Raw genomic sequence first — 144,179 nt, forward strand, 5'->3', positions numbered from 1 at the left:
AATTTTATTTATATATCATCCATTTGTAATAAAATCCTGAAGTGATCCTCTCCACACAATTGTTTCCACACATGGACTGGTTCTTGGTCCAGTTACGATCCAGAAGGACTGCCTGGTTCCCCTTCATTGGTGGCACTTGTCAGCTTTGCCGTGGAAGACTCCAATAGTATGGTGAAAATGGGTGTATCTGCCTAGTCTGCTGTGTTGTATGCAGAAGTTGCTTGTGTGGACTGTAATTACAGTCCAGATTAACTGCTATATGTATTGTCTTGCTACTTTGTATGTGAAGTATTAGTTACTAACTGTTCCTCAATTACATATGTGGAATTATACCAACAGCCTATCAGCTATGTACATTGGCTTGTTACCTTGTAGGCTCCAATGGTGCACAAACTGATGTGTAACTTAGTGTTGCTATGTAAATAAACAATAATAATTCAGTGTATGTAATCGGATCTTAGTCAAAATTATGTGAAGGAATATCCATAGAAAATACAAGAATGAATGTGAATATCCTATAGATTTGTAAGCTTGTGAGCAAGGCCCTTGTACATCTTTGTCCTTGATGGTGAGGTAATATGTTAAAGGTACTGTGAATGAATGAGAGCCGTGGATGTATAATATACACAGGGAGTAACTAATGTGGCTAATGTTAAGTATAAATATAAAAGAAAATGTTTAAATCAAGATGCAATAACATAGTTAAATCTAAACATACAAGTGATTAAATAAATACAAATAAATGTTATATTGTGAAAGTAGAAATATCTGGTATACCGGAAGACTTAAAGTTTTAATGCAGACAGTGAATGTGTAGATTTATATACCAGTGCAACTCACTCCATCACTGTGATTCTTTATTCAATGTTCATCTATTTCTCCAATAATGGAGTAGAAGAAAATTCATCACAAAGGTTTGTTGTTTCTAATAGTACTGACGCGTTTCGCATTTCACAGAATTAATGACAGCAAAGGAAAGAATAAAAAAGGAAATCCTGCAAGCAGCACATCTACTTGTTTTGTATACACCTATTCAATCTTCAATTTCTGCAAGTATAATATACAGGGGGATCTGAAGTATCAAGTTTTTTGACTACATGAAGAATTGATATGGACTTCCTAGATTACTCTGTACGATTACACATATACTTAAGCATCACTCATTTTATATTTTGTTGTCACCAACTGAAATGTATTAAGCACATTATTATTATTATTATTATCATGGCCTTTATAAAAGCTCTTGCCTGCTAAACTTTTTATAAGGTCACAGAATACTTTGTGACTTCTAATATAGACAGCATTGACATGATCAAGAGTATTTTAACCCAACAATTAGGTAATCACAATAAACAGTTATTTTGACTGTGTTCATGAAAAGCCTTATGCAATAAAATGTTTACTATGTGCCAACATCTACTACTGGTTCCTTCCACAAACTATGCACAGTATTCATCGGATTACTAGTCCCTTCATGTAAGTGCTGAATATAGTATAATATGGATTTTATTTTGCCAGTAAGCACCCAATTTAATATTAGGGTTAAACAAAGAGAGACAAGGCACCAGAGATGACACAATAGATTCTCTCTACTGTAGCTAATAATTGTAAGTGCGATGCTTTTTTTGGGGGGTGGTACTCAGGGGTATGTATTATCAACACCGATTTTTGGGGTTTAATTTTTACTTCTTATTACTAGTTGTTCCAGAAACTGTAACAAATCAGTGAGATTATTTCAGAAATGAATAAAATAAGAATCTATACACTTATCCAGAGTATGAAAGCTTCAATAAATCTTATATGAACTTGTAACTTTAAGCACTGACACTTCTTTTTCTAGAAAAACAAAGAACTGTTTCAGTGGATAGAGAAGTTTTCTCCTATCTTGGTTCACCCAGTAGCGAAAAGGTTAGGAAGTATACGTTTACATATTACTAGAAATTGACCCTGCAATTGGAGGTAATCACTTATGTTTCCCCCCCAAGACATATTTTAACTGCAATTGGTCTCTAATAACATAATTAGGAGGTTTCCAGTTACGTCAGAATCTAGAATGACTTCAACTATCTTATATCCCGGGAAGGTTCTGTGCATTGGCCACCATTATAACGTGTCATGATCAATCTTTACATAAAGTAGGGTATTTCCAGCAATGGGAATGAGGAGACATTATACATGATCAAATTTGCCATGAAGACATATTATACAAGATAACGGGGCACTATGCCAAATAAGGCTATGGGGTCTATTTACTAAGCTGTGTTAGGAGAGAAAGTGAATGGTGATAAGGTACCAACCAATCAGCTCCTAACTGCCATGTCACAGGCTGTGTTTGAAAAATGGCAGTTAGAAGCTGATTGGCTGGTACCTTATCACCATTAACTTTATCTCCTAACACTGCTTAGTAAATAGACCCCTAAGCCTTCTAGCAGTCTGTTTGTTAATATTCTAAATGCCACCATCACTCTCAAGCTGCGTATCCACTTAACGATTTGCTCCATGAGCGATATCGTTAAGTGTGGACCCTGCATTGCCGCACTCAATGTCATTAACGACACTGAGCATACACACTGAATGATATCGTTCAGTGACGGCACCCTCCCTCATCCCCGAACTTGCAGAACCTGACAAAATCGTCAGGTTGCCCTGCAAGTACGGGCGATGAAAAGATATCGTCAAAACCCAGCAGGAGCGCGCATCGTTGGTCGTTGACGGCATACCCACTGGACGATGTTGCGGTCAATGAATGATAACGTTATCGTTCAAATCGTCCAATTTATCGTGTAGTGGATACGCGGCTTTAAGGCTCTTACACCCTAGACGATGTGCTGTATGAACGATATTGGTGAGATATTTTCCTTGAACTTTATGTAGTGCAGGACAAACGTTATTGGTGTACACATCTTTAAAGATATCTTTCAGTGAAGTCATCCTGCCACATCTCTGAACAGTGATAAAAATAGGTTCGGATGATTGGCGCTACTATCCTTATTTGTCTTATAAATGAACCGAAAGAAGGTGCAGCCTGGAATAATCGGAACTTTCAACAGAGATCCGGATAAAGATATTTTTTTGTATAGAAGTAATCCGGCGCTCCCAAGGATCAGTGTTATTTTGGGGGAAAAAAGAGAATGGAAAAAAATATAGTGTAAATCTGTGATAAAAACCAAAAAAGAAAGTATATAGACATATACTCACCCTTTATAGGTGAGATCAGTACAATGGACACAAATCAACACCGTGGTCCTACGGTGGTTGCAATAGCAACGATGAATCGATCTGGATGGGCCTCAAATCCTGACAGTAGTCGTTATGTGAAGAAAATAAAACATGCCTCCATAGTGCAAATCGGTTGTCATTAAGTCAGAATAATAGTAAATAATATCCTGCTCACCTTATTCCAATTGCATAAGCGTCTTAGACATTTATTTTAAATCCCGATGTCCGTCGGTAATGAAAAAATATATATCTCTTAAATATAATTTTATTTAACTTCCATTAAAATAATTTCATATATGGCCATACAAAAAAAGAAAATCAATAAAATATAATATAATTATAAATTATAAAATAACCATAAATAGTGCCAAACCGTAATGTAAAAAATGTGAAGGCACCAATAGCAGCAATGCGTTTCACATACCCTGTGTCTGCTTCCTCAGGCTGACGGACATCGGGATTTAAAATTAATGTCTAAGGCGCTTATACAATTGGAATAAGGTGAGCAGGATATTATTTACTATTATTCTGACTTAATGACAACCGATTTGCTCTATGGAGGCATGTTTTATTTTCTTCACATAACAACTACTGCCAGGATTTGAGGCCCATCCAGATCGATTCATCATTGCTATTGCAACCACCGTAGGACCACGGTGTTGATTTGTGTCCATTGTACTGATCTCACCTATAAAGGGTAAGTATATGTCTATATACTTTCTTTTTTGTTTTTTATCACAGATTTACACTATATTTTTTTCCATTCTCTTTTTTTTCCCCAAAATAACACTGATCCTTGGGAGCACCGGAATACTTCTATACAAAAAACATCTCTGAACAGGCAATTCTTGACGATATCGTCAGATTGGCCTGCATGTACGGATGATAAAAGACATCATTAACGACCCGTGGGAGCATGCAACGTTGGTTGTTCACTGCATACACACTGAACGATATCGTTATCATCCATATCGTTCATAAAGATTGTCTAGTTGTATGCAGCTTTACTTTTCTGACTGTCCCTTTACTATTACGCCTGAAATATTAATATTATCCTGTGAATAAAAACACCTCCAGTAATAGAGATGTCATAAATATGCCTGTCGGGCATAAAAAACAGTTGTGCACTATGTGCCACTTTTTATAATAAGTATCTCTGTAGAGGAATCTATTTGACAGAACCAGATTCTGAATGATATAAAGTAATATTATTCATATGAAGAGTGACCACTTGTGTTTTGCTTTCATTGTTTGTTATTAACAATTTACAATGGTCTAATAAGCAAAACTGAGTCAGTAGTAAAGTTTTGCTAGACAGACTGCCCTAGGGACGCATCATTTGATAATGATAATACTGATAGTCTAATGATACAAATATCATTGACAGCAATGTAAATATAAAGCAACAAATTTGAATATTTTACAGTTCTTTTACGAGTGAGATGTTGCTACAAAGGAACTTTGTGGATACACTTTGTAGCAAGGTTCTTTGCGAGAGATGTACTAAGCCTTGAAGAGAGATAAACTGGAGTGAGAAAGTACCAACCAGTCAGCTCCTGTCACTTTACAGGCTGTGTTTGAAAAATGTCAGGAGCTGATTGGTTGGTAATTTATCTCACTTCACTTTATCTCTCTCCACGGCTTAGTACTTCTACCCCTTCGTGATGAGTAACATGAATCTTTCCATGCAGGATGAGAGAGGGCGATATATTAGAGAAGAGCAAATAGCAATCCACATAAAGCTGCAGAACAGATTTAGCTAAAAAGGACCCTTAGACCTGGATGAAAATATTGACCTCTCGGCAGGGCCACCACAATGTTTTTAAGTTGGGGGCAAGATTTAATATAATTTTGGCACCCCTAAATCGCTGAATGTCGCATGCCCAGGGGCAGCAGGAGTTACCCACCACGCCATCTACCGGATGACAGAGATCAGTAAGCCTGAGGGGTCTTTGCTTTTGCCAATTTGGCCACTGTATGCTGACATCACTGCTCCCTCAGTCTCCTCACTCACAGACACAACACTAACAGCACTGCTACGCAGCTCTGGGAACACATGCAGCCTAAAGAGAGAGTCCCTGTGTAGACAATTTATAAAAGCAGCACCCGGAGTGGAGGAGGTCGGTTACTCGTGTGCTGCCGGGAGTTACAAAGAAAGTAAAGGATAAAAAAAAAATGTACATATCAAACACCGCAAGCTTGGCTCCATCTGGCTGCTCTATATAAAGAAAGAAGTACAGGTGCTCAACTCCAAATTAACTGATTATATATAAATAAATACATTTTTGCAATTAATAGAGGTTTTTGGCATAATCTTGGCCAAGGTTATGGCCCTACCCACCGCATCCGGGTAACCTCTGTCGGGTAGGTCCCTAACATACTAAGATTCAGATCCAGAGCACAGGACACCCCCAAACTGGCCCAGCCAAGCCGCCCCAGGGCACCACCATAGTAAGAAAAGTGCAGTGTAAAAGAGATAGTTCAGAGCAGCCAGGCTGCATATAAAGAATGAAAATAAAAAGTGAAATACATATATAATAAACACACACAGTGAAGGATTAAAATGTGTTATAAAGGAAAAATGTGTTATAATGCGGTGCCCTGAAACAGATTAACCAAAACAATCCAGGGGGACCCATGCCCCAAATATGAACCAAAACTGCACTACACAGTCTAAATATTTGCAGGACTTACTTATATTGTGCCTCTGACTGGGGTGCATATTACAATGCCAGACTCCATGCTCTAACCAATGTAATAAGGGTGCTAGCCTGAGTGGAAAGTGTCTCAGGCTTTCCAGGTGTGCAAAGCCAACATATATATATGTTCAAGGTGTGCAGTCTGAGGCCCACATCCTATATAAACTCAATCAGTGCATTGCTTTGCACACCTGGAAAGCCTGAGACACTTTCCACTCAGGCTAGCACCCTTATTACATTGGTTAGAGCATGGAGTCTGGCATTGTAATATGCACACCAGTCAGAGGCACAGTATAGGTAAGTCCTGCAAATATTTAGACTGTGTAGTGCAGCTTTGGTTCATTTTTGGGGCATGGGTCCCCCTGGATTGTTTTGGTTAATCTGCTTCAGGGCACCGCATTATAACACATTTTTCCTTTATAACACATTTTAATCCTTCACTGTGTGTGTTTATTATATATGTATTTCACTTTTTATTTTCATTCTTTATATGCAGCCTGGCTGCTCTGAACTATCTCTTTTACACTGCACTTTTCTTACTATGGTGGTGCCCTGGGGCGGCTTGGCTGGGCCAGTTTGGGGGTGTCCTGTGCTCTGGATCTGAATCTTAGTATGTTAGGGACCTACCCGACAGAGGTTACCCGGATGCGGTGGGTAGGGCCATAAACTTGGCCAAGATTATGCCAAAAACCTCTATTGATTGCAAAAATTTATTTATTTATATATAATCAGTTAATTTGGAGTTGAGCACCTGTACTTCTTTTTTTGTGCATATATCAATTGTCTCCACAGGTAGCACCTCCAATTATATATATAAGTTCAAGGTGTGCAGTCTGAGGCCCACTTCCTATATATGCTCTATATAAAGACATGAACACGCACATATAGGGATTCCCAATTCCTCCAATCTAGCAATTCATGCAACAACTAAAAATGCAGTAAGTTTAGCACAATAGGTGCAATACACATTGTACAGTATCCATGCCACACATGGGAATTATTATCAGACACCACTACACACACTATGCTGGGCTGGTTACACCCAGAAGAGGAAGATGTGCTTAGACTTCTCTGACATTCTTATTAAAAAAATAAATAAACCCAGAGATTTTAGTAGGTTAGAAATAGCTGCATATTTAAGTTGGTTTCGTTTAGTTCTAATACTATAGGTGTCAATAGTATGTATTTTGTGATGGTAAATATGGTAAAAAATAAGCAACTATGCAGTTTCCCTAACCTTTATCCTCTAGTAAGTCAGACATGTTACATACAGCTGTATATGTGTATCCAACATAGTAATTACCTCACTGCTTCTGTTCATTACAGGACCTTCATTCTTCCACAGCATTCAGCAAAGGTTTCACAGCCCAAGCAAGGGCTGCCTGGCTCTGATGAATGCTCCCATGCAGGGGCTTATCTACCCATTGGCCAGGATGGCACTCGCCAGGGGCGCCTGCCAAAGGGGGGCTCCGTCCGGCAGTGCCACCAGCAGCCAAAGTGTGGACTACCCCGCTAGCAGCCAGCCAATGAGAGTCAGACAGACTCTCATTGACTGCTGCGTCCACGGAGGGAGCCGGCTCATGAGCTCCGCCTTCCGGCTCCCCCCCCCCTGCAGCGGGTGATGGGAGAAACATCATGAGTTAAGAGGGAGTGAAAGGAGCCAAGCTGATAGAGCTGAGTGCTGAAGTCCCATATCGATGGTCTAAATCGGAGAGTCAGAAGTAAATGGGTAAGTGCAGTATGATCACAGGGAACACCATAGAAGGCAAGATGGAGAGTATAATGCAAGGGTATCAGCTTCTATTGACACCCCAACTCTATGTCTAGGGGGAGAATGCCAGTAGATGCGGGAAGATCGATATACTGCTCTATAATATTTGATAAGGTCTTGGACAATGATGCCCCCCGTAGTGAGGTGTTTCAAAATTTTGGCAGAAATAGGTATCGGGAGTGTTTGCCATAAGAATAGCAAGCGAGGTAGAAGGTTCATCTTAACCACGGAGGTGCAGCCAAACCAAGAAATTATTAATTTATTCTGGACAGATAATCTTAAGGTGTACGTATGGCCAGCATCAAAACAGATCTTTCTTTCTCGCTGCCTCAAATCCAGTGCACTACTCCACGGTAGCCTCCAGAATCCAGTTCAAACTACTGTTCCTCAGCTACAAATCCCTCACAAGCATCAACCTTTTACGTATCTTAAATACTTTGCCTCAAGCTCTATTAGATCTGCCTCTTACCTGTGCCTCGTCACCTCTCACTTTGGGGCATATTAAACAATATTTGCGGGATTATCCCACTAAACACACTTCGAGTATTAAGCAACCTCCGGATCAGGGGCTGTTTTGCGCATGCGCAGAATGGAAAACACAAGCAAAATGGTTTCCGCGCCATTTTCCTGGTGACCTGCACATGCACTGTAGACTCTGGGCACAGACTAATGCCCAGAGTCTACCGCTGCAGCGCTGCGGTCAGTGTGCTGCCGGCCCCCGGAGGTAGAGGAGGGGGCCCCAGATGGAAACTGCACAGGGGCCAAGTCCTCTCTTTAAACACCCCTGCTCTGGATGTACCTCCATTTTTCACAGCAGAAGCAGCCCCCGTAGATTTTTTTTCTCAGATCTACCAAGCTCCAGAGCTTGGCCCCGGCAGCTAACGCCGTATTGATGACAAGTTTTGAAGTTGTACATAATATTGTTTTACAGCCCCAGTATTTCCCAGCCAGCAGCAATGCTCAGAATCCGTCAATCAAACACATCAAAGTAGCTGTTGCAGGAAAAAAAAATGTTTTTGATTGTTTTGCTGCTCCTTGATCTAAACAGAAGACCACACCAAAGCAGTCATTGCTCCTCTAACTGATAGGAGTGTCGTCTCCCTGCAAAAGCAGTCCTCCAACTCCCTAAATGGGGAAGATGGTGGAAAACATACACATTCCCTGGATAATACAACAGTTGTGCAGTAGACACGAAACATTACTTCCCACTTACAGTAAAACTGAACCTGAAAAAATGTGGATAACAATAACAAAAACTTGGTGGTCTATTTAATAAGCCTTGCAGATAAACTGAACAGAAACAAAGTACCAGCCAATCAGCTCCTAACTGCCAAGTCACAGACCGTGTTTGAAATATGACAGTTAGGAGCTGGTTGGCTGGTAATTTATCTCTGTCCACTTTAAATCCATCCAAGGCTTAGTAAATAGACCCCTTGGAACTGTGGTAACAGAGGACCTTAGAATGGCTATGTAGGAATCAAACAGAATATTAAAAATACATAAGAAAACAACAAACAAGCAATAAAAGGCTAAATAAAATGTTAAAATAAATAAATATGTAATAGTGGCAAAGTGTAGGTAAAAACAGCAACATAATAATGGAATAATAAATATAACAGATGGTTGGTTGCCTCTTATTTGTTACACTGATCAGTCATACCGTTATGTGGATGTGCACTGTACTTGACCTTGCATTGCTAATATTCTATGGGTGAGATTTATCAAAGCTTGGAGAGAGATAAAGTGGAGAGAGATAAAATACCAACCAATTAGCTCATGTCATTTTTCAAACACAGCCTGTAACATAACAGAAGCTGATTGGTCAGTAGTTTATCTCTCTCCAGATTTGATAAAGCTCCCCCTATGTGTAATATAAGCATAGTCAGATTATGCATTAGCAACATAGGCACCTTTGCTTTTGTAGACAAATTGAGAAAAGGGGGGCCCAATCAGCAAGTTGCCTAGGCTACAGTAGAGCCCCATGTAGTGTTAAGCTGGCTATGAATGCAATGTTTATTAAAGGACATCAAATGGATTGGGCCTCCAAAAGCTAAACTGCCTCAGTGTTCCATTGACATGTTGTATCAACTTTCCTCGATTGCCAAAATTGTTTACTCAGAAAGTCATTCACAATTCACTGTACACTCTCAAATGACCACAGCACCTGACAAGTCATTGACTTGGATCACTAAACTGTCCCTTTAGCACTAATAAATTATACAGCAGACTTTTACTTTCTTTACTTGTTTATGTGTCCCATAATGGTGGGCAGCCATATTGTGAACTGTGGTCTCCTCAAAAGTATTTATATACACACACACACATTTCATGGGTGTCTCTGTGACTCCTGGGAAGTGTTGGGTTCAGCTCTGCTGTCTTGAAGAGCTGTGAGAAACTGCAGGGTTTTGTTTTGTTTACTTGACCGAATGCTTCCATGATACAAAACCCACAGGATCGCATTACACTCCTCTCTGGTCCCAGAGCTAAAAGGACTCTGACATAACCCCACTCTATCCTTTATCTGAGCAGATTATTTAGGATAAGGTGGTGTGCAGAGTCTCATTAACCCTGGGCTATCAATGGTTTGTAAATAGAACCAAATTCCAGATCCTTTTGTTCTAGACAACAATAATGGGTATATCTTTCAGGATAACAAAAAGGTAATGTTGCAGATTTCCTACAAACATTGCAAAATAATGATCACATCAGACACCCTCCTTAATGACTGTAGTCATAAAAAAAAAAAAAAATTATATATATATATATATATATATATAAATATATATATTACACATCAAATCAATCAGAAAATAGACTTGTTCAATTGGAAAATCTTTGCAAACATTAGACCTTCTGATTGAATGTAAAATGAGCAATTTACTGGCATTCTATATAGACCCGCTTTACACATATACTTACAAGCGCAGGACAACTACTAAAAATTTTACCTTTCTGAGTCTGGAGTCTTTTTTACAAGGTCCCGTGAGTGCCGCATGTTTATCTTTCATATTTACCTTGGTTCATTCGACCACCTGAGGGCACCTGGGCAAGTTATTTCTGTTGTAGTGGAGTGCCGGCTATATACACATTATATATATATATATATATATATATATATATATATATATATATATATATATACAGTCAGGTCCATAAATATTGGGACATTGACAGAATTTTCTAATTTTGGCCTCTATTCACCACCACAATGGTTTTGAAATGAAACAAACAAGATGTGCTTTAACTGCAGACTTTCAGATTTAATTTGAGGGTAATTACATCCAAATCGGGTGAACGGTGTAGGAATTACAACAGTTTCAATATGTGCCTCCCACTTTTTAAGGGGCCAAAAGTAATGGGACCATCAACTCAAAAGCTGTCAACTCTCAATATGAGATCCAAAGAGCTGTCACTATCAGTGAAGCAAGCCATCATTAGCCTGAAAAATGAAAACAAACCCATCAGAGAGATAGCAAAAACATTAGGTGTGGCCAAATCAACTGTTTGGAACAGAAAGAACGCACCGGAGAGCTCAGCAACACCAAAAGACCCGGAAGACCACGGAAAACAACTGTGGTGGATGACAAAAGAATTATTTCCCTGGTGAAGAAAAACCCCTTCACAACAGTTGGCCAAATCAAGAACACTCTCCAGGAGGTAGATGTATATGTGTCAAAGTCAACAATCAAGAGAAGACTTCACAAGAGTGAATATAGAGGGTTCACCACAAGATGCAAACCATTGGTGAGCCACAAAAACAATAAGACCAGATCTAACATCTGACCAGATCTAACATCTAAAAAAGCCATTACAGTTCTGGAACAACATCCTATTGACAGATGAGACAAAGATCAACTTGTACCAGAGTGATGGGAAGTGAAGAGAAGGAAAGGAACTGCTCATGATCCAAAACATACCACCTCATCAGTGAAGCATGGTGGTGGTAGTGTCATGGCGTGGGCATGTATGGCTACCAATGGAACTGGTTCCCTTGTATTTATTGATGATGTGACTGCTGACAAAAGCAGCAGAATGAATTCTGAAGTGTTTCAGGCAATATTATATGCTCATATTCAGTCAAATGCTTCAGAACTCATTGGACAGCGCTTCACAGTGCAGAGGGACAATGACCCGAAGCATACTGCAAAAGCAACCAAAGAGTTTTTTAAGGCTAAAAAGTGGAATATTACGCAATGGCCAAGTCAATCCCCTGACTTGAATCCGATTGAGCATGCATTTCACTTGATGAAGACAAAACTGAAGGGAAAATGCCCCAAGAACAAGCAGGAACTGAAGACATTTGCAGTAGAGGCCTGGCAGAGCATCACCAGGGATGAAACCCAGCGTCTGGTGATGTCTATGCGTTCCAGACTTCAGGCTGTAATTGCCTGCAAAGGATTTGCAACAAAGTATTAAAAAGTGAAAGTTAGATTTAGGATTGTTTAGTTTGTCCCATTACTTTTGGCCCCTTACAAAGTGGGAGGCACATATAGAAACCGTTGTAATTCCTACACCATTCACCTGATTTGGATGTAATTACCCTCAAATTAAATCTGAAAGTCTGCAGTTAAAGCACATCTTGTTTGTTTCATTTCAAAGTCATTGTGGTGGTGAATAGAGGACAAAATATGAAAATTCTGTCAATGTCCCAATATTTATGGACCTGACTGTGTGTGTGTGTGTGTATATATATATATATATATATATATACACACACAGAGTCTCCCATATCCAAAATGCTTGGGACCAGGGGTATTTTGGATATCGGAATATTCCGTATTTTGGAATATTTGCATAAAATAATGAAATATCTTGGGAATAGGACCCCAATATACATACAGAATGAATTTATGTGTTATATCCACCTTATACACACAGCCTGCAGGTAATTCTATACAATATTTTTAATAATTTTGTGAATCAAAAAAAGTTTGTGTTGACCAGCATATTTGCCCGATGATAGATGTCTAAACGATGGTTGTTTTAGACATTTTTTTAAACAATCTGCAAACGATTATCGAACGATAACGATATAGTTCAATCGCTCATTTTAATCGTCTAGTGGATAGGCACCTTAAGTCACTGTCACCTATTTGTTTATGTACTGTGTAAGGTGCTGCGGAACACTTGTGGCGCCATATAAAAAAATTATAATAATAATAGGTCTCTATGGCTTAAAAACAAAATTAGTCTTCAAAGGATTTATTAAATCCTACTTCTCTTCATGGACTTTCTGACACAAATTGCGGTTTGTTTATTGGTATGTATTGCAGCATCGTATTTTATTTTCAGATGATTCACAAATCATTTCTAATTAGTTGATACAAAGACAAACATTTATCTCAACCTTTGCAAAGTGATCCAACATCTGTAATACATTAGAATTGATAAAACTCCAGGCTTTGTTTCAGTCTTGTCTCTTTAAAATGCTCTGAGCCACACGAATAATTATTGACAGGCTGCAGTCGTTTGGTTGCATGGAGGTTAGTGGCGACAGGGTCTGTTTTAAAAAATGGAGGTGTGTCGCCTCCATTTTGTAAGAGTGCCGAGGCCAGGGTCTGCGTTCTCAGACGCAGATTTCCTGGCCCAGGCTGAACAGTTCTGTGGCCCATTCAGAGTAAGCTTAAGCTTACTCAGACGGGTGATGACTGCAGTGGCCGCGATGGTAATCCGATGCTGTGTCTTCGGACGCAGCACTCGAATCTGCGATGTTGGCAGGAGGCGCTTCTGTCCTCAGACGCCTCCTGCGGCATTAGCATATAGTTAGCATCGCTGATGTATCCAAGGACGCAGCAGCAATGCTAACTGCTTGCATCTCCGAATTAGGCCCCCTGTTAGATGACATGCAGGGCCTAACCTGTTGAAGTCCTGGTTGGATTGTTCCGGAATGAGGAGACAGCAGCGGTTTGGGGATGTATCTAATTCCTTTCACTAATGCTGGGCATACACGGCCAGATAAAATGTCTGTCAGGCCGACAGACATTTTATCTGGCAGCCTGCCAGCCGCAGATGTCGCTGGCATACGCTGAGAGATTTCTCTCACAGTGTATCAGCCCGACATCCACGCTCCACCCCCGGGGGAGGAGACATTTCCCTGTTCCTTCCGCAGGAAGGAACACAGGAAATGTCTGTCTGTCGGCCGCGGCTGGGCATACACTGCCCAATGCGGCCGACAGTTTACCGGGAAATATTGCATCGGACGGGCATGCTGGACAATACGGCATGCCCGACCGAGCAATATTTAACCCTCGGTCGCCCCCCCACATGCTACAATTATCGAGGCGATCCGCCGATATCAGGCGGATCGCTCCGATAATTGTAGCGTGTATGGCCAGCATTAGGCAGTTTATTTAAATCAACATTATTTTCAGTAAATAATACACCTTTTTTCATAACAAAATATCTTCTCTTGGATGCAAACTGAATGCATTCAAAGATTTTCTTTTTGTTAATTAAAACTTTGATACCACCAACAGAAAGTGTTTACCAACGTGCCCATCCCCCTAACCAGAGCCCCATGAGGAGGCTACATTGTTACGTGGGTCCTCCTACCCTCTTAATGGGTTATGAGGTCCAATCGTAAATTAGTACCTCATGATTCTAATGCTTGTGGTTGGCGTGCTGGTAATCCTGCTTTGATTTAACATTAGTGAACTAAACAGACTGGTTGGTTCTTTAATACAGAACCTGCAGCCCCTAGGGTACTGGCTAGAAGGGGCACCTCTGTAAAATCTTTTAAGTAGATATGAATTTGGACTCTCTCATAATGTTCTCCCGGAGTTTAGGTGTTACCTCTGTGGTTCATACCAATGGTGGCACAAGGGGGGGTGCAGGCGGCACCTGGGTGTCATCCGCAGAGAGGTGACACCAAGGTGCAGACTCCCCTTCAGTGACAGGAGCCGGGTGCTCCCACTGTATAATTAAGTGCAGCACTCGGCTCCTGACACTGTGAGGGAGCTGGCCGGTACTGCACACAGGGCAGTCCGCACCTCCAGCACTCCTCCTGCCACCCAGTATTAAGCACGGTGACGGGAGTCGGACCACAGGGTTTTGGCAGCGAGGCCACACCCTTACCACATGACCACGCCCCCTTTTGGCAGCACTCGGCTTCGGCTACAGCATCCCTCCCCGCACCGGGTGGCAACTCGGGGAGGGACGCCACTGGTTCATACTCCCCACAGCATAGGTATAGGCTAATTACCTTCTTACCAAAATGGTCCTGTGTGTGGTGGAATAACCATATCAGGGGAATTAGGTTGTAAATTCCACTAGGACAAAGACCAGTGTATTTACATAAAATTTCCTGCTAGTATAGCACTATAGAATTATTATTATCCTTTATGGGTAAGGCGCCACAAGGGGTCTGCAGCACCTTACAAGGTACATAAAGAGAAACAGCATGAACAAAACTAGAAAAAAGTGACTTACAGTACAGAACATTGCAGGACGTGGAGAATGACAGTATAGACATTGTAACATCAGCATTCATAATACCTGAGCACAGCCGGCTGAACCCAAAGGTTTGTTGCTGTTGACAGTGGGGAGGAGATGATGGTATACTGCTGGCCATACACGGGCCGATTGACCACACGACTTGGGCAGTTTGTACAGACCAATAATTTGAAAATAGTTGTATTTTGAGTCTTCTGCGACCTTGATGCGTGTCCCCGCCGTCGTCTAGTTGGATCGCAGATCAGATGCTTTTGCAGAGAGATCTCAACTGATCGTGTAGGAATTGACACACATTATGTGATGTTATTGATCAAATCGTATGGTCTTATGTGAAAAAGTTGCATTTTAAATACAAATCGTCCTGTATCTGAAAGGAAGAATTATCAATTGATTGGAATTGTTTAATCAGATTGTCCAACATGTTGGATTTCACAGATGGATTGGGGCTGTAGATTGCTAGTGTATGGACATGATCAGCAGATTAGCAGACCGTTTCTAGCAAAATGATGGGCCTTTCAAGATTGCCAGATCTGTGTTTGCTGCAATCAATCTGCAAATCACTGAAAAAGATCTGTAGTATATGGGCGCAGATTGCTCGATTGGGAAATCCTAAGATCAGGCAATAAATCTTCAAATTGTTCAATTGTGGTTTTCAGATTGCTGAGGTATGGGGGCCTTAACAGTCCAGGTTTTAAGGCTAGCCATAGCTGGGCACAGGTGACTTAATTAGTACCTCAGTTATTTTGAATTAACCATCTGTGCTTAAGCATGAATATAACTAAAACCAGGACTGTTAAGGCCCCCATACAACAGACATGGATTGCAGCAATCGTGCAATTTGCAATCGATTGTGTATAAAAATCTGCAATGTATGGGCTTCACAGATCGCAGATTGCAACCAAAAAGTGATTGGAATTGTTTAATCAGATTGTCCAACATGTTGGATTTCACAGATCGATTGGGGCTGTAGATTGCTAGTGTATGGACATGATCAGCAGATTTCTAGCAAAATGATGGGCCTTTCAAGATTGCCAGATCTGTGTTTGCTGCAATCGATCTGCAAATCACTGAAAAAGATCTGTAGTGTATGGGCACAGATTGCTCGATTTGGAAATCCTAAGATCGGGCAATAAATCTTCAAATTGTTCAATTGTGGTTTTCAGATTGCTGATGTATGGGGGCCTTTAGTGTGCCTTGATGACCGTGGTTGGGATATCACTGCAGTAGACACTATGCAGATGATCCAAAGAAAAAAAAATGATATAAAATATGATATATTCTTTCATCCGGTAGATTTATCGTCAGTATTGCAGTGCAGGCTTTGCAGTCCGCCTGTTTTCCTGATCACAATCACAGTGAGTTATAGAGTCTCCTATTGTGCATTACCATTCTCTGTGTTCACTGGAGCAGCCTTTATAAGTTATCACTGGATCAGTATGAGTGATTGCATTGGCTGTACTCCTAGTGTAACAGACCCTGAAGGCAGCAGGGAGCAGTTTTAGTTCATACAGTATCGAAAAATATGTGCGTTGCAGCACATGGTGTTGAAAGTAGGGGTATATAGCAACAATTAGCAAGATCAGTCTAATACAGATTTATAGATTAATAATCCATTGAAACATAATAATGCAGCTCCCACCAGTGGAGAGTCAAACTAAAACATAAGACCTGACTCAGACCCGCTCATTCGCGACCGATTTTCCAATCTGCGTATGCATCCCAATGTGCGTGCATGAACCACTGTGAGTGGTCTGGAAGGGCTCGCTCGCCAGCATAGACAGCCCATCTGAATGAGTGACAGGTGATGCCGTTTGTGGGTGGTAACGGGCAGGTCACTACTAATGGTGGAGTGGAGGTGCAGACGCAGGCGTGCCTGAGTGTTGCAACGCCGTTTCAGAGGCGTACATAATTAAAAGGCAGCGTCATAGTTCACGTCACTTGGTGGAATTTCACACTGAAGTGCTCGCAGTGCTTGCGGCAGGGTATAGTCAACCTCAAGCGCTGCGATCGCATTCGATGCTGCTCGATGTACCAATGGTTTCATGCACTTCCTGGAGATGACGTGCACAAGTGGGTGTCTTTAGACAGGCTGGTGGGCATCTGCATACACAAAGTGACCGCTCGCCAAAACAAAGTGGGAGTGCTTATAACTTGCCCTGCGAGCGGCTGTCTTGACATCACTTAGCCGAATTTCCATACGCTCGGAGCGAGCGGGTCTGAATGAGCTCCATAGTCATCAGAACAATTTAGGTATTACAAAGAGTATGCATTCCCAGTCGTGGGTTTGGACAGAATAGTAAACACCTGATACTATACAATATATCTAACTGCTGATATAAACTATGTATCAGTCATATAAAACTATAAGTCAGCCATAGATCCATAGTATCAAAAGATAATAGACAGAGCAAGTATGCAGCCAGATGTTCTAAATATAATCTGTGGGGACTTGAGGGAAATAGCAATCTAGTCTATTAGGCAAAAGGGGTTGCCGCTGCTACTGGGTTAACCCTCCAGTGCTCAATAGCATGTACCGTCTGACCGTAAGGCCGAGTCTGCGCAGTGGCAAACAAGATTAGTCCGGCTAGATGAGAACTCCAGATATATGCTGAAATGAACTCCATGACATATTCGAAATACCAAAGTGCAAACTAAATAGCCAGCTGACAATGAGAGCCTCTGCCCTTCCTCAGAAGGAAGCCGTTGTGTATGACTGTGAAACGTGTTAATGATAGAGACTGCCATTTTCAGCTGGAGGTTGTTTGCACGTTGGAGCAGTGGCCCCTTTTGCCTAATAGACTCTATAGGCTTATTATGTACCTCAAGTGCCCTCGGATTATATTTAAGTCTAGATGCTATTTGTTTGGAGGGATATCGATCCCTTATTAAACTGATTACTCACCATCAATATTGGTCCAGTCTCTCCTATTATTATAGATATAAAGTTTTTGAACATTGTTACAACATTATATACTGTATGTGGAACATTTTCATAACATACTAATCTATATTCTTTTGATAGTCTGACTTAGATTTAGAACACTGATAAATCACTTATACTGGCAGTTGGATATACTGCAAATAATCAGATGTCTATTATTCTGCTCAACCTATTTCGAAAGCATTTTATTTGTACTAAGTTGTACTGATGTGTACGTGTAATGGTGCGTACACATGTAGCGATATAAATGAGTGATTTGAACGATAACGATATCGCTCATATTAACGTTCATATTTTGCTCCCTACCAAAGACCTCGCAGGCACGTATGGACAATAGCGATATCGTCCATCGGCCGTGCATTCTGGCCAACCTGCTCGATATCGACCAGGTTACTATAGGGACCCCACGATCTATAGTCGTTGTTCAGTTGGTGGTGTGCTGGATGATCGATATCGATCATCCAGCACACCAGGGAGGGTGCAGGACGATCAGCCAGCGATATCGTATCGATGGCTGATCGCTCCGTGTGTACGGAGCAGAAGTTTTAATTTGACTCTCCATTGACTCTCTCTCTCTTGCATTTTGTGATTCAATAATTATTAAACTAAAAATTTGCATTAGACTGGTCTTGCTAATTGTTGTTCTATACCCCTGCTATTGACCCTCAAGTGCGGCAACACACACATTTTTCCTATTCCTTGGTTTTAGGTTTTAGTTAGCATACCCTTAGATGCTGGCAAATACCAGCTGGAATATACTTTAGACCAGGGATTTTTAACTCCAAGCCTTAAGTACCAGCAACAGGTCATGTTTTCAGGATTTCTGTCTGTGGGAACAGGTGGGATAAATACTGACCTAGTAAATTAGATAAAGTCATCTGTGCATCACCCTTTTGGGGTAAAGCTGGGTACACACCTATACAATCCTCAGCACGATATCAGGTGATCGGGCCGATGATTGTATAGGTGTGTACAGGGCCGTTGAGAGCGCCGCCGGGCCTTGGTAAAGAGGGGGAATGGCCTAATCGCGGGAGGCGTGGCCACGCCCCTTCAAAGAAAAAAATACAAAAATATACATGTGCAGTGCCACGTAGTGCCGCTGTGCGCCGGGGAGGGGGCGCTGTGAGCCCCTCAGCCCAGCGCAAAGCCAGGGGGGACACGATCAGTGTGATCGCTCCCCCCCTCAGGCATAGGAGATTGCTGTGGTTGCTGCTTAGCAGCCGCGAGCAATCTCCCAGTCCATCCCAGCACCCGCTGTGTGCTGGGCTGCTGGGAGATAGTGAGGAGGGAGAGGGAGCGGCACCGGGCCCCTCTGGAAGCCCGGGTAAATTGTACCCGCTCCCCCCCCCCTCGGCGCCCCTGGGTGTGTATGCAGGACTGTTACAGTAGCGTTAGCCGATTAGCACAAAGAATGCTCCTGCAATGGTCGGGATCAGCAGGTCGCATCTTATGTGTCATTTAATATTTATCGGCCCGACCTCCTGAGCCCATAGAAGCACGTACACACTGTGCTATTTCTAGCGCAGAGTGTATGGGGCAGACTAGATGGGCCAAGTGGTTCTTATCTGCCGTCAATTTCTATAATCTGGAGACACAGTGCTCAGCTGATTGAGAGCATCTACAGATCAGCCGAGTGATTGCTATGGTGTGCACCCAGCTTAGTCTATAATAATCCTGAACATGACCTTTGCGCTGGTTTTAAGCTTCTTTACCAGTTTCCTGTACTGGGCTGTTTCTTTGTCAAAATAACACTGCAATCACAGTAGTGAGTTGTTTACAGATAAAGTTATATACTCAATTACTATTTTTTAAATGTTAACATTTTACCCAGGTACCTTTGATTATATAAATATCTAATACATATCACAAACAAACCTACATTATAAATAGAAATGACAATAGATGCATAAACACTGGTTTAGATCATTCTGGCTTCAAATTAATTATAACCCCCTTTAGCCCCAACAAATCTTTAACTGTTTTCTCGAATGACATGGTAATTACTTTGTATTCACAAATACATAGATATAACCACAAACCATGTATATGATACTGCCGATGAGGAGTACTAGAACAATGAGAAAGGATGCTTGCAAGTAGCAATTCATAATCCTGAATGTAGCACCCTCTCTACCGAAGGAGAAAACACCAGTTTTATAGTAGGATACCACATATTTCTCCTACGTACAAGGAACATGGGTGATATTACTTGTGAGAACACCATCACCAGTTCTAAGCAGTGACATCCCTACCTCATCTGACACCTGGAGCAGGCAGTGATGGCTGGATTCACAGTTCGCGCCGCGGTGAGAGCGTGGCCTCGTGGTCCGAGCCCTGCTTTTGTCACGCAGGGGGTGCGGGCTGCCCCCGGGGACCAGCCTATCTGAAGTGCCGGTTCCCTCACTGTGTCAGGAGCAGAGTGCTACACGTAATTCTATAGTGCAGCACCCGGGTCCTGTCACTGAGGGGCAGTCTGCACCTTGGTGTCACCCCTCAGCAGGTGACACCAGGGTGCGGCCCCCACCCCCCTCCACTGGTTCTAAGACTACGTCAAATCTGCTATCTGGGGGGAAGGTAACGAGCTTAAACATTAAAACACAACAAAGTGGCAATTTTGTTTGCGCATTAATCCACAAGCAGCCAGTGTTTTGTGAATATAAGACCACCCTCATGAAGACCTCCGTCTGGTCCATGATTCCAAGCATACAGACAACTGTGGGTAGGTAACCTAACCTTCCCCCTCTCCCTACCCTAACCACCCCTCCCTAGTGCCTAAACCTAACCTCCCCCTACCTGCAGCCTGAACCCAACCCTCCCTCTTAGTGCCTATCCCTCCCCCTTAGTGCCTAACCCTCCCCCTTAATGCCTAACCCTCCCCCCCAACCCCGCTACTTACCTTTGGGATGCCGGCATCGGTATTCTGACAGGTGCCAGGATTCCGGCACTGGTATTCACTTGTCTCTGGTTACAGCCGGTGATAGCCACTTGGTCTTGATAAAGCTCCCTGAAGGAAGCGAAACCACTCGACAAAAGGATAGTGCCCACAGACTGCATCCAGATATACCTGCTTTGTCACATTGTGAGGAACTGTACCATTTGGAGGACTTAGTCTTACCAAGGTCCATCAGCGTGCATCCATTACCAAGTGGCTATCACCAGCTGTAACCAGAGACAAGTGACCCGGTGCGAGGAGTGCCAGAATACCGCACCAGCCGCTGTAAATAGACACACCGTGGTTCCCCAGACTCAGGAGAGCCATACAGTGGAGACACACTCCCGCCATACTCCACAAGCTATACGGGGAGTCAGACACTAATAATGAGTGATTTTAGAATGTAAGCTCTTATGAGCAGGGCCCTCTACCCTCTTGTACTTCTCCCTACTTTAGTTTCATCTACTTCTTGCTCACCACTAGGGCACCTAACACTTGGTTGCTTATGCTATGCTGCTTATGTGGGTGTTATGGTCGCTAATGTAGCACTGTATGTTATCCATGTCCTGGTCCTGTATTGTATTGTTCTGTAAGTCGCTTGACTACAACTTGTTTATGTACTTTGTAAGGCGCTGCGGAACATTTGTGGTGCCATATAAATAAATCATAATAATAGCATTTCCTCTGGATTAGGGATGGACATCGGAAGCCCACCATCATATAATGGTAGTGCTTCCACCATTAAATCTTTCGATGCAATGGTCACTAACCATCGCATCAAAAGCATTTAATGGTAAAAACTATTCATATGAATAGTAAAGGGGTAGGGTTAGGGGAGGGGCTCAGACACAAAGCAAAAAAAAAAAAAACCCAGGCAAGGCAGGCAGAGCTGACTGAGGAGGAGAATGGGAAACACTGCCATGCTGCTGCTGTGAAAGTGAAGTGTAAAAAACATGTATAAAATATACTTATGACACACAGAAAACTAACCTCTCACAGCACCAGCAGACACATCACTCCCCATCTCTGCTGTGAAAACGTTTTTAGCTGTCCCTCTGTATGTCTGTGAGTGACAGCAGCTGCAAGGCCAAGGCTGCACACTGATTGGCTCTCACTGTCTCAGAGAGCCAATCAGAGCTAGCAGAGGGGGGTGGGAGGGCCAGGTCTGAGGCAGTGAGAGACAGCCTCCAACGATCCCAGCAACATGAGCCAGGAAGGTTATTAGATTCAGGAGACACAGTACACAGCAGTCAGGGGAGGCAGAGCTTTTAGTTTTTAAAGAAAAGAAGCCACCATCGCAATACCATTGAATGATTACCATTCCATGGCAGCAAACATCGGAATGTTGTCATCGAATGGTAAAGACCCTAACATCGAAAAAAACATTGATGGTCGGCAAACATCGACCACCGATGTTCAACCCTACCCTGGATCCCGTAAACTTAGGCTAAAGGAATCTGTTTGTACTTTTTCAACTTGCTGGTGAGCATTGCACACTATATGTACACAACTAAACTATACGGGAGACTGTGATTAATTGTAATTCATTAATGAGGATTTATACTCAAAAGTTACCTTGTTTCATATTTCACATCGTTTTATACAAGGACCGATTGAAGTACAAGGGACACAAATTTATACATGTATGTTTTACTATGTGGTAGATTTGTTATATCTCATGTGTGTCAAAATGGCTAACTTTGAATATGTATATTAAATTTGTTATAGGTTACTAAGAGAAGCCTTGTCTAAATATTTTGTTTCAAAGTCAAGTGGTTATTATATTGTAGTAATTTTTAATAAGCTTCAGTCTGAAGCGCAATCCAACAGTCTTTTGGGTTTATTTGGTTTAGAGAATGAACTACCCAGCTGGTAATGGCTGATTGGATTAGCAGCTGTGAGTGGGAAAACTAAATTATTTATTTATTTATACTAGCGCAAGGATTTCAGCGATCGGGAAACCGACAAGCTGTAACATAACACAAATATACTACGAATCAAAATATAAAGACTGTACACATTAACATTTCTCATTTAAAATAACCATAGTTAATAACTTTGTATAAGCTTAGAAATATGCCCCTAGGTTAGTGTATTCAGGGAGATTTGAATTTTGCTGTCAGCTTACTGATTCTTATACTGTGTATATAAAATGTGCTTTCAATAAAAATAGGACCCAAATAAGCTAAGCTGCTGGGAGCTTTTAGAAAGTATATTTAAAAAGTATGGGCAATATAATTAACAAGTGCTGGAGTATCTGTATCTTGTGTATTTGTTCAGGTGTCCACTCACACCTATTAACCCAATAAATTGAGAGAAGTTCCGATGTGTAATTATATAATGCAGGAGATTAGGACATCTCCATAATAAACAAAGCACTGCTGCCCCCTGCCTGGAGTGAACAGGTACTACAACCAAGTGCAACCTTTTAAAAATGATTCGTGTTTTTATAGATTGAAGTCCCACCCCGATTAAGATAAAGTGGATTTCTGTTTTAAAATTAACCATTTGCTATATTTTCTACTTACCCTGTACATGCTCCAGAATGCATAAGTCAATTCAGTGATCACCTGATTTCAAGCAGGGATTTTTTTTTTATAATGTCTTTTCTGAAATACTGCATATTTTCAATGTACAGGTATGTACTTCTCAAAACGAACCGCACTGAAATTCTAAACTTACAATTAGAGCTTTAGCATCTATATTTAAATCCGCAACTAGAGTGTTTCTTACCTGTCATCTATACAGTGTAGACATCCACTTACTGGACTGATGAAATAGGCAGCCTCTCAATACACTTGGAACCAATGATAGAACTGAGACATGAGGTACAAAATGCCTCATTACATACAGATGTAACAAGCTTCAAACTATTTGTTAGGCTGCATGAATACTGACGTAGCCATCCAAATAGCTGTCTCCAGTGTATTTGGAAGAACCTATATGAAAATTAAAAGCACCTGGAATTACACATGAAAAAAAATTTAACTTTTCCACAAATCAATGACATATTAATCTTGAAATGTGTACTGAGCACTGAAACTTGGTGGAAAATATCAGAACTACCATTTAAACATAATAACAAAACTGATGTAAGTCTGACATCTTGTGGATACAACCAGTAACTGCAGCATATAGGAAAATCAATGCTAAAATACAAGTTGCCTTCATACTGTACAAAAAGGTATTATTTCAAAACAAAAATTTCCTCGCTCTGCTTTATTACCGACTCGATCACCATATATTTTCCCTGAGGAAAATCATTAAAGAAGTTTGAAATGTCGGAATATATATGCCCTTGATGAAGGTGGTTGGATCCAATGAAATGTCTGGCAAGCCAGTACTGATGTTCTTCACATGCACTGGGCAGTGTGAAGTATCATGCCGTATTTGCTGCATCAGTGATGTAGTCTCTGGCTGCTAATATGTGAATACAATAGCATGCACCCATGCTTTGCGTAGAGTATTATGGTAAAAAATGTGTGGTGTCACACCCCCTGACGAAGTCATTGACGAAACCGGTTGGGCGTGGTCTACTGATGTGAGACGTTGAAGTCATCTATCATCTCTAGAAGCAGCGCTGACCCGGAGGGTCCTATAGCGTTGGCGAATAAGAGATCTGCCAGCTGAGAAGAGCTGATTACTGGGCTATGTACAAAGTTCTTAACCTTGATGTATGTGAGCATTACTACAAGTAAAATTATACTTTTTATACTATCCTAATGAGTGCGCTATTCCTACTATCTGCATCATATTATATACACACACACATACATGCGCGCACACACACAGCTGTTGCCCAAGGCTACACCCACGATGAAATTGCTTCCTGCTATGTAGCCTATTCTAATCAATGAATGCGGGCCCTCCCTTACCGGCCGCTGATGCCTGCGTCTGATGCCTCACCTGTCTCTTGCATTGATGATGTCAATAAATGTAGGTTTGTTTATTGCTCAGCTTTAACTTTTTAACTTGATGGATCGAAAAGAATGAAAGTGCAGGTTATTTCTAGGAGTTTTCACTACAAATGATGCAGCTTCCATAATAATCGCCGCAGTAGTTTTTGCTCCAACTTGGAATAAACAGGCAGACACAACGTTCTTAATAAATATATATATATATATATATATATATATGTATATATATATATATATATACACACACACATATACACACACACACACACACACATATACACACACACACACATATACACACACACACACATATACACACACACATATACACACATATACACACACACACACATATACACACATATACACACATATACACACACACATATACACACACACATATACACACACACATATACACACACACATATACACAGGCAGAATGTTCCATGTCAAGTTTGCCCAGGTGCAGGGAAAATACTGTATTCAGCAGATTAACACCCAGCAGACCCTTCGCGTTTGTTTAGGCTCCAACACAAATGAAGGGATATCTGCTTCTATTAAAATAGAGCTTCCGTCAAACAAACTGGAGGCGGGGGGTGGTTAACCAGAGACATTTTTTTTTTTTTATTAAATTTATTGCAGCTTTAATTTCTACTGAAAATAGTTTTCAGAAGCAACTCTTGCTAAATAATTCCCTGAATCTCAAACCAACCCTCGTCCATAGCCAGCAAACAATGTTCTTTCACAAGGGATGGTTAATTATTGGCACAGGTGATTGCATCAGACTTCCCGAACTGGTCATAAATCCACCTTTGCTTTTACCAGTTTCTTCTTTTAATATTGGGTCCTATTTAGTTTTATAGCCTCTCTTACGGTACATACACAAGGTCAGATTTTCCTTCAGATTTGTACAAGAACGATTTTAAAAATCATTCAATCGTTCATATCTGAAAGAAAATCTGACGTGTCCCTGCAACGATGAACGATGCGCGTTCCCGTTTGTCAGAGAACGTCTGACATCCGATGTGTTTGCAGTCAGATTCTCATTCATTTTAATTCTGTCAAAAATCGTTCGTAGTTCATTAAATCGTTGGTAAAATCGTTGGTTGTTTATTCTTCGTAGTTCATCGTTCCTCTGAAAGATCTGACCGTGGGTAGGCACCATAACTACCAAATTTAAGTCTTAATAATGTTTGTCATGAGCAGGAGGGCAAAATCCTGAATACTGTCAAACAGAACAGCTTGTACAAAGTTGTCTCATTAAACCCTAGATCCACTGCGCCTCTAGGATAACTGGCCCCAGTATTCACATACACCTGGCCAAGCAAACAATAGAGGCACAAACAAGTAAAACTGAATTTTTCAATAGGATTTACTCTGAAAAAACTCTGGGCCTAATTCAGACCCGTTCGCGAGCGCTCGCAAGCGGGTCGATGGTGCCCTAATGCGCATGACGGAGGGAGCTCCGTCGTGCGCATGCGCGAGACCCGCATAGCGACAGCCAAGCTGTCGCTATGGGTCTCGCACCAACGGGGCATGCTGTCGCTGGTGAGTGACAGCACGCCCCCTTTGGGGGGCGCGTCGGGGGCGTGGCTGCCCAGACGGAGGCGTTCCCATGGGAACGCCTACCGTCTGGGTCCGGCCCCACTGACATCACTAGTGATGTCAGTGGGAGTGCTTTTGGCTCTGATAGAGCCAAAAGCACTCCTGGGCTTGCAGAAGCGAGACCCTACCGCAGGGTCTCGTCGCAAGCCCGATGGTCACGATGGTCTTTTGGCCGCTCGCATAAGCTGTGGGTGGTAACCCACAGCTATGCGAGCGGCCAGGAGGCCGCTCCATTTTTAGGTAGGAGGACCCTGATTCAGAGCGAGCGCTCTGGTCAGAGCGTCCGGCTCTGAATCAGGCCCTCTATTGGCATCTGTTCACTTTTTCCTAGAAATATAGTGTTTTTATAACCCATTTATAACGCTCATACGGCCAGACGTTTGCCAGTTCCTCTGCCCAGAGCCTCGCAGGGCAGCACTTTATGGGTTAAAGGGCGGAAACATTTGTACACGCCTGGAAAGGATACACAGCGTACATATATTTTTAGCATTCAATACTCATTAGAACATTCTTTGACAAATATTTTACTGATAGTTTCAACAAAAACAGCAAAGACTCCATTCTGGTTCATTTTCATGTACAAAACATTTAAAAATGATCAATGCCAAGTACCACTGAACAGGCAGGAACACAGCAACTGCTACCTATGAAAACATTACATTACAGTACAAGCCGGGTCTTAAAGGGCAACTCCAGCCAAAACTATATTTTTACCCAGCATTCCACTTTTACAAATAGTTGAGCTGTTGGTGAGACGTACCATGAGCCAGCTTCAATTTGCCAACACCCCCGATGCTGGCAACTGGTAGAAATGGGCATTTAAACATCGCTCTGGTTGTTCCTATTATGGCTGCTGACTGGAGGTGGGAAAATGTTGGGTAAAAATTGAATGTTAGCTGCAACTACCCTTTAATCTAGGAATGGCGCTTTACAAATCCACCAACACAGACCCCAAAATAAAGCTACGGTTCGAAATCTAGGTCTTACATCCTACACACAGTTTAAATAACAAGACTTAGAGCCAATTCCAAAGAAACTTAAATATGATGGGAATGCGGAATAAGAATTGAAGAAAAAATAAAACAGTTTACAAATGTATATCATTCTATATCATATTAAAAACATTGTTTTTGTTTTTATTTACTTTTATTTTTTTTGTTTTACTTCTTCCGAGATTAAAAAAAGAGGGTAATTAAAAACTGCCCTGTAAACGTTTGAACATTCCTGCGAGAAAGACCTGTGACGGTATTGGATTCTCAGCTGTGTACGTCAATCTGGAAAGAGCATTGTATTGGTAGTTCACAGGGGAACTTCATTTATTCTACGATAAAACTGAAAGTTTGTGTCTTGTGTGCACAACGCCCCCCCCCCACCACTTTAGTTCTGCTGCCTGCGTTTCGCCGATCTCATCTTTTCAAAGCGGGATTCCATTTCTTCCAGAACTCGCGGAGTGTATCGGACCACCAGCTTCACCTTCCCCTGCGCAGCTTTCAGTAGTTCAACCGCCTTCTCGTGATGCTCCCCCTCCACGCTCTGCACAGGAAACAGTATGACATGCAGGTATAATTTAGTGTCGTGTGATTAACAACTGTACTTTCTAAATCTTCATAGGTCATAGAGGACAGATGAAAACCCCAACAACAAAAACACACAGTTGCCTTTCGATGATGATGCTCCAGTCTGTATCTACAGGACGACCCCACTCATAAAATGTGGCTTCATTAAAATCATTACACTATGTCAGGGGTGCACAATCCTGTGAGCTGCAAGAGCCACGTTCCATGCCCCTGACCATTTATACCCCTTTAACACCAAAGTCCTGAGTCTGACCCGGGATTTGGAACACGTTTCCAACCGGATCAGACCAGTTTCCCACACTGCGGCGCCAACCCGGGTTATGCACGGGTCGGCAACGTTCACACCGGACCCGTGTCTGCCGGCGTTGCAGTGGACGCTTGGAGATGATGTAATCTCCAAGCGCCACTGAAGCAGGCCAATCAGCTAGCATGTGGCACGACCCGGGTCATCGTGACTCCGATTGCGCCGTTAACACTGCAGGGTGACACGGGAACGACCAGTGCCCAACCCTGCAAGCTAGCAGAGTTGGATTGATCCATTCACACTGACAAAAATCCCAGGTTGAAGCCTGTTCACGAGCAAAAACCAGTGATTTTAATGACAGTGTAAAAGGGGTATCAGTAACCAGATCAGCAATACTGGGGAAATGTAGAAATGCTGTCCACTTGGCTCTTAAGTCTTAGATTTCCTATTATACCTAACCCACCTATAAGGTAACCGTTATGTTGCACAATCCACCTGAAAAGTAATACTGAGGAAAGGTTTGAGGACATAAGGGAGGCACAAACGGCCACCTTTACCTCAGCATACAACACAGCTGAGCTCCTTAAGAATATCAGAGGCAAGATGCAAAACTAGAATATTATTATATCCAATTGTGAATGTGCAATCAGCCTGTTTAAAAAGGAGATGCATACAAGAGAATTATAATAGACAATAAGGGGTAAATTTACTAAGATGGGAGTTCTATTTAAGAAGTGATGTTGCCCATAGCAACCAATCAGAAAAGTTATCTTCTAGAACAGCGGTTTTCAACCGGTGTGCCGCGGTACACTAGTGTGCCGTGGGCAGTTGTGAAGTGTGCCGCGGCGACTGTCAGAGCCACCAGGCACATTATACATTAATGTATGGTCCGGGCTGCCGCTGTGCTCCTCTGGGAGGCTCAGATGCGCCCGGGCCGTCACCACCCTAGACGCGGCGGCGTGACATCACAATTCACGCACGCCACATTGCCTCCAAGAAAGCCCACGCTAGTGAACGAGCCGGCGATTCCTGCCCGCGCTTTTGACAGAGCTATCGCTTCTGCCCACCCCAGTGACTGAGTACGCGCTTCCTTCCCGCCCCGCGACAGTGACAGAGCCAGATCTTCCAGCCCGGGGGCAGGGTGAGCCAATCTGCTTTTTTTTAAGTTGGGGAGCAATGTGGTTTTTTTTCTCTGTGGGGGCCAATGTGATTGTTCTATTTCTGCAGAGGGCCAATGTGATTGTTCTATTTCTGCAGGGGGCCAATGTGATTGTTCTATTTCTGCAGGGGGCCAATGTGATTGCTTTATTTCTGTGGGGGCTAATGTGATTGCTTTATTTCTGTGGGGGCCAATGTGATTGCTTTATTTCTGTGGGGGCCAATGTGATTGCTTTATTTCTGTGGGGGCCAATGTGATTGCTTTATTTCTGTGGAGGCCAATGTGACTGCTTTATTTTTAATTTTGTGGGGGCACAAAAATGTGATTCTTTTATTCCTGTGGTTGCCAATGTAGTGCGTTTTATTCCTGCGGTTGCCAATGTAGTGCGTTTTATTCCTGTGGTTGCCAATGTAGTGCGTTTTATTCCTGCGGGGGCCAATGTAGTGCGTTTTATTCCTGCGGTTGCCAATGTAGTGTGTTTTTTCATAGGTCGCGCACGCCAAATCGCCGGATGGTGTGCCTTGGCAATTTTGAAATGTTGTGTAGTGTGCCTTGATTTAAAAAAGGTTGAAAATCACTGTTCTAGAAGGTGATAAATAAATGAGAAGTAGAATCTGATTGGTTGCTATGGGCAAACCAGCTGTGGAGCTCCAAATTCTTTGGAAACTGATTGGCTTTATGTTTTGCAAACAGAAATTCTGGGACTTGTAGAACCTTGAGACTTTGCAACTCTTACTTTCAGAATCGCTTAGAGAATAGTGTGTGTGTATATGTACAGGATCGGAAGTAGTCCTGCAGGCCATGTCACTGGCATGACTGACTCTCCTATCCGGGATTCCTCCGGAGGATCCTGCATTGCTACGCCTACTGCTGCCGCTGCTGCTGTTGCTGCTGCTGGGAGTCGTTCATCATCCCAGAGAGGAAGTAGGAACACCACTACTTTTACTAAACAATTGACCCTCCAACAGTCCTTAGCGAGGAGGATGAAGTACGACAGCAGTCATCCTGAAGCAAAACGTATAACTGAGGCCTTGACTGCTATGTTGGTGTTAGACGTGCGTCTGGTATCCGCCATTAGTGCAGTGGGATTTAGACAATTGATGGAGGTAGTGTGTCCCCGGTTCCAAATCCCGTCTAGATTCCACTTCTCTAGGCAGGCGATACCGAGACTGTACAGAAACGTCAGAAAAAGTGTCCTCAGTGTCCTGAAAAATGCCGTTGTACACAATGTCCACTTAACCACGGACATGTGGACAAGTGGAACAGGGCAGACTAAGGACTATATGACTGTGACAGCCCACTGGGTAGATTTATCACCTTACGCAGCAACAGCAGCAGCGTCACCAGTAGCAGCATCTCAGAAACGCCAGCTCGTTACAAGGCAGGCTACGCTGTGTATCACCGGTTTCAGTAAGAGGCACACCGCCGACAACCTCTTAGAGAAACTGAGGGAAATCATCGCCCAGTGGCTTACCCCACTTAGACTCTCCTGGGGATTTGTGATATCTGACAACGCCACCAATATTGTGCGGGCATTACATCTGGGCAAATTCCAGCACGTCCCATGTTTTGCTCACACAATAAACTTGGTGGTGCAGAATTTTCTGAAAAGCGACAGGGGCGTGCAGGAGACGCTTTGGGTGGCCCGAAAAATTTCTGGCCACTTTCGCCATTCAGCGACTGCGTGCCGAAGACTGGAGCGCCAGCAAACACTCTTGAACCCGCCCCGCCATCACCTGAAGCAAGAGGTTGTGACGCGGTGGAACTCAACCCTCTATATGCTTCAGAGGATGGAGGAACAGCAAAAGGCCATACAAGCCTATACATCCACCTATGACATAGGCAAAGGAGGGGGTATGCACCTGACTCAAGCGCAGTGGAGAATGATTTCCGTGTTGTGCAAGGTTCTCCAGCCCTTCGAACTTGCCACACGTGAAGTCAGTTCAGACACTGCCAGCTTGAGTCAGGTCATTCCCCTCATCAGGCTTTTGCAGAAGCAGCTGGAGAAAGTGAAGGAGGAGCTAAGACGGAGCGATTCCGCTCGGCATGTGGGACTTGTGGATGAAGCCCTTCATTCGCTTTGCCAGGATTCCAGGGTGGTCAATCTGTTGAAATCAGACCACTACATTTTGGCCACCGTGCTCGATCCTAGGTTTAAAGCCTATGTGGTGTCTCTCTTTCCGGCCGACACAAGCCTGCAGAGGTGCAAAGACCTGCTGGTGAACACACTGTCAGCTGAAGCGGAACGTGACACGTCAACGGCTCCTTCTTCATTTTCTCCCGCAACTGGGGCTGCCAGGAAAAAACTTAGGTATCCTAAGCAACCCGCTGGCGGTGATGCAGGGCAGGCAGGACCAAGTTTGGACATCTGGTCCGGATTGAAGGACCTGGCAACAATTTCTGACATGTCTACTGTCACTGCATATGATACTGTCACCATTGACAGAATGGTGGAGGATTACATCGGTGACAGCATCCAAGTAGGCATGTCAGACAGTCCATACCTGTACTGGCAGGAAAAAGAGGCAATTTGGAGGCCCCTGTACAAACTGGCTCTATTTTACCTGAGTTGCCCCCCCTCCAGTGTGTACTCCGAAAGAGTGTTTAGTGCAGCCGGGAACCTTGTCAGCGAAAGGCGTAGGAGGTTGCTTCCACAGAATGTGGAGAAGATGATGTTCATCAAAATGAATTATCAGCTCTTCCAGGGAGACCAGCCTCCAGAAGGTACAGAGGGACCTGTGGTGCTGGATTCAAGTGGGGACGAGTTAATACTTTGTGAGGATGAGGATGTACACACTGAAGAGGGTGAGGAATCGGTGGATGAGGAGGATGAGGATGACATCTTGCCTCCGTAGAGCCAGTTTGTGCAGGGACACATTAATTGCCAGCTTGTTTTGTGGGGGCCCAAACGAACCAATCATTTCAGCCACAGTTGTGTGGCAGACCCTGGCGCTGAAATGATTGATTTGTTAAAGTGTGCATGTCCTGTTTATACAACATAAGGGTGGGTGGGAGGGCCCAAGGACAATTCCATCTTGCACTTCTTTTTTTTCTTTGCATTATGTAAAGTTTGGGGCCTAGTTTTTCTAACTGCCATCCTGTCTGCCACTGCAGTGTCACTCCTAGATGGGTCACGTGTTTGTGCCGCCCACTCGTGTCGCTTAGCATAGTCATCCAGCTACCTCGGTGCAACCTTTTGGACATAAAAACACTATTGTGAGGTGTGAGGTGTTCAGAATAGACTGGAAATGAGTGGAAATTAAGGTTATTGAGGTTAATAATAGCATAGGAGCAGAAAAACCTACAAATTCTGTGATTTTAGCTGTTTTTATGCTTTTTTAAAAAAAAATACAGATCCAAAACACAAAACCCAGAACCCAAAACACGGAAGGGTGGTTTTGGCAAAACCAATCCAGATCCAAAACACGAAGAAAGATCCAGATCCAAAACCAAAACACGAAAAGTGGCCGATGCACACCCCTACAATGGACACACTTTAATTGTATACAAATGATCTCCGATGGACTATGTAACATCAGGAGGCAACTGATTGCACTAGAGATTATTTAGGTGAACAGGAGTTAATACTTTAATTGTCAGTTTTATTTTAATTTGTAAATAAAGAAAAAGTATCCCATGATAGAAGATAGTATTCATATTTTGCATTTTACTATCAATATCTACTGTGTAACTATTGGGTTTCATGTTAAAAACAAACTGTACCATAAATAATTGTGAACATTAGAAGTCACCTGGCTTATAGCCTCGTGCTTTTATGTGGTCATGGAACCATCAGTGACTTCTAATAGCAGAAGCCACATTATCACTTATATAATTTGTGAGACATGGGCGTCTAAACGAACAGGACACATTTGGCCAATTTGGTTGATTTAAGTTTATGACATGGTGAACAAGCCTCACAGCAGGCGAAACGCGCATCCAGCTTATGGCTGTGGTCAGGTAGTTGCACACGCCGACCGCCCTCCCCACCCCTGGTATTCATGCTGGTAACTGTATAACTTCATTCGGACCGCCGTGTCCGATAGAATATGTGTTTTATACACAAATGACAATGACTCTCGTCTAATGTATGTGGAACGCTGTATTTGCTGGTAATCACATTATCTTTATTATTATCAGACCTCCGTGTCAGAGTATATTTTCGCCACATGAGAACTTTTTATACTGACCAGCACTATGAGTAAACAGAACATTGGATTGGAATGTGTGTTCTTAGGACTAATTTATGACTTGGAATCCCTATAAACAGCGTGACATATTGAATAAATTATAAGCCATGTTTACCGTATCGTGATTGCATTATGTATCTATCCCATTCCTAGCTTAACATTGAATATGCGGGCGTACCATGGTTTGAATATGGGAAATATATATTGCATACATTTGCATTTTTGGTGGTAATACATATACAACTTCTAACAATTGTTTCACTGACCAGCTGATTTAACGTAGGTCTGTTGCTTGGGATGCAGTCGGCATCCCGGCGTGCGGGTTGCCGACGGTCTGAATACCGGCACCGAAATCCCGACAGGTCGGGTTCCCGGCACCAGTATGCCGACCGCCAACATCCCGAAGGTCAGTACCGAGGTGTTAGGGGGAGGTTAGGGTGCGGGGTTAGGCACTAGGGCAGGGATGGGGAACCTCAGGCCTGGGGGCCGTATAAGATGTGCCGAGTCATTTGGTTTGGCCACCTGAGCAATTTTCTGCTAGCCTCATCTAGCTAGCAGGGTTCCTAGAATGGCACCCTGAAGCCAGAATCTATGCAGCAGTGCCGTCTGGAGCGTCCTTAGGAGGCTAATGATGGTCACACAGCTGCCCTTACAGCTCCCCGAAGCATCCTCAGGATGCTCCGGGCATTTCTGTTATCACCGGCGATTGTGACCCCGCCCCTGGTTGAAGTCACACAGAGGGGACGTGGCCATCCACGGGGCCTGCAAATAATGTTATATATATCAAAATGGCCCTCGGCAGAAAAAAGGTTCCCCACCTCTGCACTAGGGAGAGGGTTAGGCACAGGGGGGGGGGTGTTAGGTTTAGGCACTAGGTGGGAGGTTAGGTTTAGGCACCGGGGAGGGGGAGTTTAGGTTTCGGCATTGGCAAGGGTTAGGGGTCAGAAAAACACTTAGGGGTCTATTTACTAAGCAGTGTTAGGAGACAGAGTGAAAAGTGATGTCTGTGATAAGGTGCCAGCCAATCAGCTCCCAACTGTCATCTCAAAGGCTGTGTTTGAAAAATGACAGTTGGGAGCTGATTGGCTGGCACCTTATCACTTTCTTATCACTTTTCACTCTGTCTCCTAACACTGCTTAGTACATAGACCCCTAAATGTCTTCCCTTTAGGTGTCGGGATTCTGGCTGTCGGGGTGCCGCTGTCGGTATTCTGACCAGCAGCATCCCGACTGCTGGGATTTCATACCCAACCCTGTTGCCCTATATGGTCACCTGTGAGAAATATTAGGGATTGATGTAACCAATAATCATCTGTTTTTTAGTTTGACAACTCTAACAGTCTGCTAATAGGATATCAGGTTGATGTTAACAATTAGTCGCCTTATACAATTCTAAATAGACCCACTTATATTAGTAGTCAGGTTACCACATACTTACCTGAACCTACTTGATCCAAGATATTTATCCGAGTTATGACTAAATGTATGTACATAGGCTCATAATGGGGTTTGTTTCAGAGTGACTGGGATAGACATAACTATGAAGGAGTAATCAGTCACACTATCCAGTTCTCTATTATTGCTCTGAAGATTTTGGCCTCTTCTTTAGGCTCCTCCTTGGACACATCTGATGTACACACTAGATAGAGAGTCCACAAAGGTAGGAATCATACTACACATTGTTTTAGTGATTCTATGGACTCAAACTTTCTAGAGATACATAATTTTAACTGACTTTAAAACGTTACATTTTAATTCATACAATATAACATAAAAGAGAGTCGTCTTCTCTCTCCATTATATGTGCATATTATTTGGCTCTAGGGAGCATCACCAACGTGAGTGAATAGAACCCTGCAATAGGTCTATATGTATACCTGTATGTTGGTTAATGCAATGTGATTATCATACAATCTCTCTCTGTGCGGATCCCTCTCCCCATTTTCCTTTACATGAGTCTGAAAATGACGGGTGTGCAGGTCTGAATCGATCCACCAAAACCATGACAAGGAGTGGGGAATACAATCCTGCTGCTCCCAATGTCGGCTTACTATAGGAAACTTTGTGATCTTCACTGATGAGGATGAATAAGCAAGGCCAGAACGTGGTCTAATTTCCACAGCCACACACTAGGGGGTATATTTACTAAAGTGCGGGTTATTAGAAGTGGAGATGTTACCCATAGCAACCAGATTCTAGCTATTATCTTCTAGAAGGTGCTAGATAAATGATAGGACTGCTTTGCTGACTTGTGTCATCCTTCTTCCCCCAGAATTTCCAGTAATATTGTTTTATATAGTCTCTCTGCTTCTGGCTTCAGGGCTTGCAAACTTGCTGGCTGTTTGTTTCTCTCTGTAACTGGCATAGCAGACTGAGTTCTGGGTGCAGACGGCCTCTCTAAGTAGTTCTGCTGACCACACTATGGACGCACCTAATCAACCACTCGTCTGTCTCTTCTCCTCCTTTCCTCCTGTGGTTTTGCCTCCAAATCAATGATATATGGTGGTCACTGATGTCGCATCCTGTCCTCTTACAGCTTGAGTTTGCTGCTAATTATAATTTTAAGCATATAAGGCTGTGTTGAATTTCCCCCTACTGCCAGGAACTGTGCCCACCATGTTACTCAACTTTCTGAACAAGGTCCTACTACCCTGCTAGGTCCTCAGTTCATGGGTTAGTCATCTGTTATTACATAATGCAATATACAAACTAAAATCAAGGTGCTCTTCTGAATGATAACTATTAAAAAGAAAAATGTTGATGATCGGCAGACTTCGGGTACGACTACAACAATTCCATGCTGGTCTAACCAGGATATTGTTTTTGATCCTCCGGAGTAGATATTTACTAAAGCCTGGGTTTTTAGTAGACCAATCAGATTCTAGTTATCATCTTCTAGAAGGTGCTAGATAAATGATAAGTAGACTCTGATTGGTTGCTATGGGCAACAACTCCACTTCTAAAAACCCGTACTTTAGCAAATATACCCCAAGGACTTTAGCCAGAGACCACTTAAACTTCCACTAAACATAGGTTGTTCAAGAAAAGGATGCTGAAGCAGACATTGAGAGAACATACAAACTCCACACAGATAACACCCTGGTGGGATTTGATGCCAAGGCCCCAGTGTTGCACAAAATAAATGCTAACCACTGGGCTATCATGTCCCACACAATTTCCTATTTAACCAGATGTGTGTGGCCATAGTGGAAACTGATTTAGTCACTAACCTGTTCCTGCAGCAGGATTTATTATAGTTTGAGTGGCAGCCTGGCTTTTTGTCCACCAACAACATGATCTTTAATAACTTACAGGAGATCTCCACTTACTATTTTTTTTTTTTATTTATAAACTAATAATATCCTCATCTAACTAGAGGCACTATGGGTGATCCATGCCTGGACAATCCGTGGAGATGCTCACCCCAGCAGCACAGCAGCCTATATGTCTCACAGGTACACATTATTATATAATTCAATCATGTCCCTGAACCCCTGCTGACTCCTTTACACTCCCAAAGAACAGATAGAAGTTCGGGCTATTGCAGAACTGTCCCATTTTATATAGAAGAACAAAGTGAGAGCCAGTAGCTTCCTTACCACACCATTCACAGACAGCAGCTGGTCTCCACGCTTCAGTCCTCCGTGCCTGTCCGCTATGCCACCTGGGATAATGCGAGAAATATAGATGGGAGAGTTTTGTTCTTTCCCACCCATTATGTTGAAGCCGAGTCCTTCTTCTGTTTTGGGGAGTTCAACAACCCTGGGGTGGGAATGGCCTTCGCTTGCAGCAAAAGCAGCCACTGTGGCCTGCAAGAAAAAAAAAAAGAGTCAGACGGGACTCATGGTTAAAAGGTTTGTAACTTATTGGGGCTGAAAACAACATGGCAGTCTATGAGGGATGAGGAACGAATGGGGCCTAAATATATGACGCATTCTGTTGCTGACAGCAAACCAATGGCTGCCCTTCTCGGAATTAAATCTGCTGCGGTTTTCAGTTGCCACAGAATTTCCAAATTGTGCTAAATCCTGCAAGTGCATTGGGTCCTCTAATAATGGACCTTTCCCACCTAACAAGAGGACCTTTTATATTGGTAAACGTTCATCACGTAAGTTGATTAAGGTTCGCAAGCAACTGGACATGTGACTAGCAGACACACACCTGGGCGACTCGCCCACCAACCCAGGGATCTGCAGACCGAGCGGCCGATTGGCAAGCCAATAAACACTTACCAATCTGTTGGCTCGATGTGTCTGTGCTGACATCACAACTGGGCGGGCATTTAAAATTTGCCCACTCAGTTGAAATGTTAGTGTTGGTGGGTCCCTGCAGCAAGTGTAACACAGCAAGATGTGGCGATATATCTGCACAATATATCGGCATCGGCTGTGCTGCAGGGCCTGTGCAAGGATTCTTGGCACCCTAGTCAAAACATCAGCTTGCCCCCCCCTCAATACTTCCTTTCCAGTTCCTCAGATGAAAGTGTGTAGTTGGTGTCTTAGAAATTCCACAGCCACGTCTGCATTAAGTACAACAAGGATACCTCTCTCAGAGAACTTAATTTTGTGACAGGCAAACTCAGGGGCGCCCTCCCAGATCCCGGCGTCCTAATGGGAGAGCCGGCCCTGGATATGAGATGTCTGAACGACGCTGTTCACAGACATATCGTCTGTACACACCAGACGATGCACTATGTGATATGACGCACGTTGGCTGATTTAACGACATATCGCATAGTATATAACCAGCTTATGGCCTAACACCTAAAGTGGACCCATTTCTACTGTATTAATCCATTATGCATTGCTTTATGATCCTATAGCAGGATGTTCTGGCTTATCCTCTACCCTTATAGATAATCCCATACTTAATACCATATGATAGTAAGGAATTTCATTTGTACTCTGCGTTACCATATACAGAAGTAAAAACGTTTATATTAAGTAATCCACTCCATAAATATCCTTAACTGTACTGAAGAAAACTGTAGTAGGGATTTAATTGAGAGCCACGATTTATGGATTACTGCAATAACGCCACTTTTTTACCCCGGGTTTTCTGCTGCACCGCTGACAGTCCCTACACTGAAGTCCCAGTTGTTTAACCCTTACACTGACAAGTCTGTTTCTCATAGTTTTGTGCTAGTGTCAGTTTTGCTAGGAATAACTTTTTATTTTACTCTACAAAAAAACAAAAAAAACAAAAATAGTATTAAAATGTTTTAATTTTTCAGGACAGACTTCAATCACCTAAATGTAAGAATTAAACTCTCACGCTCTCTTCATACAGCCATGCGTTAGATGCCAGTTTTTCTACCTGTAGGTCCCAATTTGCTTCCATCAAAAATGCCATTAACTTATTTATTAACGTTTACTTATATAGCAGAAGCCTATTCAGTTGCACTTTATAATTGGGTACAAAACAGTAATAAATCAAGACTGGGTGATAACAGACTTATAGGGGTATTCAATATGGGAGCGAAAACATTGTTTTTGCGTTAATATCGGAGGTATTACGTCATTATCGCAGGTTTTACTTTTACACCGTATTCAATTTCAAAGACTTATCATAGTTTTCAAAAGTCTTTGATCAAAAACGGGGATAACTTTTCACCATTGAATAGGTGTCGAAAAAAAGTGCAGAATTGGAGTTTAGGGGTGCAGGCTTAAAACAAAATAGCCTGCACCCCTGGGAATGACATTTAAAAAAGAACTGTGTCAAAAAAAAAGTGTAAAAAAAAAATTAGGGACACCCCAAAAAATTAATTTAAAAATTGGGGTGAAAAAAAAAAAAATTGGGAAAAAAATGTTTATGAATAGGGAAATAGGTTCAGGGCTATTCTGCAAGTATGCGGCAGGTGTATTGAAGAATAGAATTATAGCGGCAGGTGCACAAATGCAGAATTTTTAAAATCTTACTTTAGGGACATAAAAATATGCTAGGACCCATTTTCATGTACCCCAAATTTGATGGGACCACTTAACAAAACGAAAAAAATAACCTAAGTGCTCTTCTGCATCACTTCTTCAATGTCGGAAAAAAAAACACCTGCTGCGGCTATTTAAATCCCCGACTTTCAATTAAAGGCTAAAACGGGGGTACCCATAGTGATCCCCCATGTTTTTACAACTTTAGGGGGGTCTTACAATTTTTTTAAGGAAAAATTCGTAACTTTACGCAAATCCAACTTCGGAGTTTCCCGTTTTCGTTAATTTTATATTGAATACGGGGATAAGCGGGAGCGCGCCCGATACTTTAACGCAGGTAAAAACTCTGATATGAAACGTTAACTTCGACAGTGAAGTAAACATTTCATATTGAATACCCCTCAAAGAGGTAAGAGGGCCCTGCTCGCAAGCTCACAGTCTTTTGGGTTTAATTCAACCGACAGATACACCTTTTACTTCTGCTACATGTAACATTTACAGGGACACTGGATCTATGAGATGCAACTCTGCTTTGTTTGATGTGTGCGTTTTGGGTGTTAATAAAGTACATGGCAATAAAATAAATGACTTGTAAACATGGTGATTAATAAAGAAAAAAAATGCTAATGGAATGTTTAATACTTTTTTGGTATAACGTGTATTGACATGCAATACCACAGGCTCGCTTTCAGAGACACCCAAGCTTTAAATGTAAACACGTGGGATACTCTGGGAGAGATGATCAGAATAACACTACACAGCTTGGTGCCTCATTTATGCCTGGAAATAGCCATATATATGAGATTTCTTTTTCCACAAAGCTATGCAACTATTCAGAAACCATACGTGAACCCGATGCCTCCCAGCTCACTATAGCCCATAGGTGCTAATAAGCGCAGTGGGTGCAGATACCAGCAGAACTACGATGGTGACCTCCTATGTGTAGCCCGGGCACTGCAGTAGATTCTACTTTTATGGCATCGAGTAGGTTACATCCTGTAATAACGGTGATTAGAAAAAACAAAAACTACAGTGCCCATACAGGGCCATAGAGAGCTGGGCCCGAGGCCAATTATACTCAGGGGCGCGGCCTAATTACAGGAGGCGTGTCAGTGTGATCACTCCCCCCGTCACATGCAAATGAGCGGAGAGTGAGACTACTGCTGCAGCTCAGTGGCAGCAGTCTCCTTGGTCCTACTGCAGCCCTGCATGTGCTGGGCTGCTGACAGGTAAGGGAGAGGGGTGGCGGTGGCAGACCCGGGCCCCCCAACAATCGTGGGTTATTAGTTCCTGCTCCCCCTCCCCTCTCAAAGCCCCTGACTGCATATACTGTATAAACATGACAATGATTAGACAACTAATATTAAAATGACTCAGTGCAGTTTGTAATTATGGATTAGGGGGGAGAATTATTGAGCCTTTGAGAGAGAGATAAAGTTGTGTAGTTTCCCATAGCAACCAATCAGCTTCTAACTGTCATTTTATAGACTGTGCTTGTTGAATGATAGCTAGTAGCTGATAGGTTGCTATGGGCAAGCTTTGATACTTCTCCCCTTTAAAATACTATATCATCGGAAAGGAAAACTACCACATCCGAGAGGCTACATTTAGAATACACACACCCTTGGATTTCCATATAGCCAATCTGTAATGAATTCCTGTGATTATTGTGGTGTTCAAAGTGGTTTTTAAATACTTTCTCCTGCCAAGTACTAGGTGCTACAAGTGTAGCTGCACCCAGTATTGCAACACAATCTGCTGTTAGGCTAGAAACCAAAATAAATATTCTTGAATTGCAGGTCTCCCAAGGTTAGGACGCTCCTGCCTGCAGGAAAACTGATAATGCTATTGTGTAAGAAACAGAAATGTTTATTAAAGAGCAACGGAACTTAAAAACTAAAAACAGACCAATGTACAAGTATCAGGACTGGGGCCCGTATTCAATTAGCCGCGATAATTTCGCCGCCGTCAGCGGAATCTACTTTCCCCCTACATCGCGTGTTTTGGACGCGGAAACTTATCGGACGCGCCCCCGCTATTCGCCCTATTCAATTCCAAAGGACGCGAAAACGGCAAGCCGCGATGTCGGACCAGGCAGAAAGTGCTGTCAGAAATGGGGAAATCAGCCTGAACCCCCCAAAAGATGCACTAACATTGGGGATCACTATAGATGCCCCCGATTAGCCTTAATGAAGGTATTTGGTGTACTTCAGTTGTGACAATTGGTGCCAATTAGCGCATTCACACAAGTGGTGAGGAATAGCATTAAGCAGTATTTTGAGAAGAAAATAACTACTCCCAGCAAATTTGGGGTACATGAAAATGGGTGCTAGCATATTTTTAAGTTGCTAAAGTGAAGTTTTAAATTACAATAAAACAACTGCCGCTAGCACCTGCAATTAAAAAAACGCCTACCCCATACTTGGGGACCCCCCAGAAGTCTATTTTGCTAGTTTTTAAGATTGTCCCCCAACTTTGCACTTTTCTGCCCCCAAATTGAAAGTACTGTTTTGGGATGTTCTAAAGTCATTTTTTTTTTTTTTGACACAGCTTATCTTTGGGGGACTGTCCCAAGAGTGCAGGGGGGTTTCCCGAAGTCTGCACCCCAAAACTGCAATTCTGCACTTTTTTCCGCCTGCTGTATTGCGTAAGCGAAAAGTCTTTGCAATTGAATACGGCGATACTTTTCCACCTGGCGAAATCACGTCATCCGCGATACTTTTCCGTAGATTCGGACTTTTCGCCGCTAATTGAATACGGCCCGAAATGTTTGGGTGACACCTATCAGACTCCAGCGGTAATATTTACTAAACGGTGGCTTGTGCCTGCAGGTTTTAAAAAGCAATACTATTAAGTGTAAAACACATTGGGTTTTGCACTAATTTGTGCTGCTGATAATTGTCAGCGGAGAAAAGCCGTCATACAGTAAATAGACCCCCTACTCTATAATCGTACAGAAGGAAAACTACCAGCAAGGTAAACTAGCAGACAGAGGACAATCATTTTCAGCTGTTACATAGAACATAGCATCTACTATATAAGGATCTTGGGAAGTTTTAGATGTACACATTTGTAAATGTCAAATGATCCTTTTCTAATTTAGATCAACTCATCTTAAAGGTTTAGTGCTTTTTTAATAATTACAGCCTTAAAATGATATGCCAATCAGTAAAATAATAAAACAGAAACATACTGCCATCCAGTGGTGAATTACCAATAGTACAGCTGTTTTTCTTGTCCTTTTACTACGGTTTTATAACATCAGTTGTTAAACTTGTGATGCTTGTGGTGCAGTGGCTACTAATGAGAAAATGTCACAACATCAGCGGAAGCAAGTTGTGCAATGCCCTATAATAGCTAGGCATTCCAACGTGTCAATTAAAATAACACAGAAATCTTAAACTGTGTGTATGTGGGGAATTGGTATGATTTACCGCCGGACCCATGCCCAGCAGTTAGAATCCCGACAGCGACATCCCGGCAGAGGAGGAAATCCCGATCGTCCTAAGGTAAGTACTAACTAACCTATTTTTACCCCCTAACCGTCCCTTAGGGGTGCCTAACCCTAACCTTCCCCCCCAATGCCTAATCCTAACCCCCCCTTCCTCGCCGCCTAACCTGGGATGTTGGGCGTCGGGCTCCGGGCGTCGGCATATCGATGCCTGTCTTTAGACCCTTATCTCCATATAACAGTCGGGAAGCCGGCTGTCGGGATTAGGCTTACCGTATGTGGCACCCTCCATATAGTAACTGTACTGCTAGCCCCATGAAGGGAAGAACTCCCTCTACCACTGTATTGTTACTGTTCCACACAAGAGCCTCAATGTGTTGGGGAGGGGTTGGAGGGATGACAGAGAAGAAGCTGGACCTCGAAATACATTAGCTCCATAAGAATCCACGCTTATTAGACACTAGGGAGGTCAAAGTTAAACACAAAACTGTTTATTTTAAATTGAATGAGTCAAATTTATATCCCCACTATTTAAAATGGTTTGTAGTCAAGTGTTTACTACAGGTTGAGTCTCCCATATCCAAATATTCCGAAATACGGAATAATTTTGGCATGACTCAAATAATGAAACCTTTGATTTTTGATGGTTCAATGTACACAAACTTTGTCTAAGGCACAAATTATTAAAAATATTGTATAAAATTACCTCCAGGCTGTGTATATGAAATATAAATGAAATTCATGTATGTACATAAACTTTGCTTGAACCACAAAATTATTGAAAATATTGTATAAAATGACCTGCAGGCTGTGCATAAGGTGTACATAACACATAAATGCATTCTGTGTGTATACTGGGGTCACATTCCTAAGATATCTCATTATAGTATGCACATATTCCAAAATACGGAATATTCCGTTATCCAAAATACCCCTGGTCCCAAGCATTTTGGATATGGGAGACTCAACCTGTATGATAATACTATCTATCTGTACACAATTAGCTTTAATCCACATTATTTAAACAAAAAACATTATACATGCTCTGCACTCACCAATTACACTCCAAACTGTATTTCATTTAAAACCAGGGAATGTTAGTTCCACATATAGCATATGTTTAAGCCAACCAACTGCAAACATACTGTATATACAGATGGGACCACATACATCTATCCTCCGGGTGCTACAAGTCGCGTTATACATAACGCGTGAGCACAGAGCGTCTTTTCGTGCGACTTTTGACCTTCAAATGCGTTTTATTCGCAAAGCGATGTGAATAGGATGCACAAGCAGTTCCTGATTATTAAAATGATATGCGTCCTACAGTACCTATATTCTGTGCGCGGCTGCAGTCATTCAGCAGGCGGAATGCTATGTTACAGTGTCAGTGGCTGTAACACTGTAACGTAGCATTTTGCATGCAGATACAGCCGCAGTCGCACACAGAATGCAGTCATGCCGCATATCATTTTAATCATCAGGAGCCGCGTGTGCCTCCAATTCGTATCGCTTTGCGAATAGGACAAATCTGAAGGGAAGAAGTTGCAAGAAAAGACAACACTACTGTGCCACTAGAAGGACTCTTTATAGAGCAAGGAGGCTAGATATATGTTTGACACATCTGTAGAGGTTTGTGGTCCTCATATGGATCTGCCATAGCCTGAGGACAGACACTGGCAACAAGTCCTTTCATAAACATTTGTCAGCGCGGAGTCGCATTGTACAGAATTGCAATAACCAGCAGCTACCTCCATAAAGATTATATATTCACTTTGGTCTTCCTATAAAGCCACTCTTGAAACGAGCTGCAACACAATGAGCTGCTTATTAATACACTGATAGACAGCAGGTGTTAGAGGGACCCATTACTGGATCACAAGATGGCATGGACATTAATACAGAAAGGCACGTAAACAGGTTTTTGTTTGGAAAGGATTCTTGTGAATATCACAATATCATTTGACCTAATCTGTCATGGTGGCTTGTCACATCAGATGCTGCATTAACTCCCCGAGTCTGCATTGTCTGAATTACTGTACACTCATGGTGCTGGTTGTTACTACTTACTGAAAAAGCTTCTACATAGGGTTCCGCCTGTCCGACTTTTTGCCTACATCGCGTGTTTTGGACGCGAAAACTTACTGTGCGCGTCCCCGCTTTTCGCCATATTCAATTCCAAAACAGGTGAAAACGGCAAGTGGCGAATGCAGAACAGGCAGAAAGTACTGTCAGACTTGGGGAAATCAGCCTTACCCCCCAGGCCCCCCCCCCCCCCCAAAAAAAAAAGATGCACCAACATTGGGGATCAATGCAGATGTGTACTAATACCCCTAATAAAACTATTTGGGGTACTGAAGTTGTTTAAAATCCTTGTTATTAGCGTCCTTGCAAAAGTGGTGAAGAATGGCATTAAGCAGTATTTTTTGGTGAGAATAAGTAATCCTGTCAAATTTGGGGTGTTTGAAAATGGGTACTAGCATATTTTAATGTCTCTAATGTGAAGTTTTAGAAAAGTTAAATTCCTCCGTCATACAAGCACCTGCAATCCCAAAAACACTTGGCCCCTTCTTAGAGCACCACCAGAAGCTTATTTCGCTAGTTTTTGAAGTTGGCCCCCACTTTTGTCATTTTTGCCCCAAAATTTCTAAGACATTTTTTGGGGTGTTCCTGGAATTTTTGTAATTCTTTTTTTTGGGGTGAATTGTCTTTTGGGAGGGGTGTACCAAGGGTTTTGAGTGTTTTCCCAACATCCGCACCCCAAAATATCGATTTTACACTTGTTTTCACCTGCTATTCTGTAGAGAAAAAGTATCGCCTATTTCAGTGCCTTCACTTTCCGCATGGGCGAAAACGGAATGGAATTGAATACGGAGAATAAAAAAAACAGACGAAAACGGCTTTTCACTCCGAATTGAATACGGCCCATAGATTGTAACAAGCAGATTGTCACACCTGCATTCAGCACAGTGGAACATGGGCGATTCTACTATCCAGTCTGGGGGAATATCGTTGTGGAACAGTAGGTAAGCAGATAGGTTTGCATTTAGACAACGTGGAGCAGTGAGAACTATTTTGGAATAGGCTACTGGCAGCAGACTATATTTATTTATTACCAGTTATTTCTATAGCGCACGTATTCCGCAGCGCTTTACAGAGAATAGAATCCTCTTTAAGAAGAGGATGGATGAAGGCAACTCATCTAGGTGGACAGGGGCATTGCTGTATGAGTCTTTTACCTTAGCGGTGGCATTGGCTCTCACTTCTGGGCTACTATTGATATCCACAGTCTCATAGACATGTTCATAGACCTTGATAAAAACGAAAACAGGAAAATTAACACAAATCTTCAAAAGACAGCACAAACAAAAAACTTTGCTTTTTAATATAATAACTAAAGGGCCTGATTCGGCCGTGCACTGCTGATCGCAGATTCCCGAGTTCTGTGCATGTGCAGAGCAGGTTCTGTGAAATCCCACACATTTCCATGGAAGCAGACTTCGTGGCCTCGCAGACTGACAGGACTCGGCCAGGCTGCAGTAAGCTTCAGCTACCGCAGCCTGACCAGAGGGACAACCATTGCGTGATCCCAGGCTGTGACCTAGGTTGCAGCGCTGGGATCGCAGATGCAGCAAAGAGGTGTCAGACACCTCACGCTGCATTTGCATTTTTGCAGGACGGTATTGCAGACCCACTTCAGTGCGTCCTCCCAATTCCGTCCGCTGCTGAATCAGAACCTAAATCCGACAAAAAATGATGAATATTTTTGTAAAGGGTGGATCATGTGACCTTTACGTGGATGATACACTCACTAGGTTCTGCCATGTTTCTGTGAATACTCATCCCAGGTCACCCGTCATTGAAATCTGATTAATGAACTTTCTCTGCTAGCAGAAATGGATATGGAAAGTCCTTGGCTCTCAGTACATATTCTATACCACTAACAGTGAGATACATTTTTCATATCAAAAGCCAACACTGTACAGCAGATGCAAGTCAATACAGATTACCCATCTATCCCTGTATGGCAAAATGTTGCCTACCTGACCTAGTGTGAACTCCAATAACATAGGACATGAGGACTTTACCGCAATATCCACAATTCCTTGGGGCAGGGAAGCAGTTTTGTCTGCCTGACAGTACCTGTACGAATGGGCCTCTGCACCTCACAAACATGGTGAGAATAATTGCAAATAGTACAATTTTCTGAAGGGCTGCGATTCAAGAACTCCACCAAAAGCTGAAAATCTCGTATTAAATAGAGGTCGCCAAATTATCTCTTTCAAAGGTTTGAGACATCTCCCCTTGAATGTTAGACAGCTAAGAAGCAACCAATCAACTTCTAGCTATCATTAATCTAGGACAGTCCTTAAAATGACAGTTAAAGTCAAGAAGTTGCCTATAGAAACCAATACTAAATCCTTTTCCTAATTTAGCTCTGACGCACCATTAAATAGATCCACCGTAGTTGCTAAAACTTCATATGTACAACTTAATAGGCCAAATGGGAAGTGTGGTTATCGATCGCACGCCGCTGTTCACTACCCAGGGCATTCTAATACATAGGAAAGGGTAATTAATCACAGTGCTGCCTGTATGATCATCTTTATTCTACTCCTGCTGGAAGTTTTCAGTGTGGAACCATCGGTAGCGTTGAGGGTCCAGGCAAAATAACTGAACAAAGCATCAGAGGAAAAAGAAGGTAAAGCTGGGTACACATGGATACATATATCGCCCGTTCCACTGAACGGGCGATATATATCTATTATCTTCCTTTATTTATATGGTGCCACAAAGGTTCCACAGCGCCTTACACAGCACATAAATGAGCACACAAGAAAAAACAGTAATAGTAGTACAAAACAATGCAGGACAAGGACATGGTTTATAAACTATCTATAGTGCATTGCTGGGTGTATACAGCGGATATGTCTGTGAACGACGTCATTCTGCACAGCAGATGGGCGATATATCTGATGGGCGACATATCTGAATGATATATCGGTCATCTGTTGGTGTGTACGGGCGACCCGCCGATTGCCGTACACATGCTGCAGGGATCCGGCCTTAATTGACAGCGCAACTGAGCGGGCAATTTATATGCCCGCCCAGTTAAGCTGTCAGTCTGTATACACTTACCAATCGTCAGATAAGTCGGCGGGTCGCCCGAACCGTTGACCTAGTGTGTAACCAGCTTCAAGATTAATGGTTCTTCCCTCTACTGAGAGAGCTAACAGAGGGAACATGTAACGTATGTTTAGTACAATATGTAGAAGTGTCACTGCTTGGCCATATAAATGGAGGTGTGTCGCCATAGGGATCAATGGTTCCCAGAACTGTTGAATATTCACTGCAATTTCCATCTGTTGCTTTTTGTCCAGAACGCAAAGGGGGAAAACTGAACAACTTTATGTACAAACGAGAATTTAATGATAAAGTGAAGTTCTGTTCAACGCGTTTTACAGCAAATCTTTTGGCTAAAGGATACTGGACACTTGGGGGAGTCAGAAGAACCTGCTGTAGCAGCTGTTTTCTTTCCAAGCGTGATTGCCTGAGCATTGTTCCTCTAACATTAGCCACAGCTGCTAAACCTTATACCTTACATTTACAGCACTTAGGGTCTCTCTTTCCTCACCTCTCTTACAGCATTACAGAAATCGCTCTGCAGGACCCTCTGCAACGCGTGCAGTTTGTGCGGAGGAACCTCCCCGCTTCTCTGGAGCTTCTCCAGTAGTTCAATGGCCCTTGAGATGTCTGAAAAAAATAAAAACAGGTTGTTGGTACATGACAGTGATCAAGTAAAAAAAAAATAATAATTAAAAAACATGTCTGCACACTTCTGCCATTTTTAATAAATACATCCATGAATTTGTGGGACAAGAATGTTTCATGATCACTGAGGAGCTGGAGAGCTGACCTTGGGCTGTACTTTTAATGGGACACACACTGTATATCGCAGGCGTCTTTTACAAGAAAGCATTTCTGTAGATGTTCTTCGAGCAATGAGGCGAAATGCGCTTGATGTGCTCGAGCACAAGGAGACAGTATATAGTTCATAGATAAGCCTAAAGTCTGTACAGTACAATAGATTTGTTTCTGATCTTTGCAACCAGGATACCGGAACCAATATACTGTATATATTTATTTAATTTACATGCAAAAGTGGTCAGATCACATCAGAGAGAGTACATTTATATTTTGGATCAGCTTCGAATCAAAGAAAATGCGTGAAAAGAGTTAGGGGTGTATGTATCCAGCAGTGGAAAAACGTGGAGAAGTGGGACTAGTGGAGAAGTTGCCCATAGCAACCAGCTTTGAAGAAGCATTTATCAAATATAGTCTATAAAATAATAGGTAGAGGCTGATTGGTTGCTATGGGCAACTTCTCCACGCTTTTTCACTGCATAATACATAGACACTAATTTCAAAATGTTGCCAGTTCCCTCCCATTCACCACAGTAGCTCAGTGAATGTTACAGTAGAAGTATTCAGTTAGCTGTAATAAATCTGTTACTACCAATTCCTATGGAGAATCTACATTACTGTGATTGGCACATATCAGACTACAATGACATTATATTAGATTTGTATCTGTCCAAATGAAATCACTGACTGTACTATTGTTCATTCTAGCACCCTGCGCCTGTCACAACCCGTGCAGTTCCTCTTTCCTGCCATGGGGTGTCGCTCTCTGCTTTGGAGCTTCTAGCACACTCAGCTGATGCAACAAACTTTTGAGATACAGACCAGAGTGTGCTAGAAGCACCAGAGCAGAAAGCAACACCCCGGGCAGGAAAGAGGAACTGCACGGGCCGTGACAGGCGCAGGGTCCTAGAATGAACACTATATATTGTATCACAAATGATGCACTAATAAGAGATACGCTGTCAGTCTAATATTTTGGAATTATTTCCATGAATTCCAATGAAATCTAAAAAAGGGTGGACTCCATCCCCGATTTGTGCTTACACTTTATTTTAGTTCATTGTTCGTGAGCTCAACATAAAATTTCAATAGCATCTCTGTATATGAATTTCGGGTTGCTACCGGCCAATTAACAAAAGGCAAAGACAAAAATGGAAGAGGCACCATTACTGCTGTCCCTGCTAGATTTGGCAAACGCTTGACTTTAGTAGGATCTTACTGAGAGCTACTTGTTAAAACCGTTAACCTGCTATCGCTTCGGACTACGTTCTCTCCCAGACCTCTCTCCTTGGGTAAGGGTTTCTCAGGAATACTATAGGATCTGTCCTAAAAATTAATTTTGCATCAGACCATGAGCATCTGTTTGGTTAATAGCTCACACCTATCAAAGGCAGACTTGCCTTTCATCTCCTATTTCAGCTTTTTTTCTTTACATTTTCTGATTACCAACAACGCACCTGTGGCATATACACAAAGGCACTTAGTTTTTTTTTGTTGGATGGAATAGGTCAAAGAGCAGCTGGCGTTCATAATATCCGATAAAATTCAGATCAAAAGAAAGAACAATGGAGATTTTTTTTTTCTTCTTGAAAAGAGAGTTTTATTTAAACAAACTGCACACAATATCAAGGCTGGGCCCACCGTTTCAATTTTGTAGTAAATAAATTAATACTTCTGCTAACCTTTTTTTCTTTTAGTTTGTTACATACACTTGCTAGCAATGCAATCAACTGCAAAAGTACAACTGGAAGATCCAAAACACATCCAATGAAGGACAGGCAAAATACCCAGACTCTGGGACCTGATTGGTTGCTATTGGGAACTTCTCCACTGGTCTAGATGTTGGTGGATAAATTAACTACTTCCATGAAAGGGCGTAGCTTGCAAGTGCACCTTCTCCATCCATTTATATCACTTAAAGAACCCCATTGTCTTGTTTCCGCACAATATTCCGTACTTGTGCGCCTAACCCACATGTAACACTATCGATCGGACTAGGGACTGCCATTAGCATTTTCAAAGTGCATGTGAAGAGATAAATGAGAATTCTAGAACAAAGGAAACCTGAAACTCTAATTGGGAATTTTGTTACAAGCTCGGAGATTTTGATTTTAAAGAAATCCAGCATATGTGCAACACGGAACACATACATATCTTACAAATTATGACTAGCATCAGTCACAGTGTATTGTTTCACGTATAAACATAAAAGAATGTGACAATTCAGCAATGGGAAAATAGGAGATATGGTAAGAACTTACCTTTGTTATCTCTATTTCTACGAAGTCCATAGGGTTCCACAGGATACCTTGGGGTATAGGTGATGAAGTCAGGCATCGGGCACCATAGAGTTAAGTTTTCAGCCTCCCAGGATGCACTAGGGTCCCCCTCCTATACCCCGCCCCCGAGCCAAGGCATCTCAGTTACGTACCAAGCCATAGGCCGGAGGAGAAGGAAGAGAGAGAAAAAATATCTGGACACACACAAGAATCACATTCTCACCAGAGGGAGACGGAAAAACCGGTGACCAGAGCCAAACCCATCTGCAGCACAGGTGCGACAGGGCGGGAGTCCTGTGGAACCCTATGGACTTCGTAGAAATTGAGATAACAAAGGTAAGTTGTTACCATATCTCCTATTTTCTACATCAGGGTCCATAGGGTATCCACAGGATACCTTGGGGATGTCCCAAAGCAGTATCCTTTAAGGGTGGGGATGCTCCTGTGCTGAAAGGAGAATCCGCCGCCCGAAAGAAGCATCCTGAGAGGCAAAGGTGTCAAACGCGTAATACCTCACAAAGGTATGGACCGAGGACCATGTGGCAGCCTTGCAGATCTGGACTGCAGAGGCACCACGTCGAGCAGCCCATGAAGGACCCACAGACCTAGTGGAATGAGCCCTCACAGAGGAAGAAACCGGAAGGCCTTCATGAAGATAAGCTTCTGAAATGGCCATACGAATCCAGCTTGCCAAAGTCTGCTTTGAAGCAGGCCAACCCTTTTTACGGAAGCCATAGAGGACAAACAAGGCGTCCGACTTCCTAAACGAAGAAGTGCGGTCAACATAAATCCTTAAGGCCCGCACAACATCCAAAGTGGCCTCACTCACTGAAAGATCAGGTGAGTTAAAAGCCGGCACAATGATTTCCTCATTCATGTGAAAACTGGAAACAACTTTAGGAAGGAAACCAGGACGAGTGCGCAGCACCGCCCTGTTTCTATGAAAAATCAGGAAAGTGGGTCTACAGGAGAGAGCCCCTAAGTCAGAAACACGTCTGGCCGAAGCAATGGCCAGAAGGAAAATTGTTTTAGCTGTCAGCCATTTGAAGTCCACTGAGCCCAGTGGTTCAAACGGCGGTCCCTGGAGAGCCCTCAGGACCACAGCTAAATCCCAAGGCACCACCGGTGGAACAAAAGGTGGTTGAATTCTGAGAACACCTTGCATAAAAGTGCGCACATCAGGGATTGCAGCAATCCTACGATGGAACCAGACGGACAGGGCAGACACCTGCACCTTCAGAGACGCAAGTGAAGGCCATGGTCCAGTTCCGCCTGTAGGAAAGCTAATACTCTAGACAGACGGAACTCCCGAGGAGCATAACCTCTCGGCCGACACCACTGGAAGAACGTATGCCACACACGATGGTATATCCGTGCAGAGGATGGTTTCCGAGCCCATAGCATTGTTTGCACTACAGAGCTGGAAAACCCCCTGGACCTTAACATGGCCGTCTCAACAGCCACGCCGTCAAAGACAGCCGAGTCAGGTCCGGGTGAAGACAAGGACCCTGTGACAGGAGGTCCGGACGTAACGGCAACCGCAGAGGAATGTCCACGGACAGTCCCTGGAGGTCTGAGAACCAGTGCCTCCGGGGCCACGCGGGAGCTATCAACAGGAGCGTCCTCCTTCCTGTTTGAATTTCCGGATTACCCGTAGAAGAAGGGAAACCGGAGGAAACAGATAAGCAAACTGAAACGTCCACCGGACGGACAGAGCATCCACCAGAGACGCCTTTTCGTTTCTTGTGCGAGACCCGTACACCGGCAACTTGTTGTTGTGCCGTGACGCCATGAGGTCGATCTCTGGAAGACCCCACCTGTCCACCAGAAGTTGAAAGACGTCCTGGTGCAGAGACCATTCCCCCAGATGAACGTCCTGGCAACTGAGAAAGTCTGCCTCCCAGTTTAGGACTCCCGGGATGAAGACTGCCGATATGGCCGGGAGATTGCGCTCCACCCAAACCAGGATTCGGGACACCTCTACGAGAGCCGCCCGACTTCGGGTTCCTGCTTGCCGATTTATGTAGGCCACGGTGGTAGCGTTGTCCGACTGGACCTATACTGGGTGACCTTGGAGAACCCGATGTGCCTGCTGGAGAGCATTGAATACCGCGCGGAGCTCCAAGATGTTTATTGGAAGCTCTATTTCCGCCCGAGTCCACCTGCCCTGGAACAAGTTTGGACCCGTGACTGCTCCCCAGCCTCGCAGACTGGCGTCCGTTGTCAACAGGACCCAATTCGCCACCCAGAACGGACGACCCCTGTTGAGATGGGTCGTCTGCAACCACCAGGCTAGGGACAGGCGAACCTCCGAAGTGAGCACCATCGTCTGGGATTTTAGACTCTGAGGCAGCCCATTCCATTTGGACAGGATCAATTGCTGCAGAGGTCTGGAGTGAAACTGGGCATATTCCACCATGTCGAATACCGACACCATGGAGCCCAGTAACCTCATCGCCGAGTGCAGAGACACACGGCGATTCTGCAGACAACTGCGCACTCTCAACTGCAAGGCAGAGATCTTTTCCCCCGTCACAAAGATCCTTTGCTGTCCGGAGTCCAATAAGGCTTCGAGGTGCAGAATCCTCTGAGACAGGATCAGGGTGGACTTCTGCCAGTTTAATAACCAGCCGTGCCGTTGCAGTACCGCAATGGTCAGGTCCAAGTGGCGTAGAAGGAGCTCTGGAGATCTTGCCACCAACAGAAGGTCGTCCAAGTACGGTAACATGCGGACTCCCTGCAGCCGCAGGGAAGCCGCCATGACCGCCATCACCTTGGTGAATACACGTGGTGCTGTCGCCAGCCCAAAAGGTAACGCCCGGAACTGAAAGTGGTCGTTGCGGATTGCAAACCTGAGGAACTGTTGATGGCGTAACAGAATAGGGACATGCAGGTAAGCGTCCTGTATGTCCAACGACACCATGTAATCCCCAGGTTCCAGCGCCAGAATGATGGACCGCAGGGTCTCCATCCGAAACCTCGGCACCCGCAAAGACTTGTTGAGTGCTTTGAGGTTGAGGATCAGACGAAACGACCCATTGGGTTTCTGCACCAAAAACAGATTGGAATAGAAACCCTGGCCCTTCTGGGAGAATGGAACAGGCACTATAACTCCAGTCTGGAGCATAGTGTGCAACACTTTCCGCAGTTCCAAGGCTTTGTTCCGGTCTGATGGAAGACCCGTGGTGAAGAATCGAGATGGGGGCCTGTGCCGAAAGGAGAGGGCGTACCCGTGAGAAACCACCTTGAGAACCCAAGTGTCTGTCGTGGTAACCGACCAACACTGGGCGAACTGCAGCAGGCGGCCTCCCACTTTGGGATCCCCCAAAGGGAGGCCCGGACCGTCAGGCGGCAGGCTTGTTATCTGGCTTAGGGGCCGGACGTCTGGTACCCCAGGCCTGCTTCCGGGGCGTGGACGATTTTTTGGGGCCAGCCTGCCGGGGAAAGGACTGTGCTTTAGGCCTACCCTGGGCCCTATAAGGCCGAAAGGACGATGTACCTGAACTGGAAGGAACTGCAGCAGACGGGAGACATGCAGATTTGGCTGCCGCCAGCGTGGCTGCAATTTTGTCCAGGTCCGGACCAAATAGAACCTCTCCATTAAAAGGTAAAGCTTCCAAGCCCTTTTTGGAATCAGCGTCCGCCTTCCAAGATCGCAACCATAAGGTGAAACGAGCAGCTACAGCTGCCGAAAAAAATCCGAGACGCCAGGGTACTGATATCCAAGGCCGCTTCATTGATATAAGTGGCCGAGTCCCGGAGATTGCCTATCAACTCGGTCTGCTCAGCCGAACAGTCGGAATCGAAAGACGCCTCCAAAGTATCAGCCCAGCGCTCCATAGCTCTGGCTACCCTAGCTGCCCCCCCCCCGCAAGAGAATAAACGGACTTTAGGCAGATCTCCACCTTACGGTCCGTAGCATCCTTCAGGGAAGACATGGAGGGCATGGGCAACGTGGCACTACGGACTAGGCATGTCACATGAGAATCCACCTGTGGAGGGGATTCCCACTTAGAAAAATAATTCTCTGCAAACTGATAAGCCACCGCCAAACGTCTCTGCGGCTGATACCGTTTGCCAGGCTGTTTCCACGCTTCCTCTAAATGGTCCACTAACTGACCCGAAAGAGGAAACACTGTGGCGTCACCCTTAATATCCTTAAAAAAGGCATATTTAGATTTGGACACCGGAGGATCTTCGTCCTCTGTCACTAAAGCTGTGCGGACTGCCCGAATAAGTCCAGGAATATATACCTTGGACCTAGCGTCCAACTCTTTAGTACGGAGAGGTTCCTGGTCCGAAAGATCCAGAATCTTCCCATCATCAGACGTCACGACATCATCCTCATAAGGAGCAGACAGATACGCCACCGGCCGCTTATGTGGCCGCAACACAGACTCCCCTTGTAACACGTCCGACAAGTGCTGTACAGAGCTTGTCAGCGAATTAACCCACGCAGGCTCCTGAGAGACCTGGGGAGGGGAAATAGGGAGACTGAGGGGTACCATCAGTTGTCTCGGGAAACCCTGCATGGGTGATGACACCACTGACTGCTGGGACAATCCCATCTGTGAGAACGCAGGCTGCGGAGCTAACTGGCCCACCAGGGTTGTAAGCGCTTTGGCGAAACAAGCCCAGGGCGGTTCCTGTACCAGAGCCGTGACAGTAATTGGCCGCGTCAATAAAAAACACTGCCGACATAGCTACTCCGCGCTACTCTCCCCTCCGCTATTGGTACCTTACACGTAGTACACAGAGGCTGGAGAGGAAAGTCACTCTCAGACATGATGAGTATGTGACCCCTCTCACAGATACTAGTTAGTATAGTGTGAGACCACCCTGCAAGCACCGCACCGCAAGGGCTTTAGCAGAAAGATCAGGGACAGTGAAATGGCTGACAGAAGAAATTGAAAGTACAGGCAGCAGCGGTCACATACAATGCAAAGAAAATCAATTCCTGCACTATCAGCGCTGATACTCAACTACTCAGACACGGAGCCTGGTAGGACACAGCGCTGCATACACAGACCTGACCAAGTGGAGGAGAGGTATGCCGGGGGAGCCAGACGGCAGTGCCTCCTTTTCAAGCTTCCAGCAGCGTTCACCATGCGTTGAGAAAGATGGCCACCGAGGAGCATAGAGGAGGCTGGCCTGGGGGAGGAGCGCTGCCACAGGGCCAGTCAGCATGTGCAGAGAGGGCTGTGTGCAGCGGGGGAGGCGCCGGCTGTGAGACAGGGAAGGCACGCTCCCCTGGCATGCATTTAACCCCTGGGACGCCGCAGCGCTACCGCTCTGCTGCGGTCCGCTGTCCCAGGGGGGTAGTGGAAGCGCAGGTTAGTACCTGGCTCCACTCTGCAGCCAGTCCCCAGGGAGCCCCCTGCCTGGGGACTCTGGACCATGTTCAGCAGGGTCCCACCGCGGGACCCCGCTGCTTACCTTGTTGTCCCCCTTCGATCCGGCCATGGTCCCAAACATCTGGGGTCACCGCTAGCTGTGACCCCAGATGCTCACCAGCATCCCCGGATCGGTACCGGCGTGGGTGTAGGGAAGACAGCATGGACGTCAGTACTGACTGTCCATGCTGTACTTCCAGATGTGCAGCCACAGCTGCATTGTAGAAAACTTCAGGGGCTCTTCTTAGCCCCCCTCTAACAGGTGCATCAGACTCCGGCCGGGCACCAAACGAAACTGAGATGCCTTGGCTCGGGGGCGGGGTATAGGAGGGGGACCTAGTGCATCCTGGGAGGCTGAAAACTTAACTCTATGGTGCCCGATGCCTGACGTCATCACCTACACCCCAAGGTATCCTGTGGATACCCTATGGACCCTGATGTAGAAAAGACTAATATGGGTCTATTTACTAAGCAGTGTTAGGAGACAAAGTGAATTGAGAGAAGATGCCAGCCAATCAGCTCCCAACTGTCATGTCACAGGCTGTGTTTGAAAAATGACAGGAGCTGATTGGCTGGCACCTTATCTCCTTTCACTTTGTCTCCTAACACTGCTTAGTAAATAGACCCCTAAAGCCACTTGGCCCATCTAAGTCGCCGCTTCTTGATAAAGCTGCTATATGCAGAGAAACACGTTGAAGTTTACGGACCTTTTGTTCTATATGCCAGAGACTCTTGACGGCTGTTACCACTTGCTCTGAGGTGCCGGCTTACTACACTAGCTCACCCGGCTTCGTGTTCATTCACCCTACATCTCCGTATATTGCCGTGGACACTGAGCGGCTGAATCATCTTGAGTATTACACTTCCTGGAGGTGAGCGTGCTGTGCGGGAGCTCCGTCTACATTGCCGTGCACATTTGAACGGCTATATTGTCTGGAGCCGCTGTGTCACCCGGAGGTGACAGCGGTGTGCGGGAGCCCCGTCTTATTTGCCGAGCACTTTGTGTGGGTTTTATCATCTGGAGTGGCTGCATCACCCGGAGGTGAGCGCATTGTGCAGGGGCCCCGACGGGGGTTGAAAGCAGACATTTGCGACACTGGTCCCTGTGAGCACATTATTGCAGGATACCCTCCATTATTTTATTTGAATATCCACCTCTTCATGGTAACTATATCACACTGTACTGTTGTACAGCCACTCATTCTGGAGCTCTGACTATTATTTAGAGACCTATTGTCACACTTGAGAGTCTCTAGTTCTTATTTATTGCATGTTATTATGAACCATCTCTGCTTTCATTATTAATCTATATTCCATTACTTTGTCATTATATACATCCAGCTGGTTGGTGCCGCACCATACAGGAATTATTTATTGGAATATTTCTTGCTAATATTAGCATTTTTTAATAGACATTATCTGTGTATTCACCTGTTTCACTTTTGTCAATATTGATACACTCCCGGGAGTATTTTTTATTATATATCTCCTATACATCTATTAAACATACTCAATTGTTTATCAAGCAGCGCCTCCTGTGTGTGTGTGTTTTTTACTTGGCCCATCTAGTCTGCACTTTTTTACCTTTTGGTAATCTCAGCCCTAAGTGATCCTCAGTTCTTTGTGAGGATATTCTTATGTCTATCCCAAGCATGTTTAAATTGTTCTGTCTTAGCCTCTACTACCTCTGATGGGAGGCTATTCCATTTATCTACTACCCTTTCTGTGAAGTAATTTTTCCTCAAATTTCCTTTTAATCTACCCCCCTCCAGTGTCAGTGCATGTCCTCGTGTTTTAGTACTTCTATTCTTTTGAAGAATGTCTCCCTCCTGCACCTTGTTAAAACCCTTTATATATTTCAGTTTCTATCATGTCCCCCCTTTCCCTTTTCTTTTCCAGACTATACATATTGAGATCTTTTAGTCTTTCCTGATAAGTTTTGTGATGTAGGCCATGCACCATTTTAGTTGCCCTTCTTTGTACAGTCTCTAATGTATTAATATCCTTCTGGAGATATGAACACAGTATTCCAGATAAGGCCGTACCAATGATCTACACAGTGGAATTATTACTTCTTTCTTCCTGCTACTGATTCCTCTCCCTATGCAACCAAGCATCTGACTTGCCTTTCTTATTGCTTTGTTACAATGCTTACCCTGCCTTTAAATCACCTGAAATAGTGACTCCTAGATCCCTTTCCTCCTCTGTAATTTCCATTAGAGTACCCTCAATACTATATTTAGCTTTTGGGTTCTTGAGACCCAATTACATAACTTTGAATTTTTTAGCATTAAACTGTAGTTGCCATGTTCTTGACCGTTCCTCTAGTCTAGCTAGATCCTCCATCATTTGTCTTACCCCTCCAGGTGTGTCTACCCTGTTGCATATTTTTGTGTCATCTGCAAAAAGGCATAGTTTCCCTGTAATACTATTTGCAATGTCACCAACAAATATATTAAAAAGCACTGCTCCAAGTACAGAACCTTGGGGTACACCACTTGTCACATTTCCCTCCTGGGACTGCACTCCATTTACTACAACTCTGGGCCTGATTCTGACCCGGTCGCAAGCGCTCGCAACGGGGTCGATGGTGGCCCAGAGCGCATGCGCACGACGGAGCCGGATCCGTCATGCGCGAGACCCGGATAGCGACGGGCAATCCGTTGATCCGGGTCTCGCTCGTGCTGTCGATGTTGAGTGACAGAACGCCCCCTTTGGTGGGCGGGCCGGGGAGGTGGCTGCCCAGACGGAGGCGTTCCCATCACAAGTGATGTCAGTGGGAGAGTTTTCGGCTCTGTAAGCCGAAAGCTCTCTGGGGCTTGCGGCCACGAGACCCTACCACAAGGGTCTCGTCGCTAGCCCGATGGTCTTGACCATCGCGACCTTCATCCTGGCCGCTCGCATTAGCTGTGGGTGGCAACCCACAGCAATGCGAGCTGCCAGGAGGTCGCTCCATAAAAAAAAAAAAAAAAAAAGACGCCCTGATTCAGAGCGAGCGCTCTGTCAGAGCGTCTGGCTCTGAATCAGGCCTCTGTTTCCTATTCTGCAACCAAGTTTCTATCCATTTAACCATCTTAGAATCCAGTCCCAAGTTTTCAAGTTTATTTATCAGTCTGCGATGTGGGACAGTGTTAAAAGCCTTAATAAAGTCTAGATAAGCTACAGCCCCCCTTGATCTCTTACTTTAGTCATCCAGTCAAAAAAATCAATAAGATTTGTTTGGCATGATCTCCCCCTAATAAACCCAAGCTGTTTGTAAATTGCTGGATTTGAGATGTTCCACAAGTCTTTCTTCTAATAGTGATTCCATTACTTTCCCTACTACTGATGTAAGGCTCACTGGTCGATAGTTACAGGACTTTTCCTTGCTTCCACTTCTGTGCAGTGGGATTAAATTTGTTCTTTTCCAGTCCTCCGATACTTCTTTTGTAAACCATACTGGCTTCCCTTTTCCACGTGCCTTTCCTAACCCTTTTGATACAAAGATCTGTTGCTTTCTCTATTGCACTTTTTAAATCTACTGCACTCCTTCCCAGTTCCACCAATCTGCCAATGAATTGCTTACACATCTCCCCATCTCTACAAAATCAGCCTTCCTAAAATCTAATACCTTTGTTTTTGTGTGGCACGAGTCGAATCCTGTCTTTATACTAAACCATACTGCTTGATGGTCACTGGATCCTAGGTTCTCTCCAACACTTACATCTGATATCCTATTGCCATTTGTGTGTATGTCGTCTAGTATAGCATCTTTGCGAGAGGGCTCCCTCACCAGTTGCTTGAGGGATGCTCCCTGCAAGGCATTTAGAAAGTCCCCACATCTAGTGGAACTTGCAAAAGAGCCCTCCCAATGTACATCTGGTAGATTAAAGTCTCCCATGATTATGACCTCTCCTTTTAAAGTAATTTTAGTGACGTCTTGCAAAAGGTTCCCGTTGAGGTAGGATGATGCAAGCCTAGATGACAGTTTTAGTGGCTTCCTGGATAAATGAAGAACCAATAGCAGTGGGTCATTTTGTACAAGTCGGTGACTTGGGGCATTGGACAGACTATAAAAAAAAAATGTATATAATCATGCAAAAATAAAAATCGGAGATCTTCCTGACATTCAAGAAAATGAGTCTAGGTTTAACTCCTGGTAAATGTAATCACTAGCGAAAGATTCATGAATCCAGGAAATGACAGTTGGTGCCACATAATGCTCCTTTCATGCTCTGGAAAGCCCTGCGATCAGTTGGATGCTGCATATCCACAATCTCACCCGCTGCTCCCTAGATTGCTATATATTGTCAGTGCGCTCTGGTAAGTAGGAACGTTTGACATCAGCAGTTTGTTCCTGTGTAGACATCTGATGATTACAGAGGAAATGATCATCTTTGTCCCTGGTCAGACAGTGTGCACTTTACTCTTGAATTGTAGTATTTGATATAGTGCCTTAGTTTTATTACTACTAATATTCATATGTATTTATTCTACCTTTGTGTTATTTATCACAGGTGCAACGAATAAAGGCCAAGTCCGCTTTTGTACACCATTTTATTCCCTTCTTTAAAGTAATTCCCCATCATGCGCACATGAAAGGAGGGGCCCATCCGGGAGTCCCCTATCTCTGCACTGATCGAGCCCCTGATGAAAGAGGGCAGAGAGCTGAAAAGAAAACAGCAGAACCTCTGTGAGCCCCACACTGCATAAATCTCCCAGCTTCTGGCAGCTAATATTCAGAGGACCGGCACCAGTAAATATGACTGTGGTACTGGAAAAGGCAATTGTATTGGTGGTTTCAACCACTTAAGGGGGCAATAATATTAAATACAAAGCACTGAAGTCAGCACATGCTGCCCACTGAGTAGCCCGCATTTCCATCTCCACGCCCACAGCACACATCACACATGTCCACACCCACCCAGCTGCAAGCGGTGATGTGGCAAGTGGAGGGGGGCCGAGGTGCATACGAGTGGAGTATGAAGGCTTCGAAGCATGCGCAGGGGCTAAAAAAAAAAATTGCAAGATCCATTCACAGAGCAGATTTGGATGCAACTCGACCCAGCCCCATAGAGCCTAGTGCTAGAGAGGAAAAGCAGGCGCTACAGTATTTTACAGCGGTTTGTATGTAAAATGTGCAGGAGATGTGTTGTGATACTGAGAAGTGGATATGTTGTAATTATAGGAAGAGACATGAAGCCATGTTATAATGAGTAGTGCATATGTTTATTAATTGAGTAAATAATCAATGGTAATAAAGGTAAAATATACAATTACTGAATGAAAAGGTAAAGACAGTAAAAAGCTAATACTGAGCGGTAGAGGAATTAATAACAATAGTAGAACTAGAGTGAGTAGTGAAGAATTAAATATATATAAAAAAAACCAATGTATTAAATCATCACAGTACAATTCATGGATTAACAGATCCAGAGTAACACAACACGCTAGACAATGTCATTTAGAAACAGATAATGAATAGACTTACTCTAATAAGGTAGCAGAAACGGAGAGGATCAGGGGTACAGAATAAAATGATGACAGCTTGGTACAGTAACTCATATGTTTCCAATGGATAAGATTACAGTTTTCTCTACAGTATAATAAGGTACCAGGATGATTGCGGACCTTATGAGAAGGACCTGCTTCTGCAATTTGTTACGCTGAATGTTTCAAACTCTTGTAGGATTACAATCATAATCAGTCACATCCATAATGGATTGGTTATGGTAGCTATGTCTTGGGGAAAAGCTTCCCTTCACCGGAGCCGCCTAAATGAGAGAAAGGCAAGCTTGCTTAAATTTGGATAGGATCTGAAGTTCAGGGGTTTAGTCTCCATTCATGCCTGCTTTTATTCTAAAGGCGCACAGCCACATGCTGACTAGGGAAAGACAGTATGATTACGACATTGTAATCGTACCGACGTTCCCCATCCCCTGCAATGCCTACACTGAACGATTAGTCGTTCAGTGTAGGCACCCTCCATCATCCCCGAACATGGCCAATCTGTCATTATCGGCAGATTGACCTGCATGTTCAGCCGATGGTTGATGTCAGAAACGTTCAGCGGGAGCGCGCATCGCTGGTGGTTTCCGACATTATACGATGTTGTAATCGTGCAATCGCTCATTAATATCGCCTAGTGGATGCGCCCCATAAGCTTGATATAAACTCACAACCTCTATCAAAAAAAGGGAGAATCCTTCCGAGGCGCCTTCTGTTTCCCTAGGTATAATAAAATATAAACAGCACTGTATAAATCAAGTATTATTTAATAAACTTGTACCTAAACCATGCAAACAAGTGATCATGCATATTTTGTTTAAATGCCTTCTATTGTGATCGCCATCTCAAATCAGATCTGCGCCTTTCTTCTTAACCGTGTGCACGAGTAATACTTTGGCTACATGATCCGCAATCCTATCGGAACACATTTGGACATTATAGAGCATCTCCTCCAGTTCTGGGTGTTATCGCGCATAAACTTCTGAATGAAATAGAAAATATTAAATAATTCATGTAATGAACAGTATGATGCGTAATAATTTCACTACAAGAGCTTTATGCCTTTATTTTTATTAACATACACTCAGTGGCCACTGTATTAGGTATACCTGCCTAGAGTTCTGGCTAGGCTCTTTTTTTTTTTTTTTTTATCAGGACACTGTGCTCTGACCTTAATTGTGTTGCCCCGCCACTGACTTCCCGTTAAACTGCCTCCAACTGCCGCTCTGACCTCCGGATGAGCCCCCTCTTCCTTTGGCTGCCGTGTTAACCTCCAGCTGCACTCCGGCCAAGGAAGGGGTGACCTCCGGAGTCTGGAGACAGAAGTGATTGGGTTAAGCAGCTTAGGTGCTGCCTTATCTATTAGTTGATTGCATAAAGTCTGTGTTGTGCAGCGCAAAAGACTGGACTCCCACCCTCCCTGTGCCCATCTCCAGCCTCAGGTAGGGAAGGATGTCACCCTTGCTATCGCCTACCTTGTGTCCATGATCTCTGCCCTGGTAGTATTCCTGTTCGGTGGTACCTGGGGCAATGCTGCTGTTGAAAAAGGACACGACCCTGTCCGCACTGTGGCAGGAGCGGCTTCTCTACAAGACAATGTAAGCAGTGCTGCTCTCGGTTCTCGCAGATGGGGTGCCAAACTCAGGTGCAGACTGTCCATCCAGCTGCTCTTCACCGCTGGGACAGTAGTGATGGCAGTTGCCCGGTACAAGGAAACCCTGCTAGGTGGGCATGTCGTGGTCGGTAAGTCATCTGATGACATCAGAGATTACCTATATCATCATGGACCATGACAGTAAAGATACGGAGTGGTGCCAGTGTTAGAATGGGCACCTTGGCATAGAGGTGTTAATGTTAAGCAACTTTTAAAAGATGCTCAACCTTTATCGTAGGCTTAACTGGTTTGCTGGCATTTTAGGGATTGTGGGCAGTTCTTTGTGGCCTAATAATTGTTGGGGGCACTACTCTAATGACATATTACGCGGGCAATTATGTGGCACAATAAACTAGTTTAATATATTTTTTTTTGAGAATATAAATGAAACTTAATAATTAAGTACATAAAGAAAAAGGGAAGAGTTTAAATATTAAATATCATTTGACAACTGTAAATTTCAGCTTTAGCAAGACATCCCTTAGTGTTCACTCCAGCTCCGGCAGCAGGCATGGCGCCGGAGCCAGAGAGGGCACTTTTGTGCGCGCGCCGAAGGCGCGCACGCCCAAAAAGGGGGCATGGCAAATGAAAAGGGGGCATATCTATAAGACACATCCCCATTGTGTCGCTCTTGGGGGCGTGCCCTGCACTTACGGACACGCCGGGCAGCCCCCCAGCGCTGCAGACAGGGAGAGTAGATGTCGGGCGCATGCGCCCGACGTCTATTCTCCGGCAGTGACCGGATCACCACACATTTCTCCACCCGCGGGACACTGCCACCCGCGAATGAAGACAGCACCCGCAGGCTGTGAGGGCAGGGTGTTTTTTGCCCTCCAGGAGGGCAGGGCGCCGCGGCCCGCTAAAACAGCCTAGCGGGAACGCTATCCCTCCTGGGTGATCAGCACCCTGCCCCCCAAAAAAATTCTAGAGTGACCACTACCCGCCCGTCACTGGGAATAACTAATCAGCCAATCCTGTGGCAGTAACTAAATGCATATAAGCAAAGCAACATGGTTAAGATGTTCATTTGTTGTTCAGACCAAACACCAGAAAGCTGGGTACACACTACAAAATATATATCGCATACATCGTATACTATGTACGTCCCATTCGTAGTTGACGGCTAATGTTCATCGTATCGTCCCATCTGCTGTTCGGCATGGCAGATGGGATGATGCGAGGAACACCACATCAAGTCATCGTACACCGGATTGTGCAGTGTGTACGGTGCGCGCAATGTATCGTTACATGGCATCATTGATGGGTCACACGTCATATAATGTGTACCCAGCTTTAGAAATGTGATCTAAGTGACTGATTGTGAAAAAATTGCTGGTGCCAGACGGGGATGAGATTCGGTATCTCAGAAATTGCTCATCTCCTGGGAATTTCACATACGACAGTCTCTTAAATTTAACAGTGACTGGTGCCATAAACCTAAAAACATCCAGTGATCATCATTTCTGTGGGTGAAAACGGCTTGCTAATGCGAGAGGTCAGAGGAGAGGAGACTTTAAGCTGACAGTAACTCAAATAAACTGTGGTATGCCGAAGAGCACACTGAACCTTGTGGATGTGGATGGGCTGCAGCACCAAAAGACCACACCGGGTTCGCCTCCTGTCAGCTAAAAACAGGAATGTGAGCACAGGGTCACCTAAACTGGTCAGTTGGAGATTGCAAACACATCACCTGTTCTGACCAATCTTTGCTGCTGACATGCAGAGTAAGGGTCAGAATTTGGTGTAAACAACATAAATCAAGGTATCCATCCTGCCTTGAGTCAACAGTTCAGGCTGCTGGTGGTGTAATGGGGCGGGGAATGTTTTCTTAGCACAAATTAGGCCATTAATACTGATCAAGCATCGTTTGAATGTCATATTCTACCCAAATATTATTGCCAGCCATGTGCATAACTAGTCTGAAGATAGTCTACCCATCTACCAGTGGCTACTTCCAGCAGCATAATGCACAGCAGCTTTGCAATTCCATCCATCTTAATGCAGATGCAGAAAGAGGTGTCAGGCAAGCATCATTGTGAGTGGTGGTTGCTCCTTTGATCAGGCTGCGGGAGCTGAAGCTTCCCACGGCCTGACTGGGTGCTGGTCACTTCAGAGGCCAAGAATCCACATCTGCCGACGCAGACTCTGGCCTCGTTCCTTCTGAAAAAAGTGGACGACGCGCCCGTTTCCAGAAATGGTGACTAGCCACACCCCCGCTCCACCCTGAAATGCCACAGCATGTAAATCATGCTGCGTCTTGGGGCGTCTGCGAGCCTAATCGCAGGACCGGTTCTGACCACGCGCAGACCCTTAACCATTGGAGACGTACGTCCATCATCAAATGAACGTACATCTCTGATTTAGGCACTATGTCAATAAAGCACACGTCATCTCAAGCTGGTTCCATGAATAGGAGATATAGTTCAGTTGCCCCAATGGCCTCTACAGTCACCTGATCTCAATCCACTATAGAATCTTTGGGATGTGGTGGAAAAAGAGCCAAGCAGTATGATTGTGCAGTCGCCAAATCTGCAGCAACTGTTTGATCCTGTCAGGTCAGCATGGACTAGAATCTAAGCAATGTTTCCAGCAGCTTGTTGAAGTCATGCCACAAAGAACTCGGGCTGTTCTGGGGGCAAAAAGTGTCCAATCTAGAGCTAGAAAGGTGTATAAACACAGTGAGCACTGAGGGCATACCATATATAAACAAACACAGGGAGGAACGTTTTTTCATTGCATATCTTATATGCCCTTTGAATCACAGATTTGGAGCCACTAGTTAAATTCTGTCACAGTACAGTATTGTTAGTCTACACCAGGCCCGGCCAAAAGGTCGATCGCAATCTACCGGTAGCTCGCGGAGGTGCACAACTACTGGGGGCATTGCTTAATTGGCACAACTACAGGGGGCATTGCATAAGGGGCACAACTACAGGGAACTGCATTAGAGGCACTACTACTGGGGGCATTGCATAAGGGGCCCTATTACAGTAGGCATTGTATAAGGAGCAGTACTACATTTGGCATTGGCTAAGGGGCACACAGTGGGAATTGTGTATAAGGGGCACTACTGTGTATCGTAACGTGAATAATGGACACTAGGTGATGTAATGTGAATACGATTGTACTGCTACGTGGCGTAATTTGAAATTGAGGATACTATGTGTGATTTCAGCAGGACAGACCCCCACGCCCCTTGCTGCGAGGTCATGCCCCGTTTTTGCATGACACGCCCCCTTTTTCGGGCAAGGTAGATCACAAAAGGTTTTTAGCTTTAGAAGTAGACCACCGAGTCCAAAAGTCTGGCCACCCCCTGCTTTACACAAACCGAACTTAAACATATTGTGGGCTGAACCACAAGAATGTAGCCTATCAATTCCATAGGAAACACTGGGACTAATGCCACTGCTGCTGATTATTTGTACGCAGCAGTGGCGTAAAAATATGCAAACGTCGCAGCCGCCAGGATTATTATGGAGACGCCCACAGCTGGCATTGCAGATTTCAAGCGACTGCGTACATAGACGCAGCATTGGTTGCAGATCCTTCGATAATCGACCTGCTGAGTACCCCTAACAGTCACGCAGAATGGCCGCGTGTACGGGATCGCAGATGTAGGCTGCGACACACCCTGAAAACAGTTGCGTCCCCGCCGCGTTTCTGCTGCCACTCCCCCGTTAGCCCCCACAATCGATCCCTGACAGTCAATCACACTGCAGGTAAAAAGATGCCGTGAGCGACGACAGCAAGGTGCCTTGACGCACGTGCATTTTACTGATAAATCGGTCAACTACGTAAATATCGGCTTTGCGTGCATCTCTGAATCAGGCCCACTGACATCAGTAGGGTACTTCCGGTCCAATATTAATGAAGCACTGAATTTATAGGTCCATCTTAATAAATAGCAAAAGACAATACCAATAACCAAGGCGCTTAAAATCCTTAATAGAAATAAACTAAATAAGGTACAATTTCCATTCGCTGCAGGTCCAAAAAGAACCATCTGTGAAGGTTCTAGAGAAAACACACGGGAAGAAACAATGGAAGACCTGCGCATTGGAAATGAGCACATATCAAAGAGATCTCATACTATTGCTGCCCATCCACTAGCAGACTTGTCCCTGAGAGGTAAAAGATCAAAAGATCTTCACAAATCGTTCATCAATTCCTGATGATCGTTATCGTTCATGTACATGAACGATTTGTGAATGATTGCACAAAATGACCAAAGACCATAGACCAATGATTTTCAAAGCAGTTGTTAATAAAAGTGGGCTGAAATATTTATTTAAATCTATATATGTTGGTCGTTGCGGCTTTGAAAACGTCATGAACGATGGAGCGATAACGATGTCCAATAACGACTAATTGACGGGCAAAATAGGACGACGCAAGCGACCGTCGGGATCGCTCTTCACTGGTCGTTTAGGACATTTTACTGCACGACTTGCGGACGATTTTCAAGTGATTGAAAGATAACGACGGTCGTTATCGCTCGATCGCTAGGTTTAATCGCCTAGTGGATGGGCAGCTTAATAGTGTAATAAGTAGCATTTCTAAAAAGTATATACTGATTAATACAATATTATCTAATACCTCTTTTCCACCAAAAACCCAGGTCCGACCAAGGTTTTCAGGCATGGTTCCAACCCAAGTCAGACACCGTTTACACAGCACCATCGATCTGGTTATTCTCAGGTCAGCCCCGTTCACACTGAACCTGGGTCTGCCCTGCTAAACTTGTGAGGTCATAAAAAGTGGGAGGTGACTGCTCCACAACCACCAATCAGCTCATTTTAAGCATGACCCAGGTCGGATAACGGGGTTGCACCGCTTACACTGCACCATTACCCAGGTCCATCCTGGGTCCAACCCTGGTAGCTACCTGGGTTGGATTGCTGGGTCACTTGACCCAGTTTATTTTTCAGGGACCCTTTTACACTGAGCTGCGACCCGGGTAGACCCAGCAAAAACCCAGGTTTTTGCTCTGGTGTAAAAGGGGTATAAAATAAACACAGTAGTTATAAAGTATCTAATTATGGATATTCTCAGAAATAATGCACATATAAAATAGGACTAATTTTATTTAGTTTGAGAAAAAAAATAAAACAATGTCCAGTGTTGGTCTTTAAGTAAATAATCAGCAATGAGGGAGTCGGAGCAAAGGTTAAAAAAAATGTGGCACTCTGCTAAAACAGGGATATCCCTTATTCCTGTATTTAGAAGCCCATGAATCAGTTTAATCTATTAGTAAAATATTGTGACACCAGCCATAACAATGTAAATGTATGATTTTGTATTAAGTTTGGTGGTGTTGACTCATTAGTCTGTAACAGTGGTGGTGAAATTGAAGCCCATTTAATAAGTTATGGCAAGTAGCCAAGGACTCACGGTTCCTACGTATGGTCCCGGAGTCCCAGTGTTTGCAGTGAGCAGCCCGACACTTGCTATAACAAGGAGGGGGACCCGAGGGCACATACATCCGAGGACGCTCGGACAGAATTGTTTCTTATCTGCGCTAGAAATGCTACTTATTAAACTATTAGTATGAGATATCTTGATATGTGCTAATTTCCAATGCGCAGGTCTTCCATTGTTCTTCCCATCATAGTGAATAATATGAGATATGGTAAGAACTTACCCTTGTTATCTCTATTTCTACGAAGTCCATAGGGTTCCACAGGATACCTTGGGGTATAGGCGATGGCGGCAGACATCCAGGCACCACAGAGTTAAATTTTCAGCCTCCCAGGATGCACTGGGGTCCCTCTCCTATACCCCGCCCCCGAGCCTCAGGCCACTCAGTTTCGTAACAAGCCATAGGCCGGAGCAGGAGCAAAAAAGAGAGAGAAGACAGTCTGGAACACACAAGAATCACATTCTCACCAGAAGGAGACGGAGAAACCGGTGACCAGATCAAAGCCCATCTGCAGTACAGGTGCGACAGGGCGGGAGTCCTGTGGAACCCTATGGACTTCGTAGAAATAGAGATAACAAGGGTAAGTTCTTACCATATCTCATATTTTCTACTTCAGGGTCCATAGGGTATCCACAGGATACCTTGGGGATGTCCCAAAGCAGTATCCTTTAAGGGTGGGGACGCTCCTGTGCTGTAAGGAGAATCCGCCGCCGAAAGGAAGCATCCTGAGAGGCGAAGGTATCAAAAGCATAATACCTTACCAAAAACATGGACAGATGACCACGTGGCTGCCAATCACTGCTGAAGCGCCACGTCGAGCTGTCCACGAAGGACCCACAGACCTAGTGGAAGAACTTTAATAGAGGATGGAACAGGAAGACCTGTGAATCCATCCTGCCAAAGTTAGCGTAGTGGCAGGCCAACCCTTTTTATGGAAACGAGAAAGGACAAATCCCAGAGTCTGATTTCCTAAATGGACTGGTACGGTCAACTTAAATTCTTAGCGCCCGTACCACAGCCAAATAGGCCTCACCAGCAGACAGGGCAGTGCTTGCCTTTACTTCCCCAGTCCTGTTCCTAGGAAAGATGAGAAAAAGGGAGGTCTACATGACAGAGCCTCCCATTCTGAGGTCCTACTGGCCAAATTAAGAGCCAGAAGGAATACAGTCCTAGCCGTAAGCCATTTGAAATCCACTGAGCCCAGTGGATCAAATGGCGGTCCTCAGAGAGCCCTAAGGACCACAGCCAAATCCCAAGGAGCCAAAGGTGGAACAAAGGGATGCTGAATATAACTTACACTCTGCACAAAGGTGCGGACATCAGGAAGAGTAGCAATCCTACACTGAAACCATACTAACAGGGCAGAAACCTGCACCTTGAGGTAAGCAAGGCGAAGACAGTTATCGAAGCCCACCTGTAGGAAAGCCAACCTCTGGATATCCGGAATACCCGAGGAGCCTAGCCTCTAGGGCGACACCTGAAAGAAAGTATACCATACCTAATGGTAAATTCTTGCAGATAAAAACTTCCGAGCTCTTAGCATGGACAGAGCCCCTGTTAACTATAGAGCTGGAAAAACTCCTAGACCTTAAGAGGGCAGTCTCCACCACAGACAACCCAGGTCTGGGTATCAGCCAGGATCCTGAGACAACAGGTCCGGACGTAGAGGCAACAGCTTCGGAGTGTTAACTGAGAGGCTCCGAAGATCTGAGTAATAGTGCCATCTGGCCTACGCTGGAGCTATCAGCAGGAGCGTGCCTCCTTCTTGCTATTACTGGAGGAAGAAGGGATAACGGAGGGACGAGGTACACAACTTGGAAGGTCCACTGGACCTACCTACATCTATCAGAAGAGTCTCATCTCTGAAAGGCTCCACTTGTTCACCAGAAGATTGAACACCTCCAGATAAAGAGGACATTGCCCTGAATGCACGTCTTGACGGCTGAGAAAGCCTGCTTTCCATCTGAGGATTCCTGAATGAACACTGCCGATGACGGCAGGGATATAGCCTTCCACCCAAGCCAGAATTCGGGACACCACTGTTAGTGTCGCCTGACTTCGGGAACCTCCTAGGTGGTTTACATAAGCCATCATGATGGCTTTGTCAGACTGTACCTGCACGGTATTTCCGTGGAGGACATGTCCTGCATGCTGGAGAACCCTGAATACTGCTCAGAGTTCTCAGATGTTTATGGGAAGCACAAAAACTACTGGTGTCCACCTGCCCTGGAACAAGTGTAGACCCGTCATGCTTCCCAGCCACGGATACTGGCGTCCGTCGTCAGAAGGACCCTGTCCGCAATCCCAAAGGGGGTGCCCCTTGTTTAGGTGAGCTTTCTGCAGCCACCAGGCCAGAGAGAGACAAACCTCCGGGGAAAGCCTATTGACTTTATCCTATGGGGCAACCCATCCCATCCGGAGAGGATCAAGTTCTTTAGAGTGAAGCTGGGTACACTCCACCATGTCGAACAGCGACATCCTGAAACCCAGGAACCACATTGCCAAGTGAATAGACACTCGGCGACTCTGCAGGCAACTGCGTACCTTTGCCTGTAATGCAGAGATCTTTTCCTCAATCACAAAGATCCTCAGATGTTGGGATATGGAGCATCCTCTGTGAAGAATCAGAGAGGACCATTTCCAGCTTATCAGTCAGCCCTAACGTAGCAACACAGATATTGTCCGTTGCATATGGCACTGAAGTATCTCTGGAGACCGTGGTAACAACAGGAGGTCATTCGGATAGGGTAACAAGCGGACCCCCTGCATCCGCAGGTGGGCTGCCATAACTACCATGACCCTGGTAAACCGTGAGGCGCGGAGGCCAGACCAAGGGGCAATGCCAGAAACTGGAAATGCTTATCGACCACTGCAAACCTGAGGGTAAACACTGGTGTGCTAAGAAAAGAGGGATATTCAGGTAGTCACCCTGAATATATCCAACGACACCACAAAATTCCCAGGCTCCATTGAATGATGGAATGCAGGGTCCCCCTCCCGAACCGAGGAACCCTTAAGAATTTATTGAAGGATTCGAGGTTGAGAATGTCCTGGTAAGACCCATTGGGTGTCTGTACCAGAAAGAGGATGGAGTCATACCTCGTTCCCCTTTGGGGCAACGGAATAGGTACTATAACTCCTGCCTGGAGCATAGAGTGTAACACCCTCAAAAATTACAGGGCCTTGTCCTGAATTGACAGAAGACCTGTAACGAAAAACCGTCTGGGAGGCTTTTACCGGGAGGAAAGGACATACCTTCAAGAAAATACTTCTCTTACCCCAGTGTCCGTGGTGGTCAGACACCAGCACTGGGCGAACTGGAGAAGCCGGCCTCCAACTCTGAGGGCTCCCGAGAGGAGGCCCGTCCCGTGAGGCTGAAGGCTTATAGTCCAACTTGGGAGTAGGACGTCTTGTACTCCAAGCCTGTTCTTATGGCTGAGCAGATTTCCTGGCTACTGACTGCCTTGGAAAGCTGTATTTTAGACTTACCCTGGCCTCACAGGGCCGAAAAGACAAAGTCCCAGACCCTGATGGGACTGTAGCCGATGGCAGACACGCAGACGTAGCTGCTGCCTGCAGGGCCACAAATGCGTCCAGACGAGGGCCAAACAGGACTTGTCCCGTAAAAGGCAAAGCATTCCAAATGGAATCTGCGTCCGCTTTCCAAGAGCGCAACCACAGGGAGCGGCAAGCCGCTACTGCTGCGGAGGAGATTCTGGAAAGGAGTAGGCTATATGTAAGACCGTCTCATTATGAACGTGGCAAAGTCTCTGAGAATTTGCCACTATCCACCTGCTCTGCTGGAGAGTCAGTGTGCAGAGATCCAGTTACCTACTCAGCGTTCCATGGCTCTGGCCCCCCAGCACACGGCAATAGCCGGCCTGGAAGCCCCTCCAGCAAGGGAATATTGGATTTTAGATATATTAGCACCTTGCAATCTGGAACCTCCTTCAAGAGGTCCTGGAGGGCATGGGCAACGTAGCACTCCTCACTAGGCGTGTAACATGAGAATCTACCCGTAAAGGTAACTCCCATTCGGAAATGTAATTATCCGCAAAAGGGGTATGCAAAAGGTCAACCGTTTTTGAGGCTGGAACCGCTTACCCGGATTTTCCACGCCTCCTCTAAATGATCCACCTGACCAGATAGAGGAATTACAGTGGCAACACCCTTATCCTTAAAGAAGGCATATTTGGATTTAGCCACGGGGGATATGTAATAACCAAAGCCGCACGGACTGCCCGTAGAAGGACAGGTATATAGACTTTAGACCCAGACTACGCCTCCTTTGCACTAAGGGGCTCGTGTCTGAAAAAGTCAATAATGTCACCGTCATCAGACGTCATGTCTGTACCCGTCTGAGACCCGAAAGGCCGTTTAGAAGGCCGAAATGGTAACTCCCCCTGTAAAACGTCTATCAGGTGCTATACCATTTGGACAATAAATTCACCCACACAGGCTCCTGCGAGACCTGGGGGGGCGAAAAACAGGACACACTGGGGTACCATCAACTGTCCAGGGACACCTGCATGTGATGAGACCACCACAGGCTGCGATAACCCCTTGGGGAAACGCAGGGGGCGTTGCCCACAAAGGCTGTAAGCATCTTAGCCAGCCGAGGGCGGTCCCCTTTTTTGTGCAGGCACAGTGACAGAAATGGGGCATGATATATAATACAACATGCCCTCCGTAAACGCTCAGTGTCTACATATCCCTCCGCTAACTGCACATGATATCAGTACATTATAGCTGGAAGAGGATATCCTCATTCACTTTCCGACATGAGGAGTGTGAACGGAGCGTATGTGACCTCCCACACAGAAAAACCACGTTTACTGTGAGGTAATAAACACCCTGCGACACCGCACTGCAAGGGCTGTAGCAGAAGAACAGGGATAGGAAAAGGCTGACAGTCAGAAATGAAAGTACAGGCAAACAGCGCTAGCATTTAAGTCACATACAATGCACAGATAACATCCTGCATTACAGGCACTGCGATCAACTACACAGACCAGAGCCTGGTAGGAAACAGTGCTGCATACACTGACCTTAATTGAAGGAGAGGTATGCGGGGGACCCGGACCGCAATGGCATCTGTATCAGCTTCCAGCAGCGTTTGCCATCCCCAGCACATGTAGTGAGAAAATGGCCACGAGGAGCAGAGAGAAGGCAGGGCCCGGGGGAGGAGCGCTGACACAACCCGCTCAGACCGCTGTGGAATGGCACTGTGCAGCGGGGGAGACGCCGGGTGTGAGACAGGGAAGGCGTTCTCCCCAGGCGTGCTATTAACCCCTGGGACGCCACGCTGTACCGCACATGCTGCAGCCCGCTGTCCCTGGTGGTCTAGTGGAAGGCGCAGGATCAGTACCTGGCCCCACGCGCAGCCGGTCCCCATGGAGCCCCCTGCCTGGGGACCAAACAGGACTGTGTTACCGGCGGGTGCCCACCGCGGGACCCCGCCGCTTACCTTGCTCCCCGTGCATCCGGCCACAGTCCAGGTAGCCGGGGATCACCGCTAGCCAGCTACCTACCAGCATCCCCGGATCGGTACCAGCGGGGTGTAGGAGTGACAGCATGGACGTCAATACTGACTGTCCTATGCTGGAGCACTCTAGTTGTGCAGCCACAGCTGCGAAGAAATATTCAGGGGCCTTAAAAAGACCCTCCTCTGTACGGTGCGACTGGTCCGGCCAGGCACCTACGAAAACTGAGTGGCCTGAGGCTCGGGGTATAGGAGAGGGACCCCAGTGCATCCTGGGAGGCTGAAAATTTAACTCTGTGGTGCCTGGATGTCTGCCGCCATCGCCTATACCCCAAGGTATCCTGTGGATACCCGATGGACCCTGAAGTAGAAATTGTCTCAGCTCTGAAAATGGCTACATTTAATGGGTGGATGAAACGGTGTTCAGATGGGATAATGTAACTAACGCACCTGCTACTATCTGTGCACAAGATCTTGCTTCCTATTTTAAGGACAAGATTGATAAGATCCAAAATGAAGTGGTATGCTCTTCCTCAGCTAGTGACCTGCTCAATTACCTACCGGAACCCTCTGGCATATTCTCTTCATTTGACCCAACAAACGAAGATGAAGCATCTACACTCTTCTCATCCTCCTACTCTATTACCTCTCCTCTAGATCCCATACCCTCACAAATATGTGAAGCTCTGTCTCCTGTACTCATCCCAACCCTAAATAAAATCTGTAATCTCTCTCTCTACTGGCATCTTTCCATCACGGTTCAAGGATGCCGGGATTACTTCCATTCTGAAAAAACTAAATTATGACCCTAACACTCTCTCAAATTACCGCCCTATCTCCCAGCTTCCATGCCCCTCCAAGATACTTGTGAAACTTGTCTACACCCGCCTCACTACTTTCTTAACTCACACAACTTATTGGACCCACTTCAGTCCGGCTTTCGTACCAAACACTCCACAGAGACAGCACTGACTATGGTAGTAAATGATCTGGTCACTGCCAAGGTTAAAGGCCATTACTCACTACTAATTCTTCTAGATCTCTCTGCTGCTTTTGACACTTCTCATACAAACACTACAATCCCTAGGTTTTAAGAACAAAGCTCTTTCTTGGTTCTCTTCCTACCTATCTGATCGCTCTTTTACTGTTCGTTTTTCTGATTCTGCCTCCTCTTTGCTACCTCTATCAGTTGGAGTACCGCAAGGCTCTGTCTTAGGTCCTTTGCTATTCTCAATCTATACCACCTCTCTTGGCAAACTAATCCGCTCTTTTGGATTTCAGTCCCATCTGTAGGTGGATCATACTCAAATCTACCTATCCTCCCCAGATTTATCTCCATCTGTATTGGTCCGTGTCACTGAATGTCTTTCTGCCATTTCGTCTTGGATGTCATCTCAACACCCGAAACGTAATATTTCTAAAACAGAATTAATTATATTTCCACGGGCCAATAAAAGTTACCAACCTGATCTCTCACTGTTGATAACTCAACAATCCATCCTGCCCCACAAGCTCGCTGCCTAGGTGTCATACTTGACTCTGAACTGTCCTTTGTTTTCCACATTCAATCTGTCTCAAAATTATGTTACATACATCTAAAAAACATATCCAAAATTCGACCACATCTCACACAAGACACTGCAAAAACTCTAACCCATGCACTCATTATTTCCCGCATTGACTATTGCAATAGTCTCATTACTGGTCTTCCCAAGAACAGGCTAACGCCATTACAATCCATTATGAATGCAGCTGCGAGGCTCATCTTCCTTGCCAAACGTTCATTGTCTGCCGCCCCGCTCTGTCAGTCCCTCCATTGGTTGCCGGTTTTCTATCGTATTCAATATAAAATAGTTTTACTTACACATAAGGCTATTAACCAAACCACACCAACATACATCTTTTCACTCATCTAAAAATATCTACCAGCCTGACCTCTTCGCTCAGCACTAGATCTGCGTCTCTCTTGCCCACGCATTGCTAGCTCCCATTCACGGTTACAGGACTTTCTTCGAGCTGCACCTACTCTATGGAATGTCTTGTTACGCACATTAAGACTCTCCTCTAGTCTCCAATCCTTCAAGTGTTCCCTGAAAACTCACCTCTTCAGGCAAGCTTATCAGATTCCAGAACCGCCCACATAACCTTCATAACTTCCATGCCTAATTACATCCCCTTTCACAGTCTACACATAACCATACCATACCACAAATACAGAAACTGAGAAGCAATACAGTAATACAGAGAGGATAGGCGAAGGCGGCTCAGTGGGCCAGATTCAGCATGGATTGCAACTGCAAGCACTTATGAATAACGACTGATTGTATGCACCGCACTGCGCGTAGATCGCACTGCGATTATGCACGCATACAGGAATCCATCACAGAATGAGTGACAGGCTGTGAGCGTTTTGGGGGCAGTGACGGGGGGAGTGGTTGTAGAAGCGCAGGCACACCTGTATGTTGGAGCGCCATTGCATGGGTCAGACCTGCTGTAATTGTGCGTGATGGGCCGATGTTACCGATATATACGCAGGATTGCGAGGTATTACGGATGTGAGAAAGCAGCAGTGAGCGTCTCTGTGCTGGCTGGGCGGTGTCAGGCATTAGCATATTTTCTCAGCTTCATTGCATGTGATTACGCAGCTGCGAGCCGTGCTGAATCAGGCCCAATATCTGTAAATGACAGTGGAGGTATTGTGTAGTTTTCAGCTGGGCCTGAGAGGAATAGAGGAAGCACAGGGAAAAACAGCTGCACATATCAGCCTCAAAGGGTCTCACTAGGGGGAACGGTTTTCCTTGGTGGTAGTGCACCTTTAAGGTGCTTTTTGTATTGGTCACCAGGGCTGTGGAGTCGATACACCAAACCTTCGACTCCAACTCCTTCATAAATGGCTATTATATATTAACAATTGAATGTAGTATATTATAAGGCATTTTCATCACCACCACAAAAATTATCAGACTACTTAGCTCGACTGAACATAAAATATATTTTAACATTTTTGAACAAGAAAACTTTTGCTAAATTCCAATGACAGTAAATACACAAACTGTGCATTTAGTAAGTAAAAGAAAAAGCATATTAACAGAAATATAGGACATACCTTAACACTAAAGAAACTATATTGTTAATTTTTTTTTTCCTATTATGAACAAAACTTTATTGTTTTCAGAACAGATAAGAAAACGTTGCTGTGCCGTTTTTTTTTTTGGTACTGTCAACAACATTTTATTGGCTTTATCCTCATGCTGTTTAGCATTTCTTTTTTCCAATATAATGATCAGGCTCATTTCAGAGACACATTAGACTGATCTGGGGGAGTGCCTGGAAAATGGGGTATGATAAGTCATATATGCGCCTGTACATGCCTGTGCGATCACTTATATTTATATAATAGAACTTTTTATTTTGAAGCTGGAATCTGAATATATTTCTACCGACTCCACCTAAAATGGTCTCTGACTCCAACTCTACAGCCCTAGTGGCCATAGAATAGTCTCTGCAATGAATACTTATCAGGCAGGGCTGAGATTCATTTGAATTCTCTCTCTTTCATGGACATTTTTTCATAAATTTTAATGACTACTGTGACAAAAACACTGGAAAGGTTGTCAAGGGGAGATATACATGCCCCAGGCTTTCAGCATCTGTCTGGTAGACAGAAGATGATTAGCAGCCTTAATTACCAGACCACCTGTGAGGGGTTGATAAAATACATGTCAGTCTCTGTAGTAAGTCTCTCACTGCCTGGGGAACAGATCAGAGGCCAGTTGAGAGAGTCTGTGATTACTGAAAGTACGTACTGTGCTAAAGACTTCTGTTTTATGAGAGGGTCGTACGGTCCCTCCACTCTGAGTAAGCGAATCATTGTATTTAGTCAGAGCTGGAAAGGCCAAAATGTACTTTTAAGTGTTATTTTTGTGCTGCTAATAAAACTAGCTGCAGTGACTTCTACCAAGGCCCTGGACTGGTGTACTAATTGGCAACTGCATAACAAGTGCAAACGCTTACCCTAGGAGACGGCACCCTTACCCTGATCCTGCCACACTATATAAAGCCACACCCACATTAGACAAATGCCTAATTTTCCAATGCAGCCAGCTGGTAGAAGAGATTGGGCCACATCCTGTGTTTAAAAAGCTGATCATCAACGGCTTTGACCGATGGATTGAAAAAAGCAATAGAAGTAAATCCTAAGAAAGCCTGATTTAGCATTTATCTCTATTGCCATTGTAAATCTATTGGTCAAAGCTTTGAAAACGCACTGCCAAGTAAATCTAACCCCAAAAGTTCCCAGCCCTCCCGTGGTATTGCAAGCAAGGCCCTAGCACATGAAGGCAACAGTGCTAATTACTGTGCCAACCCATCTTAGGGTGATGTTATACAGTCTGTGTTCAGCGCGCGTTACTTCTACTGGCAGGTTTAGGTAACAAGTACAAGAGAAGTAATATACTCCTATGAGATTTTTTTTGTTTTAAGTTTAATTTTTTTTTTTTTCTTGAGCGAATTTCTACCCGATTAAATACTACCTGCAACTTTTTATCATCTATCAAACAGGGAAATAACAAACCCAAACATTTTACATATTTAAAACACAAAATAATAGAAAAAAGAAAAAAAAAAAAAAGGACAACCACTCCTTGACATTGAAAATGTAGCAAGTCGTAGTGTTCATTCTAGCACCCTGCATCTGTCACAACTTGTGCAGTTCCTCTTTTCTGCCTGGGGTGTCACTCTCTGCTCTGGAGCTTCTAGCACACACTGGTCTATATCTCAGCAGTTTGTTGCATCAGCTGAGTGTGCTAGAAGCACCAGAGCAGAGAGCTACACCCCAGTCAGGAAAGAGGAACTGCATGGGTTGTGACAGTTGCAGGGTGCTAGAATGAAGAGTACATGTGCATGATACAATTGCACATAGACAAGAATTCTGGTCAAAAAGCAACAGTTACAAAGCTGGCAACAGTGAGTATTGCCCTTTTCAACACCTTTCAGCCGGACACCAAACTAGCTTTTGGGTAATTTATGTTTTCTCAGTAAAAATATTCAATAATGTTAGCTCCATGTACACAGGCCAAAACTACAAGGCTCCCACATAGTATCTGTTCACTTCACAGCCATCTGTTGCACACAGAAAATACTCTGCAAAGCTCCAGATTACCATTTTTTTTTTTTGTATGTAGAAATTAACTCTACAATGAACGACGCAGTTAGTGATTTAGGATCCCTTGTAAAGTCTCTCTCAGCTCTTTATAAATGACATTTTATAAAATTACAGTTTCATAATAATGAGGCTCTCCACATAAGATATAAAGTCGCGACTGGACAGCTGCATTGCGCCCCAGCACTTAGCCCGGGAGCTGCAGCTTAACGAGGCTAGACCCAGGTATTATTGCAGGTAAAAGAGGCCATAGCTCGGGAGCTAAGTTTCCGCAAATTAATTGAATCGACCCCATAGCTTGAAACAAAGCAACATGAACAAAACAATATGCCTATTAACAGGATCATTTTACAGGACATTGCAGCTTTAAAAAGGAAACAATCTGTTGTACATATGTTTTCCTTACGACTACATTACATTCGCAATAACCCTATCTCTTAAATGTTTCCCATATGACTTATGTAATGGACAAAAGAATATATAAAAGCGTGTACAGAAATTCAGTACATCTTCTGACACTGCCTGCTGCAAACCTAAGGTCAATTTGAAATCACTCAATCACTCCTATTGCTCTGGTTGGACCGAGAAGTGAGATCTATTACAGAACACACTAGGGGACTAATTTATCAAAAAGCCCCAAAAAGCATTATTTTCTAATGTTGCTCATCGTGGAAATATTTTTCAGCAGCAAGGTGTCTTTCTGCCTTATCAGTCTGAATACCTTCTGAGTATGCATGAACTGGCATTGCCAGGACACGAGTGTACTACACGAGAAGCCATCTTTTTCGATTCAGGCATCTTCTCCCATTGGTTAATAGGCCCCTAGGCCCCGTCCGTGTAGTCGGAAGAAGACCACGCACACAACCTAACAGAGATCATCCTAAAACATGCCAGAAAAAGGATTCTATCCATGCAGGGGCGGATTGGGATCGAAAACCAGCCCGGGAAATTTTTGAAAGCAGCCCTGATGGCGGCGGACTCTGTAGAGAGGGCTGGGTCTGCAGAAGGAATGGGGTACTCCCTCCTTTTAGAATCTGGCTCTATATTGGACGCAGTCGCGACAACTACTAACCCCTTGCATGGTGCACAGCCATGCGTTCGAATGTGCAAGGACTGAGGTACCCACTTTTGAATGTAGACATTACCATCAGACGTACCAACGGCTAGATAATCCATCTAAGTATGGCCTATGGCCTCTAATGTGAGTGATTCAGCAACTCTGCATGTACATACATACACACATATATATATATATATATATATATACATATACACACATACATACACAGTATATATACATATACAGATGATTTACAATGACACTTGCGCACTAGGGGCCTAATTCAGACCCGCTCGCGAGTGCTGAGCGCTCGCAAGCGGGTCGATGTTGGCCCAGTGCCCATGTGTACGAGGGAGCCGGCTCAGTCGTGTGCGAGACCTGGATAGCGAAGGCCAAGCGACAGCAAGGGAGCGTGCTGTCGATGGTGAGTGACAGCACGCCCCCTTTGGTGGGCGTGCCGGGGGCGTTGCTGCCCAGACGGAGGCGTTCCCATGGGAACGCATACTGTCTGGGGCCAGCCCCACTGACATCACAAGTGATGTCAGTGGGAGTGCTTTTGGCTCTGATAGAGCCGAAAGCACTCCAGGGCTTGCGGCAACGAGACCCTACCACAAGGGTCTCGTCGTAAGCCTGATGGTCGCGATGGTCTTGACCATCGCGACCATTTTTGGCCGCTCGCTATAGCTGTGGGTGGCCACCCACAGCTATGCGAGCGGCCAGGAGGCCGCTCTAAAATTAGGAAGGACGGCTCTGATTCAAAGCGAGCGCTCTGTCAGAGTGTCCGGCTCTGAATCAGGGCCTAAGATCATACGTGGGTGAGCTTCAAATTGCAGAGGTTTCTCCCCCGCTGTATAAGAGCATACAAGAAAAAGATACCTAAGGTGATCGTTGATTGAGCTCAACCTTTATGTAATGATTATTCTATGTGGTTGGATGAATGAACCTGAAATTATGCCAAGTTATATTCAAAGTCTTTTTACTCAATATGGTAGATGTCAATGTTTAACAAACATATAGTCAAAACAAATGTTGTAGATAAACTCAAAAGATATAATTAAAATCAAAGGGATAACAATATCTGTATTATCAGTTGAATGTGAGCTGATGTACAATCAACTCTGATGTATATGAATCGCGAATAAATTATATACTGATTGTCTTTATCAGTGCATAAAAAAAGTCTCTTCTAGAATCCTTATGGCAGGATATAGTCAGCTATTATATTTCAATTGCTACTTTCCTGTGATGGACATAAACAAGTGGTATGCTTGAGACCCCTTCGTAAAGTTTGTATGACCGAATTACGGCATCCCGCAGTGTCCAGTATGAAGGTGTGTTGGCACGATGTCCTGATGTGGAAGAACGTCCCTCGATCTTCTTTACAGGGTGAGTGGTGCAAGGAGAGTAGTGGCTGAGTGCATATAGGGACCCCTGTGACTGGCCTCTCCATCTGTGCAGAACCGTCGGTGTGCAGCTCAGCGCCAGCGATCCCCCGGGTGCCGGTGACACAGACTGTGTTGCCGTTGTCTATGGAGGGGATAGTGCGCTGTCGGCTATGCGAAACCTCTACAGCAAATCCCCTGCACTAGTGTGGGACTCACCTGATGCTTCTCTTGCCCTCTGTCTCCTTCTTCCACTCCTCTGTAGATGGGAGCTCCGTGGCCACGGTGTCTTCCTGGATCCTTCTTGCATTGAGTGTCACGTCACGTTACTTCATGGTCAAGTGCGGCTGACGGCTTGACTGCTGGATTTGTTTAGTGCATGCAGCACTTCTATGCGATACTCGGGATCTGAGTTTTGGATGATAAGTAAATTCAATCCTGATACGAACCTTCCTCTGGGAGATCTTGAGAGTAGTGTGTATCTCCATCTTGAGTGGGTATATAAACCCTTGTTTAGAACACACCCCCTACCTGATTGGTTGGGTGATAGGCTCTCTTATTGGTACAAGAATCCGGTGTTTAATCTACCTTTGGTTTGAGGTTTGATGTTTGATGGTGCAGTGTTTTACATATGATGTAGTTCCACACTCAATGTTCATTAAAGACAAGCGTCTTTTCATCAGGATATACATCCTTTGTATATCCTTATGAAAAGACGCTTGTTGTCTTGAAATGTTGCTGTTCATAGAATAAAACCACTTTATACTTTTGGAAGACCGCTGAGTGCCACCTGACCCCTGTATTAGAGAGGGTCATTGTTTGCATAACTACCATGGATGGCACAAAATATTATATATTTCAGGCAGGCACCTGTTGGGGATATGTAATACAGTTTACTTACTGGCAGAATTTGTAGGCTGCTGGCCCCTGTGCTGCTGATGTGCCTCTGGGTAAAGTATGTCTGCTGCTTGATGCAGGCAGCGTAAAGTGCTGTTCGTGCACATAGATAGATGATCCTGGAGGAGCCAAGGCGGGCCGCAGACAGCCTGAAGGAGGAGCCGTCAGCATTGAATGACGGGCTCCGCAAAGGCTTATGGGGGAGCTCCCCTGTCGGCCATTTTTGTTTAGGTTCGGAAACACTGCCAGATTGCGGCAGAAAGCTGTGCCAGTTGAGGGGTGGTTGAGGGAAGGGTGGCTGCTGACAATGTGCAGAAGCTGCAACGCTGCCGGACTGGAGCTGAGCTCCGATCGCGGCAGCTGGGCCAGCAGTGGGGTGGGTGAGGGAAGGGCGGCCGCCGGCCCCTAAAAGGCATAAAAAGGGGCCGCCCAGCAGGAAACAGCCCGGCGTCCCAATCCGCCCCTGTATCCATGTCAATAGACTAGTTATGCGCATCAGTGTCATTTTGGGGATACAAAAAGGGAGTGGCCAGTATTAATTATTACTTTATTAAAAATAAAAAAAAAACATATTTTGTTATAGGAATGGACAATGGCATCTGGTGGATAGCAACCATTGATTTTCCTAATCCGATGGAAATGCTTTTCCCAATGAATAGCAAGTTTTTGATGGCTGCCTGCATGTATTTAGCTGCAGACACCCAGAAGTGGCACAGCTCATGTGCGTATTCAGGGATCTCTGGCTGCGTCTGTGCATCACATAATTTGATGCTAGTCTTCCAATGTCTTTCTAGGGTCCCACAATGGCGGCACTGCACAAATCACCGGACAAAATGGCGCAGGTGCCGAGACTTTCCCCACAAGTTTGCGCAGTAGAAAAATCACTGGGATAAATGTGCGGACACCATTTTCCCGAAGACCGGCGCATGCACAGAAGACTCTGCTAAAGTACCAGAGTCTACTCAACTGTGCTGCCCCCTAGAGAGGAGGGCACACACAGAAACTGCACCCAAGCCCCTGATGTAAATGTGTGTTTTATCTATAACACAGGTTCTCAAACTCGGTCCTCAGGACCCCACACAGTGCATGTTTTCCAGGTCTCCTCACAATCACCAGTGAAATAATTAGCTTCACCTGTAGATCTTTCAAGATGTGTCAGTGAGTAATGAATACACCTGTGCACCTGCTGGGTGACCTGGAAAATGTGACCTGTGTGGGGTCCTGAGGACCGAGTTTGAGAACCACTGATCTATAACATATAAAAAGTAGAAAACATTTATTAAATTGAGTTATGACACCTTGGAGTCAATCCTATTAGCCGCGCTGATCGCACTTTACGGCAGCCCGGAGTCACTAGAAATTTCTCGCAGCCCCATAGGGCTCCCAGCAAAATTCTGCGAATTCTGGCTCGGAGCAGGCCCCGAAGGGTGCAAGGTGCCGGACCATTGCCGGCGCTTTAACGCCATCCCAACGGCAACTTGCACCCATCGCCTGGAATAGGATTGACTCCAAGGAATTAAATAGGTAACTTGTATAGGGGGGAAAAAAATAAAAAAAGGACAATCGTAAACAAAATACAAAAGAGAGAAGACAGTCACAAGGTCCATAAAGTAAAGACACAAAACATAAAACAAAGTATGGAGAAATTAGAAAGCATTAAGGTATGTATGCTCAGCTGTGACAGGAACATCACAGTGCTATTTTACAGTATGCACCTCCTACAGTCACTACAAGGGCAGCTACAGGAGCCCCCTCCCCACATAAGAGAGGCTTAATATAATCTAAGGGTCTACACTCACTCTGACTCGAATAAGGAAGGCTCATTTACAGCGAGTCTAGCCTCAAACTAGAGGACACGGGAGGCTCAGTGACAGCAGCGAAGCGCGTACACCTGCACTACAGCAACCGGACTACTGGCACTCATTCCCCTAACTGTCATGGCGGACAAGGAGTCACAGCAAGGAACAGTCCCCGGCCCGTACACGAATCCCGCTCCTCTCCTCTCCCTGCACGGGCATCAGGCACCTCCACACGTCTCACCTCTGTCCAGCCGCACAGGTTCCCCGGACACCGCCATCTTGTCCCCGGCAGCAGGAGCAGCGCAGCAGCACTGGCGGAAGTGACGTGCGGTGACTAGGAGAGGTGGGTGGTGGTGCTGGTGGCGGCCGCCTCACATGGTGCCTAATGGCAGTGCTTAATCCTCTGCCAGCGCTGTAGCAGCACAGCTCTGTCTTGTGTTATGTTATCCCTGCGTTCCCTTCTGCCTCTGTATGTTCCTTTACTTACTATGGGAGCCACTTTCTGTTAGTGGGTTAAAGTGGGACCCTAGTATTGACAATAGGGGGGGGGGGTCCCTATGGGTAGAGGCTATTAAAAATAATAAAGTAGCTACACTCTTCCTTTGAAACAAATAAAATATTATATATATATATTTATGCAGGCATCACATTAGAAGTTCTCCCAACCCTCATGATTATAGCATGACAGTCCTGCATTTCGGGCGCTGACCTGCCATGGCGCAGAGGGAAGGGGGTAGGATGGGAGGTCTCTTTCAGATGCGCTCAGCATCCAGACTATGCAGAGTGAAGCTGGGGATAGCCCAGCAGCTTGAAAAGCGCTTAGCACATCCTCAGCGTGACTCAAAATGGGGTCTTAATGCACAGCCATGCCCCCATTCCGCATGCCAACCTTCCATACACATGCCTTCAGCACTCACACAAAGATAGTCTTCATTCTAGCACCCTGCACGGTGTGACTCCACCTACCATATTGCACTGGCCTTTCTTACTACCATTGTGACTATAACAATTTGCTAACTCTCTGACCTTTCCTTCTGCTGAAACCAGGGTTCTTCACACCCGGAGAAATGTGCCATGGTTCTCTGCTGATTTGCACCTGCCTACAAGATCCAAATCTCCACACCTTTACCTACCACACTGCTGCCATCGCAGACCTAGGGACGGGAGGTCGGCATTTGGGGGTGGTGACGGTGGAGTGGTCGGAGAAACTTAGGCCTTGCCTAAGTTTCATGGTCGTGCATATATTTGCCACTGCGACGGCATACGCCGCTTGTGTACTCACTGCGTGTGATGAGGTTAGCAATTTCTGAGTAAGGTCAGACCTGCTGTAATTGTGCGTGAGGGGCCGATGTTACTTGAGGTTCCCGATGTATACGCAGGACTGCAAGGTATTACGGATGTGTGACGGCTTTGCGATTACATTCATTAGCATATTTCCGCAGCAGACCTGAGTGGGTAATCGCAGCCGCGATCCGTAGTGAATCAGAATATTTATTGATTTTTTTTTACTCAGCAGCAAATTACAGTTGTTTTTTTGAGATTATAGAGATCACTCTGTGGGGGTCATTCAGACCCGGTCGTTAGCGCCGATGCGCTTGGACCGGGTCGATGGCCCCCCACAGAGCACGCGCACGACGGCGCCGTTGTGCGCATGCGTGAGACCCGCTACGACCGACAGTGCCGGTCGTTGCAGGTCTCGATCCAAAGGGGGCGAGCTGTCGATGTTGATTGACAGCTCGCCCCGTTTGGAAGGCGGGCCAGGGGGGTGGCAGCCCAAACGGAGGCGTTCCCATGGGAACGCCTACCGTTTGGGGGAGGCCCCACTGACATCACTAGTGATGTCAGCCCCACTGACATCACTAGTGATGTCAGTGGAGAGCTTCCGGCTCTGACAGAGCCAGAAGCTCTCCGGGGCTTACGACAAGTGAGACCCTAACCTACGGTCTCGTCATAAGCCCCGATGGTCGTGATGGTCTCTGACCATCGCGACCATCACCCGAGCGGTTGTTAGAGCTGTGGGTGTTAACCCACAGCCTAACGACTGCAACAGAGGCGGGCGGTCAGGATGCAAGTGGCCGCCCAGTTTCTGAGCGACCGCTTGCATCCTCCGACCGCCTCTGAATGAGGCCCTATAAGCTGACATTTGTTGGCACTTACATTACTAACAGTTCTTACTCATTGTCATTTATACTGTTATTATTAGTAAATAGGATGTTTTCACCTTTTTTATATTGAGGCTTATAAAATAAATATTTTCTGTGACTCGTAAACTGACTCAGATTAAGCGCTCTGCCTTATTATGTCTGTACATATCTTGTATGATATAGCAGGATCCACCGCTGAGCTGTTGAAAGGGGGACATAAAACTGTTGGGGAGATGTATCAAGCCTTGGAGAGAGATAAAATGGTTCAGTTGTCCAAAGCCACCAATCAGCTTTAACTGTCATTTCAAATATTGTGCTAGATAAATGACAGAAGCTAATTGGTTGCTTTGGACGACTTCTCCACTTTATCTCTCTTCAAGGGGATTATTTGCGAAGTTTACAACCCAACGCTTCTGTTTATGCCCGATAATTAAAAGGGCACTGATCTATTAAATATCGGGTATAAGCACAAACAGAAGTGTAGGTAAAACCTGACACTTATTAAATAAACCCCCAAGGCTGCTAAATATAGAATATAAATGTGTCTAGCTGTTATATAGCTGATCAGGAGCACCAGCAGCACAGTAGAGTAACAATCATATCAGTAGTAATTTGTGAACTCTGTGAAAGTAGTATTCAGTAAAGAAGAGAGACTGTCAATGAATACATAAAACATTTTTTATTATTTGTTAAACTAAAAACAATTTATTATGCGGAATGACGCAGGGGCGTGAGCTGGAGAAAAGCAGAAGTGTACGCTGGACAGACACGCCGGCCCTAGCTAGTCTCGCAGCACCCAGAGTGGCCGCACCCTGCCTGGGACGCGTCGGTCCTAGCTAGTTTCGCAGCACCCAGAGTGGTCGCACCCTGCCTGGGACGCACAGGCCTTAGCTACTCTCGTAGCACCCAGTGTGGCTGCACCTTGCCTGGGACGTGCCGGCCCTAGCTAGTCTCGCAGCACCCAGAAGGGTCGCACCCTGCCTGGGACGCGAAGGACGCCAACTAAAGAAACTCAATGGTGTGAGCTAAAGAAACACAAAGGTGTGAGCTGGAGAGATGCAGGGGTGTGATATAGAGATATGCAGGGGTGTGAGCTGGGGAGACAGGAGAATGATGGTGATTATAATGGCAATAACAGCCACATACTTGGGCAACCTCTAGACTCACAAAGAGTCATCCTTCAGCACTCAGGAGAGGAAAAACCCCCTGTGGAGGAAACCTCTGGGGAACCATGGCTTCAGGATCGCCCTTCCCTCTGGGCATTAAGAGGTGTATTAATAGATAAAGGGAGAGGTTCAATTCTTTCCAATACTTACCAAAGATCAGCAGTTGGGGAAAGAGAAGAGAAGACATTGTTAGTATAAGAACAAGCAGAGTGACAGACTGTAAACGTTGATGTGGTTGTGAAGAGGAAAAATCTCTATGTAAATAGTCTGCGCGTGCATCATCTAAAGATGTCAGGAACAATGATCAACAGTGATAATTTTAGATAGATTGTTAAATAGCGAGTGCTAACAGGGTAATGTATGATAAATGGAGCCTTCAAAATTTGCATTGTCAAAGATACAATCACTTGTTACAGCTCTATTTCACAATTTTAGTCTATACTATTTTGTCCCATTTAATCATTTGGATACTTTGTACAATTATAATAAGGTCAGGCCTTTCACTATCTCCAGATCAATGGCTTAGGGGGAGTGAATAGAGAAAAATAGTCTCCCCGGGTCCAGGTGCTTCTCATGTAAGGCCCATCAGATGCCCCACATGCTCCCGATCTGTATGTCCTGCTGTATGCACCCCTATCCTGTATGTCCAATATTGTGCCCCCCCCCTGATTTGTGTATCCTGTATTGTGTTTCCCTGTTTAATTCCCCCACATCTATATGTGCTGGCCCCCATCTACATGTTTTATATTGTTCACTCTCCCCGACCGAGTCTCTGTTTTGTACTCTCATCACACCGCTACAAATACATTTATCTGCCCGTCTCTCACCCCATCACCCTGTCCCTCCTCACAGCCCATTGTATTACTAATGATCCCCCTGCCAGCCCTCCTCACTCTGCACAGACACTCTGACAGAGCGCTCACTCTGAATCAGGGCGGGCCTTCTTGTTTTTACAGCGGCCTCCTGGCCACTCGCAGAGCTGTGGGTGACCACCCACAGCTATAGCGAGCGGCCAGGAAGACTGTCGCGATGGTCAAGACCATCGCGACCATTGGGCTTGCGACGAGATCCTTGTGGTAGGGTCTCGTTGCCGCAAGCCCAAGAGAGATTTCGTCTCTCACAGAGCCGTGATGTCAGTGGGGCCGCCCCCAAACGGAGGCGTTCACATGGGAACGCCTCTGTTTGGGCAGCCACTCCCCCAGCCTGCCCACCAAAGGGGGCGTGCTATCACTCAACATTGACAGCACGCCCCCTTTGGTACGAGACCCGGAGCAATGGTTAGCCCATCGCTATCCGGGTCTCGCGCATTTGCACGACGGAGCCGGCTCCGTCATGCGCACTGGGCCACCATAGACCCGCTTGCGAGCGCATAGCGCTCGCGAGCGGGTCTGAATCAGGCCCTCTGTTATGGAGCATACACACGGTCAGATGAACGATTTGACCAATGATTTGAACGATTTTGCAAACGATTTGAATTACAAACGATTTTTGATTGCATTAAAATTACCGAAATCGTCCAAAACTGACTGCAAACACATCAGATGTCAGATATCGTTATCTGACCATTGGGAACGTGCATCGTTCAGACATGTCAGATTTTCATTCAGATATGAACGATTGAACAATTTTTGAAATCGTTATCGTTCAGATCTGAAGAAAAATCTGACCGTGTGTATGCACCATAAATGTCTCACATGGATAGTTCTCCTGTGTTTTCCTTGTCCATGATATAAGTCCCTGTTCTTCCAGCTACTTTATGTGCCCTCTTGATTTCTCTAATACTACATTATGAATTGTTCCTAAATGTGTTATTCCTTCCTGTACTTCTCCTAATTATGTGTCCTTGTACATATATTCCCTGTTCTATATTGTCCTGCCTGTCACCCTAATACTCTGCACTCTGCTTTCCTTACCCACCTCCATCATACCCTGCTATGTAGGACTTACCTTCCTCCTTCCTGGCCAGTAACTGTAAATTGTAGCAACTGTAGAGAGAATGTTACAGGATGAGGCATTGTGATGTCACAGGATAGGTGTATGATGTCACAGAAGCCATAGCAATGCAGCTGAGTTACAGCTATCATACAGATACATCAATTATATCTGGATTTACATGAACTTTCAATAAAAAAGAATAATGTAGAAAAAGAACTTAGGCAATGTTGTACGTAGTGTCCCAATATACGAGAAGGGAAAATCTAATGCTGGGTACACATGGGACGATCTGTTCAGCGAATGATATCGCTAAACGATCTCCCTTGAAATTCCTGGTGTGTTGGATGAACGATATTGTTCATCCACACACCAAAGATATCGTTAACGACCAACGATCGTTTTCCTATATGGAAGATGAACGATATCGTCCAGGTTGGCCTGCATGCATGGATGATATTGTTATCGTCCAGCGGGAGCACGCATTGTTGGTCGTTCATTGCATACACACGGAACGATATATCGTTGAACGTTATCGTTCATATCGTTGAAAGATATTGTTTTGTGTGTACGCACCTTGAGTGATAGTAAGATCTAGACTATATCACCATTTATATTTTAGAAGCAAACGATGTATAAATATCTTTATCTGACTTCATTACACCTGGGGTTAGTGTGGGATAGAGACGTCAGCACTTAGGGCCTGATTCAGAGCCTCTCGTAAGCGGCCGCTCGTTCGCTATGAGCGATGTTCGCACAACTGCGTATGGGTCGTAATGCGCATACGCAAACCAGTCATTGCGGTCGGAAATCGTGCGCTCGCGAAACAGCGAGGGGCTGCTAATTTGATTCACAGAATGTACCGTTTGTGGGTGGTAACAGGGGAAGGTGCTTGAAAACGGGGGAGTGGAGATCCGATCGAGGGCGTGTCAAACGGTAAAAAGGGCGTTTAATGGGAGTGCATAATTAGTAAAGGAGCGTCATCTACCACGTCACTTGGTTGTCTTTTAGCCTGAACTGCTTGCAGTGATAGCGGTAAAAAAAACTTACCACAAACACTGCGTGCAGTTCAGATACCTTTTGATGTTCCCGATTAATAAATACCTGAGATGACGTGTGATGCAAATGGCAAAGGCGTCTTTACAAAATAGCGAGCACATTTTTCGTTCGCTCGCTCAGACATAGAGGCGTCAACAAACCGCAAAGAGCGAGCGCTCAATTTAAATAGCCGGCCCCTTTTTTGGAACGACCGTCCGCAAATAGCGTCCGGCTCTGAATCAGACCCTTAATGTGCTAGCTATTTAGTGGTATAAAAGCTTCTCCCCTCTGACCCCTCCTCAGTTTGAACTTAAAGAGCCTGAAGGATAGGTTAAAGAACAACTATTTCCATCCTACTCATGTATTCTACAAATGAGAAGGGATCAAAGTGTCCCCCAGATGAAGTCAGAGACATAGATGTGACTGGTAAATACCATAAATACTGTTTTCTCTTTCTTCTTCTGGGGGACACTTCATTACACTTGGGGATGTACAAAAGCTGTCCCTAGGGGAGGGAGCATCCAGACTTATCTGAGCTAATACTTTCCATTTAAAGTCAGATTTACTGGACGCAAAGTCATGAAAACTAAAAATTTGGTGAATGTATGGACCAGGGGCGTATTTAGAGAGGAGGGGGCCCGTGTTTACTTCACCTTCCGAGGCCCCCTCCTCTCTCCGGCGGGCGTGGCGTACTGACATATTCAGTATACTCCGGGCACTAGTCTGTGCCCGGAGTCTACTGCGCATGCGCAGTACAATGGGAAAATAGCGCTGCAGCCATTTTCCCAGCGATTTCCCTACTGCGCATGCGCAGCACGCTGGGAAAATGCCCGCTGTGCCCACTTTGCAGGCGTTTTTGTGTAGCGCCTCTCCAGCTGACGTGGGACTTCGGAGAGGTAAGTATTTGGAAGTATGGGTGCAGGGTGTGCGCCCCTGGTATGGACCAATAACCATGCATTTGTTTCTATATAACTGCTCTGCGGATGCCCCATTCTGAGCTGCCCATGAAGAACCTACTGACCGGGTGGAATGAGCAGAAATGTTACTGGGACAGATCAATCAGCCCCAGTATTTGATAGCTTAATCGTCTCTGTAATACATCTAGCTATCTCCTTCTTAGATGCTGGTCAGCTTCTTAGTAGCATAAGCAGGGGCGTTTCTAGAGAGGAGGGGCCCGTGTGCAGTCTCCGACACGGGCTCCCTCCTCTCTGTCCGGCGGCCGGCAGTGCACTGAGCTGTGCGCGGCCAGCGCCGGTGTTATAGACTCTGAGTAATAGTGTGCCCAGAGTCTATAGAGTATGCGCAGGTCACCAGGAAAATGGCCGCGGTGGCCATTTTCCCTGTACTACGCATGCGCAAACAACGGGAAAATGGCAGCGATGGCCATTTTCCAGTCGTTTTTAGAGCGCCAGACCCCCGCTCCGACGTGGGACTTCGGAGAGGTAAGTATGCTATGGGTGCAGGGTGTGCGGTGTAGGGCCCCCCTGGACCCAGGGGCCCATGTGCCCCGCACACCCTGCACCCATTATAGATACACCCCTGAGCATAAGAGACTATTAGGGGTAAATTTAATAAAGTGAGAGTTTTTAGAATTGGAGATGTTGCCCATAGCAACCAATCAGATTCTAGCTATTATCTTCTGGAAGGTGCTAAATAAATGTAAAGTAGAATCTGATTTTTTGCTATGGGCAACATCTCCACTTCTAAAAACTCTCGCTTTACACCCGCGCGCGCAGTGGGGGGTTCCGAGTACCTAGAAACCCCCCCTGGTCGCCGCTCTATTGACGCGTAGCTGAACAACATTTCTATCCAAAGAGAAGGAGCAGCCGGCTTTGTACACTGGCTGGGGCTGGGGCTGGGCTGGGCTGGGCTGTGCTGGCTGATTGAAGGGGGAGCCCCAGCTGCAGTGCGCAGCTCCTCCCAGGCTGCTCCGATGATGGTGCATCGTGAGAGGCTGCATGATGAGCTGCCGCCCAATCACTCACTGACTATCCGTGGCGCTTTCCCCCGGAGCCCCACAGGTGTGTGTATTACATGTGGGGATGCGCGGCAGAGGAAAGGAGGTGCCGGCGGAGATGTGTATGTGGTGTCTTGCCGGGGCGGGGTGGTTGCTGGGTGAGGGGACGGGGTGTTGGCGGGGGAGGTGGGAATCTGTAAGAAATTATGCTGTATTTGCCTGCATTCACTTTTTAAGTGAAAGAGGTGTGTGTAGTCTTGTGTGTGACAGTGTGTAGTCTTTGTCAGTGTGTCAGTATGTAGCCTTTGTCAGTGTGTGTGCATGTCTGTGCAATACTGAGCTGGCTATAAAAATATATATAAGTTTGTTAACTGTTTTCGTGAGATTATTACTCAGTATTCCAGTATCATTTTGAAGTGGTATTTTTACTCTCTTCTTTATGTTTTTTCAATCTGTGTGTATTTTTATGCACAGCAGTTCCCTGGTAGGTGTATGATAGATGATTATCTCTTATTATTATTATTATGCTGTCGGAATGAGTATATTCATGATCATTGGCAGGTCTTCATAAACATGCACTTCTGTTCATACCAATAGAACCGGTGTCTAGGCATCAAGCTTAGAGCTGCTGAATTAACCTGCTGCTTCTATGCGGTTTTGAGATAAATAAATTTTTTTTGCTCATCTGAGGCTATTGGATGTTTTTCTAGTTTCACACATGTATTTTAACACAGTATTTTATAATTTCTCCTGTTTGCCAGTTCTTTATTGCTTTTAGCAAGTAGATATACTCACATAGTATGTTTGTCATTATCACATTTATTTATCTGCATATTACATTTGCATATAGTTCATCATTATTTTTCTTTCCTTCTGTGCACGTTCGTATTCACAGTTGCACTTCTAAAAATGTTTTTTCCTTTTTTACACTTACATTTTTTTACACATGCCCGCTCATAGCTATTAATGTTGATTCACACTCAACACACTATTCCAAAGATATTTGTTTATTATCCTTAGTAAGGCATTGCACTTCACTTTTCACTTATATGTATTGATGTTTCACTAAGAGATGCATTATTTATACGTAATGTATTGGTTTGTTTAGTGATGTCGTTATGGCAACCGTCGGGCTGTGTGCCAGCTCTGTCAGCCGATGCGCCGGCGAAGATCACGTGGGCGCTTGACACGCATGGAACTTCCGGCGGGAAGTTCCGCAATAGCTGTGGCCACCCACAGCTATTGCGAGCTGCCAGGATGATGGACAAGATGGTCAAGGAGGCCGCTCCATAAAAAAAAAAAAAAAGACGCCCTGATTCAGAGCGAGCGCTGTCAGAGCGTCCGGCTCTGAATCAGGGCCACTGTCATATCCTTATGGGTGACTAGCATAGTCCAGTATAAACTAAAAAAAGACCTCACTCCAAATATCAACAATTGCAAAGAATGCTGTTTACAAATTGTGCATGCTCAAAAACAGCATCCAGTATAATTTCTTCAATCACAAATCAAAGTGCAAAGTGCAAAAATAGCAGCAGCAATGGAGGTGTTCCCATGCATGAGCACAAAGTGTTAATTGAAAGGTCTTTTAAAAAAATATTAGTAGACCTAAAATAATAATAATGATGGTAGACAGAACATGATTAGTCAGGGGCATTTTAAGAGAGGTGGGGGCCCGTGTGCAGCCTCCGTTTGGGGCCCCTTTCCGCTGGCGCCATTTTCCCGGGGACATCTTTTCTGCGCATGGGCAGATCACTGGGAAAATGGCCGCTGCCAATTTCCCAGTGACTCTTTCATGCTCTGCAGCGCTGTGGAGCAGCACATCGGAATCTGCGGAGAGGTAAATATATTATCAACTATGAGTGCAGGTGTGCGGTGTGGGCTCCCCTGGACCCAGTTATAAAGACGCCTATGTGATTAGTAGTACTCACATTAATATAGGTGCAATGTATATTTGCTAAGTAGGAGCATAGCTGAGAAGGGAGCTTCCTATAGGTGTCCCCACTCCAGTGACAGCTGCTCTGGGCAGTAATTGCAGTAATAACCTGTGCACCCTGTGGAATCTCACTCTAGCACATGTATTCTGTCAATTTAAGTTAAATGATCAGAATATATAATACAATCTCCCTTGTTGACTAATAATGATTCAAAGGAGATAAAAGTCAGATCCTAGGTGCTATACATAAATAAAGCAGTGCCAAAGCAGCTACCCCTTAATGTCAGATCGTGAATCACTAAAGCTTTCCATTCCCCCAATGGGACCTCAACGCTCAGCGTGATACTGCAACTGTTTGTTGTTTTTCTCTTCACTTCACTTCAGTATCTCCCCGCAGGCTGGCCATACCCCACTGGCTCAGTACAGGGAGAGGGGCGCTATGACATGCACTTTCTTCGTGCGCCATGGTTCCACGCTACTCCTCTGCCTGCATCTGTCAAAACATGTGCAGTTCCTCTTTCCTGTCTGGGGTGTCGTTCCCTGCTCTGGTGCTTCTTGCACACTCAGCTGATGCAATAAATGTCTGATATACAGAGCAGAGCATGCTAGAAGCACCAGAGGAGAGAGCGACACCCCAGGCAGGAAAGAGGAACTGCACAATACCAACAGCTTTGACCAGGGTTGTGGGCCCGTGTGCAGTCTCCGTCACAGGCCCTCTCCGTCCGACGGCCGGCAGCGCACTGAGCGGTGCGCACCCAGCGCCGCAATTATAAGCTCTGGGCACTAGAGTGTGCCCAGAGTCTATAGCGCATGCGCAGGTCACCGAGAAAACGGCAGTGGCGCCCATTTACCTTGTACTGCGCATGTGCAAAACGACGGGAAAATGGCCAATGGCCAAATGGTCATTTTCCAGCTGTTTTTACAGCGCAGACACCGGCACCGATGTGGGACTCCCGACTGGTAAGTATATATGATTGCAGGGTGTGCGGTATGGGCCCCCTTTGGCCCCTGGCTACGACCCTGTTGGACTGAAACCCAGGATCCTGGCGCTGAAAAGAAGAACTAATAACTGTTACTGAGCACAATGACGACATCAGGAGAAACCGCAGATAAAAATCACCTGGCCCATCTAGTCTGCCCCTGTACATAGATATGAGACAGACAGACAGATAGATATGAGACAGACAGACAGATATGAGACAGACAGACAGATAGATATGAGACAGACAGACAGATAGATATGAGACAGACAGACAGATAGATATGAGACAGACATGAGACAGACAGATAAATAGATATGAGACAGACAGATAAATAGATATGAGACAGACAGATAAATAGATATGAGACAGATATGAGACAGACAGATAAATAGATATGAGACAGATATGAGACAGACAGATAAATAGATATGAGACAGATATGAGAGCGATAAATAGTTATGAGACTGATAATAGATATGAGAGATAAATATGAGACATATAGACAGATAAATAGATATGAGACAGACAGATAGATATGAGACAGACAGATAAATAGATATGAGATAGATATGAGACAGACAGATAAATATGAGACAGACAGACAGATAGATATGAGACAGACAGACAGATAGATATGAGACAGACAGATAAATAGATATGAGACTGATAATAGATATGAGACATATAGATAGATATGAGACTGATAATAGATATGAGACATATAGATAGATATGAGATAAATAGTTATTTTAGTTATGAGACATATGAGATAGAAAAATATGAGAAAGATAGATATGAGAGATAAATGTGAGACATATAGATGGATAAATAGATATGAGATATATATATATATATGAGACAGATAAATAGATATGAGATAGATGGATGTGAGATAGATAAATATATATGATACAGATAGATATGATACAGATAAATAGATATGAGATAGATAGATGTGAAATAGATATGAAACAGATAGATAGATAGATATGATACAGATAAATAGATATGAGACATAGATATGATACAGATAAATAGATATGAGACTTATACCCCTTTTCCACCTAAATTCCGGGTCTGACCCGGAGTTGGAACAAAGGGGGTCATTCAGACCCGCTCGCGAGCGGCAGGACGCTTGCAAGCGGGTCGATGTTCCCCACTGCGCATGCGCACGACGGAGGGAGCTCCGTCGTGCGCATGCGCGAGACCCGGCGAGCGACGGGCTCACCATCGCTCCGGGTCTCGGACCAAAGGAGGCGTGCTGTCGATGTTGATTGACAGCACGCCCGCTTTGGTGGGCGTGCCGGGGGCGTGCCTGCCAGACGGAGGCGTTCCCATGGGAACACCTACCGTCTCAAGCTGGCCCCACTGACATCAGTAGTGATATCAGTGGGAGTGATTTTGGCTCTGATAGAGCCAAAATCACTACAGGGCTTGCGGCAGCGAGACCCTACCGCAGGGTCTCCATCGCAAGCCCGATGGTCGCAATGGTCAAGACCATCGCGACCATCATCATGGACGCTCGCTGTAGCTGTGGGTGGTAACCCACAGCTATGCGAGCGTCCATGAGGACGCTCCAAAAAAAGGTAGGAGGGCCCTGATTCAGAGCGAGCGCTCTGGTCAGAGCGTTCAGCTCTGAATCAGGCCCAAAGTTCCTATCCGGATCAAACCCGGAATTTTGCCGGCGCCGACTCGGGATATTCCCGAGTCAGCGCCGCTCACACCACAGTCGGGTCTGCATAGACCCGGCTTTTGCGGAGTGAAAGTGGTCGCTTGGAGATGACGTCATCTCCAAGCACCACTGAAGCCAGACCAATCGGCCGGCTAGCAGCGCACTCCAGGTCATCGTGACTCGGAGTGCGCTGTTGTCACAGCAGGGTTTCACGGGCTACGCCCGTGTTAAACCCTGCTAGCTACCTGGGTTGGATTGCCGGGTCACTCGACCCGGCGATCCAACTCTCTCCCCTTTTACACCAGGGAGCTGCCCGGGTTAACCCTTCAAAAACCCGGGTTTTAGCTCCGGTGTAAAAGGGGTATTAGATATGATACAGATAAATAGATATGAGATAGATATATATGAGATAGATTGATTGATAGGAGATAAATAGATATGAGATAGATTGATAGGAGATAAATAGATATGAGACAGATAAATAGATATGAGATAGATATATATGAGATAGATTGATTGATAGGAGATAAATAGATATGAGATAGATTGATAGGAGATAAATAGATATGAGACATAGATATGAGATAGATAAATAGATATGAGATAGATTGATAGGAGATAAATAGATATGATACAGATAAATAGATATGAGACATAGATATGATACAGATAAATAGATATGAGACATAGATATGATACAGATAAATAGATATGATACAGATAAATAGATATGAGATAGATTGATTGATAGGAGATAAATAGATATGAGACAGATAAATAGATATGAGAGATTGATTGATAGGAGATAGATAGATATGAGACAGATAAATAGATATGAGATTGATTGAACTAACCACAGATCTTCTGTGGATGTAGGTTTGCACAGAGGAGGAAGTATGGGAGACAATGGAGGCGCCAGCACTGAAGGGGCACCTCCTTCATCACCCAAAATATATTCACCCTATTTAGGGCTGTAAATATGGGGGATAGTGGGGGGGACGGGACTTAGAGCCGGCCCTAGGCATTATAAGAAAATGCCTAGGGCAACTCCAGGGCTCTGCCGCTACCCTTCCGCCTACCGCTGACTCCGCCCCCTGACTGCTGCTGCTATTGGAGTCCAGCGGAGGCTTTGCTTCAGCACTGAGCCCCCACCCACTGCTATCAATCATACACGGAAGCCAGCCGCAGTGTGTGTTTGTGCAGCTGGCTCTGTGTTAACGCCCATCTCCTGTGTCTACTGTATGTGCCGGGTGTCCATCCCCCGTCTGGAGCCCTGCAGCTGCGTGCCGCCCCCACCCGCCCACCAATGTGTCCTGGCTGCATGTCCTCCCTCGAATGGACTCTGCTAAAGGAGCCCAACAGCTCACCGCCGCTACCCACCCACCAATGTGTGCCAGCTGCTCGCCCCTCATCAGGAGGACTCTGCCACAGGAGCCCTGCAGTGTGCCACCACCATCCGCCCAGCAATGTGTGCCAGCTGCCCATCCCATGCCTCCACGCTGCGGAGACACTGACATGTGTCAATGGCTGTATGTGTATATATATATATATATATATATATATAGACAGCAGCAGGTGTGGGACTCCAGGCAATAAACCAACAAGGGGCAGCGTTTAAAAGTCAACGTTTCAATGTCTTTAATCACATTTTCCTCAGGACATACAAATAAACAAACAAGCTAAAATTTTTATGTTTGCAGTCGAGGAGGAGCTTTTCTTTGCTGATGTTGAAATTGTGAGGCGTATTGCCTTCTATACGCGTTATATAGATGACATTAATTTTTTGGCGAGGCCCCAAAAATGATTTGATTAAAATTATTGAAGCACACAATATAAATGACAGTCTGGTGAAGTTGACTTATAATATCAGTGACTCCCGAATTAATTAATTAGATGTGACTATCTTTCTAGAAGAAGGGAAAATTAAGACTAGTTTGTTTGCGAAGGAGTCTGATCGTAATAATTTACTTCATAAATCAAGTTGTCATCCACGCTCTTTAATTCAGGGTTTACCTTATTCGCAACTTTTACGCGTTAGACGCATTATGTCAGACCCTTTGCTTGCAGAAGAACAGATGGATAACATGATAGCGAAGTTTTTGGAAAGAGGGTATTCGTTGAAAAGTTTTCTGAAGACATTTGGATAAACAGCTGAAACGTTATTACGTGTGTCCACCACTTATTGATCCGTCTCCGTCCATATGCCGCACCATATGCAGTGTATCCAGTTGATTTGTGGGGGCACCCGGCAAAGTTAATTATTTTGTGTGGAGTGCCGGTCTGATGTGGGATTATATATATATATATATATATATACATATATATATATAGTACAGTAGAGTAAGCCTGGCACTCAGGACGATAAAGGTGAAAACGCGGGTGCCATCCTAAATAAAATGCACAAGGAATCCTTCTGGCTTGGGTATGCACCCAGCACAATGTAAAGGAAGGCGGCACTCCAATAAGTGAATAAAGTCAATTTGTATTAATAATTCGACATCATCATAACAATATCCATGGGTCAACGTTTCAAGGCTAATAGCCTTTTCATCATGGTATGTCCTGATGAAAAGACAGATGGGTCTTAAAACGTCGACAGCACTTACTGTGGAGTGCCGCATGTTTTTTTCCTGAGGGGCTGTTCAGCTCGGTATGGAAAGTTGTTAGGGGGCACCAGTTAAAATTTTGCCTAGGGCACCAAATTTGGGTAGGGCCGGCTCTGGGGGCACTAAATGATTACTTGCCTCCGGGCGTCTCGGATGAACATACACCACTGGGTTTGTGTAAATCCTTCTGTCTCATGTAATCCCAGACAGACTTGAAGATGTTGAGATCAGGGCTCTGTGGGGGCCATGTCATCACTTCCAGGACTCTGTTCTTCTTTACGGCGAAGTTCATAATGACATTGGCTGTATGTTTGGGGTCGTTGTCCTGCTGCAGAATAAATTTGGAGCCAATCAGATGCCTCTCTGATAGTACACTCATTATTGTACCGCTCTCCAGCCCTTCGGCTTAGAACTGGTAGAAACCAGTGGGACCCAGGTACTGTACGGAGAAGTCTGCACATTGAATAAGTCTTGAATATATGCTTCACTATATACTCAGTAGGTTACAAGCTGCAGGCCTGTTACAAGGCTGCATAGGTTTTTTTTAAGTGGGTTTTTTTTCTAAGTGGTATTATATACACAGCAGAATTTAAAGAGACAGGAGGAACACATGAGAACAACATTTAAAAAGAACTCTTTACAACTTGGAAACAATTGAAAAGAATCTTCTGAGCTTCTGGATACCCTGCAACTCAGCCTTCAGCTTTCATTATAACCTGGACACATCTTTTGCCAACACCCTGCTTCAGCATTGCAAGCAACTACCAGTTTGCTGATTTTTAATTTTTGTATGTATGTTTTTCGAATCTACACTGTTTATATTATTTCTGTACCACTGTCCATTTATGTCAATACCACTGCAGTATCTACCAGTGTTTAACACCTGTACATCTTTAAGAATACTTTATCCTTAATTTGAAGTCCTGCAACTTGAACAGCTCCAAACTCATTTTGTTTATTATATACTATTGTAGTTGTGCCTTTACATCTACCAGCACTGTTCTTCCTTTTATCTGATTTTTTTAACATCTTAACTGTACTGTTCCTGTATCTCACTTTCATCACTACTACTGCTGTTTCTCTCCCAATTCCCTCATCCACACTGTCTCTCTTTTTTTCTGCTCCCCCCATCACTCAGAAGCTACATACTGTCCTTTACCACCAGTTTCCATCTTTCCTCCCTCCATAGTCTTTCTCCTCTCCCTCCTTCCTTCCTCTCCTCTGTCTCCCTTCATCCCATCTAGTACTCTCCACCGCATCTCCCATAACTCCTAAGCACTGCACCCTCCCTTTTCTCCAAGTTACACCTCTTCTCAACCCACAGCACACTAAACCTCCACCTTGCCCACAACCTGCTGTCACCCTTCCTCATTCTGAAGCCCACCACATACCCACACTCTCCTTATATCCCTGCACTAAATCAATCTCAACCCCACACTACAGCAACCCTAACAATCTCCTTCCAACTCTGTAGCTGTCTCCTATCTCCTCTGGAAAGCCAGCTCTGTCTATAATCAACTGGTCCCCATCCATGACAGTTTCATCTCCAACTCCTTGAATCTCCTAGCCATCACCAAGTCCTGGATCATACTTGCCTACTTTTGAAAACTAGTTTCAGGGAGATTGTAGTTGGTAGTAGAATGCGGAATGCGGCGCGCTGTTAACGGGACCTGTCATGCTCTGCTGAAAGGGCATGTCTAACTCCACCTGTGGGCATATCTATTACCACTCAGGGTGTGTCCTGCACTAAACCAGGAGACTCCAGGATTCGGGGGAATAGGCAAGTATGTCCCTTACCCACACTGTGTCTAGCATACACCCCTTCATACCCACACAGTGCCCAGAAGATGCACCACCCCCATACCCATACAGTGCTTAGCAAACACCCCCATACCCATAATCTAATCACATGCACCCTCCCATACCAACAAAGTGACCAGCATACACCCCTCCATACCCGCACACTCACATAGTGCCCAGCATACACACACCTCATACCAGCACAGTGCCCAGTATATACACCCACATATACCATACAGTGCCCAGCATGCACACCTCATACCCACACTTACAGAGCCCTTCATACACCCCCCATACCCATACAGTGATCAACATACACCCCCTATACCCACAAACTCACAGTGCCCAGCATACAGCCCCCATTACCATATAGTGCCAGACACAACAGTACAGTAATACTTTACTATTCTATACCTGTAGCACAGGCACACAGCATCTGTTACAGCCCTTTGTCAGACAGCAGCAGAGAGCAGGGATAACTAGAGGAGAGGGTAAATACTATCCTCATTGTAGAAGAGTGGCAGCCATGTTGCCGAAGCTCTATAATTCCAGATACCTTTCTTTCATATGCTCTCCCCCTGGTGGCTGCCGGCAGCAACTGCAGCTATAGAAGGTGCTCTACAGCAGGTTATGCCCGACAGCTGAGGAATGCGGGGGTTTTATATAATTTTCCGGGGCATCAGGAGACTGTGCCTTGATCCGGGAGTCTCCCGCAGGAATTGGGAGGGTAGGCAGGTATGTCCTGGATTTACCCATCTGACACCACTTCTCCTGCAGCTATCTCCTATGGGGGCCTCACATTCTTTCATACTCCCAGGCCTGGAGGTTGCCACAGTGTTGGGGTACTTCTATTGTCTGGTCACTACCACCCACTCTTACCTTCTAAACTCTCCAATTCATTATTTCCATTCAATGCTCTTATCAGTCGCCTCTTCCAACTTCCTCGAGTAGCTGCCTTTCTTCGTCCCCCTGGACTTAGCTCAAAATTCCCTGATAACTTTGCTTCTTGGCTCCTAATCTTCAAATGGGCTCTCTTGACCCCTTTCTTCCTCAAAGCTTTCCAGCGCTCATCCTAACCCACTACCCCATGTTCCTTCCTCACAATCCAGCCCATGTGAGTCACCCCTGTTTGTCTGCCCCCTCCCCTTAGAATGGAAGCTCTCACGAGCAGGGCCCTCTTCCCTCACGTGCTTCCCTTACTTATACTTTAATTTACAACAGCACCTAACACTTGGTTGCTGACACCATGTTGCTTATTTAAGTGTTATGCAGCACTGCTTATAAATCATGTATTTGTCCTGCATTGTTTGTACTGTTAATAACTGTATTTCTTGTGTGCTCATTTGTTTATGTACTGTTTAAGGCGCTGCAGAACCCTTGTGGCGACATATAAATAAAGGATAATAATAAGTCTAATACAGGTGTTTTCAACTCCAACAAGTCATGTTTTCGGGATTTCTGTCTGTGGAAACAGGTGGGATAATTACCCAGCAAAATAGATTAAATCTGCATAATTAGAAAAATCCAGGAAATATGAACTGTTGAGGACTGGAGTGAAAAGTCCGGGTCTAGTACTTTCTTTGTGTGACCTACAATTAGGCAGTAGGAATACATTTTACATGGTATTTGATTTGCAGTTGAGTGGCAGGTTTTTTCTTTAGAGAAAATATACATAGTAATATTTGCGATCAAATTGTCTTGAAATAGTATACATAGGGGGGAAATTCAATTAGCCACCATCAGCCATTTTTCTTTGGGGGGGGGCTTATCATGCAAATTTATACTAGCCGCAGTTTTTGTGGGTGCGTACTCTTCATAGCTTAAAGTCACAAAGTTTTCGCCACCTCCTGAACAGGTGAAAAGTTGGGGAAAATCCCTATTTCAAGGTAAAAATGTCAGGACTTTGGGCCTCATTCTGACCCACTCGCGAGCGGCTGTCCGCTCGCAAGTGGGTCGATGGTGTGCACTGCGCATGCGCACGACGGAGGGAGCTCCGTCGTGCGCATGCGCGAGACGCGACGAGCGAAGGACTTTCCTTCGCTCGTTGTGTCTGATCAAAGGGGGCGTGCTGTCGATGTTGATTGACAGCACACCCCCTTTGGTGGGCGTGCCGGGGGAATACCTGCCAGACGGAGGCGTCCCCAAGGGAACGCCTACCGTCAGAAGCCGGCCCCACTGACATCACTAGTGATGTCAGTGGGAGTGATTTTGGCTCTGATAGAGCCAAAATCACTCCTGGCCTTGCGGTTGAGAAACTCAACCGCAGGCTTCTGCACGCAGTGGCGATGGTCAAGACCATCGCGACCATCATCCTGCACGCTCATATAGGCTGTGGGTGGTGACCCACAGCTATACGAGCGTCCAGGAGGACGCTCCATATTTATGGAGGTGGGCCCTGATTCAGAGCGAGCGCTCTGGTCAGAGCGTCCGGCTCTGAATCAGGGCCTTTGTTCAAAACTACTGGGACACCCTCCTTAATGACTAGGTAAAACCAAATTTAACTAGCTTATTTTGGCAAATAATGACATGTAATTTTTGGGGTGAAAAAGTACAAAATGCAGGAAAATTGGTTAATTGATGTGGGACAGTTATATAAAGGTGCTATATGAATGGGACAGGTGTTTTTAAGATTACAGGTAAGTGTTACATGTGTATTTGGATGTTTTTTTTAAAAGTGTGTTTAAAGGAGACAAATATATACTTATAGGCATGTAGCCCCAGTTTAAAAAGAACATTTATTTAGCAAAAAAGAAAAAAACACTTGCTTTCTAACATTGTTTGACTGTTTCATAAATATACATAAAATAGACATTTGACACAATTTAAGAATCACAAATAATTTTATTAGGGTCAGTAATACACTTCTATATTATCCCTTATATTTATCGTGGGTAAAAGCAGGAAGAATTTTTGTGCGAATGCCACCTTGTGACTTTTGAAATTAAATTGCACAAAAAGGGTGAATGCATAGATTCTATAAGCGGGATTTGCTTCCCATAATAGTATTGTTTATCAAGGTGTCTAATTTATTAATAAAATGCAGACTCTTCCAGTCTTGCTCTTACTTTATCTGGACACATGTACAGTTATGGTCAACATTATTGGCACCCTTGAATTTTAAGTACATCATGTTCAATATCTCTTGGAAAAAAGAATGCAGTGAAACAGCTTTGTTGTGTAGACACGTATATTTGACACAGAAACTTAAGGCTAAAACAATAACAATTTTAAAAAGAAATAGAAGGAAAAACTAGAAAAATTGAAAAGTTGCCATGACACAATTGTTGGCGCCCTTTTGAGCAATTCGAATCAATTTGAAAAAAAATGGTAGATTAGTCTCTAATGTGACAAATAAAATCTAAAGCCGAGTACACACTAGAGTACTAGATGATGTCTAGTGTGCCCAACATCGCAGGCGATGGGAGCCGACATCGACTAGTGCATACACACTTGCTGATGCCGGCAGCGACTGAGCGACGGTGGGGTGCCATGCTGCATTCAGCAGCATGGCCCTCGCTACCGACATCCTCCGTTGGACCTGCATGTAGGTCCGACAGAGGATGTTGCTGATGACGTGCAGGAGAACGCATCATCAGCTACATAGCGGATACAGCTAGACCTGTGGTCTCCAACCTGTAGCTCGCGGTCTTAATTTTGGTAGCTAACCTAGCTGCAGTACTGCTGAGTAAACTAGGAGGAAGTGACCTCTGGCGTGTGCTCCCCTGTTGTGTTGACGCCATGGGTGGAGCCACAGGGAAGCATGGAAGGTGATTTCCGCAACCTCTACAGCAATCACCTGACGTGTTTCCCTGTGGTTCCACCCACGGCACCTATGCTGCAGCAGAGCGAGTGACTCCCACCCAGCCCTGCCTATACAGTATCTTTTCCACTTGTACTGCATCTACCTCCTTGGAGCTGCTAATTAACAGTGAAATGTGCCTGTGTTTAAATTCTATTTACAAACTACAACAATATCACTGTAATAATTAAATGCATTGTTGTTTTCTATAAAATAATTTTTTTGAATTCTCATTAAATAACCTTCATTTGTTCGGTTATTAGCCAGATTTTTTTCTACAATTCTAGTAGCTTTTCTGGCGACCACTGCACTAGACGATGTGCCTGATATCTTGCTCCGATCCTGCTGGATCGGACAACATATCGTCTAGTGTGTACCCAGCATTAGTCACCTGTTATAATTGTCATTGCTCACATGACTTGAATTAACCAATGACTGAGAGTCTCAACGTTTAAAAAGGCCACTTTTTATTCTGTTATTTTGTCACAATGGAGATGAGAAAAGAACTGTATGAGAGCATCAGAAGTGCAAATATCACTTAACACAAATCTTCTAGAGGGTACAAGGTCATCCCCAAAAACCTTGGCATCCCTGTTTCAACTGTGCGCAACGTTGTTCAGATGTTTGCTACTCATGATTACTGTGAAGAACCGTCATGGGCATGGGGAAAGAGGATTATCGAGCGAAGTCTTCGAAAGGTGGTATGAACTGTGGTAAGAAAACATTTAAAACATCTAAAAAACCGAAGGCTGACTTGGGACAAACTTAAGTGATGGTTTTAACAAGAAGGGCTTCATTGGTGAAGGCCATGGAGGACCCCACTGCATTAAAATAGATATAAAAAACCGCACATTCAGCACCTCTCGCAGTCCTGCCGTTTTCACCTAAAAAATATCTCCAGGATTAGACCCTTCCTCACCCAGGATGCCACTAAAACCCTCATCCACTCACTGGTCATATCCAGAATGGACTACTGTAACCTTCTCCTAGCTGGCCTCCCAGTCTCTCGCCTCTCTCCACTACGATCTGTTCTTAATGCTGTTGCTCGGCTCATCTTCCTCTCCAGACGTTCTACATCTGCTTCCCCTCTCCTTCAAGCCCTACACTGGCTCCCCTTCCCCTTCAGATGCCAATTCTAGGTTCTTACATTCGCCTACAAAGCCCTCACCAAATCCTCTCCCGCATACATTTCTGACCTCTCCCTTCACACTCCCGCCCGCCCACTTCGCTCAACTAATGCATGCCGCCTCTCTTGCCAACTGATTACTTCCTCCCACTCCCGCATCCGAGATTTTGCTCGTGCTGCTCCCTACCTTTGGAATGCTCTCCCTCTCCCCATCAGACTCTCCACCTTTCTACAAATCTTCAAACGGGCTCTCAAGACCCACTACTTCATCAAGGCCTTCCAGCACTCATCCTAACTCACCTCATGCTCTTTCCTTCCTATCTTCCCCTTCTGTGTCACGCCTGTCTGTCTGCCCCTCCCCTTAGAATGTAAGCTCTCATGAGCAGGGACCTCTTCCCTCATGTGCTTCTCTTTACATTTTCTTCTACTCTCTACTCCCCATAGGGCACCTAACACGTGACTACCAACTCCCGGCAGCTTATTGTGAGTGCTTTAATCACTCTTTCAGCAATGTATATAAGTTGTGTCCTTGTCCTGCACTGTAATGTACTGTAAGTTACTTGTTTCTTGTTCACCTATTAGTTCTATGTACTATGTAAGGCGCTGCGGAACACTTGTGGCGCCATATAAATAAAGGATAATAATAATAAAAAGGAACAACAAACTACAATCCTGGGCAAATGTTTTGTGGACAGACAAAACCAAAATAAAACTATACGGCAATAGAGACCAGTGATTTGTTTATAGGCAACAAAATTAATTTTAACACCCTACTAACAGTTACACATGGTGAAGGATCCATAATGTTGTGGGGCTACTTTGCTGCCCCTGCTACTGGGGGTCTTCATCTCACGGTTCATAAACTTTTGACATCCAATTAAAATCTGATGAAACAAAACTAGTACATTTCCATTTATTTCTGAAGATATTGTACAAGTTGTATGTAAAATTCAAGGGTGCCAATTATGTTGTCCAGAACTGTGTGAGAAAATTTTGCCAATTGTTGTATACTGTTCTTAAGTAATTGGGTCTCAAGAGTGCTTGATTCGCCCTTTCAGTTAAAACGGCAAAAGAGTATTACAAGGTATTGGCGGAGATTCCATTGTAAAAAAGAAACCCATCTATTGTTGAAGACATCCTGGTGAAGGAGTGTCTCCTTTAGGGAAAATAAAAGTTGATGTGAATTACAGACATAAAACGCACACATTATATTTATATATTACAAAACGGCGTATCGGCATTACTTGCCAATGAGTAGCAAAGGAAAATGAAAGTTGATTGGTAGTCTATTATAATGCTGAATCTGTCAACTTCTCTAGAGTATCAAATAGTGACGCTACTATTAGGAGATTAAATCAGTTGATAAATGATGCACAATTCATACATGAGAAAGGAACACTCAAAGGAATGAAAGCCAGTATTGTATGAGATTATCAGCATGGATTGCAACAGCGTACGGAGATCGATCGATGGAGTGCACTGCACATACATATGCAGCACAATGCGTGTGGGTGAGTTAGCATTGCGATCACTCAAGCAGTATAAAAGCCATCACAGAGTGAGTGACAGACTGTGAGCGTTTGGAGGTGGGGACGGGGGGAGTGGTCGGGGAAACGCAGGCGTCTGTCCGTTTGAACACTGTTTCGTGGGTGTGCATAAATAAGCCACTGAGACGGCATACGCAGCTTGAGTACTCACTGTGTACAACAAGACTTGCAGTTTCTGCGGCAGGTCAGACCTACTGCAATTCTGCATAAGGGGCCAATGTTACCGATTTATACGCAGGACTGAGAGGTATTACGGAGATGAGATAGCGGTAGTGGGCGTCTCTATGCCGGCTGTGTGACAGCTTTGCATTTGCATTTATTAGCATATTTTCGCAGCAGTCCAACGTGCGATTACGGAGCTGCAATCGCTATAGCGATCCATGCTGAATCAGGCCCGGTGTCATGAAATGTCACAAACTTTTGACTTGTTGCACTTCCTGTATGACAAAAGTGGAAATATAGCTGATGAAACTAAGTTTCAGGAATTTCGGCAGCTGTAGAATGGACCATGCCGATGGTTTTAATATTAAAGAAAGGTAAACATGTCGCAGACCCAGTGGGTCTCCAAACACATAGAGGGCTCTCCTGCTGCGAGTGGCTAATTTATGCACGTCCAGAAAACAGTGTCTAACCAGTTCTAACACGCCTGCGTTTATCTAACCACCCCCCATTACCTCCTCCCAAACACTGACCACCTGTCACTCACTTTGCGAATGAATCCTCTGTGCGAACATTGAAACAGTATTAAAAGTGTACACCGGAGATTACTTGAATATGAGTGGGAAGCTGATCACGAGAAATCATGAGATGAGTTCTCTACAGAAAAACTTTCTTACTGTAGACACATATTACTTTCTTACTGTAGACATATAATAAACAGTTGGTATTTTATCTAGACCTATTGAATTATTACAATTTTCTACCTCAAAAATCAGTGGTGGTACACATAGAATGCATTCTTAACGAAGGGAGCACCATGGTAATGGTTTTACAAATTGTGAAAAGGGTATTTAAGAGATAAACTAAGATGACAGTGAACGACAATTACTTTAGCACCAAGATCCTTAATGGTCACAGAAAGCAATTATGCACAAATTGATTGTATGGGGTAAATTTACTAAGAGTCGTGTTGGTCCGAGATTGCAATCTCGGGTGAGTTTATGCATTTTTTTCAACTCGCAAATTTACTAGAGACAATTTGGGATAGATTTCTCTCTTTACACTGAAAAACTCGGGTGACATTGCAAACTCGATTAAATACACCATTGGCCAAACTCGAAAGTACTTTCCACGAAAAGGATACAACTCAGGAATTTACTAAGAATTGTGATTACAATCACAGGTGTAATTGTAGCAAACTTGCAGCTAAATAGAGGTTTCAAATAGACCAGCTCCCGAGTTTGGCAGAAACATACACAGATCAGTGTGATTTGTGTATGTTTCTGCATGTAAACTACCTAAAGTGTTCATTTAAAAAAAAAAAAAAATGACGTCGGGTACCCCCCCCCCAAAAACAAAAAAGTATAGCTAGCCCCGGGCTGCTCTCCCAGTCCTGGATCCTAAAAATACAGGGGAAAAATTAGTTGGGTTACCCCGTATTTTAGGAACCAGCACTGGGCTGCAGAGCCTGGTCCTGGTTTTAAGAATAGAGGGGGGAAACTGTGTAGGGGTCCCCCTATTTTTAAAACCAGCACTTGGTTCAAATACATCTGTGGTGTAATGCCACAGCCAGGGGACCCTTTCACCGGGTCTCCCCGGCCAAAGCATTATCACCCAAAGCCTGTCAGCCCAAGCCGGGAATCTCAGGGGAGGTGGGAACCCCCCAATAAAGGAGTCCCCCCTCTCCCAAGCACCCCAGGCTTCAGCTTTTATTTGTGGGGGGAAACCCCATGTAATTTTTTATTTTTTTTGTTAACTTGATCTGTTTTTACACAGAAAAGCCTATGCAGATCCTAATGATTTGTGCAGTGCTTGAAAAAAAATCTAGTTTTAAGGGATAGTCATCATAACTGTTGCAAAATAACATTCTTAGGAGATTATAGTGACTGCTAAACTGGGGCTAATAGCTATGTGTCCATTTAAAAATGTAAAATGTTTTACATTCCCTTTTTAATAGGATAAACTCATGAGCTGCTGTGGTGGCTTGCTCTATTGTCTTCGGGCTAAGCCTTGACTCATGCTCCTCAGGCCTTGATGATGGACCTGCAACTGCCCCTGATGGTCCTGCTTATATTTATAAAAAAGATTAAATAAATAAAAACATCAGCAAAAACATAAAAAATTAATGCATTTACTTGTTACCTCTTCATCTGTGCATGGACTTGCAATGGATGGAGGCATTTTTTTAGGGTAGTGATGTGAAAAGACAGGTTTAGTTTTTATGTTCAACATTCATTATGCTGACATTAATGTTCTTTTGACATTGTTAGAATGTTGCAATACTGGTTTTCTACTGATTCTGTCCCTAACCCTAATTTGAGCTTCAATTCTAAGTCTCCTGGGTATGTTGACATTTTGACAATGTCAATATTTTGCAGGTGTCTACATTAATGATGTCTATATTTTAACTACGTTGACATAATCAATGTCAACCTTCTGCTGTTGAAACTGTGATTGTCGACCTGGTGAACGGAGACATTGTGTGGGAAATTCAATTGTTTTTTGTTAACCTATAAGTAATGAACGCCCAATGGAGCAAATCAATTGTTGCTCCGGCCAGGCGTGAGTGCCGTAGGCGCCCATTACTTATCGTGCCCAAGGTTAAGCTGAACTTTTTGTGGCTTTCTACTTGTCACCTCAGGAGGCTGCAAGCAGAAATGTGGGCACTTGAGCCTGATCAGAGCAATAATTAAATTGTTTAAACGGGCTCCCATTACTAACGAGTGTGCAAAAAACAATTGAATTTCCCCCTGTGACTGCATTCCACAAGAAAACATTATAAAACTTTAAAACCAAATGTAATTTAAAAAAAAAACTATCAGTGATTTATCTAGACAAGTGAAGGAGGTTTGACGTATATGTTAACATCTATGTGTAATAAATGTATGCAGACCTGAAACTAAGATCTGGAAATGTGACAATACGAGACCATTCAAGGCAACTTACAGTATCAAGCAACAATCTCTGATAATACACAAACCAAACTCTTTCAAACACTTAACACTAATCTCTAACTACCACCAACCATTTCACCTTATCAACGACGTTCGGGAGTTTGGGGCATTTTATATAAGAGTTTTGTGATGTTGTAATAGCATGTGGTATGGTTAAACCAATAGAAAAGCACTAAGAAGTGTACAACGTTATTTTTGGCAGTTTTGGGCACTTTTACATGTGCTTTTGATGGAGACTTCTATAGCAAATCAATAGGGCTTTTCGACTTTCAAAACCAATGGGCATCAACAGCAGACTTCAAATGATGCTCAAAACCGGTATTTAGTAAATACTGTATTTTTAGATACTAAGGCCCGTATTCAATTTGAAGCGTTAAGTCCGGATCCACGTTAAGTTACCGCCGATGACGTCATTATCGCCTGTTTTGGTTTTACCCCGTATTCAATTTGAAGACTTTCCGCCTAGGCGGAATGTCAATGCAATGTAAAAGGCGGTAAAGTATCGCCTATGAATGGCAGGCAGAAAAAAAGTACAAAATTGGGGTTTTGGGGTGCAACGTTTCGGGAACCCCCGTGCAGCCGTCAGACAGTTTCCCAAAGGTAATCTGTGTCAACAAAAAACAAAACAAAACTTAAGTATGCCCCAGGTATTTGCGGCAGGTGGATTTTCCACAATTTTTTTTATGTTCACTTTTTCAACTTTAAATATGCTGACCCCCATTTTCAAGTACCCCAAATTTGCTGGGATAACTTATTTTCAGGAAAAAATACTCCTAAATACTATTCTACATCAGGTATAGAAAAACGCTATTTAGCAGCTATTGAGCCCATTTAGAAACACCAAATACCTTCAGCGAGCCAAATCGGGGGGTACCATAGTGAACCCCCATGTCAAAGCATCATTTGGGGGGTGACAGGCTGATTTCCCCAAAAATGACAGTACTTTCCACTAGATACAGTATCGCCGTGTACCGTTTCCGCGTACTTTGAAATTGAATACGGGGTAAAGCATGCACGCGCGCGATACTTTAACGCCTACAAAACAGGCGAAGTCGGCGTTTAGTCCGGGCCGCGTTAACTTAACGCGGCTCGGCTCAAATTGAATACGGGCCTAAACCGTTTTTGATACTCATCGGTTTGCAATTGAAGACAAAACCAATGCTTAGGATATGGTCCAGATGAGTTGGATAAGATAAAAGTAAATGAAATCTATTTGCAAACAGTTAGGCATAGATCAACATTTAGTATCCAATTTGAAATCACAGCAATATTGACTCGGTTTGTCGAAGACTCAATTATTTGATGACCTATCAGGAATGTGGCAAAAACAGACTAAAACGTTCTGAAATGGATATTGATTAAATTTTATCCTGAATTTTTTGGGGGGCATTTTAATTAGTCAGCCAAACTGAGAAAATGAAAGAAATATACAAACTTATTAACCTATTAAATATATATATATAAAAAAAAATTTCATGTGTCATTGCTTTATATATGATGGAATTTTTGGCCGGACTGACAGAATAGCTTCTCTTATAATGAGTTCCCAAGAGACCAGGTTAGTTTTGTGAACAGCAAGACATTACAGCTAAACAAGTCTGGCTAATAGGGGGATTATGAGTGACTCATATATATATATATATATATATATATATATATTTATTTAATCTTTAGCAAACATGATTATATTGAGAGCATAGCAGTGTAAAAATGTTAACAAATCGTACCAATACATCCCAATTATTGCTTACAGACTGCAAAGTACTGAGTGCTAATAATTACAGAGAAAACTGGTTCCTTTTTACTTGTCCAAACAAACATCCACCAGATCGGTTTATGTATGGAGACGCAGAGTGCATTGAATAAAAGTAAAATGTTTAAATATTTAAAATAATAGCTTTCAAATTTACCTTACACTCTAGTAGGGTTTGGGTTGTACCCGGTGGTGTTATGCTGCCACTCTGCTGGTGGAATTCCCATCCATGGTAGTCCAGTGGGGAAGGGGTATCCCCTAAACCTAACCCCCATCCCCCGCGGCTAACGCTATGGGCGGCACCCTGGATTTACCTCGTTCGGGCTGGCATCCTTTGGCGTTCTGGCATCGGGATTAAGATAGGGGACGGTGTTTCAATGCCTATCTGAAGTCCCTTTTCAAGATTTCCTTGTCAGGATTCAGAACGGTGGCATCGCTGGTCTCATAACTACATCCTGTCCAGTGGAAGGGTTGCAGCTACAATTAATCCAGAAGATGCATTTGTCTCCTGGGATTTTTAAATAATGTGCCTTACCGGAGCTCTTGGGTCCGGTCCATCATCCCTTTGGAGACTATTTCAGTTGGAAGGGGGAGCTAGATCCTTGATTAATCTTCCAGCCTAGATTTAGGAGAGCTATGGTGGGGAGTGGGTTTAGCTCCTCTCATCTAGCAATACATGGACAGGAGATAAAAAGAACTGAATTCAATGGTAAAAGTGTAAACATGGTCCAAGTTAATTCTCATGCAAGATAAATGAATAAACTTAGACTATATTACACCTGATAACCTCTGCATGCTAAATTGTAAGTAAAGGGCTGAAAAGCACTGTGTAAAGTGTTTGTGTAGATGACCTAGCTTTCAGTGGGTGTTGTCAGGGGTGGAGATCAGCCATCCGACGAAGGGCAGAGCACCTGCTGAGCTGAGCGTGAACACATAAAGAGATCAGTGTCTCCAGACGGGGCATGGTGTGGGCGGAGCCGTGCTTGTGGCTCCTCCCACACCACGCCCTCAGTATGGACGCACTGATCTCTTAATGTGCTTCAGGATCAGCTCATCAGCAAGTGATTGCCCCCCAGTCGAATAGCTGATCTCCGGCGCCCTGCAACAATAAGGAGGGGGGGGGAGATCTGTGTAAGGGGGAATATCTGTGTGTGAAGGGAAGGGAGCTTTGTTAAGTGGAAGAGCTGTGTGTGTATGAGTGTGTGCATGTGTCTGTGTGAGGAGGGGAGATCTTTCTGAGGGGGAGAACTGTATGTGTGTGAAGGGGGGGATCTTGTTGAGGGATGAGCACTGTGTGTGTGAGGGGAGGCTGAGTGAGGGTGAGAGCTGTGTATGGGGAGTTGAGCTGTGTAAGGGGGAGAGCTGTGGCGGGGTCTGAATGAGGGGGGATCATTGTGTGTGTTTGATACCAAATGCCAATAAGGAGCACTACTATAGTATGTGTATAAGGGGCACTACTGTGGCATAATGTGTAAATGGGACACTACTGTAGCATAGCGTAAATAAGGGGCACTAGTGTTAGGCATAATGTTAATAAGGGGCACTACTGTGGCATAATGTGAACTATGAACATTCTGTGGCACAATATGAACTTTGAAGACTACTGTGTAGCATAACGTGAAAGAATAACCAAAACTGGCAGAATGCGTATTAATGGGCACTAATGTGTGGCATTACATGCATTGTGGCCATTATTGTGTAACATAATGTGAATAAATGGCACTACTGTGGCGTAACAAAAATAAAATACACTACTGTGTGGCGTAATGTGAATAAGGGGCACTACTGTGTGGCATAACATGAATTGTGTGCACTACTGTGTGGTTTATTTTTAATTAGTGGAATTACTTTAGTGGGTTGGAATATATCTAGCCCTCCATGTCCCAGATTGATACTGCGCCTAATGTTTATTTTAATTTCCCTTTAATTTGCCCTTACATGCTGGACATGCCCCTTACCTGGCACACTTGGTGGGTGGGGGCGCGGTACCACACACTTGCTCTGGGTGCTATGGCTACATGCTACAGCCCTGGGTGTTGTGTATAACTGCTCTTTTAAGAGATATTGATGATCTGTAAGCACTGCTATGTCTAAATATCCTTCTCTATTTATGTAAGATGCCTATAATTGGATTATTCCTGTGACCTGCAAATAAGGGCTGACACACTCGTCAATGCCTTGGCTGTCCAGTGTTAAAGCCAGCTTCCTGATACAATGATCTGCCCCCTATTCCAATGTCCGTATCTATACTAATATTATCTGATAAGGAGTTTTAAACACAAACACCCGTGCCACAGAGGGCCATTATCCAATAGAGGATATGATCTGAAAATGTTAACAAGACAGAAGCAGGAAGTTTTGTCCATCCCTAGGTTTCAACTGCTTACATGACGAGTCAAGGATGTTGATCCGCTCATTCCATGGACCAGCAAATAGAACACGTCCGGTCTTATCAAGAGATTCTCCGGCTTTATGGCCCATTCTTTTCTCTGATAAGGAGTTTCCATTTTTCAAACACAAATGGCCCATGCCGCGTTTTACACAAGGGAGAAACATCAAAGACATTGTCATGCATACCGACATTACCTATTGTTCTACAGCTTCAACTCCTTCATCCAGCTTTCTCTCCAAAGAACCGCAATGCTGCAAATGCCTTTGATGCACTACCTGCCGCAATATGGAAATGGGGCCCACTTTTAGGCATCCCCACTTGGGACTTCTCTATAAGATCAAACACGTCTTGACCTGCACGTCATCATTTATCATCTATTTGATTACTTACCCTTGCAGGCTATATTAGTGGTCAGGACCACAAGGACGATAAGAGAGAGGATGGCCCTCCACCAGTTGGCCATTAAGGCCGCAATATCAAATAATATCTCTGACCAACCGGTGGCAAGACACTTTGTCGAGAAGGGTCCATCAGTTTAAGACATAAAGCCATCGATCATGTTCTGAAGTCCCTACGTGGTGTTGATAGGGCCGGCAGGTTACTACAAATTGAAGCAAAACTCAGACTCATGCACCGATAATCGCTCAACTGCAGAAACATCAGCATTGCGTCCATCTCTGCATCAGACCCAGTGTCCACATGGTCATGTTGTCGGCATTGTGCATGTTTTGAAACCTAACCCTGACGTACTGTCGATATTTCAACCATGTGACTACATACCCACTGTAATAAAGTAATATGTAATACTGTCCCCACTGGATGCATCGTTCTATCCCGTTCTCTCCCCCTTATTAGCTAATTCAGTCGAGCCCAATACTTGCAGTGTATTAGGTAAGCAGTTTTCCTTTGCAATTGCTAATTGTTTGAATACAGGTTTCGGTATGTTTATTTGTTTTAACTTTATACTATTTATTTGAGTTCTACACGGCGAAAGTGATGTATAATTACAGCACCTCGTTGCATTGCTGGGTCGCACCATTGCACCAAGTTTTACACTTAATTATAAACAAACTTATTATGGCTCAGCATGTGATGGCGCTGACGTCATCAACCCGGCAATAAGCAGGGTCGGGCTGCCGGTCTAGAAGGGATCTCAGCCGGGTCGCACCCAGGATGTACCTGTGTACGAATTCCTGGGTGTGACCCGACATTGCGATGTGAAAGGGGTATTACTGTGCATCTTGGTAAAACCATGCTGGACTGCAGGTGGGGCAGATGTAAAATGTGCAGAGAGATTTAGATTTGGGAGGAGTGAGTCCAAACTGAAACCTAAATTGCAGTGTAATAATAAAGCTGTGCAGCATTTGTGGGCTACATGCAAAAGCAGCCAATATTTATCCTACATGCAATTTTTTTTTATGTATTTGGACCCCTTGCATTGCTACATGGTTTATCCAGGTTCACAGTTACTTGCTACATCTTACTCTATTCTCACCAAAGGTGCATCAGGCCCTATGTACTTTATAATGTTACATTCCTGACAAAGTAACTTATATACATAAGTCATCTGCTTGGACACGTTCCTCGTCTTACAAGACAGACTAGGGGGCAAATGTATAAGGGTGTGGGCAGGGTTGGACTGGCCCACAGGGGCATAGGGGAAATCCACGGTAGGCCACATTGCATGAGGGCCCCACCACTTGCTCTAATGTCAGGTTCCAGACTGTGCACTTGAATTATACATTGTTACTCTATTAGAATGTCAGTAACATGATCCCTAATGTCTGTCCAAGCCTGTGGGGGCTGGCCTCATCCCTTGTGGTAACTGACCACTCCCAAAAGCATGTGCCCCACCACTGCAATCTCCCTGGTGGGCCATTCATTCTGAAGTCCGATCCTGGGTGCGGGATTCTGAAACTGATAAGATTTTGGTGAGTTAGCAGTCAAATTTAAAACGGCAATGTGTGTAAGGCCATGACTAAAGACTGCTGCTTTAAATGTCATTGCTAACTCATAAATTCTTGGCAGTTTCAGAATCCAGCAGCCCATTACATTTGCCCCTAAATGTGCTTTGCCATTAATAGGAATAATCAGAAGAAGAACATGATGATCTAAATCCACATTCACCTCCATTTATATATAACATGTTCTTAGTATTCAAATAGTTGCCATGGTGCAAAATCAACTGAATTGTGTTAGGAAAGTAGCAATATCTTTCTGGTCGGTAAATTGTCTTTTTTGACTGCATTGTAACTGTACACTATAATGTTCATTAGGCTAAAACTTCTAGCTAACCTATTTTAGCAGGCAAGACAATGTTCTGATCAAAGGTTCATAAGATAAGTTTCTCTCCAAAGATCTACATCTCCCGAAATAATTCTTAATTTGGTGCAGCTTTAAGAGGAAAATGAAAATATTTCAAATAATATTTTACACTTTGAAATAATAGAAATGAAAACTGTTCCTACTTTGAAAACCACTGTTTTTCTCTTTGAAGAAGCACTGTAAGTAACAGGTCAGTTTCCGTCGGCTGGAAACTTGCATACCAAGTTTTAATTGTTAATTATATGGCTTTGCCTTTGGAATGCTCAGTTTTATTCCTGTCTTTCATGCTGATTTTTCGGCTCTTCAAGAAGTGGCATCTCTTTTGTGTGAGGAGGCTAAAATAGTTGTTTTGGAATGTTAAGGACTGAATTTGTTGTTATGTTAACATTGGCCTCATACAGAATTTACACTAGTGTCATTTTTATTGCAACACAGATGCTAAGTGTATCCACCTACAAATTATAGTAGCCATGGCCTTCATGAGGGCCTTTAAACAGCAACTCCATAAAAAAGAACAAAATATTTGGGTAATGAAACCCACTTCCAAAAGAAAGGAGTTGCCAATGCCATAACAGGTGTAATGGGAGAGCAAAAATGGCTGCTGAAAGCCATGTTTTGTTCAGTGCTTTTAGGAATGTGTCAGGCATTAGGTGGTACAAAAGAATGTGTAAACTAGACACGTCATATATTTTCAAGGCGTTGTCTTTATTATTATTTATTATTATTATCATTTATTTATATGGCGCCACAAGTGTTCCGCAGCGCCTTACAAAGTACATGAACAAATAAGTAACCAGCGACTTACAATACAATACAAAGCAGGACATGGACTTGCATAATAAACATTGCTATATTAGCGACCTTTACGCCCACATTAGCAGCCTAGTGTTGGTTGCCCTAGTGGGGAGTAAGAGATCAATTAAATTACAGTAGGGAGAAGCACAATTTATGTATCCATGCATGCGTTAGTTTGTTAAAGCTTTCTTATCAATAGTTAACCATTAGTGTAGTTGGAAACAGATTTATACCCATATTTGTAAGTTGTGTTCAGAGCTCGCTGGCAGGATGGTATAAAAGTTCAAGACAAAGCAAATTCATCAGCCTTTCTCTCTATGCTGACCTGCAGACAGTACCATATTCTGGCTCCACAGATGTTGGAGGGGACTCCTGGAAATGAACCATTTATATTCTAAACAGTTGAGATAACTAGCGAGTTAAGTGATGTTTAATAATATACTTTGTTTTACTTTGTAATAAATGTCGTTTTAACTGAGATATTTGTTTGTTTGGCTTGATTAACGTCTTTTGTATCCAAGAACCTTATCTTAGCACACCAGGACCCCCACAGTTCAGGAAAAACTAATACCTGCATGCTCCGGCAGTCACATAATGCTAGTACTATTGAAAATAAAATAAAAAAAGTCTGTACTGTAGTCTGCAGATACACAGAGATTGGTGCCCCATTTATACCGCACAACGTTCCTGATTGGAACATCAGAACACATTAGGCCACGCCCCCAACTCACTCTAATATGCCCACACCACAACCATTTGTCATGAGATCGCGTTCTAATAGACCACACCCCTTTACCCTCCAAAATATGGGACTGTTCTCTGGAAATATGGATTGTTTGGAGGTTACACAAATCAGTCAGATCTGTTACATGTGTCGCACAGATCATTCTGAAGCTTTGCTAGAATGATCACAGAGCGGATAATACCATATACGCATCCTTTCCTCCATCGGCAAAACTTTTCTACCCAGTTCATTTAATATTCATGGATCTCAGTAAATATCACATCCATTGAATTTTGTCATTCCCTCACTTTATTTTTCTGTGCTGGTGAAATAAAAAAAACAAAAATTGACTCATACACTTTGTGGAAAAAGATCCTTCTCCACTGATTTTAGGCACAAGTCTGTTATGAGTAATATTGATGCATAGGACTGATATAAAGTTGGACTCAATTATCATCTTAAACGTAGACTCCCCTCCAAAAAACATGCAGCCACTGAAAGCTGAGAACAGTAGCACAACATGGAAAATACTACAATATTGTATCACTAATTTTTAAAATGAACCCCCACTCTCTGCACCATGACAGTGATACTAGCCCCAGATAGGGGAGAGAAGGGATGCATTATACTATTTTTTTTTTGCAGACCTAATCCCTGATACCTGCCCGCCCCCCTCACCTCACCCCAGCAAATACACCACTGTTCTGATTGGACTATTGCTGGTTGGCATTATTGCAGGAGGACCCATTGCTATGGGTTTCCCTGATATAGTTGCGCCAACCCTGGCTGGCATAGTCTAGACCAGGTATTGTCATTATCGCCATAATCCTATGCTTTATGGCTATCAATTTGATCAGCATCAGCGCGTATCTTATTTATTTATCAACAGTCTCTTATATAGCGCAGCATATTCTGTTGCGCTTTACAATTTGAAACAACATTAAGAGAACAAAACTGGGTTATAAGAGACAGAGATAAAGGTAAGAGGGCCCTGCTCGCAAGCTTACAATTTATAGAGGGCTTGTATATTTGCACCTCCTCCTGCCCTACATAGAATGTATGGTGTTTGGTCTGCCCATTCTGTACTCAGGCTGCACTAGCCAGCCTTATTTTTCCTGTACTTCATCTCTACGCATAGGAGAAACAGACTGGTACATCAAGTCTACATACATCCTTAAGGCGCATAACCACTACACGATATAAATGAACGATTAAACAATAACAGCATCGTTATCGTTCATTAATCATGCAGTGAATATGCCGGCAATGACCTGCTGGTCATTGTCAGCATCTGTCAGCATCTGAACCTGCTGTCCAACCTGACGATATCGTCAGGTTGTGCAGGCTCTGGATGAGGGAGGGTGCCCACACTGAACGATATATCGTTCAGTGTAGGCTCAATGTCCACTGCACAATATAATGAATGATTGAAAGATAACAAAGTCGTTATCGTTCATTAGTCGTGTAGTGGATATGCGGCTTTAGACAGATTGCATTACCTGAGCCCCTGAGTGTAATAAGAAGGTGGAGTGCTCAATTTTTGTACATTGTACAATTTTGGTCTCCACTAGATGGCAGTATGAATTAATAAAAGTTAAATTATTTTCTATGCAAGCCCTGACTGAAGGTAGGTAATTGAGACAATGTACAACATAAAGCAAAACATTCTTCTACATATTAAGAATATAGTAAATATAGCAGGATAATAGACTATGAATATAAATAAGACAAAAAGCACACACCACAAGTAACAACTTAATTATTTTATAATAAGGACCTACACAGTCCAACAGTTTTTCTGGCTTAAAAACATATGTCAAATGGTCATAAATCCCAAATGTCAAGAGGTTGAGGTTAGAAATAGTATGTACAGTTCTTGTTAATCCTCCAGATCCCAATCAGAGATGAGATGTTAATTTTATGACACATGTAAAAGAAACAAACTTGGGATAATACCTATTCTGTAATTTACTTACTAAGGCTCATTATTAAGACAATTATGTCTATCCTCTCTTTTGTAGTTCAGCAGATGCAAAATGTGGAGCAAGTAGAAAAGGGGAATTTGTTTCTTCTCCTTAGCTTTATCATAGCTCCTTCTGACGCGTTTCATCATTGTTATGAAAGGTATCTATGCTAAATGCCACTGCTTAAATATATACACCTCCTTGGGTTTTGTCCTCTTCCTAGAATCCATTTAATTAACAAACTTTGATTGAAATTTCCCTGTCCTCCATTAATTAAATGAGAGATTTTTTTTTTAATATATGGGTTAGTTTATGGGGAGTCATGGGTAAATGGAAATAATGATTTTTCTAATTTGCATTATTTAATTCTAATTTTATTTAGATTAGTGGCTGAAAACTGATAAATACTTTTAATTACATTGGTTATTTATTATGTTCAGATGAATTTTATGCTCTGGGTCCTTGCATGATAAATTTATGGTACAGCACGATTATTATCGAATATCCATTATTACATTTAGTTATTGGTTTCATTTGGAATCATGTTTCATCAAGGGGCAGCCCCTCGTAGCCAGCTAGGGCTGATAGGAAGGCAGGGAGTGGCTTCCAATTGGAAGTGCTCTCTCTTCTAATCTAAAGACCTCCCCCTGGTACTGGCTGTCTGGCGTTTGATTAGCAGGTAGTGCTTCCAGTAGGAAACCACTGCCAGAGAAGACACCCAATGTACAGACACACTGGTTACTTCACTGGAAGTGGCAGATTTTACCAAGGTGGGGGGAGGGATTTAGGCCTGCAGCCCCTAGGTAAAATTTGCCACGATTTGGAATCCCTACGTTTTCTAAGAGATAAAGATTATTCTTGTTGCTTCTTATTTTAGCATATGTATTATGTGTATGCTTATTATGTACTGTATAATAATATCACACCTACAGTATCCTCTAGCTGTATATATAACATTGATTCTGGTGTTTCAGTTCTGTCGTTTATCTGTTATAGTCAGGGACGTTTATAGGCTGAGGCTCCCAGTGCGAACAGACAAAATGCCCCCCCTCCCCAACAAGTACAACACATTAAGAGTGTACGCCGCCGGAAAAGGGGCATGATCACTTAAGGGGCGTGGCCTCAAATGAAAAGACTACCTTATGACTAAATTACATTAACATAACCATAGGATTAGGGACAGCAAAACCAACTGCTGTTTTCCAGATTCCTATTCTAAGGCACACCATCAATCCCATGTGCCCCCCACAGGTAAAAAAAAGGACATTGCTCCCCACAGAAGAAACCATATTGCTTCCCCACAGAATATACCACATTGCTCCCCCACGGAATATACCACATTGCTCCTCCACAGAATATACCACACTGCTCCCCCACAAAGACCTTCAGCTTCATCAGAGTTATACTGACAAATATCTTGACAATTTTGCAAATCTATAGTATACAGTGGAATGCACAATTGAATTGCCTATGCGCTAACCTCAACAGGTGCTTTAGGGATTAAAGAGACTAAATATTTGGGTACACTATGGGTAATGGCTGTATTTAGCAACTGGTTAATAAGGTTCAGTTCCTTGCATGAAAAAGTATCTATATTTATTGTTACAAATACTGTAGCTGGCTACTATAGGAATTTTATTCCACAGTTTTCTATGGTAACTACTCATTTGATAAATCTGCTTTGGTCCCTTATAAACGGAATGGCTATGAAGTCCCGGCAGCTGAATCCTGTTTTATGGGCTCTAAAGTAGTGTACACTCTTATAGATATTTAGCCTGTTCCATTCACAGACATATTCGATCTGCTGTGCAGCACAGCAGATGAAGATATATCTTGCAGATATATCGTTCCATCTGCTTAAAGTTGGGTACACACTGTTCTGACGGATCCGCCAATGGGTGGATCAGCCAACACAGCGGCCAATCAGGTAAGCAATACAGACTTACCGATCGACCGCTTGATGTGTGTTCCCTGACATTGCAACTGGGCGGGCATTTGAATTAAGTTCAGCTGTCAGTCACCACCCGTACACACAGCCAGATGCGCCAATATATCTGCAGATATCGGCTGTGCTACAGAGCAGACAGGGGCGTATCTAGAATGGGTGCAGGGTGTGCGGGGCACACGGGCCCCTGGGTCCAGAGGGGCCGCGCACCGCACACCCTGTACCCATAATATACTTACCTCTCCGTAGTCCCACGTTGGCGCGGGGGTCCGGCGCTGTAAATAACGACTGGAAAATGGCCGCGGCGACCATTTTCCTGCCGTTTGCGCATGCGCAGTACAGGGAAAATGCCCGCCGCGGCCATTTTCCCGATGACCTGCACTGCGCTATAGACTCTGGCCACACTCTAGAGGAGGGGGCCCGTGACGGAGACTTCACTCGGGCCCCCTTCTCTCTGGAGACGCCCCTGAGAGCAGATGTGATATGTCTGTGAATGACTTCGTTCACAGACATCTCAGGGGTACACAACTGTCGACGCGCTCGCAAAATATATCGCCCGTTCTATTGAACAGCCGATATATCGCCCAGTGTGTACCCAGCTTCAAATGAGGCCTCACGCTCAGTGCCTAGCTTCCTCTGTTTGGGGAGGTTGTTATTACCCATTGTAAAAAGAAAAGAGGCCTTCAGCCTCACCAGAGAGTGCTGTTCGATTGATTGAGATCAGTGACGTAAGTTCATCCCAGATGCCCGGAGGCAAGTTATAAGTTATTGCCCCTCCCCCCGTCACAGCTGCTGACACTGCAGTGTAGCAATTTGCATGCAGACAGGCTAGATAGAAGAAGGCAGCAGCTGATGGTCTGACATGGAGCTCTCCTCTAGTCTATGGTTGCTTCTCAGGTGCCGGGAAGGAGTGCCATGTATTGGGCGGCCGTGACGGTATACTACGGGTATATAATTACAGCCCTAAGTGGGGTGAACATGTTGTGAACAATTGAGGAGATGCCCCTTCAGAGCTGGAGCCCGGCGGCAGGCGCCTCCATCAGAGCCGGATTTAGACCTCATGGGGCCCTAGGCAAGATACCTGTTTGGGGCCCCCCTTCCCTCAAACACTCCTGTGCATATATTATAGTAGACTTTGCTGGAGCAAGATAGTCATGGCATATACACACGCATCATTATATATATATATATATATATATATATATATATATAAAAACAGTACTATGATGTGTGTATATTGCTCCAGTGACACCCACTGTAATATATTGCACAATTATTACAGAAGGTGTTACTAGACCACATTATGTAATGTATATATTTATATATACATGGGACAGGAACAAACAGAGGTAGACAGGAGGAAAGGGGAAAAAATAGGGCGAGATGAGAGGAAAGTGGGACGGACAGAAGGAGATCAGAGGAAAGGGGAAGGACAGAGGACCTCATTCAGACCCGCTTGCAAGCGCTGAGCGCTCGCAAGCGGGTCGATGTTTAGGCCCTGCGCACGCGCAGCAGCCGCATTTTGCGTGCGCAAGCCCCGGAGCGAGAGAGAAATTCTCTCGCTCCGGAGCTCACTACAAAAGGGGTGGCTGTCGATGGTGATCGACAGCTTGCCCCGTTTTGGAGGCGTGGTGGGGGGGGTGGTTTCACAACCATCAGTGGTGATGTCAGTGGGGAGCTTCCTGCTCGATCAGAGCAGGAAGCTCCCTTGGGCTTGCGGTTGCCAAGACCCAACCTTAGGGTCTCGTCGCAAGCCCCGATGGTCGCGATGGTCTTGACCATCGCGACCATCAACCTGGTCGGTCGCTAAGCTGCGGGTGCTAACCCACAGCTTAGCTAGCGGCCTGGAAGCCGCACTACAAACCACAAGCGGCCGCTCACATTCAGAGCGACCGCTCGCATTTTGCGAGCGCCTCTGAATGAAGACCAGAGTGAGATGGGAGGAAAGGGGGGTGTACAGAGGGAAACGGAGGCGGAAAGGGGGACAAACAGAGGAAGATGTGATGAAAAGGGGAAGAAAGAAAGAGGGAAGAACAGAGTGATACAAGAGAAGGTGGGGGAAAAGAAAAATACCTACACAATAGCTAGTGACTACCGAAAAAAATAAAAAATTTAATTAAAAAAAAAATATATATATATATACATATATATATATATATATATATATATATATATATATATATATATATATATATACTAAAGTCTGTACATATACACACATACAGTAAGTATTACACAGGTACAGTGAACTTACCCAGAAAGCCTCTTTCTGTCTGTGCTGGGTTATGTCTTCATAGGCAGAAGGTAGGTGAAATCAGTTGGGGGAGTGGAAGTATCCTGCATTGGAGGCTGGCTCAGGCTGCACTGCACACTGGGGGAGGGGGGACACTCACTATGACTGCGTGGGGGCTGAGAGCAGGGTAGCCTGCGGGGGGGGGGGCTGAGTGCAGGGTAGCCTGCGGGGGGGGGGGCTGAGCGCTGGGTAGCCAGCGGGGGGGGGCTGGGTACACTCTAAGGGAGAGGACTGCAATCGAGGAGGAGGCTGGCTGCAGTGCTGTCATGGTGACTGCGGGTGGAGGGAGCGGCGTGCTGGCAGGCTACAGCAGCACAGGCTATGGAGGAGATTGAGTTGGTTGGAGGAGCTGGGCTAGTTCAGCGCACGCTGCGGGGAGGGGAGCTGGCTACACTGCGGGAGGGGAGATGGCCGCTGGCTACACTGCGGGGAGAGGATCTTGCCGCTGGCTACACTGAGGATGAGACATGGGAGAGGAGACTGGCTGCGCTGCACTTGCTGTTAATGTAGTGACACATCACGTGATGGGGGTGGAGCTGATTGAGACGAGGAGCAGGCAGGAAATGGAGCCGTGCTGCCTATATGTCAAGTCGCAGTTGTTCACAGTGTAGAAAATTCTCTCCAGGGCCGGATATCGTGGAAGGGGGGGCCCGGCCACGGGCCCCTTGGGACCAGACGGGCCCTAGGCGGCCGCCTGGGTTCCCTAATGGTAAATCCGGCCCTGGCCTCCATTGTCTCCCATAGTTCTGCCCCTGATTGAGATTCAATTAATATAGTAACAATTTTATTAAAAAAATAATAATAATTCATATATCAACATACAAAAAATTGCCGGCAATAATACATAAAACAGTAAAATCAATAGGGTGTCTATCCCACATTTAAAACATTTGATCTGCGTGATTGAATATACTCTATTCCAATAATAGTTTAGTAGGCAAGATTTTGTTAAGAGCCAACAGCTATTTGGAGAGAGGACTGCATGGTTACAGTGGACTCTCTAGATGTTTGTGGAGCAAAACTGGAGGGGATTTAACCAGGCATATGGTGAACTGCATGAGATTGCAAATAGCTGCTTATTATAGCATGAACTTGAATATTAATATTACTCCATATAGCGCTTACTAACTGCACTAACCAATAAGAAAAGTTGAACTGCATGATATACAAATTTTTTTTTGTGTTTGGACGATTTAAACCAATTAATTGTCTATATATAAAAAGCCATTTGGTTATTCCGTGTTGGGGGTACTAATCAGCTCCAAAAGGAATATTGTCAGCTGTTGGCTCTTAACAAAATCTTGCCTACTAAACTGCAGAATATCTAGGCGCTTATTGGGATATATATTGTTCCAGGTCGTTGTTAAAAGAACCAAGGTTTCTATAAACGTCTATTATTGGAATAGAGTATATTCAATCACGCAGATCAAATGATTTAAATGTGGGATAGACAGCCTATTGATTTTACTGTTTTATGTATTATTGCCGGCAATTTTTTGTATGTTGATAATTTGATATATGAATTATTATTATTTTTTTAATAAAATTGTTAATATATTAATTGAATCTCAATCAATCGAACAGCGCTCTCTGGTGAGGCTGAAGGCCTCTTTTCTTTTTACATTGTGTTATTAAAGGGCACAACACCCTTTTGGAGAGCGGCAGTTCTATTGTAGTTATACTGTCACCTAGTAGATTAGCGCCCTTAGTTCTCTTTTTTCTTGTTATTACCCACACCTTGGCCGTGAAGACACTGTCTCTGCAGGAATTATTAAATATTCCAACCACTTCTATATTGTGTGCGATGCCTTGCTGTGTTGTGCTCTCACCATAAACATTCTATTGGATCTGAATACCCACTCCTGCCTGGTGCCTTGAAATTAACCCTCTACAACTACCCAATAGCTTTGGATCCAAAATGAGGCATAGCCTGTTGGACAGTGGGAGAAGCTTCTTGTGAATGTTTTTGGGGTAGAATGGATCTGCATGGGATTAGGGTGAATTTATGGTAGAATATTTTTGTTCTATTGCTTGACCATACTGTATAAATGCTGATCACACATCTATCGATATACTCACATAACTAAATTGCTGATCCATGACTATGAGTTGGCTTCACATCACATGCAGCGAGAGGATTATGGCAAGTAAAATATCTGCACACTTGGACCATGGAGGCAAGAGCCACCGAGCCGGGAACACATTGTGGTGAGTCATCTGTCACAAGTATAATTCAGTATAATCGATTTTAATCTACCAGCTTCCGCTGTCTAGAACAGGGGCGTGGATTCTAATGCACTGGTGTTTTTTTTTCCAGGAACCCTCGCTAGGAGATTTGGAATTTGCAGTGCACGGTATCTAGGTTATGGTGCCATAAACTGGTTCCTAGCGTGGTAGGCTGGAGCATGGTCAACAGTCTGTGCGGTACACAAGAATGTCTTGCCAATGCTAAAACGGTAATCACAGCAAGAAGTTGTGTCACTAAGTAGGGTGAATTCAAGATAAATAGTATGCAGCCAAAGGGTTCAGCAGAAAGCAGATTAGGCAGCAAGATGGGTATGTACACAGGAGTTCAGTAGAAGAACCAATATGCTGAAGCAAAGCTGTGAAGCCTAATATTCGGGCACCTGTCTAATGTCAGAGTGGGGTTTAAATAGCTCCAGAGTGACATCAGAGATCATATGACTAAAAGTATAAAGTACCTCAGAAACCGTCCCTATAGCAAGAAGCAGGATGCCTGCCAACATGCACACACATGGAGGGAGCAGAGAGAGCAAACTGGGAACGACAAGATGCCAACGATCGCATGAAGCAGCAGTGTCGGACCTTGTAATTACCCGCTGAGCTCCAGCACTGCGTGATGCACTCACATTATCATTATGGTTTTCCTTTTCATGTAATTGGGTGTGAGCAGAGGTTACTTTTCAGTTGGGAGAATTGTATTAATTTGAATAGTACTGGAGTAATTTGGGGGTACAGCATACTTTCCTACTGTCCTGGAACACAAGATTTGGGCCCCAGAAAAGTAGGCAAGTGTCCCAGACCCCCCTCGCTGCAGCCCACTTGCCAAGTGTCATGGGAGGTCCGGGTAGCTTGATGACATGATTCGCGCTGAATCATGTCATCGTGGCCCCACTCTTCACTATACACGTACGGTTATTGCGGCATTGTATAGGGGGGGAAGAGGCCATGATGACGCAATTGCGCCATCACGCCCCATCACCACCCACTTGGCCGTGCCCCCACACTGGAGGCCGGGCAGCCAGAAGGTCGGTAAGTATGGGGCACAGCAGATTTATCTCACATGTGTTAATATTAATTTTACCAATTTATGGTGCTCTTCAGTTTACACTAATTTATTGCTGTTTAAATTAATGATGAATAACAATTTTTGTCCATGGCCTATTAGATAAATAGCTTTTATCATGTCACAGCTCCTAAATTTCTGTTCTGTATATGGTTATTTTGTTATACAATATTATAGGTATGGAAAACTTCACAGTACCAGGTTAATCACTCTTTAGGGCAGATTCAAATAGCCGCAGTGTTTACCATTTAGCTAAAACACCAGGATGGGTCCTTTTTTATTCTAAAACTGGTCCTGTAGGTTACAGTATAAGTATTTATCAAAATAGCAGTAATATCCCTCCTTCCTCTAAGCAACGTGCACAGTCATAACTAGGGTATAGATGGACATTTACTGTATAAAGCCTGCTGTACTAAATCTGTGCAGACAGGATTCTGCTGGTAAAATGACCGGTGTTCCTATATTTCTATATATTTATTGCACTCATGTTCTTATATAGAACAGTCCCTCTTGGATAAGTATAGCGCATGGTTCAAGAGGGATGCACTTTATATACCGGCGTCCGGAATGCCCAACGCTGGAAGCCCAACTCTGTACTAAAGATAGGCGTCTAAATACCGACATCTATCTTTAGCCAGACATTGAAATCCCGACACCTGGACGAACGAAGGTAAACGGGGGCCGTTAGCCGCAGGGGGGAATGGTTCGTTTTAGGCACCCCAGCTGGACTTATGGTTAGGCTAGGGGAAGGGGGGGTGGTTAGGATTATGCGCCACTGGGGGGAGGTTAGGGTTAGGCACCACTAAGGGAGGGTTAGGGTACTTACCAGTCCCAGTCAAGATCCCGACGGTTCGGGCTTCCAAAGTCGGTATTTAGTCCGTCGGCAATACATCCGGCGGCATTACATACCGATTCTGTTCAAGTTAATATTTACGTGCTTATGTTGCACTTTAGGAAATTTATTTATTTACAATTAGTTTGCACAAATATATTATGCAGCACTATACAGATAATATTTCAGGTATTTACACCAGTCTCTGGACCTGATTCAGATTTTGGAATAGTGTAATGGTGCCTACACATGGAGCGATCAGCCAGCGATACGATATTGCTGGCTGATCGTCCTGCACCATCCCTGGTGTGCTGGATGATCTATATCGATCATCCAGCACACCACCAACTCACCAACGACTATAGCAACCTGCGATCAACGATCGCGGGTCCCTATAGTAACCTGGTCAATATCGAGCAGATTGACCAGCATGCGCGGCCGATGGGCGATATCGCTATCGTCCATACGTGCCTGCGCATCACTGGTCTTTGGTGGGTTGGTAGGGACCAAAAAATTAACAATTTCAACGATAATGATATGACCGATATCGTTATCATTTAAATTGTTCATTTATATCGCTACGTGTCTTCGCACCATAAGATATACTGTAGAAAGTAACTGTATCTGGACCAACCATTTTGCTATGTAAGGGGTGCAAATACATACTTTGCATGTGGGGTAAATACTGGCGGCTTCTGCATATTGCCCATCAATGCTGGACAGCTTTATGTTTACACTGTAATTTAGATGTCAGTTTAGGCACACCCCTTCCAAATCTAAATCTCTCTGCACATTTTACATCTGCCCCACCTGCAGTGCAACACACACTTGCCTACTTTTGAAAAATCATTTCAGGGAGATTGTGAAAGCAACACCTATGAGCGCGGCGGTAAAGTGGGCGTGTACTACTACATCTGGGAGGCGTGTCATAACACTGACTTACATCCAAATTTAAATGAGCCCAAAAGCAGTTAATTACTTGCCTACCTTTTCAAAAGTATGCAAGTATGGCTTACAATGTATATTCCCTACTACAATGGGCACAAGTTATTTATTTTTATTTTTTTATCAGAAGCCAATTAATTTACCAGTCTGTTTTTGGAGTGTGGGCGAAAGCTGGAGCACCTGGAGGAATCCAACGCAAACACAAGGACAACATACAAACTGCCTTGGTCAAGAACTGAACTTATGACCTCACTGCTGTTAGGCAGTAATGCTAACCACTACATCATCCGTGCTGCCCATTATATGGTGGTATCCGGTCAAAAGGTCATCAGTGACCATTTCGAAATTCATAATGACGATACCAGAATGTCGACATGCTTTGAACTGTCGACAGGTAACACACCGACATCCTCAGCATGTCGGCATGCTCCCAATGTCGACAGCGGAACTGTTGCCATGTGAAATGTCAATATGCTGGGGATGTTGATGGTTAGGGTTAAGTGCCGCCAAGATGGTTAGAGTAAAACTGTGGGGGGCGGATATTAAGGTTAGGTACTAGGGGTAGGGTAAAGGTGCATACACACGGTCAGATATGTCAGATGAATGATTGAATGATTTGCACACAATTGAACGATTTTTGACTGCATTAAAATGAATGGAATCATCCAAAACTGACTGCAAACACATCAGATGTCAGATATCGTTCATCGTTGCACACATGTCAGATTTTTCTTTCAGATATGAACAATTTTTCAGATCTGAAGAAAAATCTGACCATGTGGTTGCACCATTAGGGTTAAGTGGAGAAATATAGAGCCTGATTCAGAGCCGCTCGTAAGCGGCCGCTCGTTCGCTCCGAGCGATGTTTGTCCAACTGCGCATGCGTACGGATCGTTATACGCATGCGCGAACCAGTCAGTGCAGCCTAAATTCATGTGCTCGCAAAATAGCGAATGCCTGATAATTTCAGTGACAGAATGAGGCGTATGTGGGTGGTAACAGGGGCAGGTGCTTGAAAACGGGGAGTGGAGATCCGATCGCATGCGTGCTTAAAGGTCAAAACGGGCGTTTTATGGGTGTGCATAATTAAAACAGCAGCGTCATTGTGCACGTCACTGGGTTATTTTATAGCCAGAACTGCTCGCAAAATTATGGTAGCAAAAACCAACCACAAGAATAGCGAGCAGTTCATATCCTGGTCGATGTACTCGATTAATCTAATAAATAGCGGACATGACGTAGGATGCGAGCGGCCAGGGGGCGTAGTGTCCCAAAAAACGACCGCAAGTTTTGTTCGCTCGTTCAGACCTAGAGGCGTGAACAGACCGCAAAGAGCGAACGGTTCATTTGAATAGCCACCCCTTTTTTTTGAACGAACGACCGCAAATAGCGACCGGCTCTGAATCAGGCCCATAGTACTGGAACACTGGAGTATCATAGGTCCCCACCGGAAATGACTGTCACATGGCCGCTGGGACTCGGAAGTAGATGCTGGAGCTGCTGTTGAGAAAAGGTAGGTGGACACCAGGGACGGTTCGACCATGCACATGCTGCATGTCGACTGCTCAACCATGCTGACATTCTAATGTCGACCAGAAAACTGTCAACCTGACAACTGTTGACAAATCATACTACAGTATATCCAATATGACTATATTACAACAATTAGAAAACTTAATTCTCAGTGTCATTGTAGTGGACATGTCGCACTTAAGGCCTGATGCAATTTAGTATGGAAACCTGATGGTCTGCGTACTACTCCGATAGTGAGAAACCTGCGCAGGACCTATACTGCGCATGTGCACGTCTCCCTCTGCGCGATCTCTCGCAGTTCCACCTAGTTGCATCCTGATTGACAGGCTGCAGCTATTTGTGGGCGGGGCCTGCCTCCGTTGACAGAAATGGGGTCATGTTGCCACCGATTTTTTTTTTTTTGGGAGTGCCGTGGCCAGGGTCTGCATCTTCTGACGCACAGTTACTACCCTCTGCCCTGGAGCTGCGAGGGGCAATCTGAGCAGACTCAGGGTTACTCAGATTGCCAATGGTATTGCAGAAGATCCGATGCTGCGTTTTAGGACGCAGCACGCGGATCTGCGATGCAGTCAGTCGGCGTCTATTTACACCAGATGCCTCCTGCCGCATTTGCATATGAGTTGTTTTGTTTTGCACAGACGCAGGGAAGCGGCAATGCTGAATCAGGCCATTAGCGTACAACTATTTTTTGCCCACCTCCAACTGCGCTTTTTGGAGGCCATTCGTTTTTTGAGACGTGTGCTGGTGGATAATTTACATCTGCAGCTGCAAAAACACTAGCAATCCTCTTGCAATCCACCCGTCCAATATCTCATACACCAGAGATTGAACCTATTGGTATTTTCCTCTGCACAATGTCAGTTACAGTAGTGTATCAATGTAATGTCTCTATATGTGGTAGATCATTGGATTTATAACGTGGTTAATTTGCAACCTAGTAAATGGTAGCTCAGTTTCCATACATTATAAAGGAAGTTATACCCCAGAAAGCACCTTGCAGTCTGCTCTCCATCTCTCGTCAGTCAGCACTAAGCTTTCTCTCGGAGTGCAAGAGCATTGAATTACAGTTTAGTCTTCCTGCAGAAAACATGTAATATTTATAGGTTATGTGCTTTAAAAGGATGCTGTTTTCTGCAGACATGGCAGGGAGGCGGGGGTCTGAAGTTAACCTCCATTCTTTCATATTTAAACTGTGAATGGAATAGTATATATAAATACACCACCCTGTACCTTAACATTTCTTGAGAGGAATTCACGGAATCCCATGTTTATGTCATTTGCTGAAGGATTCCTTGTGTGGGAAATAGGAATGGTCCATAAAAAGTAATACACAACTTAATCCATTGCAGCATTCCACGGAGGTGCTAATGGGCCTAGGAATCCAGAACTGCAGAGGTGGAACTTGCAGCCTGTCTGAGAACACATTTTAAGTTGTTAATCTTCTCAGCAGAGAACAAACATTCCATTAAAGGGATATTATAGCCAAAACTAGGTAGCATCCAAATGTAGAATATTAAGTCAGTCTTTATTGTCATAAACGTCAAGGGGAAAAATGCGGTCAAACCCCGAAAATGGAGGTTTGACCACATTTCTCATATGCTGTGGGTTTCGCCATCTTACTATAGAAGCCTATGGGCTTCTCTCTGATGAGTGCTGATAGATGGATTCAATCTGATCCCTCCCAGTACCCCCCACAGGGCATGTACGTCCTTCTGCGCATGCGCAGAAAGATGACAGAGGGGCTTCTGGGTCATAGTCCACGGAAGTCCCTCCATCGCAAAGGGCGCTCTTACAGACAAAGCGGTCCTTTGCTGTTATCATCATTAGAGATAAGCGGTTAGGATTCTGTGGAATCCGAACTGCTCCGAACATAGGGGATCCAAGTCCACCCGAACGCTGTTCGGGTGTTCCCCGCCTGACTCGGATCCCCATTCGGGGCCAAACAGTGGCCGCCTGATGTCGGATTCTCACTAGAGAATCCGACATCAGGGCTCTTCAAGTGTAGGGTAGAACGCTGTGATATCGGTCTGCCCTACACAGAACAAACACACAGCCGCCAGCGGCAGCTGTGTGTTTGTTACAGCAGCCAATGTGAGTCACACAGACTCTCATTGGCTGCTGCATGGAGGGAGCCGGCTGGAGCTCACTCAGGAGCTCTGTCTTCCGGCTCCCTCCTCGTCGCGTGGATGCAGAGCGGACGGCGCGGGAGCAGGGATTCAGGTAAGTTTTTATTTTTTTGTGTGTGTGTAAGGGCCGGGGGCGCTACTGGGGGGCACAGCTACTGGGGGCACAACTACTGGGGGGCATACTACTGGGGGGGGTCTGCTACTTGGGGCCTGCTACTGGGGGCCTGCTACTGGGGGGACATACTACTGGGGGGGGACATACTACTGGGGGGGGGACATACTACTGGGGGGGCCATACTACTGGGGGGGCCTGCTGCTGGGGGGCATAATACTGGGGGCCATACTACTGGGGGGGCCTGCTACTGGGAGGGGCATACTACTGGGGGGGGCCTGCTACTGGGGTGGTCTGCTACTTGGGGGGGCATACTACTGGGGGGCATAATACTGGAGGCCTGCTACTGGGGGGGCCTGCTACTGGGGGACCTACTACATGGGGGGCCATACTACTGGGGGCCTGCTACTGGGGGGCATAGTACTGTGGGCATTGTGTAAAAGGGGCACTACTGTGGGCATTGTGTAAAAGGGGCACTACTGTGTGTCGTAACATAAATAATAGATACTGCTTTATGGTGTAATGTGAATCAGGGGCACTATGTGCGGTGTAATGTGAATAAGATTGTGCACTGTGACTCCTAGGGCCGTAGCCCACTTTGTAAACAAGTACTGTGATTCTGCTGGCCGTACCCCACTGGGTGGGTGCACTACTTTTCATTTCTGCCACTGCTGTGTGGCAATGTGTCATAGATGTGCTTTATACTGTGGTGTCTGTGTCGTTGTGCCGCTGCTCTGTCGCTTAGTAACCAGTCAGGTCACTGCAACCTTTGGCAAATAATGTTGAAAACAATATTATAAGCTGTGAGGTGTTCTAAATTGACTGGAAATTAATGTTATTGAGGTTAATAATACTCTAGGAAGTAAAAAAAGACCAATTTATGTGATTTTAGCTTTTTTTTGTCAATTTTTGTAAAAAAATCCAAATCCAAAGCCAGTCACCACAGTTTGGCAAATCCAAATCCAAAGCCGGACGACGAATTAGAACCAAATCCAAATCCGGCAAAAATGGTCCGGCGCACATCCCTAATCATCATGCATACAGGCGTTACCAAATGCATGTGATGACCGGTGGAATGCATCCCGCCCAAAGGGTCTGAACCCAGGTGTCAGAGTCTGTATTTGTTGTGGACTTGGGGTGGAAACAGGAGCAGACACAGGTTTAAACTGAAAGGTGGGTTGTTTAATGTGACTGTTCGTAGACACGAATAATAAAATAAACTAAAGTTCAGTAATAAACAAACTGATATATGTGGCTGAAGGGAACTGTAGTGAATGGGAGTAACGAATGTCCAGATCAGTGACAGAGATGAATCCAGATAAACTGTGAGAGTGAAGTGGAAATCCTGGTTTGCTGAATAGTGGATGAAGGGGATATCCAGTAATGCTGGGATGCTGGCTGAAATGGAAATCCGGAAATGCTGTGATGGTTAACTGAGGAGACAGGTTCAGGCAGGAGTGGGTCTAGTGGAAGGTGCAGTGCTGATCTCAGCAGTGAGCAAGGCAAGGCAGAGCGGTGCAGGCTATTCAGGGAGACAGAGGCCGACCAGGAGCTTAGGGCTAGCACCGGAGCACAAGTCTAGGTTTCAGGAGCACAGAGAACTCTCACTCACAACTACGCTGTGAACACGCTGCACTGGCAATTACAGGGAGCTCCAAACATCCTTAAATACCCAGTAGCGGAACGTGATAGGCCAGAGAGAGCAGGTGACCTACAGACGATTGGCCTGCTATGTCACATGGCCAAAGACAACATGGTGGCGCCCAGACACCTGTGATGCAGAGATGCCACTAGACTTACCCTTGCCAGGATGGTCCAATGCTGGCAGACCTCTGCGTACAGCCAATGCCAGTCTCCACATGCCAGCTCCCCCGACAGAAGAACTGCACCACAGCGCCCTCACCGGTAAGGACTGCAAACCTCCATGCCGCAAAACCCTGGTCGTGACACCAGGTCTGTTTCTGGAGCGTACCTTGAGTGTTTTCTCAATTTGCACGCACCAGAATCAAGCATGCACAAGTAAGAGTGATGCATATGCAATTCTGGGCCTTGAGGGGGCGATACAATCATTGCTCCACGGCCCCTGCAACTGGCTAGCAGGGTGCCTGGAATGGCATAATGCGACCAGTAGCATCATAGCATCCAAAGCCCGCACCCTGGGGCATGTACCCTGCAGTATGTAAAGCCATCCAGAGTGTTCAATCAGCGATACACACTTCTCTGCCACTGGCCCCGCCCCTTCATGCAACATAGGGGGCCGGCACAGGCCAACAGGGAGCACTGTTCCGGCACTGAAAGATTGTACCTTGTAAAGTACCCAAAAACATAGCAACTGTTTATAGGCACATGTTCGAGAAGTGAGATTTATACAGGGGTCCTCGTTTTCACATCATTGTCTTTAGAAATAAAATATCGTATTGTGACTATTATACCATAGGTGAGTTTGGAAGGCATTGTTATACAAAAATTCAATCTTACTGTATTGGATTAGATACGGTACAGTAAAATGGTAGGCCGGAACTTGAAAGGTGGAAAAACAGGTTTGATCTTGGTAGTGTAGGTGTCCGTGCTTAAATTATGCACTAGTCGAAAAACCAAGAAAGCGGCTATAAGATACCATCCAACTAAATGCAAATGCAGCAGTAGGTGTCTGTAGGTAATAGTCACCTCCTGCTGGCATCTGCGATCCGAGTACAGTCTCTGTAGACGTAGATGGTTGCTGCTTTGGCCAGTCTGCGCAGATGAAGTTTGCACAGCCTGACCGGCTTCTGGCTGCTTGCGAGGCCAGGAAATTTGCGTCCTACGTGGCAGACCCTGGCCTCGGTACTCCCGACACCCCCGTAACCAGGAACACGACCCGGCGTTGCCCCCTTTCTGCCCACAAATGGCTGCATTCTGCCAATCAGGCTATGGTTCAGGGGGCACTGCGACTGTTATCGCAGGACTCCTTCTGCACATGCATAAGACGGATCCTGCATATGCGTGATTCACCCACCATCAGGCTATTGTGAATAGGAAGGTAATGTAGGAGGAGGATGTGCTCGGGAGACAATGCTTTTAATGGGCTGGGTATGGGATGTTGGCGTTCGGGGTCCTGTCGGTCAGAATCTCGGTGCAACGGCTAAATGTAAGTCTACCTAACCCTACCTCCCAAATGCCTAAACCTAACCCTCCCTCCCTGGTGCATTAACCTAACCCTCCCCCCTTAGTGCCTAACCCTAACCCTCCCCCCATGCCTGCTACTTACCTTCGGAATTTTGTCAGTCGGGATGCCGGCGCCGGTATTCCAATAAGTGTCGGGATTCCAGCGTCGGCATTGTGACCGCTGTAATCCTCGCTGTCGGGATATTAAACGTATCCCCTTTTAACACCAATAGCTGCTAAACTGTTAATAGATAAATAACTAAATCATGGATTTGAGAAGGTCAGGAGATTTCTTTCTCATTTGTTTGATTTATTTCGAAAAAGTAATTTGGTCCAAGAAAGTCTAAGCAGAAAGTTTTATACCCTTACATCTTCTGCTTAGATAGTATGTGTATGGCTAATTACTTTACAAATGGCTTAATTTCACAAGGACCTGTTCTGATAGACCACGGCAGCAATTCAAGGGGATTCAGTGTTTTGAAGTTAAGTATAACTCTTGAGAAGGAGATCAAATGTGTTCAAGATTAAGCCTGGGCAGTGGGACTCATTAGGGAATCCTTGGAAGTTCCGTTCAATTTCTTTAAGATTAAGCACTACTTGAAAACAGGACAGGTGTAAATAGTTCTGCTACTTGACTCTGAATGACTTCTCCATCACAGTTTCAACAGTAAAAGAGCCAAGAAATCATGAGACCGCATCAGCAAAACATTACTATTTGTTACAAATGTTTGATTGTATGTATAAATGCTAGTAAACACTGTAGGTTATTCATTTCTTATTTTTAAACCTTTCCCTGGCAAAATTCAGAAACATTGTGTGTTTTACCTTGTTTGCCTCTGCCACTCATAATTCTGTTTATTATTGTATGTGTCTTATATATGCATAAATATCATATAGAGAGATCCCCTGGCCACAGGTGCTGATTCTGCTGTTTTCCAAGAGGTGATGAACAAGATTCGGCTACCTGGCACAGCGACTAATCAGCCACATCTCTTCTGGCATGATTGCAATATTAGTGAGGTCGCACTCTGGCATGTGTGTCCGAAAAGGGTTATGGCATCACTTGGAAGGGGGTGTGGCTTTGTAACACACCGCCCAGTGTCAGCATTCTGAGGGCATGCCAAGCACTCTCTGAGATGCCGGGCTCCCCCCAGAGACTCTCCCTGCACTGCCGGCTCCTCAGTGACTGGGAGCCGCACGTTGTACTCTGATGTTAGTGTGCAGCTTCTGGCTCCCTGTCACTGAGGAGGAACTGGCATTTTGGTGCCACCCCCTCGGAGGGTGACACCCGCTGCGGTCTGCACCCCCCTAGTGACTCCACTGAATTTAATTATATTATTATCAGGCACCAGGCTTATCTTGGTGCCACGCATGCTAGAATATTGGGCCAATATCTGAGAGTGGGGTCAGCTAAACTGACAGACTGATGAAAATCATCAAGAGGAAGGAGCTAAAGGTGGGTACACACTGCAAAGATATATCTGTAGATGATGGTCGTTCATATACACTGAGCGACCATCATCTTCCAGACAGCCGTGGGTTCCGCTGGCCGGGGGTCACTTCGCGCCCCACTCTACGTGGCTGCCGCTGATCGGTTGATCGCCCGTACACACGTGCCGATGGACAGATATATCTGTTCATCGGCTGTGCAGCAGAGGTGACGCGATATGTCTTTGAACGACGTCGTTCACAGACATATCGCTGGTACACACTGGCCAATGATCAATGATCGGTCAATATATCTGTCAGTGTGTACCCAGCTTAATACCATTTATCTGAAACCAATTAAAGGCACATATTACCAAGAGTTTGACCCAAGAAAAGTTCAAAATTGTTTGAAAGTGGTTCTCAAACTAGTTCATCAAATTGGTTTTAAAGTTTAAAAATATGCAATAAATTCTCAAACTTATACTTAGGTTAAAAAAAATTAAAGATAAAATCAGACTTACCTACACTTTTGGATTGTCCGGGAAACTCCCGAATCTCGGGTAGCTCTCCCAAACACATGAAAAAGTAGGCAAGTTATCTGTAGCCCTATCAGAGCCGCCCAATGCCACCCACTTCCCTAGTGAAGTGGGCGGTACTGGCAGCTTGATGACAGGATTTGCTACATCGTTGTTCCACCCATTTCTTTACAATGCCAGTAGTTGCAATATTGTATAGCAGGGGGTGGGGTCATTATGATGCAATTACACCATCAAACCTAACACACACATGACCACGCCACCCACACGTCCGACCTGGCTGTCCCCTCCCTAAGCATAGTCAAAATTGAGCAAAGCAAATAAGTTTTTAACCAAGTTTGAGCTTCAATTAATTAACATGTATTTATATAGCACCAGCATAATGTGTTGCACTTTACAGTTGGGGTAGCTACATTGTGGTTAGGTTTTCATTTTTGGCATGTGGGTCCCGTAGATTGTTTTGGTAGGTCTGCAGGGCATCGCATTGTAACACATTCTTTTTTGCACTATTTTAACACTTTACTGTTTGTTTTTATTATATTTGTATTTTCACCTTTCCATGCAGCCATAGCTGCTCTTACCTTTCTTACTTCACATTTCACTTTCCTCATTATGGCGATGCCCTGGGGTGGCTCAGCTGCACCGATTTAGGAGTGTCCTGCGCTCTGGATTTGAACACTAGTACCGTATGTTAGGGACCTACCCTACAGAGGTTACCTGGATATGGTGGGTAGGCCCATAACCTTGGCCATGATTATGCTAAAACCTCTATTGATTGCAAAATTTTATTGCATAATGTATTTATATATAATCAGTTATTTGGAGTTGTGCACCTGTGATTTGTCTGTTCCTATAGCTGCATTGTGTTGTAATGTGTCCTGCTGAAATAGATACAAAAATGCTATAAAATAAAAACTCAAGCAGACAAAAAAGACAAAGGGAGAGATTCATTTAAACCTAATGTGATGTGCAGCTGTGCACATAGCGCATATTTAACGGAGGAGAACTTTGCACGTTTTTGCTCGCACCTCTATGGGGTGTGAGCAAAAATGAGTGAGGTTTCCATAACGGAAAACCCACGTCAAACTAGTCAGAGGGATAAAGTCGGTGTCAACAGTCAGAATCCCAGTGCCGGAATCTGGATGGCTGCAAACCTGAGTGTTAGGGTTAGGTTTAGGGTAATTGGTTATGGTTAGGCACTAAGGGGAGGGTTGGGGTCAGGCTGCAGGGAGGGTTAGGGCCAGGCTGTGGGAGGGGTGGGTTATGGTTAGGCTGTGGAAAACGCTGGTTAGGGTTAGTGAAAGGGTTACAATATTTACCTGCATGTGTCAGGATTTCCACTGTCTGGATTACGCTGCCGGGATTCTGACCGCCTGCATTATCGCGTACCCAACCCTAGTTAGAACCTCAAGGGCTCGATCCAATTACTGTATGTTTAAAAGGTGGCGAATTGCAATGGCATAGAAATACCCCCCTCGTGACCCAATTTCACCCCGGACTCGCACATTTCTGCTCGCAGCCCCGTGCAATTTCAGAGGTGCCAAAGAGGTTGTGCTTGCGTTATTGCAAAGAGATGTAGACTGGCACAAGCAGGGATGCCTGTCCATGCCACATCATATCATTTGTGGGTGGCCAAGGGCAGGTAAAATTACACGGTGACTATGAAAATAACGGTCACTAACTGCTACCTACCTGTTTGTATGTCTTAGCATTTTATTTTTATTATACCTGCTGAATTAGAAAGGTTTTTTTTAGTCTTCTAAAAACCTAATAGAAGTGTGTATTTCACAAGGTATTGGCAGCAGTTCACACACACCACCCCCACCTTATGTGGATAAAGGTGCAAGTACAGTTATCAAAAATACCCATAAAAATGTAACAAGCAATTTGTACCCTCTCTTAAGCAACTATAAAGAAAATGTTCATGCTGTGGATGATGAGCCTATTATAAGGTCTGCCATTTCCCATGCTGTACAAATGATAGATGCTACGCCACGACAATCACGAGTGGTGCCGCCATCTCCATCGGTAACAGCAAGGGAAGTGCTAACACCCTCTGCACCCGTAGAAGAAGTTGTTAATACCATACGTAGCAGCAACAGATTAAACCCCCAGCCAGGTAACCAGGTCTGCATCCCATTCGGACAGTAACTGTTCCGAATGGAAATGCAGATGCGAACGGTGTAGTGCCCACAAGGGAAGTGGTAATGCATTGTCCTTGGCCAAGAGCAGAACTAAATTCCATCATAAATGATTTCCCCGATCCCAAAAAGGAACTAGCCAAATGTCAGAGATTTTTGAGGAATTTGGGTAGTTCTCATGAGCCAACTAATAAAGATTGGCGTGTGGTGTTAAGGGCCTAAATTTATCACGGATTGTGTATTGGATGGTGACGTTCCCTTAACGGACCAAGTAAACCAAGGTAACATTTCCCGCATTGTAACTCAATTGGGTATATATTTTCCGGTAGTAGTTAACAGGAACAAAATTTTCTCCATACAGCAAAAAGAGAGTGAATCTGCAGAAGAGTATTGCGACCGGGCTCTGCAGGCTTTCACCCAGTACACTGGGATAGAAGATATTAAAGATAGCACTCACCACAGGGGAATGATAGTCACGGTACTCATGGACGGTCTTAAAGAAAACTTAAAGACTCGGGTTCAGACCTCACAACCTGGCTGGAGGGGTGTCACAATAGATACACTCATAGAATCTGCCATAGAACATGATAAGAAAGAAGAGAGAGACCCAGAGCGAAAAACTAATGGCTGTCAGTATTCAAGCTCTGGAACTAATGACGGTAACATCACAGCCAACAGACACACTTGCATCTACACACACACCTACACCTGAACAGTTATATGCCCTCACTAATCCCATGCAACAGCAAACACAGCTCTATTCTACTAACCCTACACAACCACAGATCCCACACTACTCACAAACTTCATATCCCCCACAATACCCTTATCCTCCATATCCCTACCCATATCCATCACCTCTTCCCCCAGCTCAAACCTCACAACAACCCGTGTCTTCATCCGATCCATGAATATGTTTTAATTGTAACCAGCCAGGACATTTAAGTAGAACCTGCAGAGTAAAAAGGGTAGGACCCCCAAACCAGTACCTGGATATCCCCATAAGGGATACGCACAGAGACCAGCAAATATCCAGCAAGCACCAGCTCCAATTGTGGCCGTTAATGCTTTATTGGAGAATGGTAGCCAACGCTAGGGGTCAGGTCATACCTGTAGTCTACAGATAGTCAGGTTAACGGGAAGTACTAAAGAAGAACCGGTCATGATGGTTGATGTAGCTGGTACTGAATATCCTTTTCTTGTAGACACAGGGGCGACCAGGTCAGCGATAAAATCTCCCGTTAATTTACAGGTGACCAATGAGACAGTACCAACAATGGGTGTAACAGGTAAAGTGCAACATTATCCTTTAACAATGTCCACATAGGTTACTATTGGGCCGTTGCATACCAGGCATTCTTTCCTTCTGGCTGCTGCGGCTCCTACTAACCTGCTGGGTAGAGACTTGTTATGTAAGATGGGATGTGTTATATATTGCACCCCTGATGGTGTATTTTTAGATATCCCTGAGAGAGTTGCGCACGAGGTGCAGGATATGTTGGACACTCCCCAAAGGATAATGTATCACTCTTCCAGTTTAAATGAAAATCCATCCCAGGTAGATCAAATGTTGTCCCAAATTCCAGATTCCCTTGGACTAAGGATGGACAGGACACTGGATTAATGGCAAACGTAAGCCCGTAATGGTAAATTTGAAAAGCGTTAGGCAAGCTCCAAAAATTCCCCAGTACCCACTAAAACAGAAGGTAGAATTAGGGGTTTTTCCAATAATAATTAAACGATCATTGCAACAGGGAATTCGTACAGCTAGTGTAGCCAACAGTCCCATCTTTCCAGTGAAGAAGAGTGGTGGGAGGGCTTATAGGCTGGTACAGGACCTTAGAGGTGTTAATAAGGTAGTAGAGAGCCAATTCCCCGTAGTGCCAAATCCAGCTGTCATTCTTATGCAGATCCCTTCAAACGCAACCCATTTCACTGTCATTGACCTCTGTTCTGCTTTCTTCTCTTTGCCTCTCCACCCTGACTGTCAGTATCTATTCGCATTTACATACAGAGGTGTGCAATATACATGGACACGGTTGC

The 144,179-nt window shown here is 44.5% G+C and overlaps 1 protein-coding gene across 1 annotated transcript; it reads right to left on the reverse strand.

Annotated features, from left to right (window-relative positions):
* Positions 1-27,047: 27,047 nt before the first annotated feature.
* Positions 27,048-85,427, reverse strand: LIN7C (lin-7 cell polarity scaffold C). The gene is made up of 5 exons (XM_088470472.1): positions 85,267-85,427; positions 48,723-48,841; positions 46,327-46,398; positions 37,309-37,518; positions 27,048-28,072 (listed from the first exon to the last, which is right to left on the reverse strand). Exons 1-5 carry the CDS (start codon positions 85,301-85,303, stop codon positions 27,917-27,919), a joined length of 594 nt encoding a protein of 197 aa, XP_088326598.1. The 5' UTR covers positions 85,304-85,427; the 3' UTR covers positions 27,048-27,916.
* Positions 85,428-144,179: the final 58,752 nt, after the last annotated feature.

This window comes from Taudactylus pleione, unplaced genomic scaffold, assembly GCF_031769625.1.
Source record: "Taudactylus pleione unplaced genomic scaffold, aTauple2 ptg000100l, whole genome shotgun sequence".
NCBI classification, from domain to species: domain Eukaryota; kingdom Metazoa; phylum Chordata; class Amphibia; order Anura; family Myobatrachidae; genus Taudactylus; species Taudactylus pleione.

What these genes read in the sequence shown, in the direction of transcription:
- LIN7C (XM_088470472.1), bottom strand. Translation starts at nt 85,303, where the DNA reads ATGGCGGTGTCCGGGGAACCTGTGCGGCTGGACAGAG. An exon ending in ACCTGTGCGGCTGGACAGAG is followed by an intron (nt 48,842 to 85,266) that starts GTGAGACGTGTG and finishes TATTTTTTTCAG; the next exon opens with ACATCTCAAGGGCCATTGAA. An exon ending in TGCTGTCTGTGAATGGTGTG is followed by an intron (nt 28,073 to 37,308) that starts GTAAGGAAGCTA and finishes TTTCCTGTGCAG; the next exon opens with AGCGTGGAGGGGGAGCATCA.